This window comes from Dermochelys coriacea, chromosome 2 (genome assembly GCF_009764565.3).
Source record: "Dermochelys coriacea isolate rDerCor1 chromosome 2, rDerCor1.pri.v4, whole genome shotgun sequence".
Taxonomy (NCBI): domain Eukaryota; kingdom Metazoa; phylum Chordata; order Testudines; family Dermochelyidae; genus Dermochelys; species Dermochelys coriacea.
This window is the reverse complement of record NC_050069.1, coordinates 83,382,505-83,526,683: the sequence shown is the minus strand read 5'-3', so window position 1 is coordinate 83,526,683 and position 144,179 is coordinate 83,382,505. Positions and strand designations below refer to the sequence as shown.

At 40.9% G+C, this 144,179-nt stretch overlaps 1 protein-coding gene across 7 annotated transcripts; it reads left to right on the top strand.

The window, feature by feature from the left end:
* Positions 1 to 52,605: 52,605 nt before the first annotated feature.
* Positions 52,606 to 130,669, top strand: RBBP8 (RB binding protein 8, endonuclease). 7 transcript variants are annotated; one of them, XM_043507993.1, is made up of 21 exons: positions 52,606 to 53,388; positions 64,974 to 65,097; positions 66,032 to 66,092; positions 66,794 to 67,022; positions 74,389 to 74,431; positions 82,954 to 83,049; positions 86,434 to 86,546; positions 87,913 to 87,988; positions 91,133 to 91,302; positions 93,464 to 93,568; positions 98,208 to 98,302; positions 112,348 to 112,475; positions 113,628 to 114,522; positions 114,622 to 114,748; positions 115,846 to 115,937; positions 117,127 to 117,238; positions 118,088 to 118,258; positions 119,063 to 119,132; positions 120,965 to 121,061; positions 126,749 to 126,890; positions 130,038 to 130,669. In XM_043507993.1, the coding sequence occupies exons 4-21, from the start codon at positions 66,911 to 66,913 to the stop codon at positions 130,133 to 130,135; spliced, it is 2,742 nt and encodes a 913-aa protein (XP_043363928.1). In that variant the 5' UTR covers positions 52,606 to 53,388; positions 64,974 to 65,097; positions 66,032 to 66,092; positions 66,794 to 66,910; the 3' UTR covers positions 130,136 to 130,669. The 7 variants fall into 7 exon arrangements, with proteins under 7 accessions (XP_043363928.1, XP_043363926.1, XP_043363929.1 ...); XM_038392070.2 differs by lacking the exon at positions 52,606 to 53,388 and adding an exon at positions 60,926 to 61,079 and having other exon boundaries at positions 115,861 to 115,937; XM_043507992.1 differs by lacking the exon at positions 52,606 to 53,388 and adding an exon at positions 60,926 to 61,079.
* The last annotated feature ends 13,510 nt before the right edge of the window (positions 130,670 to 144,179 follow it).

Here is a 144,179-nt window from a genome sequence, read left to right as displayed (position 1 = left end):
GGCAGGGTTTAACAGTCAGGCTCACTTCTAGCTTGTGTCCTAGGTTCCTAAAACTCATGCTTCAGGGTTTCAGCCAGCCACTAGCTGTGTTCAGGAAAGTATTCCCCCCCACCCCCTTTGCTGAAGCTTCAGGGATGGCCATGTCTGGAAATGAGACACTGGACAGTGAAGGTCAGGGCTATGAAGTGGTACAGACCATTCTCTCTCTCTGGTCTTAGGCAGACTGGTTCTTGTTCACATGCTCAGGGTCTAATTGATCTGTGTGGTCAGGAAGGAATTTTTCCCCAGGTCAGACGACTAGCAGTCACCTTGGTTTTTTCACCTTCTGCAGCATGTGGGTACTAGTCACTTGCAAGGATTATCTGGGCATATCTCACTGAATTACTTCCCTGCCATTACAGGGGCCTCTTGTTTCCCTCCTATTAACCTGTGACACAAATGTCTTGTCTCCTGTGGATTGTGATACTTTAGTTTCATTTTGGTGGTTGGATTAGTGTATAGGTGGCTGGGTGGTGGGAGTGGCTTGTGCTATACAGGAGGTCAGACTAGATCTAGTGGGTCCCTACTAGCCTTAAATTCCATCACCTAGGTGGGCAGTGGGCACAAGCGTTACAACTTGCACCTGTAAAAGCCCATTAAGACAAATGGGTTTTGTGGCCAAGCAGGTTTTCAGATGTTTAAAAGCTACATGCGTATGTTTGCCTGGGGAAATGCAGAAGCTTGGTAGTCCCAACCTAAAATCTGGTCCTAGAGCTCAGTTAAAAATCCCCACAGTAGGGAGAGCATCAGCATGCTCTGGTTCTGGTAACCAATAAAGACAGAGCTTTGGCAGATGACAATTCAGTGAAGATATGTTTCAGAACCTTGTTGTCTATTGCTTTAATTAAACCAGCAATTTCAGTCTCTAGTCATAATTCCTTTACTATCATTAGAGTATGTTGAACCCTCTGCCACTGCTCTGTGTAAAAAGTGACTCTGGCTGCTATTGAAGTGCACAATACCAACATTTAGCTTTGTGAACATCTTAGTTTTAACTCCTGGCAGACTCTTCCTTCCACTCACAATGCTTGTCTCCTTCCCCCACTCCTCCTCCCCCCACCCACTTGTTTCTTTTGAACTCAGCTAGAAGAATCCACTTTCCCTCACAGTCCCAATCAGACTTTCACATTCATCAGTCTAACTGGCACCATCACCCCAAGACTTACTATGGCTCTTCATCTTGACTGCAAACACATTTCTTTATAAAAATAAAATCCTAATTGAATAACATGTGAAAGACTAAGGTTAAATGTTGTACAGAGGAAGAGGAGAAGACCATGACAGAACTGCACTCAGTCACAGAACCATTTCTCATTTCAGTGAAAGCCTCCTTTGATAGTCTGCCTCAGTGATGTCTAGCCTATGTGATGCAGTGCAGTGCTCATCAGCACTTCTGGTTTAAAAGCTTCTTAAAAATCACCAGCACAATCATTACTCATCAATCAAAGCGTTCAACCAGGACATGGAATCTGGAGGCACTGCATGCAGAGGGAGTCTTGTCCACTCTGGATTTAGACTAAGGGGTTTTTTGGCTTGGCTTTCCATCCTTGTGTATTCAATCATTACACAACCCTGCTGCATTACTTTATCTAGGGTTCCATTTCCTGAAATGCCATTAATGAATAGTACAGGTTTTTTCAAGTCTAATAAAAGAAAACAAGCTATTTTAAAATATAGATTTGAAAAAGACTAAAGAAAACGTAAATGCATTTGACAGGATTCTTTTCCACTAAGCATCTGATCTTGCAAGCTGCTTCAGGCAGGTGGCTGCTTCCAATTTCATGGAGCCCCACTGACTTTAGGGGTCTACCCATGTAAGGCAGCTTACGGGGGGGGTGGCTGATACTGTATAGAATGACCTTATAACTTGTATCCTAATGCTATATAATCTTACAGCATTTATGTAGCACTTTCTACATGGCACAATAACCAAGATGAGAGAAAAATCTTGCCCCTAAAAGCCCTGGAGATGCCTCAACTTTCTCTTTTAAGTATGAGTTTGCTTACAAAAGGCTCCAGATTGACATCCCTAGGTCCAAGACCTGCAATGGGATCTCCTAATATAGGCTCTACACAGGTACAGGGGACAGAATTAGTAGATCCCATGCAAGTTCAGGCTCTTAGACACTGAAGTCCACCAGAACAAGTGCATCAGTCAATAGAAATTCTCATCTTAAACACTCTTTAGAATTAGTCTTTCCAAAATGGACAAAGGGCCTGGGGGAGATTCAGTCCCAAAGCCTATACAGTGCTTGGCCCCCTACTTATAGCTCAAACTAGCACTGCAAGCTCCAACTCCTGTGGTACCACTAACTTGGCTCCCATCTGCACACAAGTCTCTAGCTCAAGTGGTGCTGTAATCTTGAGCTAGTAAGTAGACCAGGGAGGGTAGGTTGAAGCTCAAGTGCTGATACCCACATTAGTAATATAGTGGGGATATAGCTGCAGGCTACTTCCTGAGTTAGCACAACTCCTCTACTGCTAATCCAATCTAATCACACTGTAGCTCCAGTGTTTGGCAGTCTGGCTGCTTTCACTTGAATGAAGTAACTCAAGCTAACTATTGCAGTGAGGACAAAGCCTTGTTGTTCCAGAGACAATTTAATAAGTTTGGAAACTGTATTTATTTGATTTGGACATGTGGTCATTAGCAACTAGACTGAAACCCCATTTCAAGTCCTCAGAAATAACTTTGTTACCCGTGACCCATTCAAAAACAGATACTGTTAGTGATCCAAAACCCATTGGGAATCTTTCCATTGACTTCACTGGGCTTTGGAATAGCCCCTTAATATGAGCTTGAAACACAGGGTTCTAAAGATGAAAAGATTTTTATAGCCTTTGCAGTCCCCTGAGACACAGCCACATTCACTGCTTGTGTAAATTGGCACAGCTCTATGGCACCAATGCAGCTCCACCACTTTATACCATCAGAACTTTGGCTTCCAGCTCCCAGCCCTCAGAAGGGACTAGGTTTGAAATGCGCTGATCCTGGCTGCAGTATCTCTCGTTTGGGGAATACTGGATACACTGAGAAGCAGTAAGAGTGATGACCTACTCCATCCTTTAAATTTACTTTCTCTGAAGATGGTTCATACCAGCCCTGCTTCACTTCAGCACAAACCAACTATTTTTTAATCCACAGCAGTGACTGTTTCTTTTAAATTGAGTCTACTAGCCAGATAACCATCAACCTGACATTTAATTTACTGAGCTATTAAATCATAGAATTTAAAAGTAGCTTGTCATTGCTCTGTTAAATACAAAGAATTAGAACCCCTCATGCATTTATTGCATGTGTATTGCAAGGTACTTTGGTTGCTCTTTACATTTTCCTTTGGATTGTTTTCTCTGCTTTTAGGTACGCTTCTATCATAAGCCACTCACCTGCTTTCTGAACTAAAGCTATTAAGCAGACTTCTTAGCTACATCAGCTGATGGTGAATGATAGAGCCAACTTCAACAGCATTGTAGAAAAATGGTTAGAATTACTATTCAGCAAAGTCATATTTTTCTTGATTTATTAAAATCACACACCAGAGGTTTAGAACCTCATGGAGTCTAAATATTGTCAGCCTGTCTCACTGTAAACACTTCAGAGAAGATAGTCATGAGGCCCCCTCAGCCATCCCTGTCACCCACCCTTTAACTATATATAACTGTTTAGGGGTGTGTACTTATTCCTACTGTCAGGGCCATAACTTAACCTATGGTATCTGCTTATTTACTTCTGTAAATGTAATGTGTATACCATCCATCATACAAAGGATTGGTTTAGATGCTTTCATTTTCTTAGAATGACAAAGTTTAGATAATGGCTAATCTCTGGAAAGGGCAAAACACTTAATATTTTGGCTGTTAATTCTCTAAAGTATGGGAAAAGGCAAACAGTAGCATCATTACATATGTACCTTCTCACTTCCCCATTGTAGTTTACTTTTTTGCTATTGAAACTTCCTCTGAATCAGTACATTTTGGGGAAATATAAGCCTACATTTTCTTTTGTGAACTTCATTCATCTGCCTCAGTAACTTTTTCAAACAGAAACCAAACTATTTTCCCATGTTGTTGTTGGCAATTCTCAAAGATAGCATTGGAAACAGAACACGAGTCAAACCTGTCAGGATCAGAGTTCAAAATTATTATTTTAAATTGCAAAAGAGGAAAACAAAGTGAATCAGAAGGGGGAAGGATGCATGCTACTGATTTTCATCCTTTTGTTTAATAAAGGAGCACTTGGAGTTGATGTCTTGTAAGTGTCAGTGGCTTGATCTGGGTAAATTAGTCACAGGACTTGTGCCTCATAGCCATCACCTTGCTGTGGGCAGGACTCTAATCCTATTCCCTTGTGCCCAGTGGTTTTAGGCTGCAGTCCCCTTACACTTCACTGATTATCCCCAAGGAGATCTGACCAACATCCAGCCCTGCTTTTTACTCAAAGGACAATGACTGGTCACTGGTAAGAATACAGACAGCTTTTATGAAGCAGTACACTTATGTAAGGACAAAAGCATACAGAGACATATAAAGAGAATAAAAGAATCTAAACATACCAGACCTCTCCCATCTACCACCTGGGTGAATCTGGCAGGCCAATTTCCTTCCAAGCCTTGGGCAGGGTTTGGGTCAACCCTTGGATGAAAGGTCATGTCCATCTGCTGAATCAAAAGATTCCCCTGTTGGGCTAAACTCAGCCTTTTATGCCAAAGGGCTTCTCTAAACAGTGTGCATTAAACTGGGATGTAAATCTGCAGCGCACTAGCCTGCCAGGCAATAACTAGCCTTGTGGGATCAGCTGCTGCACACTAAGTGTCCACACAGTGTTTTAATCAAGTGCAGTTTGAAATGGGAGTAGATCAAAGCACACTATGGAACTCTTGGAGTGGCTGCAGTTAGCTGTTCCCAGCCCATGGAAGCAGCGTGGGCCACAGGGACGTGCTGGCAGCTGCTTCCCACAGCTCATGTTGGCCAGGAATGGTGAACCACAGCTACTGGGAGCTGTAGGCGGCTGTACCTGCAGAGGGTTAAAGAAAAGTGTCTCACAGCCTGCCAGCAGATTATCCTGGCTGACCACAGGTTGCCCACCACTGCTATATAGACACTACAGCATAAATTGGTGTAAATTATGTTGCTCAGGTATGAGCAAGCCATCCCCCTGAGTGACCTAATTTACACTGACACAAGTGCCACTGTGCACAGTCCTATGTCAGCAGGAAAGCTTCCCCCCCCGATGTAGCTACCCCCACTCACAGGGGCTGGAGCAACCTTCGTCTTAGAGCGTCCGCCCTAGCAGCACTACAATGCGCAGCTGCATTGGTGAAGTTGCACTGCTGTAAGCCCAATAGTGCAGCCATAGCCTTAGACTCGGGCCATCCTTAGGCATACACGGTTGCATAGGGCACCAAATTGCCCCAAACTTCATGGGCGGTGCCAGTGACCAGCCCTATCCCTCGGCTGCCCCGTAGGCTGTTCCCACTGCAAGGGGCAGGGCTGTCCCTAGGGAGGTGCATAGCCCCAGACAACTCCCTCCACCCCACCTCTTACCCTTCCCCCCTGCTCTGCCCTGGCCCACCCCCATTCTACCTCTTCCCCCAGCGACCCCACACTGACTGGCAGTGGCGGGAAGCGGAGCAACTCGGCCCATCCCTCTCTACTCTGCCAGCCGCCTTGCTCCGCTTCCCATTACTGGTGAGTGCAGGGAGGTTGGGAAAAGGACGCCCCTGCACACACTGGCGGCAGGAAGCAGAGCGTAGCGGCTGGCTGGGGTGGGGCTGGGCTGCTCTGCTTCCCACCGGTGAGTGCAAGGGTGGGGGAAGAATCCCTCCCCCCCCCCCAAGTGACATGGCTGGGGCTGGGATGAGGGAAGCAGAGTGGGCTGCTCCCAGCCCCCTGCTAATTCTCTGGGCCTGTGGGGCCCCTAAAAGTGCCCTCCCCCCACAGCTTCTGTCTCCCAGACCCTGGGGAGAGGCCTGGGCCCCCCAGTCCCCCCCCATGGGGGGCTGCATAGGGCATTCAAATGGCTAGGAACAGCCCTGCTTAGACTCTAAGGTCAGAAGGGATTTTCAGTACACTGCAGGCCACAGAACCTTACCCACCCACTCCTGTAGTAGACCCATAACCGCTGGCTGAGCAACTGACATCCTCAGATCATGATTTAAAGACTTCAAGTTACAGAGAATCCATCACTTACTCCTGTTTAAACCTGCAAGTGACCCATGCTGCAGAGGAAGACTAAACTTGCTTTAGGGTACATCTCCTACAGGCAATGCAGGCATTCCAGCACAGTGACTTATGGTTTAGAAAATAACAATACCTTCATGACCCTTTGGAATAGTCTTCAGAACATCAGTTAGTAGTGTTGAATTGTCTCAGCTGGGCATTGTTGATTCTTTGAAATAACAGAGTTCCCTTCAAGTAAAGAGATCTTTGGTGATATACTATGTCAGAAGCAATCTGAAAAAGGAAGCACATAAGAGATAAAAGCTGCTCTGGATCAGAGGACTATAAAACATTATTTTTACTATATTTCTATTTTCATGCCTGTATTTGGAATCTGCTTGGATCAAAATGGGGAAGCCTGATTTAGACACCTGGCATTTGGGCTTCTTCAGAGACCAGAGGATTCTGCATCTAGCTCAATAAGAAAGGATAGACTTTTGCAGAGTGTCTTCTTTGAGACCCTCGCAGTTAAAAGCAGTAGTTTTATATTGCCTGTGGCAGAGCCACAGTTTGGCCTTCTTTTCAGGAACAGGATGACTCACCTGAAAGCTGAGTTTGAACTATGTGTGGTCATTCATTTGCTAGCGATGGCTGAGGAAAAAACAAATGAGTTTGGCAAAATGGCAGTCGGCACGGGGCTGTGATATCAAATTGATTTTGGCTCCCAAGATAACGTTTTTAGAGTGTGAAGGGGTGGGGGTTGCATTTGTGTACTGTCCCCCTGGTAATTTCTGGTTACTGTTCCTGTTTATGAAATGAGAACTTCAGAACACAGAGGAATCGTGTTCCCCTCCTGTGAAAACAGTCAAAGAATATAAGTCTCTTACTTTGCTTTGGGGTAAGCTTTTTAACTCTTACCACCAATCATTTTGTGCGGTTTATATACATGATTAGAGGAGTGGGGGAATAGAACTGAATGAATGGGCGAGGGGGGATGTCCATGCGCACCTGAATCCAAAACCAAATTTCAGTTCAACCAGATTCACAACCTTTGTGTTTACTTTCTAAGAACATTTCAGGAGTTGAGTTTGTACTAGCATGAATACTTTTGGCAAATTTTCAAGCTTAACATTCACTTCTCAAAAGCAAACTTGTCAAATTAGTTTACTGTAAAATTCAGAATTTTAAATTTGTACTTTGGCTAGCCAGCCACTCTAGGAACAGAACAGGACTTATCTAACCAATACAATGTTAATTGCATAGTTTCAAAATCAAATATTCATTGAATTGTTTGTAAGCTGTTCATATCAGGACAATTTTCATGAAGGCATTCATGAATAATTTCAAACAAAATTCTGTGATCTGCATTAGATTTTGCTTACTGAAAAATTCAAAACTAGTAATGAATTCTTAGCTGTGTTAGAGAAGTGTGATCTTTAAAACTGGGTAATCTGTTTCCTATTGCCATGTCTTCTGCATTGGTAGTCAAGATAATAGAGCCTCAAGGCAGAAATGAACTATTAGATGACAGAATCCATTCCCCTGCAAGGACAAAAAGTGGTCCTGCGATAAAAGATGCATCAGATACTATGCCTAGCACAATGATTTCCTGGGCCATGACTAGGGCTTCTACGCACAATGTTAATACAAAAAAACCAAACAAGTTTAAAAAAAAAAAAAACCTGATTCCACGCTTCAGTAAACAATGTATAGATATTACTGAAATGATTACCCATTCAACAAACTGCTGTTTATATGAATTGGATCCTTTTGCCTGTAATGTAAATGTTTCTTTTAGATACATGAATTACAGGATTTTAAAGTACCTAAAAACTGGTAGTAATGGCATGTAGGAGCCCTAGCTCTCACTCTGTTTGTATACCAGTATTGCACCATTGATTTCAATAACTTGTTCCCAATTCCCAGCAGTGTAAGTCGGATCAGAATCTGGCTCAATCATTGTTCAATATGTAGAATGTTATGCAACTACCAAGTGGAGCTGAGGGCAAATAGAGTTAGACAGCTGAAGAGGTTAAGCTGGATCTTTTTGAGGGTGGGAAAGAGGGAAGTGGAGTTTATAGATATTTATAAAATTAAGTTTTTATAGATTCTCATCAACAGCCCTTGAAGAGTTAATGCTTTAAAAACTAATGTTCTATTAACAAGGTTATTCACTTGTTTTTATCCCTTTAATGTTCTCTTTAAATTCAACTTAATATTTTTAATTCATTTTAACATCCTCCATGATAGCTTTTAAATTATCTACTCTATAAAAATTGAATTAGTCTTTGTTAAACTATAAAGATAACTTCAAGATGCAGTTTTATGAATTAAATGAATCATAAGAACAATGCAAGGCCTTAACATTTTTAATCATCATTAAATTGTTTAAATATTTTATAAAGAACAGTCACTGTTTCAATAATGTTCCAGAATGGGATTTGTAATTGATCTGCACAAAACCAAATGTATAATTTGCTATTGTCTGTCTTGGACAGTAGGATGGAAATTCTAATGTTTTTACATTTTACTTGAGCAGCAGAGATGGCCAGTGCTTCCTTCTAAGAGGGGATTCTGCCCTATTCCATGCTAAAGAACACACATTGGTCTAATCAATAATAGATATCGCTACTTGATCTTGCTAGCTATCACCCTGAATTGAACCTCCCTTTCCTAAACAAGCTAATGACGGTCATCTGCTATACCACGGGTGGCCAAGCTGCATGCAGCTCTTTTACTATTAAAATGCAGCTTGTGGAGCACCACACCCTATTCTCCACCTACCAGACTGGGGGAAAGGGGAGCTTGGGGCTTCAACATAAGCATTCACTTTCCCCTGGGTGCTCAACCCCTCCCCCAGCCCTGCCCCCACTACAGCCCCTTCCCCAAATCCCCTCCCTGGTCCCACCTCCTCCCTGAGCACACCACATTCCCCCTCCCTCCCAGCACACCACCAAATAGCTGTTTGTCAGTGGGTGGGGGGAAGCACTGGGAGGTAGGCAGAGGAGCAGGGATGCGGCATACTCGGCATGGGAGGAGGAGGGAAGGAGTGGAGCTTGGCTGCCAGGGGGTGCAGAGCACCCACTAATTTTTCCCTGTGGGTGCTCCAGCCTATGGGCTTCAGCCCTGTGGAGAGAGGGGTCTTGGGGCTCAGGACTTCAGAAGGAGTGGAGCTGAAGCCCTGAGCCCCAATAGGTGCACCCCACAGGGCTGAAGGCCTGAAACCCGATAGGTGTGCCCAGCTCTTGAACTTCTGAAGATTATCATATGCAGCTTGGAGGGTCAGTAAGTTTGGCCATCCCTTTTCTATGTCCTCGATTCCTTTCAGTCAGGGTTCAGGACCAGAGGTGGTACAGAGACAACACTTGTTGCTCCCGTGGGTGGCTGCCTCCTGTCTCTAGACCAGGATGACAATGGATGTGCTATCTATGGCATTCAATACTGTTGATCACTAAATTCTTCTGTTCTAGGAAATGATAGGGATACAGAGAAACACAACAAAATGGCTTTAAGACCAAACCCAGAGGGCTAGTGCAGTCACTGGCAGACTCCCATCAGCTCTAATTATTCTTATAGTGGTTTCATATAGTTGTCATGGACTCAACTAGTTATCAGTGATGCACAAACAATATCCAACTGCATATATCTCTTTCAAATCCAATGCAAATAGCAACCTTCTCGCAGCTTTCCTGATACCTGAAAGCAGCTGCTCAATGCAGTTGGACCCAGGCAAGACAGAAGTAATATTGATAAGTAGAGGAAAGCACTTTGAGAAACTTCTTCATAACAATCGTTTGATCAATAGCATTTTCTTTTTGATTGTAAGGTTGGCTTAGAGTCTCAAGGACCTTTGGATTGTCAGGGCTTTGGAGTGCCAAAATAACCACAACTATAGGAAAACTCCCACATTCACAAGTTTTCAAACATTGATCTAACCATAGTGATTCACAATTTCCAGGCTCAATTAGTACAACTTACTCTATCTGGGAGTGAAACCAAACAGACTGAGAGCACTTTGACTGGTACAAAATACAGTAGCCACTCACTAGTGGTGGCTCAAGTAATTTTATTTCATTAGGATGTGTCTCTAGAGTATAACTAAGGGAATATTGTGTAACTTAGCCCATCCCTTAATGCTTTCCAAAACATCTGATATAAAGGAAATATAGACATAGAGCCATGACTGATCTCCTGTCCAATAAGAAGTGAGTTTTGCTTTTTACTTAAGCAATTTATAGTAGGTTGGTCACTTTTTATCATTACTGCCTTTTTTTGAATCTGAGTTTTGCTGTCAATTTAAATCAGTCAGTCCATGGCAAAGGTCTTCCATTTTTACCTTGAGTAAATAAATTAATCTATGTGAAAATGAAAGCTGCTGCATTCAGGCTTTTTTACTCTAACTTAGGTGTAACATGTTGGCAGCTCAGAGACAAGAAAGGACAGGTGACAACAATCCCAGCTCAGCACTATTGTATTTCACCAAGTTATGTTGCCCTAGTCACAACACTTGGAGGAAGTTCCACACAAACAGAGGAAGCAGAATTCGCTCTGAGAAGAAATTAGTAGCTGCATTACTACCCTCTCAGCACTGATGCCTACAGAAGATAAAACCTGGGAAAAGACCTCTGGTTCCTATTCTTTATTGTTGCTGCCTGGGATTTAACTTGTATGTCTGAACTATGTACATATTTCACTGACTTTTGTGGGGCGCCATTAGGGCATTTACATGGGCTGAGACAGTGACAGGACTGCTGATGTTTACAGTAACAGGTTAGGCCTACTTTATGCCAAAGTATTCTTATTTCTTAAAATAATTGGTGCAACCCGACCTGTTTCCCCCTCTCTATTGTTGTTTTGTCTACTGGGTTTGTGGAAGAAGGAAGCAGTAAATTACGAAAGAAAATAGCTTTTATCTTGCCAGGACGTGTTGCTTTGAACTTGGATGATATCAACATATCAATCAGATTCACTGATATATCATACAAGGTTGTCCCTGGCTTATGGCTCGCTGAGGTTGGAAGTTGAAATGAGGGTTTGTCTGCATTAGGAACTCTTGCTACAAGTGTAACTACGCCAGTGTAACACCACCCCCCACCCCGACCCCGTGTAGATACACTGCGCCATTAAGTGGGGCACCTGGTTTCCTTTTCCTTAGTCGCACTGGTCCGAGCCCATTTTACAGAAGTGTAAATAAACACTGGGAGTTTGCTCTGGTGTAGCTATTTGGGACAAACCCAGAAATCCAAAGATCATTGTTTTCCCCCCCATATAAAACGCTCTTTAGAGTGCACTTACAAAAGGCAGTATTGTGAGATTAATTGTCCAGGGCACATCTAAGTCTTGGCCAGTGAGGTGGAAAAAGAACTAAAAATAGCTGGCATTGGTTGGACTCTGGTTAAGTTACGAATTCCAAGGCTTTATGTGGCTTCAAAGAATTGCCAGCTGTTTTTTGATTATGGCATTTTCACTAGTTCATTAATTTTAGGCCTGGGGCGGCTTGTTAAACTGCATTAAATGCTATTGCTTTCTTTGTGAATGACAGTGAATTGTTTTTTAAAATGCTAAATAGCCAAACTAAAGTGGATACTCAGTTGAATTGGTCCAGATTTGCATGCAGAAAAGTGACATGCAGGGATCAAACTGGTAAAGTGGAGGGACTAATCCAAGCTCCTTCCATTCGTCACATCAAAATAACATGCCTAGGTCTGCCAATTTTGGTTGGACATGTTCCTGAAGGTTTCATCACATGATGGCTTTAAAGATTCATCTTTAATTTCTGGAGACTCCAGGACAACCTGGATGGTAGGCAACTCCGTGGACATGCCACTCAGTAGATTGTACAGACCTTCAGAGTGCGATTACCTTCTTTCTTCCTTGCATATTTTGATGAGCAGTAAAATTAAGAATGCTGGTATAATTAGGCTTCAGAGTCCATATCCCAGTGAGAAGGAAGTTCATAGGTCTGGCAGAGTTATTTCAGGCTGTCTGATTTATGTTTGTATTGCATTTTAAAGCTCATGTCTCAATTGAAAGCATTAGAGACTTTGGGCCAAATCCTCATTTAGTATAAATCCATGTAGCCTACTTAATTTCAGGGGAACTATGACAAGTTATACAAACTGACACTACAGCTTTTGTTAATGAAAACTCAGCTTCTGGAGCACTATGTAGTCAGTCACCAAGGAAAATTCAGTGCAGCAGGTCATCTAGTCCAACTCCCTATTCAAAGCAGGACCAACCCCCAACTAAATCATCCCAGCCAGGGCTTTGTCAAGCCAGGCCTTAAAAACCTCCAAGGATGGAGAATTCCACCACCTCCTGAGGTAACCCATTCCAGTGCTTCACCACCCTCCTAGTGAAATAACATTTCCTAATATCCAACCTAGACCTCCCCCACTGCAACTTGAGACCATTGCTTCTTGTTCTGTCATCTGCCACCACTGAGAACAGCTAGCTCCATCCTCTTTGGAACCTGCCAGCAGCCTTCAACTAGCTGAAATCAAATTCCCCCCTCACTCTTCTCTTCTGCAGACTAAATAACCCCAGTTCCCTCAGCCTCTACTCATAAGTTTGTGCCCCAGCCCCCAATCAGTTCTGTTACCCACCACTGGACTCTTTCCAATTTATCCACATCCTTTCTGTAATGGGCCTCAAAACTAGACGCAGTACTCCAAATGTGGCCTCACCAGTGCCAAGTAGAGGGGAATAATCACTTCTCTTGATCTGGCTGGCAATGCTCCTACTAATGCAGCCCAATATGCCATTAGCCTTCTTGGCAACAAGGGCACGTTGACTCCTATCCATCTTCTCATCCACTGTAATACCCAGCTCCTTTTCTGCAGAACTGTCACTTAGCCAGTTGGTCCACAGTCTGTAGTGGTGTATGGGATTCTTCCATCCTAAGTGCGGGACTCTGCACTTGTCCTTGTTGAACCTCATCAGATTTCTTTTGGCCCAATCCTTCAATTTGTCTAGGTCACTCTGGACCCTATCCCTACCCTCCAGCATATCTACCTCTCCCGCCCTAGCTTAGTGTCATCCGCGAAGTTACTAAGCATGAAAGCCATCCCATCATCTAGATCATTAATGAAGATATTGAAGAAAACCAGCCCCAGGACTGACCCCTGGGGCACTTCAATTGATACCGGCTGCCAACTAGACATCGAGTTGGTGATCACGACCCATTGAGCCTGACAATCTAGCCAGCTTTCTATCCACCTTTATAGTCCATTCATCCAATCCATATTTTTTTTTAACTTGCTGGCAAGAAAAGCTTTGCTAAGATCAAGGTATATCACATCCACTGCTTTTCCCATATTCACAGAGCCAGTTATGTCCTCATACAAGGATTCACCAAGAGCAAGTCATGCCTGACCAACTTGATTGCCATCTTGACTCTTCCTGATCACCACCTTCTCCAAGTGTTTCAAAATGGATTCCTTGAGGACCTGCTCCATGATTTTTCCAGGGACTGAGGTGAGGCTGACTGGTATATAGTTCCCCGGATTCTTCTTCTTCCATTTTTTTAAAGATGGGCACTATATTTGCCTTTTTCCAATCATCTGGGACCTCCCCTGATCACCATGAGTTTTCATGGCCAATGGCTCTGCAATCACATCAGCCAACTCCCTCAGCACCTCGGATGCACTAGATCTGGACCCATGGACGTGTGCATGTCCAGCTTTTCTAAATAGTCCTTAATCTGCTCTTTTAACGATGAGGGTTGCTCACCTCCTCCCTATACTGTTCTGCCCAGTGCAGCAGTCTGGGAACTGACCTTGTCTGGGAAAACCGAGGCAAAAAAGTATTGAGTACTTCAGCTTTATCCACATCATCTGTCACTAGATTGCCTCCCCCATTCAGTAAGGGTCCCACATTTTTCCTGACCACCACCTTGTTGCTAACATACCTGTAGAAACCCTTCTTGTTCACCATTCACATCCCTTGCTAGCTGCAACTCCAGTTGTGCTTTGGCAATCCCTGGTTAGCTTCGTAAACAGTATGGAAATGTGGACAGATGACTAGGGAAGAGTATAAAAATATTGCTTGAGTGTGCAGGGGTGTAAACAGAAGGCCAAAGGGCTATCTAGCAAAACTTGACCAGGGATTCCTGTGACAGGTTGGACCCCGCTTCCGGGATGCCACCTGATGTACTGGGATTTCACTGAGCTTGCCTGCTCCACTAGCCTGGGCTTCCCTCCCTGTTTTGCTGAATCAGGCTCTCCAGCCTCTGGCAGCACAAACACACACAGGTAGGGATGCACCAGCTGTAGAATCAGTCTGCAAACAGGTCTCTGTGAGGAGATTTAGCTGGGAAATTGCCCAGCACTCAAGTGCAGCTCCCCTCTAAAAAGTACACCCAAAATAATATTGCCTTGTGCTGTAGAGAAATCTATACAATGTAAGGTCAAATTCATCCCCTCCCTCAATGTGGAGGAAAATATGCACAACATCTTGCCCTATCCCCAGTTATAAATTGCACAAACTGGGTTTAATAATAAACAAAAACAAATTTAACTATAAAAGGCAGATTAAGTGATCATAAGGGATAGCAAATAGAACAAGGCAGATTACTAAGCAAATAAACAAACCACACATACTAAGCTTAAGATCTTAAAGAGACTGGTTTCAAGAAGTAATTTCTCACTCTAAATGTTTTAGGCAAGCTGCAGAGTTTCTGTGGCTTAGAGTTCCAGTTATTTCTCTTTACAGACTAGACTCCTGTCTTAATCTGGACTCAGCCCTTGCCTTTCCCACAGCTCAGTTCCTTTGTCTCTTCAGGTACTTTCAGCAGTCTTTCTTCCTGGGCAGGAAGGCAATGGAGAACGGTCCTGTTTGCCTTACTCCCCAGCCTTAAATAAGATTTACATAAGGTGGAAATCTTTCTTTTCCCAATCTTGACCTCCCCCTCCTTTTAGTCTAAAATTACTAGAAGTCCAAGTTGGTGTTTAGTACCAAATGAGAGGACCACCTGACCTGATAGCATCGCAGCTATGTCCCAAGATGCCTCTCAGGAAGGAGGGAGATTAGTATCTGTTTCTTTCTAATGGTCCATCAAGGCTCATGGCCTGTTGTGGGTAATTTTGGGTGACACCTACCAGATAGGAATATTGACTATGTAACAATTAAACTCTCTAACTTTAGATTCAGAAATGATACATACAGTAAATCATAACCTTTCCAATGATACCTTAAAGACTCATCTTGCATAAAATGTTATGCCATACACCCCATATTTTTTATGGAAATATGCTTATAACATCAGTTTCCTCTTTGGTAAAGAAATAGACTAATAAATCCAAGAACTGCTAAATGGACAGACAATAATAAACCAATGAGATTTACTTACATTCTGAAATGCACACAACCCTCTTCCCAGTTTACAGATCCCCACCTCATGTACATTCATGATAGCACCATAGGACAGAGCATGAAAAAACACTCAATGCACAGTAAAATATCCTGTAGCAGGGACAAGACCAAAATAAGGCAATTGGGAGTTCTAGACACACACCCTGCTCTCCCCCATGACTCAGATCCTGTGCCTTTAAATTGCCTCCTCTTGGGATTGCAGGGGGCACCTACACAAGAACAATGTGTTGGGCAGCTGGGAGGAGTGGTGGATCTGTTTTGGTGGAATGGGCCTCCCCCTTCTCAGACCGCTGCTTCTTGTCTTAAGTTAGGAAGAGGCCTATTCTTGGAGGAGAGAGCAGGGATATAGCTGTACCTACCTGGGCAAAGAATTCTGTATGGAGGGGCCCCTACTGACACCAGCCCAGCAGAGCCAAGATAGGAAGGCAACAGAGAGGCCTCTTCTCCCACAGAAACTCTGTCTGGGGTGTTTTTCAAGAGGACCTCCAAAACCCAATGGATTTCCATGTTGGCACCCCACTGAGGTTTCACTTCTTACAGCTATTGTTTCAAGTACATATCACTGCATTGGTTGCACTGGGATCGGCTTTTCACAACTATGAGGGCTGGAAACTTTTTTTTTTAATAAAAACAAATGATGTCATAATATGGGGTTCTGGGCACATGTCTATCTTGATAGCCAATCAGAAAGCACTAATTCTGACTTGGTTGTAACTCTCTGTTCTACAGACATGTATCCCTCTGTTCACCAGCAACCACCCCATCTCAGAGGTTTCTTGTCTTTGCCAGGTCTGCAGTCCTCCTTAGATATTAACTCCAGCAGCTACTGAAAGTCCTTGGAGCAAATAAGCTCCAATTGACTATCCAAATTTGAAATGTGGTCTGATTCACTATTATTTGCCTCTTTGGTGGGAGGTTTTTGTTAGTTGGTTTGAGGAGAGAGAGGAGGAGACAAAACAGCAGAAGAATGGTGGTTTAATGTCCTATATTCATGCTGTACCTCCTGAGTGGCCTAGTCAAAATTTTAAACAAATGAGGGCTTCCATAATTAATTTGTAGTGTGAAACCACAGCTGTCATAACCATAAGGGTAGCCTAAAATTCCTCCTTACCTGTAAAGGGTTAAGAAGCTCAAATAACCTGGTTGGCACCTGACCAAAGGAACCAATGGGGACAAAAGATACTTTCAAATCTGCTGGGGGAGAGGGTTTGTTTTGGGTTCTCTGTTTCTGTGGCCATTCTCTCTTGGGACTGAGAGGGGCCAGACAGAAATCCATCTTCTCCAACCCATCCTAATCCAAGTCTCCAATACTGCAACCACTATAGGTAAGCCAGGTAAGGCAGATTAGTTTCTTTTGTTTTGCTTATGAATTTTCCCTTTGCTAAGGGAGAGGTTTATTCCTGTTTTCTGTAACTTTAAGGTTTTGCCCAGAGGGGAATTCTCTGTTTTGAATCTGAATATCCTGTAAAGTATTTTCCATCCTGATTTTACAGAGATGATTTTTACCTTTTTTCTTTTTAATAAAATCTTTTAAGAACCTGACTGATTTTTCCATTGTTCCAAGACCCAGGGGTTTGGGTCTTTGATCATTTTTTAACCAGTTGGTTTGGATATTATTCTCAAGCTTCCCCAGGAAAGGGGGTGTAAAGGCTTGGATGAGACTGCTGGGGGAAGAAGAACTCCAAGTGGTCCTTTTCCCTGGTTCTTTGTTAAATCACTTGGTGGCAGCATTCCTCAGTCCAAGGACAAATAGAGATTTGTGCCTTGGGGAAGTTTTTAACCTAAGCTGCTAGAAATAAGCTTAGGGGGTCTTTCATGCAGGTCCTCACGTACCCTAGAGTTCAGAGTGGGGAGGGATCCCTGACAACAGCTATGTAACTAATACTATTATGGTACATTCATGTTAGTCCTATTAATAGTACAATAAATTGAAACTTAGTGAAAAATTTGTAGTGGCCATGGGCAAAGCTGATATTTCAATTTAACCTCATTATTTCCATTAACTTCCATAGGTATTGGATTGGGCCTTATGTGAGGACTAGACATCCTCCCTCAGATCTGTATCTGATCAGATATTCAACACAATTAATATTAAGAAAGGGTATGGAATGGAAGTCAAAATAGGGAAAACAGGTTAAAGACTATTTAGATAGATGTATTCAAGTCAGCAGGGCCTAACGAATTCATCCTAGACTACTAAGGAACTAGCTGAAGCTATCTTGGAACCATTAGCATAAAATCTTTGAGAACTTATGGAGGATGGGGAAGATCATAGAAGACTGGAGAAGGGCAAACATAGTACCTATGTTTTTAAAAAGGGTAACAAAGAGGACCCAAGGAACTATAGACCAGTCAACCTAACCTGGAAGTCTATTAGAACACATTGTTAAACAATAAGTTTGTAAGAATTTGAAGGATAATAAGGAATAGTCAGCATGGCTTTGTCAAGAACAAATCATGCCAGCCAACCTGATTTCCATCTTTGACCATGTTACTAGCCTAGTGGAAAGAGCGGAAACAGTAGCTATGATTGTGACGGATTGTCCCCCTTCAAGCTGCCACCTGACAAACTGGGATACTACTGAGCCCACCTGTTCTACCAGCATGGATCCCCTTTAACCTGTTTTGCTGAGCCAGGTTCTTAAGCTGCCATCTAGCATGCACACACAGCCAGGGCCACACCCCACTGCAGAAAGACAGACACTGAGATCAGATCTGGGAAGACTCAGCTTAAGAGACTTGCCCCAGCATTCAGGTATCCACCTCCCTTGGAGTGTAGACCCATAGGTGTATTGTCTTGCGTTGCAGAGAAATCTATACAACATAAGCTTATACATTCGCCCTCTCCCTCAATATGGAAGAGAATGTGTACAACTACTTCCTCCACACCCACCAGTTAGAAATGACAGAAACTGGGTTTAATAATAAACAAAACAAATTTTATTAACTAAAGGGCAGATTTTAAGTGGTTAAAGGGGTAGCAAACAGAACAAAGCAGATTACTGAGCAAATAGAACAACACCCAAACTAAGCTTGATTCACTAAAGAAACATGTTACAAAATGTAATTTCTCACCCTAAACATTGAAGTAGGCAGGCTTCAGAGAGTTTGTAGCTCAGAGTTCTAGTTATTTTTTCTTACAGACTGGCTCCCTGTCTCAATCTGGACTCACCCCTGCCTTTCCCTTTTGGTTAGTTCCTTTGCCCTTTCAGGTTCTTTCAGCAGTCCTTCTTGGGTAGGCCATGGAGGAGAGTGGAATGTCTTCCGTCCCAGCCTTAAATAGAATTTACATAAGGCAGGAATTCTTTTGTTTTCCAAACTTGACCTCCCCCTCCTTTTAGTGAAAGTGACCAGAAGTCCAAGATAATGTTCAGTATCAGATGACAAGACCACCTGACCTAGTAGTGTCACAGTTTACATCCCAGGATGCCTCTCAGGAAGCAGAGAGATTAGTATTTTCACATTCTTGTTGTTTCTTCCTAATGGCCCATCAAATTTGATGGTCTATTTTCTGGTTGGTGTCTTCCCAATACACACCCAGATGTAATTGTTTCATAGTTCATATTCCTAACTTTAGATACAGAAATGATACATGCATACACATTGGATAATCGCATTCAGTAAATCATAACCTTTCCAATGATATCTTGCATAAAGTATATCTGTTACGTCATACCCCTATCATAAGCATATTTTCATAAAGAATATGGAGTGTAATGTCACAGTGATGTAAGGCTTTTGACAGAGACCCACATGACAGTCTCACAAGCAAACTAAGGAAATGTGGTCTAGATGAAATTATTATAAGGTGGGTGCACAACTGAAAGACAGTACTGAAAGAGTAATTATCACTGTCAGATTACTGTCTGTACTGTTCACTGTCAGATGGGGAGAGTGTACCTACTGGGGTCCTGAAGGGATCTATCATGGGTCCGATACTATTTGATATTTTAATTAGATATTGTAGTGGAGAGTATGCTTATAAAATTTGCAGATGACACCAAGTTGGGACAGTTGGTAGTACTTTAGAGGACAGGCTTAGAATTCAAAACAATCTTGACAAATTGGAGAATTGATCTGAATTCAACAAGATGAAAGTCAATGAAGACAAGTGGAAACTACTTCACTTAGGAAGGAAAAAATCAAATGCAAAACTACTAAATTAGGAATAACTGGCCAGATGGTAGACTTGCTGAAAAGGATCTCAGGGTTATAGTAGATCACAAATGAAATATGAGTCAACAATGTGATTCAGCTGTGAAAAAAGCAAATATCATTCTGGGGTGTATTACCTGGAATGTCATATGTAAGACAGGGGAGGTAATTGTCCTGCTCTACTCAGCACTGGTGAGGACTCAGCTGGAGTGCTGTGTCCAATTCTGGGTGCCACACTTTAGGAAAGGTGTGGACAAATTGGAAAGAATCCAGAGAAGAGCAACAAAAATGATGAAAGGTTTAGAAAACCTGACCTATGAGGAAAGGTTAAAAAACCTGGGCATGTTTAGTCTTGAGAAAAGAAGACTGGTGGAAGACCTGATAGCCTTTAACATATTTGAAGACTTATTACAAAGCAACAGTGATCAATTCTTCTCTCTATCCAGTGAAGGTAGGACAAGAAGTAATGGGCTTAATCTGCAGCAAGGGAGAGTTAGGTTAGGTTTTTGGAAAAACTTTCCAACTATAAGGGTAGTAAAGCAGTAGAGGGGGTGTGGTGTGACCTACCCAGTGCTGAACGGTTATGTGCTTCACAGTTAAAACTCTCTAAAGAATTTAAAGATTTACCCATATCAGGGGCAGGCGAATTCTTAATGTGGGGATTGTGAAACATACCTACAGGAGTGAAGCATAGCGATCTCCAGGGGAACAGACGTGGTCACTATCCTGTCATCCTCCAACTTTGAATGGGAGAAAGGTCCAGTCACCATCCACTCCTGCCATAACCTGCCAGGGCAATAATCATCTCTCACCACAAGGAAAAGGTGGTAGCACTGTGTGATGGGATCCCCACACAGAGTACAACCTGGAACTAGGGTGCTGCAGTGCCCCCTTAACTCTCCAGTCTGAGCTGTCTCTCACACTGTTTTGCTAGTGACAAGTAGTGAACCTCTCCAGGCACTGTTATCACTGACTCCCAGCATGTGGAGCCCCACACTCAGCTAAATTACATGAATGCTCCCTGAGCCACTCACAAATCACACAGAGAAAGGCACCAGCCTTGCACCTCAGAACTATACTCTCTTGCCTTAGTCAGAAGCCTTACTACCCAGTGATGTGGCAAGGATACACACGAGCCTTTGTAAACTGAGCTGAGCTTTCCCAAGCACTTCAACCAAAACACACTGTTTTAAGTAAAATATAAAACAGATTTATTAACTACAGAAGATTAAGTGATTATAAGTGGTAGTTACCAAAGAAAATAAAAGATAAGCAGTCAGTCTAAATTTTAAACCTTATTAAATTAGGCAGTATTTGGATGAAGCAGTTTTCCTCACCCCGCCGGATGTTGAAGGGAGGTTAGCGATTTTAATACACAGGCTTCCCCTTTAAACCTGGGATTAGTCTCCTTAGTTCAAGTCTCAGTCATCTCAGTGTGGTTGCTTCCAGCATAGGTTGGGGAGGAGAAAGGCCAAAGCATGATTCCATTGTCCCCTATTTATATCCTCAGTCCATGTGCCTGAAAAACACTAACCCAGACATGTCCTGGTGGATTTTGCTGGGGCACACAGTTTAGCAATCCCCCATTGTGTGATGTTTACACAGCCCCAGGGTGGATAAAAATCAATGATTTTTAAAAAAAAAATAAAAAAAAATTGATTTTTTTTATTTAAATAGTTTTTTCCTCAAAAAGCATTTTATCAAAAAAAATCCGATCTAAAGATAGTTTAAATTAAGATACATTGTAGCTCAAATACATCTCATCATGGAATAGAGATCATAAATTCTAATTCTATAGCATGATACAATATATTCATGTAATGTTTAAGAAAAGTTTTGTAAATGAGTTCCAATAGTTCATGAATTAGGGACTCAATTTTATGGGATTCCAGGGGCTTCTTATAGATTATTTAGCAGCTTGGACACAGACAATGCTGCAAATGTATCCAAGATGAGAAGAAATTATTTAGAAGAGGGTGAAGAGAGTCCCAAGCTAATAACATACGGTTGCAGTGCTCATTTGATGCACCTCCTAGCCAATGACTTCAGTGTTCCAGAAATAAAGGCTAATGTTGTTGCAATTGCAAAATACTTCCATAACAACCACTTTGCAGCAGCTGCTCTGAAAAAAGTGGGAAGAGCCAAGCTAACTCTCCTACAAGACGTGCGATGGAACTCAGTAGTGGACTGTTTTGAGCACTATATCAAGAACTGGCCTAATCTGATGCAGTTTCTTGAACAAAGCTGTGAAAAAAATAGATGGCACGGTCACAGCCAAAATTCTCAACATTGGGCTGAAGAGAAGTGTTGAACACATGCCGAGTACCCGGAAACCTATTTCTGTAGCCTTGAACAAAATGCAGGGAAATAGCTGTATTATTGCTGACGCTGTTGAAATTTGGGAAGAACTGAGTGAGATCTTAAAAAGAGAAATCTGCAATGACAGACTTAATTAAAAAAACAAATGGGGCAAGCACTATCTCCAGCTCATTTTCTTGCAAATATTCTCAATACTCAGTAACAGGGTCAAATCTTAACTGCTGAAGAACAGGAGTTGGCGATGACATGCGCATCCAGCAATCATCCCTCCATAATGCCAACTATAATAGACTTCAGAGCTAAGGGTGAATCATTCAAGAAATATGTTTGCTGATGATGTTTTAAAGAAAAAGTGAAACCAATGAACTAGTGGAAGTCACTTAAGCACTTGGAGTCAGAGACTGTTGAAATGATGATATCACTTTTAACAGCAGTAGTTTCTTCTGCTGGTGTAGAAAGAATATTTTCTTCCTTTGGACTACTTCATTCCAAACTGAGAAATCATTTTGGACCTGAAAAAGCAGGAAAGATTGTTTTTCTTTTCCAGATTATGAACAAACAGGAAAATGAAGGTGAAGATGATTGAGTTAGCTGCAGAAGCCAATATTGTAAGTTTCTCATGTTGACCTGGCTGACACAGTCTATTTCATTTTTGTTTTTTTTTAAATATTTCATTAACTATTTTAGTTAAAAACAATTTTAACAAAAACAAACCTGATTTTAAAAAACTTGAATGTTTAACTAAATTCAAAAATTCATATGCTTGTTTTGTTATAATATGTTTGCTGTTGAAGAAAAAAATCCAGAATACATAACGTTGTTGTTTTAGTTAAATAAAGCAATTTAAATGTCTGGGTGATGTTCTTTTCCTAATACAGCGTGGCAAGAAAATCCTCCAAATATTAATGATTAACTGGTTGAATTGGAGATAGTTCATCTCCCAGTGACTTCATAAATATCTGCTTCAATTACCTTTGGTAAAAGAAATAATCAATCATTCATTTTCTGATATAGCTGTAAAACTAATCTGAAAAGTTTTCAAAATAAATCACTTTAAAAATGTATAGTGTGTACCTTCTAAAAATGAAACTTACATCTATCTGAGTTGTGAAGAATATGTATTAAAGTAATTACAACCAACAAGAATGCACTTCTATGTAGAAATCCATGATTAAATAGTCTTCCTGACTAATGATTCAAATCATGATTTAAATCATGATTTAACTCAATTTGATTTAAATCAAATCCACCCTGCATAGCTCCTTTCAGCATTGTAAATCCCTTGATTACAATTCCCCTACTTATTAATGGTTGTTTAATACCTTCCGGAATGGATCACCTCCTTTGTTGTCACTGGGGAACTAGCAATGGAGACTCTCAAATTTGCAACATATTTCAGTAACAACCATATAGCAAAATCTCATAACTTCATACATACTAACTATATATATATTTTAACAAAACAATGGGTGTCAGAAGCTCATAACCTTTCATGTGATATCTTACATGGCGTGCTTTGTCTGAAATATATCAATTATATGACAGGGTGAACATGGGGGTTCTAGGGTTCAGTTTTCAGGTACAGATTGCCACAACTTGTCTCAGAAACTTTCCTCAGTGAGGAGCTCCTGCCATTCTTGACCATGTCCCCGGGGACGGTGTTGGGGTGATCAGGCCTGTGGACCAGCATTTGCGCTTGTTTTTAAGTCTGCCTCCTTCACCAAGTACCCTCAATACTCATTTATTCCCAACATCTTGAGGGTCAGGGAGCACATCTCCTTTGGCTGTCCAGACTAGGCAGCTGGCTGGGAGCCAGAGGTGCATTTGGCAGCCCTTAAAAAAGTCACAGTTACCCTGCACTGGGGTGCAGAGTGAGGCAGCCTGGCAGCAATGGTCCCACTCAATGCTTGCCTGTTCTGTTCATTCCCTCTGAAGCATCTGGCACTGGCTGCTGTCGGAAGACAGGATACTAGGCTAGATGGACCATTGGTTTGACCCAGTACAGCCATTCTTATGTTCATTTTTCTATCCAGCCACAGTGGAGGAGGGGACTGAGTGACGTGGGAGAGGGTTGTCTCACTTGCTCTACACTTTAGACTCAGAGAGATAATCAAACCCATGTCCATACTCAGCTGGATAGCGCAGCCATCTCTCCCACTGCTAGGGGAACCTGAGTTAGCACACACCTCCCCATTCATGATCCTTCATGACCCTCTAGAGAAACATTATGACTTTTACCTCTTTCTGGGGATCCTAACTACAGGTGTAGCTACAGTTGTGCCTATATTCAAGAGGATAAATTCTCAATAAAGATTGTATGAAACTTGGATGTAGTATAAGAACATAAATCATCACTGATGTATCTGAGGCTTCTAGTCAGCAAAGCATCTAAACATGTGCTTAACTTCATAGTGGGCTTAAGTCCATCCTTATTCAACAAAGCACATGCTTATTTTTAAGAATTTATTAAGCCCCAATGAAGCTGAGGAGACTAATTGCATACCTACATGTTTTCCTGAATCAGGGCCTGAGTGCCTAATACTACATGTCTATTTGACACAGCCAATAGTTGTACATAAAAAATATAGTAATTGTATAATAGATACTATTTCCTTTTTTTTTTTATTTTTTTAAATGCAGGCCGGGAGCAGGGGGGGAGGCTGTCCTTTTCCACTTTAAATTCAGCTTACTATGGATTTTCTTTTCCATTGTGTTATACCCTCAGAAGTGAAACAAGCTCAAATTGTTGAATGCTGGTGTATTCAGACACACAATAATTACTTGTGTGCCAGGTCCCCTCCTCTGTAAACTCTACAGTTTTCATACACACACAGTGGATGATGGCCTAAAAGTGTCCACTGCTTTGTAAGGGCTTTGTGTATTTGGTACACTAGATGGCACAAGTGTCCTTTTGTGAACTGACAATAACATAACCAACCTAGAAACAAAGCTGAAAATACACCACCCATAGCTGTCTATTGCTTCTTTGTTTAAAGATAGTGGCCCATGGGAGAAAATTAGATCTGTCATGGTTGGGGGAACAAAAGATGAATGCACAGCAGTTCAAAATAATAACCTAATCATAATTAATGTCTGCAGCATTTATTGTATTACTATCAATCCTGATGAATTCTTTAGGTATTAATGTGAACGTTGGTAGCGATTCTATGGGATTTCAACTAGACTTCAGCATTAATTGCATGCATGTTTTGAAGCTTTAGCAACAAGTACTATCTAGCATGCAATGCCTACTAACCATGGAGAATTCCAGTTTGGAACAGTTCAGACTTTGGAGGGGGAGAGTTGAGAAAAGGAACTGACACATCAGGGCAGGACGCTTTCCAAAAGAACATGCATGCTCAGGCAGGTTGAGATGCAGGCAGCTGCTGGGAGATGAGCAAGTCCCCTCCTTTCAGAGATGAAGCAGCCAATAATTTCCACAAGACACTAATGTAAAAATTGCCAGGCCCACTCCTCTCACTACGACATCTTTGATAGCCACTTTAAAATTTTGCCTCCAGAGATACCCATCAACAGGTAACTAGCTATTAAAATAAGGAGCAAACAAATAGAGTTTGGGGTTTGTTACCCAAAACTAATACCAGAAAATGATGACCAGGAGTTGTTCTCTTCCATGTTCATCACTATCACTGTAGCATGAGAGGGAGAAATAAAGGAAGAAACAGAAGGAGAGAAATAAATGGAGAATGGGCCTGGCTAATAAATGGAATGAAGTGTCATGTCATACAGCTAACAACCTATATTATGTCCATTATGTCCATACAAATGCCATACCCTATAGTATCTTAGTACAGATTTCCAGTATGGATTAAGGCAATCATCTTTAAAAACACAAGGTTCTGTGCTGTTATGTTTAGATTCTTCTACTGTAGATTCTTCTTCATGATAGCAGAGTTCCACACTGAAAACATAAAAGGTGATTTACACTAACAATATACCGTACATGTAAGTTCTTCCATTCAAAATATGTTTTTTCTGTATCCAGCTATGGAAACAAGCCCTTAAAGTCTTAGCCTCTTACAGAAGAACTAAGCTGATGCTATCTACTCCAATCAATTTAATTACAGCAGCACTATATCCTCTCTGTAGCTGATAGTAATGAACATATCTGGGAATTAGATCAAGAGGACATGTTACAAATCCTCAAATTTCAAACCCATAGAAACTAAAATGCTAGTGAAAAAGGTAATAAATTGCTACCAGTTGCTCTGTGACATTGGATACTTGCAGAATCAAGTAAATTAAGATCCTGAACCTCAACAGTGCATGAGTACTTTACAGGGCAGGATGCTTTAGGGATTGGGGCGGGGAGGGGCAGTGGAAAAGGTGATTTTCTTTGTATTTTTTCATATCTTTTGACGAAACATAATTTCAAAGAAAAGCAGAGGTTGATGGAGAAAATAAAGACCAACCTCAACTAATACTTGTTCTGCACCGTGGACTGCGTAAGAAGAGGTGAGGTTTGTGAAAGGATTCACCCAGCAATGACACCAAAGCAAAGAAGAGCATGAACTACAGTTTTCAGAGTAGCAGCCGTGTTAGTCTGTATTCGCAAAAAGAAAAGGAGTACTTGTGGCACCTTAGAGACTAACAAATTTATTTGAGCATAAGCTTTCGTGAGCTACAGCTCACTTCATTGGATGCATTTGGTGGATCCAATGAAGTGAGCTGTAGCTCACAAAAGCTTATGCTCAAATAAATTTGTTAGTCTCTAAGGTGCCACAAGTACTCATGAACTACAGTATCTTCTTTCCAGCAGCCAGTTACATAAATTAGATTTCTCCTGGGCTAACCTGACTTGTCTGGAAAAATGTTCAGACTTTTCTGTAACAGGAATTTATGTATTTCCTTTTAGTTTCTCCCTCACCTCCACTATTCATGTCATGGAGACTTCTAATTTGATTCCACTCATCTAATGCTAACACTTCTGTTTGTTCAGCAGCCCCAGCCTCACACACAATGGTCTCAGCTTCTTGCAGAGTATGCCAAGATGAGCCTCCTGCACAGGCTCGTTCTGCAAATTGTGTGGGCTATTGTCTCAGAGATGTATTCAGAGAAGTGTTTCATTATTGCTGCTTTTAATTTCTTTCAGTGCATTTTTTGTAATGGCCCAGGATCTTAGGAGCCATACACACAAAACACAGATACCAGCACTGTCCGTACACATTTTAACTAACCTTGGTTGTCTTCTCTTGCACAATTGAGCTAAGATGAACTGTATAAGGTAAACTTGTTATAGCAATATTACTGATATGCTGATCTGTTGCTTCTTTTGGTTTTTTTTAACAGTAATGCAAGGTAGCTGTTTTGAGGTTGTTGGGTCTCTTTTACCTTATGCTGCAAAGTTTCTCCTTTTAATTTGAGTGAAAATAAATGCCCAAATGGGGAAGGATAGACTTGTGGCTAGAGCAAAGGAATGGGGGTCAGGACATTTGCCTTCCACTCCTGGCTGTGACGTGGCCTTCGTGTCTGACTTTGGACAAATAGCTTAGCAACCCTGTGCTTCCATTATCCTATTTGTACGATAGAGCTAATACTTTCCTCCCTTCCAAGGTACTGTGAGGCACAGTGTAAACTCTTTGGGTCAGGGAACATCTTTTGGGTCTATATTTGTACAGCAGCTAGCATGTTGGGCTCCTGGTCCATGTGGAAGTGGACCTCCCATGCAGATTGGTCCAGGCTGAGGCTGATGGTGACGTGGAAGCTGTTGAAATCGTAGTAGAATTCTTCCAGGGTTTCCTTCCCATGGGTCCAGATGATGAAGATGTCATCAATGTAGCATAGAGAAGGAGCGTGAGTGCACGAGAGCTGAGGAAGCATTGTTTCAGGTCGGCCATTAACATGTTAGCATATTGTGGGGCCATGCGGGTGCCCATAGTGGTGCCACTGGTCTGGAGGTATATATTGTCACCAAATTTGAAATAATTGGGCATGAGGATAAAGTCACAGAGCTCAGCAACCAGTTGTGCTGTGGCATCATCAGGGGATACTGTTCCTGATAGCTTGTATTCCATCTGTGTGTGGGATGTTTGTGTAGAGAGCCTCTATATCCATAGGTTTCAGAGTAGCAGCCGTGTTAGTCTGTATTCGCAAAAAGAAAAGGAGTACTTGTGGCACCTTAGAGACTAACAAATTTATTAGAGCATAAGCTTTCGTGAGCTACAGCTCGTGAGCTGTAGCTCACGAAAGCTTATGCTCTAATAAATTTGTTAGTCTCTAAGGTGCCACAAGTACTCCTTTTCTATATCCATGGTGGCTAGGACGGTGTTTTCTGGAAGATCACCAATGCATTGTAGTTTTCTCAGGAAATCAGTGGTGTCACGGAGATAGCTGGGAGTGCTGGTGGCATAGGCTCCAAGTAGAGTGTCCACATATCTGGACAGTCCTTCAATGAGGGTGCCAATGCCCGAGATGATGGGGCATCCAGGATTTCCGGGTTTGTGGATCTTGGGTAGTAGATAGAATAATCCCAGTCGGGGCTCTAAGGGTATGTTGATTTGTTCCTGTGTTAGTGTAGGGAGTGTCCTGAGTAGATGGTGCAGTTTCTTAGTGTATTCCTTAGTGGGATCTGAGGAAAATGGCCTGTGGAATTTGGTATTGGAGAGTTGTCTGGCAGAGATCATTATTAATGATGATGATGATGATTTGACTTTCATGGTTAAAAGCCAATTTTGAGGGTGCAAATCTAATAACTCATATTGGTATATGGTGTTCTTGTAACTTTATCTGTCCCAGGATATTAGAGAGAGAAGGTGGGTGAGGTAATATCTTTGACTGGACCAATTTCTGCTGGTGAGTGAGACAAGCTTTTGAGCTTATACAGAACTCTTCAGGTCTTATTTGTCTGAAGTAGAAACTTAGCTCATGTCACTAGAGGGTGCTAGAAGTACTGATGTTAAACACACACACACACTTTACTACTATTTATAAATACTTGACTAACCCTGTGTGACTATTCTAGGCAGCTCCATGTTTTCATATTTTGAATTTTAAAATAAATTTTGACTAGGCGGTCACCCACTTCAGAGTGGCTGCAGGCTGAGCACATGGCATACACCAGTGGCTCCTAGCATCCATTCATTCCATACCACAATCTCTCTCTTCCTCCTCCCCCCACAACATCCTCTCATCCCCCTCTATTTCAGGGAATCACTGCAACTCTCCTCAACTCCTCCCTCATGCCTGGGGCTCTGTGTGTGTCTCTTCGCATCTCCTCTCCACACCCATGGCCCAGGCTCTATGTTCCCCCATTCCCTCCTCCTATACAAGGGTCCCCCTATCCTCCTGCCATCCCAGGGGTTCTGTCTCCCTCTTATTCCAACCTTCCCCATGCTGGGGACTCTGTGTGCCCCTTTTCTCCTCTTTCCACATACCAGGGTCCCATAATCTCCCCTGCTCCTGGCCTGGTGTTCTATATGCCCCATTTCCCGCTTCTCCTACTAGGATCCCCCATGCCAGAGGCCGTGTGCATACCTCCTTTTCCCCACTTCTCCCACTTCCCCACCATTATTCTGTTGTAATTGTCTTGTGCCACAGTAATTCCATCAGGCCATGAAGCTTGAGAATGAATTCGGCAACTCTTGTAGGGTCCCCTATAAGGGCTTGATCCCAGGAATCAAAACCAATGAGCACTGTTTGACTAAAACTGTTACATTAAAAAGTGTGGGCAGATGTTAGCCTGCTCCCAATGCATCTTGCAGAGTGGCTATATCTTGGTCTCATCTCTATTGATTTTCATTCCTGTGTGTGCCCTGTCTGCAATCCCACAATAGTAAGATTATTAGTATAGATAGTATTTTCCAAGATGTTTCAATATCAATCAGAGGATCTTTTATCTTTCAACCATTTATGTCAGCTAATATTTCCCTTGATAGGGTGTCAATATCCTCAACTGCTGTCATTCCTACCTGACAGGTTTCAGAGTAGCAGCCATGTTAGTCTGTATCCGCAAAAAGAAAAGGAGTTCTTGTGGCACCTTAGAGACTAACAAATTTATTTGAGCATAAGCTTTCATGAGCTACAGCTCACTTCATCAGATGCATGCAGTAGAAAATACAGTGGGGAGATTTTATATACACAGAAATCATGAAACAATGGTGTTACCATACAGATTGTAACAAGAGTGATCAGGTAAGGTGAGCTATTACCAGCAGGAGTGCTTACCTGATCACTCTTGTTAGTGTGTAGGGTAACACCCATTGTTTCATGATCTCTGTGTATATAAAATCTCCCCACTGTATTTTCCACTGCATGCATCTGATGAAGTGAGCTGTAGCTCACAAAAGCTTATGCTCAAATAAATTTGTTAGTCTCTAAGGTGCCACAAGTACTCATTTTCTTTTTCCAACCTGCGTTTCCGATCCTCCAACTTTGGTTAGATCATCAGCTACCTCACTCTCATATATGCCAATGTGTGATGGAATTACAGTATTGTGAAGTTGATGGCCTCACTCTCAGATCCTCTGAACCTCTTGATGAACTGCATTGTTGATAGCATTCTGATTTCCTTAAAAAGAGCTGATGATTGACACCTGCAAGTCAACAACAGCACAACATCAATCTCTATTTCTGCTCTGTTTATTTCTTGCAGTGCAGTGAGAATAGCTTTCGTTTCAGATATATCCCCGACTAATGCTCTTTCTTGTACTCTCTCCATTAGGCCCTGGGGTAAAGACACCACAACCACCATTCCTGCAGGATTTTGAGCCATCAGTGTACACATGAATCTGTTTGCCGTGTGACCTTCATTGTGGTAGTGGGATGTTCCCACAGGAACTCTCTGGCTACCATATTCCCACCATATGCTGAAGTTGCAGAAGAGATTTTGGAAACATGAGCACCATTATCCTTCCTTTTGTCTGGGATAAGTCATTCAGGGTGTCAACATGTTCAGCTATACTGGGAAGATAGGCAGAGATGATATGGGGTATTATTATTACGGAAGTTGTTAATGGGTGCCATCAACCAGTTGGTTGATATATAGACCATTGCAGAGATGCTTGAGCCTGAAGCTATACTAAAGAGCTCACAGAAACTTCATGTATCCTTCATTTTACCTTTTGGATTTTCCAGTTTTCCCCCAAAATCAATAGGGTTCTCGCCATTGATCCCTAAAACCTTCCCTGAAATTTTGGAATTGATCAGCGGTCACATTCCAAAGTTATCACTTGACAGACAGACAGATAAACACAAATACTGGTGAGTGTAAAGGTGACAAGTTATTGGGCAGAAAGCCAGGGTATGAATCTACAGTAAGCCCTGTTGCCTGGGCCATATGGCAAGTTACTGCACGGCAAGCTGGTGCTACTGTAGAATCATACTCTGGTTTGCCACAAAGTAAGTCGCTGCATGGACAAGCCCTAAAGCCTTTGCAAGCTTGGTCACTAGGTAAGTGAGATTTTTTTCATTATGGCTCAATATGCTGCACAGGAGAGGTGCAAATATGCAATGAGTTTACCTATACTTGATTATTTTTGCCAGAAAACTAACAATTAAAGCTAGTTAAAAGCAAGCTGTCTTGGAGAAATCCTTGTGAGACGTGCTTAGAGGCTTATTTCTGGCTGTAGCATCACCATCTTTGGATGCTTTTCTCACTCAATGTGCAGGAGCAGTCTGCAGGAGCAATTTCACTCATACTGAAAACTCAACCAAAATGGGATGGCAAACTAGAGAGACTATCTATGAAAGAAAGTACAAAAGGGAAATCAAATGATCCGAGTGGCAGACTTGTTTTCTTACAACAGGCAGAACTTTTTACTGTTTGGAGGATTGATTCTCTGCAGTATACCTAGCAAAATCAGGGACAGTATATAACCATTGCACAGAATGCTAGACAAGAAAACATGCCATCTGCCAGCTAATTTTCTCCCTTTGAAGTCCATTGCAAAACTCCCAGTTTCAGTTTTTTATTCTCCTCATTCAGTTTGCTCACAATGTTATCTTGCATTTAGATAGCACTTTTCATCCTTCAGGATACAGAAGTGCTTAATTACTTATGCACTTACAGGTATCACTTTGCCAATCGCTGACATGCAGCCACTTCTGGGATTGAAAAGAGCATATAATAGGTACACGGTATGTTGCACAGCAGAGCTCTGTATTTGGTTCATATTTAGAACTACAGTAATGGCTGGAACCTTTAGGTTCAGTGCAAGCAAGACTGAAGTTAGTAGGACCCTTTCTCATTAATTTCAGTGGCAGCATTTGCAAGGTCACAGATTTTCTGTTATTTGGCATCTGACAGCTTAAATTTAGCATAAATTAATGGGGACACGAGAAAACTATCATTATGGTATAACAGTGAGTATTGGCTCTCATCCCTGCTTGTGCATCTGACTTCACCCAAATGACTGTGGGTTTAAAATCTGGCTATGCTAGTGCAAACCCATGCAAAAGAAATTGTAGAGAATTCCATGTATCTAGTTTTGGAAGGATGAAGGGCCAAATAGTTCTTTGTGGGATTAGAACCTGTGGCATGCCAAACCTGAACCTTAAATTATCCTTGGATAACTTGCCAACCGTTCATCATTTTAAAGTGTTGTGCTGTTATCATCTGCTGAGGAAAAAAGTGTGTGTACAGATAATACTGTATAATAAGCACCTGTGCAAAGCATAACATAGACCAAGTAGGCTATTTTGTAATATTTGGAAGTAGACACAAGAAATAGATCCCTTTCAGGTAGAGTCCCATGCACAAAATAACTATAGACTATGCATTAAAAATTCTCACTTCTGTTTGCAGAGGAGAATTTTGCCCTTAGGGGCAAAGCCACTCCCTAGCACCCAGCCTGAGTGTCTCCCTAATGCCCAGCCAAGATCCTACCCATCACGGGCAAGAATCCTCCCCCTGAGGCTGATAATCAGGAGTGAAGCAACTCTGGGAAAGCTTTTTTTTTTTTTTCCTTTTTTTTTTTTTTTAAACTAAACATCCTTGTGGTAGGATACATTGCAGAGCTGTAAGATATTTTGCTTTTGGATAGAATGATCAAAATGAAAACTTCATCAAAATTCATGTTAAAAAAAATGAGAGAGACAAACACACAACTGTGTTTCAGAAATCCCTTATTCTGTTTCTGTGAGTCTGATCATGCCACTCCTTGATTCATTAATATAACATAACCTGGATCCATGTCAATACCATACTTTTAAGCAGAAATTCTTATTGAAACCAATAAGGAATTCTGCCTACAAAGCAATACTGTGATGACTCATAAAAAATAAATGTATGCTAGGTCAAGCAAAGCTATTTTAAATAACAGCTGTAATGATCTGTGTTCAAATTGAAAAATATTCACTGCACTGTAGTATATTAATATTTTTTATTTAATTATATTTTGTTTAAGGCCAAATGCAAGTTTTCCTGAATAATGAGTGTAGGAGTTTGCCCTTGTATTCCACCAGCACAGAACAAAAAGAATATATGCTACATAGCATAAAAAGTGCATCACGCCATTTTGCATATTGTAATTAGAGATATACCAATAAAACACAGGTGAAAACGTCTTTGCATATAAGTGTGTGTGTGTAATATACATTTTTTTGCACAAATTACTCAGCAGAAACTCCAAAGCCCTGTATTTCTCCTTGTTTTCCCCATTCAGTGCTTTCCACGTCAGACAGTGTAGGACTTAACCCTTTACAGTACATCATTTTTTTTCCAAGTCATTTTTTGTAAGCTGCCGATTGAGCCATAAACATAAATCATCCCTAAGAGAAGCCCCTTTAGAAAATGTATATTTTTATAGGAGATGTGAATGTTTTACTTGGCAGTTTGGTCCACTTCCTAAATATTGCTCTCGCTATTGTTTATTAGCCTGCTGCAAACTGTAAAGTGCATTCATACTCTGAAAAATGACCCAAAATAGTATAGTGGGTTTTCATGTTTATGATCTCCCACTGACCCCATAACAGACTCAGTTAGAAAAATCATCTTTTTTACTTTTGAACTATCAGTGTTGCAAGCTCAGTCTGGGATCTGAAAGTCAAGTTGTGTTCTTTCTGGCTCATGTATCCTCATCACAAGTAAAAAAATTATATCGACAATCAGAGAACCAGACTGGGATACTCTCATTCATCCTGAATAGTGGTAATTTACATCATGAGTAGTGACATTCAGTGGAACTTCTTGTGATGTAAGATACTGCTCAGCACTGGTAAGGGGATCACATTTTCCCCCAGAATTTTTTGATGATGCATGAGCCAGAGAAGAATCCAAGTCCTCTCCCATAGCTGGGCAAGGTTGCAATACTAGCTGGAGGAAAATGAAGCAAAAGTGTATTTTTTGTCAGAAAACTAAACACCAATTAGTCTGATCATGACACAAGATCTGTTAAATAAGAAAGTACCCATTTTATTTAATCACTTGCTTACCACCTATTCTGTTCTATTCCATATAGGTTTTTATACTACACATCACCATAATATCTGAGTACCTTCCAGTAGTGCATTAAGTGATTCCACCTTGATCATGTTTATTCTCTCCCCAGAGGGAGAAGCATTTGGAGAGGAGTGTCTTGTTTTGCTAGTTTGCTTGTTAAATATACCTGTTGATATGTGTTTATATAAAGAAATCTGGCTTGCACTTGGAGCAGAAAATGATGAGGCTTGTGATAGTTCTTAGTTCATTCCCCAGCCTCAGAACACTCCCAGAGAAGGTGCTGTCTCCCACAGAGACAAGCTTTACTCTTATTGTTGGGAGTTCCATTGTGTCAGAGGAGCGAAATTGTCAACTATGGTCTTCATTCCAGAGCTATAAATAGTCTTGTAGGTGTCCTGGGCCCAGGACATGGAACACTTTGAAGATAAAGACTGAGACCTTGAACTTGATTTGAAATTCTATAAGAAGTCAGTGTAGACTGCAAAGGACAGGTGTGATGTGCTCATGGTAGCCTGGGTTGCTGGGCAGACATGCTGCAGCATTGTATAGTAGTTGGAGTTTACTAAGTGCTGAAGGTTTGATACCCCCGTATATTGCATTACTGTAGTCCAGCCAAGAGGTGATGAAGATACAAATAACTGAGGCTAGGTCTTCATCTGCCAGGATGGAATTAAATCTCCTAGCTCACCAGACAGTAGAAAGCATTACACGTGGCCATTGCGATGTGAGAGCTTAGCAGCAGCAAGGAATCCAAGACTATGGAGTGAATGGGCCAGTTGTGCATGTCATGCATCTTCAGTCAAAATAGACTGCACCATAGCTGCAAATTCCTCAAAATACTTTTCTCTGTTTGGCTTGGGTTCAGCTTCAGCCCACTGTTCTTCATCTGCCAGGACTTTCCCCAGACTTTCCCCCTTCCCTTAATACAGCACAATTTATAAGATATGAAAGAGATCCGCCAGCCAGGAGATAAAAAGGACTTGACCAGTCTGCTTTTGCTCATGTTTTCTTGATTGTTCTCAGATACTGAGTAATATGCCAATACTTTTCATTTTTACTGAGAAAGCAAAGTGGTGTTGAGCCATACCGATAACAGATAAAAATTGTGTTAACTACACTTAACCCACAATATTTACTGTTAGCAATAGGTAAAAGCATGCTTTGGTCTTCATTTGGTACCATCTCCTGACTGTGTTGGTCAGAGCATTTTCTTTTGCCATAAGTTACTTTTTGTTTTCAGCTAATTGTCTTCAAGGTGCTTTGCACAGGGTAACTAAATAGACTTCACAAGATTCCTATTGCGATAGGTAAATAAGTAATATTTACACTGTTCTATAGATGGGGACACTGAGGTGGAAAGATTATGGGTCAGACGGTGACCTTCTTACACAAAACGGTGAGCAGCTATTCACATAGGTCATCCCACTGATATTAACTTGGATCTAAATTATTTGCCATAAAGAGAATCAGCATCAGAGCTGTGATTTAGAATTATGTGATTCTTTGCTGAGACCACTAGCTTCCTTCTCGGTCCATATCTTTCTTCCAACTCTAGTGCATACCTCTACTCACACACAAATTCTCATCTATTTTCCCCAATAGCGTCTCTTCAACACTATTTATTGTCTTTTTACAGCAAACGTACCACTGCAATACAAAGCAGTCAGATTTGTTAAAGGCTTATGCAACTTCTTACCACCATGCTGCTGCAATTTGATGACTCTAGAAAGGCCTAGAGTCCTAGTGGTAAGGAATGCAATTTGAGCCTTTGCGGGCACAGGCATGTCACTGATGCTACTAAAAGAAAACTTGAGCTTAAATGCACTTCAAGTCTTCACTTGCTTGCAGTGGAAAGTTTGCTGGCAGCTGTTGTCCTCATTAGCCTTGTGGCTATGTTTTTCTCTGAAGTGTCTTGTGTCTCATTGCAGCTTAAAGTTTGTTAAATTGGGAGGGGACTTTGGTCATCTGCCAACAGCAGACAATAAAGTGTTCTTTTCTCCTGTTGTAACAGAGTCATAAGTTTTGGTTTATGGATAATGGAAGCTACATACAGTAAATTAACAAAAAACATAGAAGAAAACAGGTGGTCTTCTAAGCAGTCCTCTTCGCCCATCATAGATGCCCCCAGAATTTTAAATATAGTAAAAATAAACCCTATTTTTTCACCATTACATATTATATTTTCCTGTTGTTCTGCCTGTGGGATATGGATTTCTCCCTTCCCGGTGCCTTCGCTGGGATTTATATATGCGTTGTCCTTAAGGAGAGTTTAGATACATTGTTCCAGAGTAGCAGCCATGTTAGTCTGTATTCGCAAAAAGAAAAGGAGGACTTGTGACTTAGAAACTAATACATTTATTTGAGCATAAGCTTTCCTGAGCTACAGCTCACTTCATCGGATGCATTCGGTGGAAAATACAGTGGGGAGATTTATATACACACACAGAGAACATGAAACAATGGGTTTTATCATACACACTGTAAGGAGAGTGATCACTTAAGATGAGCTATTACCAGCAGGAAGGGGGGGGGAAGGAGGAAAACCTTTTGTGGTGATAACTAGACAAGCCATCTACAACACACACTTTGCTTCTCTACAAAAGAAAAAGGACACTAAACTATCTAAACTACTACATGCCACAAGGGGCCACAACAGTGGTTCCCTTAACCCACCCAGCAATATTGTTAATCTATCCAACTATACTCTTAGCTCAGAAGAAGAATCTGTCCTATCTCGGGGCCTCTCCTTTTGCCCCTCCACCCCCATGAACATGATACAGTTCTGTGGTGACCTAGAATCCTATTTTCGATGTCTCCGACTCAAGGAATATTTCCAACACACCTCTGACCAACATATTAACCCACAGAGACCTTCCTACCAACACTACAAAATGAAGGATTCTGGGTGGACTCCTCCTGAAGGTCGAAACAACAGACTGGACTTCTACATAGAGTGCTTCCGCCGACGTACACGGGCTGAAATTGTGGAAAAACAGCATCACTTGCCCCATAACCTCAGCCGTACAGAACACAATGCCATCCACAGCCTCAGAAACAACTCTGACATCATAATCAAAAAGGCTGACAAAGGAGGTGCTGTCGTCATCATGAATAGGTCTGAATATGAACAAGAGGCTACTAGGCAGCTCTCCAACACCACTTTCTACAAGCCATTACCCTCTGATCCCACTGAGGGTTACCAAAAGAAACTACACCATTTGCTCAAGAAACCCCCTGAAAAAGCACAAGAACAAATCCGCACAGACACGCTCCTGGAGCCCCGACCTGGGGTATTCTATCTGCTACCCAAGATCCATAAACCTGGAAATCCTGGACACCCCATCATCTCAGGCATTGGCACCCTGACAGCAGGATTGTCTGGCTATGTAGACTCCCTCCTCAGGCCCTATGCTACCAGCACTCCCAGCTATCTTCGAGACACCACTGACTTCCTGAGGAAACTACAACTCATTGGTGATCTTCCTAAAAACACCATCCTGGCCACTATGGATGTAGAAGCCCTCTACACCAACATTCCACACAAAGATGGACTACAAGCCGTCAGGAACAGTATCCCCGATAATGTCATGGCTAACCTGGTGGCTGAACTTTGGGACTTTGTCCTCACCCATAACTATTTCACATTTGGGGACAATGTATACCTTCAAATCAGCGGCACTGCGATGGGTACCCGCATGGCCCCACAGTATGCCAACATTTTTATGGCTGACTTAGAACAACGCTTCCTCAGCTCTCGTCCCCTAATGCCCCTACTCTACTTGTGCTACATTGATGACATCTTCATCATCTGGACCCATTGAAAAGAAGCCCTTGAGGAATTCCACCATGATTTCAACAATTTCCATCCCACCATCAACCTCAGCCTGGATCAGTCCACACAAGAGATCCACTTCCTGGACACTATGGTGCTAATAAGCGATGGTCACATAAAAACCACCCTATATCGGAAACCTACTGACCGTTATTCCTACCTACATGCCTCTAGCTTTCATCAGATCGCACCACATGATCCATTGTCTACAGCCAAGCTCTAAGATATAACCGCATTTGCTCCAACCCTCAGACAGAGACAAACACCTACTAGATCTCTATCATGCATTCTTACAACTACAATATCCACCTGCTGAAGTGAAGAAATAGATTGACAGAGCCAGAAGAGTACCCAGAAGTCACCTACTACAGGACAGGCCCAACAAAGAAAATAACAGAACGCCACTAGCCATCACCTTCAGCCCCCAACTAAAACCTCTCCAACGCATCATCAAGGATCTACAACCTATCCTGAAGGACGACCCATCACTCTCACAGATCTTGGGAGACAGGCCAGTCCTTCCTTACAGACAGCCCCCCAACCTGAAGCAAATACTCACCGGCAACCACACACCACACAACAGAACCACTAACCCAGGAACCTATCCTTGCTACAAAGCCCATTGCCAACTCTGTCCACATATCTATTCAGGGGACACCATCATAGGGCCTAATCACATCAGCCACACTATCAGAGGCTCGTTCACCTGCGCATCTACCAATGTGATATATGCCATCATGTGCCAGCAATGCCCCTCTGCCATGTACATTGGTCAAACTGGACAGTCTCTACATAAAAGAATAAATGGACACAAATCAGACATCAAGAATTATAACATTCAAAAACCAGTCGGAGAACACTTCAATCTCTCTGGTCACTCGATTACAGACCTGAGAGTGGCTATCCTTCAACAAAAAAACTTCAAAAACAGACTCCAACGAGAGACTGCTGAATTGAAATTAATTTGCAAACTGGATACAATTAACTTAGGCTTGAATAGAGACTGGGAGTGGATGGGTCATTACACAAAGTAAAACTATTTCCCCATGTTATTTCTCCCCCCCCCACCCTACCCCCCACTGTTCCTCAGACGTTCTTGTTAACTGCTGGAAATGGCCCACCTTGATTATCACCACAAAAGGTTTTCCTCCTCCCCCCCCCTTCCTGCTCATAATACCTCATCTTAAGTGATCACTCTCCTTACAGTGTGTATGATAAAACCCATTGTTTCATGTTCTCTGTGTGTATATTTAAATCTCCCCACTGTATTTTCCACCGAATGTATCTGATGAAGTGAGCTGTAGCTCACGAAAGCTTATGCTCAAATAAATTTGTTAGTCTCTAAGGTGCCACAAGTACTCCTTTTCTTTTTAGATACTTTTTCTGTCATTTTATACAGTCAGCCCAATTATTTTATTAGGAACACCACCACCTGAGGAACCAGAACCCTGGGACCTTCTGGCATAAAACAACATATCCCATGGCTGAATCAGGCCATCATCTGATTATGACTGGGGTATATGTTTTTTGGTTCCCCCTGAAGAGGGTCCTGCTCCCTGACCCAGCTGTGCTCCTAGTGGGAGTCTCCACCAAGTCAGACTGTGGCCTGGGGATTTTGAGATTAAATTCCAGCTTCCTACTATATCTGAGATAACAGTTAGGCTGTGAACCTCCAGAAATAACTGGGCTCCTTTCCGGAAAAAAAGACAGGAGTGTGCTGACTAGAAGCTGGGACAAGGAGTGATATGCATTGCTCTGCATAGTATTGTTTGCAGTGCTGTCATAGCTGTCGTGTTGGTTGCAGGATATTAAAGAGACAAGGTGGGTGAGGAATTATCTTTTATTGGACCAACTGCTTCTGATGAAAGATAAACTTTCAAGCTACACAGAGCTCTTCTTCAGATCTTGTTGCTCTGCATATGGCATTTTGATTGGACGTTAGCTTGTTTGTCTGGATTTTTAAAGATGATCAAGCAGCAAGCTGAAGGAAATGTGGCCAGATACTTTGGTTGGCGACGGATCTCTGTCCCAGTAGGGGATGGAAGATTAGGAAGCCAGGGGAAGGTGGCAGGGGTGGGGAGGGAAGATGGGGAGAGGGTCCCCTGCTACAGGGGGTGGAGAAGACTAGGAGAGGATTGCAGGGGACAGATGTGGGGAGGCTCCTTATCAAAATTAATCTCTTTACTCTTTTAGAGTACATTTCTCTGAGCTAGACTAGATTCACTGGTGCTCTCTAGCTCCTATGCAACACTTTGACTCTGGGAAACCATTGTCAGACTAACCTGACCAGCCAGTTACATTGGGTTTATGGAGTGGTCCAAAAGTAGCTGGAGCGTACCATTGAATCTTTATAGGGTAAGATCAAACCCTGTCTGAATAGTGTGTGCATCTTAGAGGCACTTAGAAATGTCATCTGTAACATCTTCAGTGATATGGAAGCAGATATACTATAAATGCCCGATGCAGTAATGTAAAATGGACTAGGTATCATGATCTTTGAAAAGTGCTGAGGATGTAGCCTGTTCTTTTTGTTTCTTTTCTTTTTCTTAATGCCTGGCGTATGGAGTATTGTGTTTGGTTTCTGGGACAGAGTGGTCTGCATCTGTCTGACAACCCTTGTTTGCATTCAATGCCTAACCATGGTGAATGCAAAGCAAATGTTTTTGTGCTCAAATTTTTTCATGGGGGGGGGGAAATGTGGGTTCATATACAAAGATTTCAGTCTTGATTTCCCCATTGCATTACTCTGCTTTCTCCATTCATTTAGTTTCAGGAGATGCACCAACTTGAAACTGAAGCAACATAGTGGTGACTCAAGCCCCTCTGGCCTTTTTGGCTAATTACATGTGTGCTTTGGAAGTGCCTTGCTATTTAGTTTAAAGTTTGGCATATAAAAGCTGAGTTACGTGTGTTTTTCTGTTGATACCAGTATGTATATGTATTTCTAATGTGTGAAGTCTCATAACTAGTCTTGCACCCATCACATGTGTGCACCCATCAATTAGATAAAATTTACTGGTAAAATGTTAGGTTTGGAATATGGGTGCTTTATCGGATGATGGCAACACACACAAGATAGATTTTGGAGACTGTCTCATCCATGACAGAATTACCAACTTGGGATCATTTCTGCAGGGCTCCTGTACTATGAAATTTAGCACTATATCACTTCCAGTGAGCATTTTGCATAAATGTATAACTAAAACTTTTCAGTGTGTAGATAGCTTGCATATTTGTTCGTGTATTTACGGCTAAGCTGGATGTGTTCGGATGGTGAAAGGAAGTACAGTTTTAGATTGTAGACTTTGGAAGGAGGCCCCTAACCTATTCTTGCATCAGGGCCCTCTGGGCCTTGCTACACCCCTGTTCAGGAAGGCAGAATGTAATTAACCAGTTGGAATTTGGCCATGACTCCAGATTTAGTACAGATTACCCCTCAGCTATAAGACACATAAATGCCATGTAACTGCCATTTTATTTCCATTGTATGCTTCAAAGTATAGGAAAGGGAAAAACAGTGTGTCTGGAACAGACAAGATGAAGGACTCTGCTAGGCCAAATTCTTTTTCCCCTTAAACTTCCATTTTTTTAGATAACATTCTCCCGTTGATTATGCAGTACATTAAAATCTTAACTTCCATGTTGGTTTCTGACAGCAGTACTCATACCACAGACAATGGCATATTTATGGGCTACATGGGAGCATAAATTCTTCTCAGTCATGATGTAGTAGCCTTTATATAACAGAGCAAAATTTGTCCATGTCATGAGCCAACTTAAGTAACCCTCTCATGGTAATCCTGAAATCTCAGATCTACTGGAGGGAAGTCTAAGTTATCTGATTTTTTTTTCAAAATTGTAGTCGTCTATCAATATCTTTGCATTTATATTGGTTCCTATATTTTAATTCTGGAAATACTTCAGCTGATATTCCCATTCTGAAAAAAAAAGTCACCAATTTAAAAAAATTTAATCCTTTATCCAATTATACTTATTTCTTCATAACAATGCAGAAATGTTATGTATACTTCCCTGGGAGGATGGGAATTCCTATCTTCTGGTCTAATTCTGCAGCACCAGCAAACTCACACTTGAAGTCAATGAGATGTGGGGTTGGGTTCTCATGGCTTTTTTAACCAGACAGTTCAATCAATGTGCATAGTGTAATTTTTGACTAAAGCCAGGATTTTTCAAACACAGGTGCCTAAACCTAGGCTCCTAAGTCCATACTTAGATGCCTAAATAAGTGGCCTGATTTTCAGAAGTGTTGAGCACCCAGAGCTCCCACAGAAGCCAACTGATCCCTTGAAGCCAATGGGAATTATTGAGTACTCAGCACTTTTGAGGCACCCAAATATGGATTTAGGAGCATGACATCTTAAAATCCTGGCCTTTTAGGTAGGAGCGATGGCCTTTCTACTTTTGAAGTTTATCTGAGGCTCAGATGGCTTTATTCTGGTGCTAACGATCTGTAGGCAGCAGTTAACATATGAATTTCAAAAAGCAGTCAGTGCTGTAAACACAATGAACAAAGAGCCATCGAAAAAAGGAGGAAAGAACTCTGAGCCAAACTCTTTCAGGTCACATGCCAGGTGGGATGACAGTAGTTCAGACTGTTCACTTGTCCAAATGAGTCCCCGCTACCATCTGCCCACATATTTCCATCTTTCCGGTGTAGTTGCCACAGCAAGCCCTTTATTCATTCAGCAAACAGCCACCTGAACTATTGTATTTGTGTGGATTTGGTTCATTTGCTGCGTGTATGATTCAGAGCATCATTAATCTGATACAGAGAACACTGTTTGAAATGCTTTGACTGTGTACAATATCAAATGTCACACTGGACTCTCGAGTACAAAAAGTACAGATAGGTTAGGGGAGAATTGGCCCTTTAGTTTGTGCTCTCTCTAGAGACTTCACTAGCATAGTCATAAGGTGACTTCACAGGAGTTAGACCAGGGAAGAATTTGGCCCACAAGTTTAGGAGTAAGAGAAATGAGAACAAGCTGCTTGGTTCCCTAATAAGGATGTTTTTAGGATTTTTTTTTAACAACTCCACTTAACTGATAACATTGCAAACTGTGGTGATTTAAGAAATGCTGATATATACAGTTTTAGATACTTGATTTGTTTGACTTCTCTGAAGCATGTAACATTTTTAGCAGAGGGTGACCATCACTTCCTCTACACAGACGAGATGAATTTGTCTTTGGAAACTGAACCCATAAGCAGCTTATGATCAGTGAATTGCTGCTTCTGTTAGCACTTTTTAGGGAACAAAATAAACACCCATGAAAGTTGTTGTATTTTAAAAAATCATGGAGCAATGACCATTTTCAGTCTTGGGAAGAAAAACCTTAAATCTTAATTTGGACTGCCAAGCCCCATGTTCAGGCTCTCGTCATCTCATGCTGCCCTCAACTACTATAATCTCCTCCTCTCCCACCTCCCCCACCCCCCGCAAGTCCAAACCCTGCTGCTAGGATCAGCTTTCTGGCCTTTCAAGTAGTGGCCTCACCAACTCTCATTTAAGGATGGCTGGTAACCTTCTATCACTGATCCCACTGTGGAGTGTTGCTGTGGTACACCAGTCCCTTGCAGATATCTGGCAGTATCTTTTGTGCACCACAAGCTCAGAGGTAAGCAATGTCAGTGCTTCAAACACTAAGCTCTGTCCCTTCATGGCTTTCCATTACACAGTCACACACTCCTAGTAAGGAAAGGAGGATTATTTTACTGTGGCTGTCAGAAAAGAGAGGATGTCAATAGCCGAGGCACAAGGACTTGAACAGTTACAACAAAGATCAAGAAAGACATTCTTGACCTAGCCCATAAGCAAAGCTATAGAGGGGGAACTGGGACAACAAGTCCCAGCAGAGCCCCACAGTCTATTATCTGGGCTGCTCCTTCTTCATTTCCTGACTAGGTCCTACCATCCGGAACTCAATCCTGTACTCTGTGATGATATTATGAGTCTCTCTGCACTGTCCTCATGGAACATGCAGCTGCCTCATGCCACCTGCTTGCAGGCCGATGAAAAGTGTAATAACAACAATAAAATACAATTTAATACCCTAAACTGATGTCATCACCAAAGAGAAGCCCCCGCCCCACCCCCAAGAAGTAACATCAAGAGGATGAGAAATGTACTAACAATTTTTTGATTTATCTAGGAAGACCCTGCTGAGACAGCGAACATTGCATATGCTTAAACCAAAGTTCATTCCCTTCTGTATGCAGGCTGCCATATCCTTTTCTGCAGAACTGCAAATTATCCAGGGTAGGGTGAAATATTTTATGACTATGATGAAGCTAAATATTATTTGAATTCCGTATTAACCTGCCTTCCTGCCCCCTAGGGTCCTGATGGAGAGCTTGATGCATCTTCTAAAGAAGAGATTATTACAAACTGTTTCCAACTGAGGTTTTGCTAGTGGTGTCTCTTACATAAGAAGGGCCATACTGGGTCAGACCAAAGGTCCATCTAGCCCAGTTTCCTGTCTTCTGACAGTGGCCAATACCAGGTATTTCAGTGAGAATGAACAGAACAGGCAAGCACTGAGTGATCCATCCCCTGTTGTCCACTCCCAGCTTCTAGCAGTCAGAAGTTTAGGGACACCCAGAACATAGGGGTGCATTCCTGACCATCTTGGCTGAAAACCATTGATGGACCTATCCTCCATGAACTTATCTAGTTCTTTTTTGAACCTAGTTATAGATCTGGCCTTGAAAGGTTTATGTTAGGGACTACCTCAGAAGGCTTAATTTCATTTATTACACTGTGATTCCCACTAATTTACTCATTTTTATACTAAATAGGACATCTATATTTGAATATAGACTATGGAACAGATTCTGCCTAGTTTGTGTAGTATGAGGGTAGGGCACAAAGAACCTCTTGCACAGCCCATATATGGGTCAGGCACAGTTCTGAAAATGACTGTTCAGAGCAGTGGTCCCCAAACTATGGGGTGCGCCTCCCTAAAGGAGTGCAGAGGAGCATTCATGGGGCTGTGGTGAGGCCCGGGCAAGCCCCCATGAGGGGCGAGGCAGGAGCACCACCCAGCCCTGTTCTGCCCCAGCTCCACTCCGGCCCTGCCCCCAGCCCCAGGTCAGGCCCCAGTCTTGGCCACTAGCTCCCAGCCCTGCTCCCGAGCATGGGCCCACTCCCAGTAACAACCCCCAGCTCCTGGCCCTGACCACGGCCCCAGCTCCTGACCGTGCCTCCCTGGGGAATGCAGACCAGGTAAGGTGGGGAGGTGCAGACAAAAAAGTTTGGGGATGATTGGTTCAGAGTAACTTTCTCTATTACTTTACAACAGAACAAGAGCCCTACAGTGACAAGTTGGGTGATTTAAGCACTGTTCTAATGCTAAGGTGTCGAAGAATGTTTACATGGGGGAATATATACATTCTTTGACACCTTGGCATTAATTTCTCCTGTTGTTGTATCTTAGGGGAAAAGATAACAGAAATATTAAACCCAACATCTATAATACATTAGAGCATCTTTTTGGAACCTCTAAGGTTTTAATGTTTACAGCTTCTCACGGCCATTAGCACAACCTTGAGTCTGCCAAGTAATATTGAAATAAAGATTGTGCAATATTAAATTACGCTAATTTTCTGGGGTGGGGTGGGGGTGTAACTCAGCAATATACTCACTGCTTTTATTTCATGGCCTGAAAGAAACAAATTAGTAGATGCATTGGCGGGAGGGAGGAAATTGAGACATAAATGAACTCCAGTTCTGATCTAACTCTAGTGTTATACTGGGTTATACTGACTTGAATGGCATTATTCCTGAATTTACATCTACGTGTGATGAAAATCAGGGCCACCAGATTCTGACTAGAGCTGGTTGAGAAAAGGGGGATATTTTCATGATCTTTTAAAAAAATCTTTCTTTTCCACCCCCATCTTTCCATAAGTCAACCAGGCCCCTGATTTTTTGGGCAAACCTGTACTAGTTACTGTGTCCTATCTCTTGACATGTTAAAACTACAAATGGATGTACTGAACTGGTTTAGACTATATTTTTGATGGACACACAGAAGACTATGGGCTCTATTCACATACACATCTATTCCACTAGTGGTAGAAAGTCTTTCCTGGGTGGGACCCTCACCATGCAATTTGCCCTAAACGCTGCTGCCAGGAAGTGGTTAGGGAGCAGGTATAGCTAGAGTGATTAGAGGATGTGGTATGGTATCATGACTGTAAATTAAATCTGCCTTCCCCTGGCAGAATAGTCAGGTACAGGGAAATACCACTTGTGTTTTGAATTCATAAGTGTGAGTATTCATACTAGAAATTTGATTCTAAAAGTCACACTTATCCAGCAGGGGAGCAGAATCATACCGCAAGTTTAAGCAGGTAAATCAGGGAATTGGGCCCAGAAAGAAGCAATATCTCCAGGGCGTGTTCCCACTTCCCTTGGATTTCTCAGAAGTTCATGCATACCTGAGGAAATAACAATACTCACATTGTGACTGTATTGCACTTGATTTTTTGATCATTAGAGCATTGAAAACATTGTAGTGTTATGCACACCACGGTAACCAGAGAGCATAAAAATACTTGACTAGCAACATGTAATAAAGAATCACTTCAAAGTTAATTCTTTCCAGTGCAGGTGAAGAGTTTATATTTTAACCATCCAGTTTTCCTCAGGGAGGAAAATAAATCAGACCCATAAGGAATATTTAAATCGCAAATACTTTTGTGTGTGTGTGTTTTAACTGATCTGGCCTCTTTAGTGATCTTAGATAAACAAGCTGGGAGGGAAAAAAGTATATTATACCATTTATATATGTAACCAAATGGTGCATCTACATTGTTTCTACAAAACAACTACACAATATCCTTGAGTAGATAAGGCCTAATCAACATCAAAATAACAATTTTAAAAGACCTGGCTGAGGAGCTCACTAGATCAGTAATGTTGACTTTTGATAAGTCTTGGAGCACTGGGGAAGTTCCAGAAGACTGGATGAAAGATCAGTCTGGGGTGCTAGTTATTAAAAAGGATAAACGGGATGACCTGGGTAATTATAGGCCTGTCAGCCTGCCATCAGTCTCAGGCAAGATAAGGGAGCAGCTGATCTGGGACTTCTTTAATTAAGAATTAAAGGAGGGTAATGTATTTAATGCTAATTAACATGGGTTTATGGAAAATAGATCCTGTCAAACTAACTTGATATCTCTTTTGTTGAGATTACAAGTTTGGTTGATAGATGTAAGTGTTCATGTGATACACTAAGATTCTGTAAAGCATTTGACTTGGTACCAAATGACATGTTGATTAAAATCCTGAGAAGCAGAGACTCCGAAAAAGATTTGGGGCTTATGGTGAATAATCAGATGCACATGAGTTTTCAGGGTAATTCTGTGACCAAAAGAGCTAATGCGATCCTGGATGTATAACAGGGAATCTTGAGTAGGAGTAGAGAGGTTATTTTACTTCTATTTTTGGCACAGGTGCATCCACTGCTGCAGTACTGTGTCTATTTTGGTGCCTACAATTCAAGAAGGAAGTTGATAATTTGGAGAGGGTTCAGAGAAGAGCCATGAGAATGATTAGAGGATTAGAACACATGTTTTATAGTGATAGACTCAGAGCTCAATCTATTTAGCTTAAGAAAGAGAAGTTAAGGGGTAATTTGATTACAGTCTATAAGTACCTACATGGGGAACAAATATTTAACAATAGGCTTTTCAGAGTAGCAAAGATAGGTATAACATGATCCAATGGCTGGAAGTTAAAGCTAGACAAATTCAGGCTGGAAATAAGGTGTAAGTTTTTAATGGTGAGAGTAATTAACCATTGGAACAATTTACCAAAGATCATGGTAGATTCTCCATCACTGATAATTTTTAAATCAAGATTGTCTGTTTTTCTTTAAGATATGCTCTAGGAATTATTTGGGGAAAGTTCTATGTCCTGTATTATACAGGAGGTCAGACTAGATGATCGCTATGGTCCCTTCCAGCCTGGAGAATGTATGAACAGGAAATATACTTCTAATTATTGTTTAAGGTCAAGATTTTCAAAAGAAGTCAACTCCCATTTATGAAGTGGCCAGATCTTCAAAAGTGCCCAGCATAGAGCAGCTCCCACTGAGCCTTTTTTTTTTAAATGAAAACTTAGGTTCTGAATCTACCCTCTGTGACCACATAAATACATCAAGTGACTGGGATTTGGCTCATGGATTGCTTTTTTGACACCTCTGCTCTAGTAAGATCTTGAATAAGCAATAGCACTCTCTGTTTCTTGCCCTGGACAGTCTGCAATTTATCTAAACAAGTGTCATTTGTCCTTATAACATGGTAGATTGAACAATGATTTGATCATTGTGTGTTCAGCATATTCCAGAGAAATATACAAAAGTGTTAGTTTGAAAATCAACAACAAGTTCACAAACTTACATGTACAACAGCTAAACTGTTTATCTGACACTTGGTGTAATTCATGGAAGTCGATTTTCCAGATCCACTGGTCAGATTAGAAACATTCAGATGTACATTTTCTGTGTTTTTATTTAATTACACTATACATTAGGGAATTTAATTTCCTGTGCAGTTTATTTGCTGCTCTCTCCAGCTTGATAGATACTGGTAGTTAACTGATACTTAAAGCAGAATGTAGAAAGAAAATAGTAGCAGATTGTTAAATCAAAAGAACCAGCTGCCCCATTCAACCTATTTCAGTGACAGAAGTTCTGGTCAGAATATCTTTCTTTAAAAGTTATCCTGAGAGAGTTGAAAGCTAAATACAGATTTTGCAGTGAAGACACAACTATATAACAGTTCCTAAATAAAAATGATTGATAATAAAAGTCTGAATAAGTAGGAGTCAGGAGAGAGGTAGGGGAAAATAGCCCGAATTCATTCCTGATTTAACTCCACTAAATGTAATGGTGTTACTTAAGAGATTAATTGAGCCCACTATGACTATGCCAAGGCTTAGGTTATGGTCCATGTAGAAAAATAGGACTAGTAAGTGTGCCCAATGAAGAGGTGACCAAACTGAATTCACTGTATGTGAGGCACAAGGATAGACTAGATTTATTGTGAAATAAATAAAGGCCACCAACACTCAAATATACTTCACTTTCCAAGCAAAGAGCAAAAGTTAATGTTGTGCAAGCAGAGCCTGTTTTTTTTTAATTTCCATGAGAAATACAAAGAGCATTGTTCAGGAATGGAACACATGAGCTAGGGAAATGCCAGTTTCTCCAAGTCTTGTCTGAGTTACTGTTTTGTTCTGAGAGTGATGTATTTTTGAAACAACGGTGATTAGCTGGGGGTTTAATAAACCCACTTGTAATGACCTATAATTTAAAAATATTAGATTGTGACTTGCAAGGTTGGTTAAAAGCGGATTAGCAACTTTACAGATACAGTACAAATACTGCTTCACCAAACTTATTTTTACTACTGTATATATATTTATTAATCCTTGAAAATTACTTTCATTTAGCCCTTTGAAATTGAAATTTAGCCCTTAGGTCATTGAAAAGCAGAAGACAAAAAGCAGAAAACAAAATGGAGAGAAAAATTACCAAATTTCAACATGGCAAAAGGCTAGCAGTGGAGTTCCTCAAGGTTCCATACTAGGACCAGTGTTGCTTAATATATTAATGATCTGGAAAAAGGTGTGAACAGTGAGGTAGCCAACTTGTAGGCAACACAAAAATATTTGTTAGTCAAGAGTACAGAAGACAAATAATGGCCAGTTATTAACTTTGATCATTTTTATAACAAATACCTGGCTTTCCTGTAAAGATGAATTATTACAAGGAGAGGATAAATCTTATAAGCAACAAGTTTTAAAAATCCACAGAAGGAAGCACTAGTATCTGCAGTCATAGCACTGCATAATAACAGTTGGGGTGCTCTTATAAACTAAGGAAGGTCAGATCTGGTCACCACTTGGATAGGAGACCTCAAGAACATCTCATCTCCTTTGAAGGTGGAAAGGGCCTTAGAATCTCATTGGAGTAAATCCTCCAGCCCTGCTTCTCCCCCATTCCAAATCTGCCTTCTCAATAGCCCACAGGAACTCTCTGCTAAGCAGGGCTTGATATCACACAACAGTGAATAAACTCCCCAGACCCTAATTTCCCCCCTTTGATAGATGAACTGCTCTGGTTCTGCTACAAGAGGGCCCTTTGCATCTGTGGAGGAAGAGGCAGAACTGGAATGTGAAGGAATAACATTTAAAAGTTTGTTTCTCTGAGAGGAAAAATACCCCCATTTTTGTTTCAAACTCACTCCTGTGATGAGAGTAGTGAAAATGATAGTTCTCTTTTTCTGACTTGGTTTGATACACTACCACTGCCCAGCCCTGCAATACCTGCTCAGGAAAAACTTGAGAAATTTTCATCAGCAAATTATCAGCAATAGCAAACGCTATCCAGGACCCAACCCAGTTCCTACTTAGAGGAGCACCAAAGTATATTCATTCCCTGACCAACCTTGAGTAATCCCCTGGCTCTCAGAGGGTTAGATCCACTTCACTGCATCACCTACCTAGGGCTTGGCCCATTTATCAAGTTATTCTTTATGCTGCAGTTTGCATCAAAATTCTCATTGCCCTTACCCTGCCACATAACCTCATAAGTTCATGAAAGTACTGAGCAGCTTTTGATAGGGAAGTATGTTGTAAACTCTCTGTAATGAATACTTGCAGACATGAATGTTTGTGCATACTTTTACTATAAGAGCAAGTCTGCACCTGCACCATTTAGGTTGTTTTACTTTAGATTTGTGTCATTTTTTGAGTCTTTTATCCGTAAGAAGATTCTCTGTGTATGTTACATAAACTGGAAGAGCTTACAGATGATCACTAGTGTGGCTTTTAAGGAGTGAAGCTGGAGGGTGATAAACAACTGAAGGTAATTTTTTTCTTCAGTTGCAAAGAAACATAGCAATGTGTTCAAGTTGAAGCAATGTATCTCTGTGATGTCCCCTTACAGTAGCCTCCTTTATTACAAAGTTCATCAAAAGTGAGTATCTGAAACGAGAGAAGGGATATCTTAGGTTTCTGTGTTTTCAGGGTAAAGCAATTGTGTTGCCTTCTTTAGCAGGAAAAAAAATCAAAATCTGCATTACAGAGAACCACAAGCACAATGTAACCTTGTAACATTGATTCCTAACAATATATTTTGGAGACCTGTTGTAAATTAGTGGGCTCAGAGGAAAAATCAGGTAATTGATTTCACAGTTCATCTTTAATGCTGCCATGCTCTCTGTTTTATGTTTTGACTGAAATATGGCAGCACCCAATGCCCCTATTATGTATGGCATTGATTCATTACTATTTGGTGAATCACTAAATCACCAAAACCACTTCCTGCAACAGATTTACTTGTAAACCTCTTATCTGAGTAATGACCAAGCCCAGCCCTGCTTAGCTGTATGAAATCATAGCCTGAGGTTGTGTGACTGCAAGCATAAACTGTGCAGTTCTCATTTCACAAAATGTAGTCTCACATTCTGCTTCACCATCTCACAGGAAAACGAATATTTTCCTGGATCTCATGCTAACATGTTCGTTCCTTTCTCTTAGCTATCCTGGTCTAGGATAAAAAAGTGGGGGATACCTTACACAAGGCTGGTTAAAGGGAAGGGTAATTTCCTCTGCACTAACCCCTAGATCTCTACTAGCTATAATTAAAATTGATAAAAATGGGGATCTACTGCAGTATAAAAAATAGCAGGGTTAGATCACATCCTGAACAAACACACAATTTCTAATTTAGGACAACATTTTTGTCAGAAAGAATAGGGTGAAATTTTTCAAGCCAGGATGCCTAATGTTAGGCTCCTAAATTAAAGGAGCCTGACTATGTGCTTAGAATCCTCACTTTAGGTACAAGTGGTCTAGTTTTCAAGGGTGCCGAGACCCACAATTCTTGATTTCTAAGGAAGTGGAGGGTGCTCAGCACCTCTGAAAATCATGCCACCAGATTTGAAAATTATGACCCATGTCCTTACAGGGAAGAAAATACAGGCTTATAAGGACAAGATTCTGTTGAGGAAAATCCTGGTTCCTGCATGCAGCTTGAATAAATATGCTCAGGGCAATTCCCCAAAGATCCTTGGTCCCAGGCCATGAAGTGCCTAGCAGCAGTGCAACAGTCCATGAGCTACAGTAGCACTGCCGGAGTCTGTGCCCGCTATATGGGATGAGGGTTCTGTTTGGCAAGTAGTTCTGGATAGTTGTGGACACACTGCCCAAACTTTGCACCTCCTCTGACCTACCTCACCTCCAAAAAAAACCCTGCAGTGAGGCAGAAGAAATCCAGCAGACAGTTCACCAGACCCTTGCGCGGGCTCTGAGCATCCTGTCCCGCCATGTGCAAAGGACTGCCTTGGTTCCAGTACAGGAGGGTACAACTTATGAAGGTGGTCTGGACAGTAGGGCAGGATTTGACCTTATCATTGTTTGTTTGTGCTAAAAATATACTGTCATTTAATTACAATTAGACTGTGTTACTTTTGCTTTAAAATAAATGGTTTTCTTTCCTGTTTCTCTGTGTTGATGCCAGTGTAAGGCAAAGCTTTTAGACTAGTGCATCTACATATGTAATGAAGGAGAATTTACAATAGGATCTTACTGTATGTGACACGGATATATCATTCCCCCACCCCTTGGTAAATTGTTTTGCTGGAGGCTACATCATTCTATCAAGGTAGTATGTTGGGAGTTGATGGAAGCATGAATGATTCACCATGTACAAAGCCTAGCTGAACTGAGTTGAGCTGCAGCATGTTGGGCTGGCCTTTGATGCAGACTGGTTGGACAGGTTCCTGGTCTGCTGAGGAACCGGTTTGACAGGCCTGTTATGCCAACAAATTCTGGTATGATTCCATGTTCTACAGAATGTAGAAACCTGCCCAGCCAGTTAAATGAAAGGCATATTAGGTTATCCATTGCACATTGTATGTATCTTAGGTGCAGCAGATCTCTTCTCAGCATTCTCTAGTGTGGTCCACAGCAGCTTCCTCATTTCATTTATGCCTGCGGTTTATAGCTTAAGGGAAAATCAGCAGGAAATATTCATCATCCCTGATCGAGAACAGAACTTTTCACACTTAAAACAAAAGGGTGAGTTTTAAAAATCTTTTTTAAACGTTGAACTTGTTTAAGAAACCCACCTTATAAAATCAATGTTACCACACTTAAAGATGTAGAGTTGCTGTTTTTAATGTATCAATTTATTAAATACCATTTATTCCCGCTTCTGTGGTTGTTGGTGACATCATTTTTGAAAGTATAACTTTTGACACTTCTGTATGTAGCTGAAATCAGCTATTCTGTCTATAATAATATTTAATGGGGAGCAGTCTACTAGACTAAGCACAGAAGAGGGAGATGGGTACTCCTGAATTCTAGTCAATGCTCTGCCATTGATTTGGTGGGTGAACTTGGGAAAGTGTCTTAATTTCTCTGCCTTAGTTTTCTTATTTGTAGATGTGATCATATCTAACTCAGGGGGCTGTTGTGGCAAAGTAAAGTGCTATACAAGCACAAAGTGCTACTACTGTTATATTTCATCTTAGACCAACTTTTAAAAAAATATTCAGTTTTATGGTGTGAGTTAATTCACAAACCTTGAGTTAGCATAACCATAACTGACTTTATGGTCAATGTTCAGAAGCCTGCTGTTTCTTAGATGTAAGAAACTTATTTTAAATATGTTTTGATGTGTAATAAGTAATTTACAGTTGCAATATGAGTAAAGCCCAAATCAGAACCCCAGATCCATACAGCCCTGAAAATTGTGACTGTTTGGAATCTGAGTATATTCACAGGTACAGTGTCAAATAAGAAGAATAAAATAGTATAGAAAACAAAGGCTATGGAATTTGGTAACTGATTAACTACTGGCACTCAAAAGTACTTGAGCTGAATAGAAAGGAATGAAGACAGGTTTTATCATGCCTGTTAGGACAAATAACTCTTAATCTGAAGTAAATGTGAATCTTCCTTTTATCTATGTAACTATACTTTTGAAAACAATCTTATAACCACTTCCCTCTCCCCAGGAAACTTGTTTGAGTGTATCTTTAGAGAAAATAATTACAGGGCTTTTGTGAGATGTAGAGAAACATTCTGTACCTAGTGGGTTATGTTTTAGAGCAACTTGTGGGAATGATGCTCTATACAAAGTATAGGAGAATTTAAGATAACCTCACAACAGGAAGTCTCATCCCAGTGAGTGCTTACTACATTGGCACTGCAGTTTGATGTAAAAGTGAACAGTTATCTTTATTAGGCTCTGATAGAATGCCAGTAAATAGGCCAGCTGAACATCAAAAAAATGCTGTGAATGACAGACTGAACTGACCTTCTCATTGGCAGCACTGTGTCTGCTTGATAAGACAGGATGTTCTCTTCAAAGTGTAGGAAAAGGGAAAAGAACAAAAGGAAAGGTTTTTCACTCTTATGGAATACAATTCAGAAAAACTGGTTCATTTTTAGAGGCTAAAATCTGTGATTGAAAATTGTAAAATATTAACAATCTACATATTTTAAAGAATAAATATTTTTCCAAAAAAAAGGAAATATAAATATTATACCTATTGTGTCAGGTGATAAGTTTCATTCACAAAAATGTTTCCTTTATCAGTATTGGGGAAAGTGCATTTGTGTATACAGACAGGTAGATCAAATGTGTTTGACCCAGTATTTTAATTTATGGGAATTGCTTGGCATTGTTTTCTAGTAGACACACACCATGGTGATGGGTTCTATAGACAAACCAAAATCAGAGATATAGGGAATAAGAGCTAAGACTCCAGGGCCTCCAACTCTGGCAGTGGCTTGCTTGTGCCACTTTGGACATGACACGGCCCAAGCTTGTGAAGGGCTGAGCACCTTTTGTGTAGTACTGAGCATGCTCAACTTACATTACAGTCAGGATCTAGCCTTTGTCTCTTTGTGCTTAAGTTCCCTGTTAAATAAAGATGGTAATACTTTGGAGGGTTGTTCCAAGGTGTAATTAGCTAATATCTCCCAAGCGTTTTCAGGTCCTTAGATGACAACCACAATAGAAGTTTAAAGTATTATAATTATTATTGTGTTCTTATCATAGAACTGTATTACTTGTATATGCCTGCAGCCCTTCTATATTGAAAGGGATATTGTCAAGCCGTGCAAATCCAGAGTTTGCTCTACTTTATAATATACTCTAAAATCTGGCAGGGGACACATTGTGGACTATAAATTACTCCAGTAGCCCTTTGTTTTCTAAATCTAGAGCACTGGAACACAGTACATTTTTAAAATTTCAACTACATAAATCAGACTTTCAAATACTACTTTCCCTCTCACCCAGAGTGACTTTTTTGTTTGGTTGGTTTGGGGTTTTTTTCGGGTGGGTGGGGTGATGGAGCGTTACGGGGGGGGGGTGTTTGTTTTTTCTGTTAAAGTCCCATCATTCATCACAGTAAAGGTTGATGGTAAATTTTCATGATGATTTTCCAAAGCTGGAGTAAATCAAATCTGCCATTAAAACAGCTACACAATAACATATTTTGCACTTTTGGTTCCTCTCTCTGGTCTGTCACTGGTATTAACATACACTATTCCCAAATTTGTCACTCTTCTACTTAGAGTCTTTGGACTAGGCATGCTTGCCAAATATTCCAAGTTAAGCTCCAGTGGTAACACAGAGGAATAATAACTATGTAAGAAATGAAGAGAATCAAACTGGTAGAGAAAAAGAATTTTTTCAAAGGGCTGGTCTACCCTACCGCTTAAGTCGATGTACCTTACATTGCTCACAGGTGTGAAAACGACACCTCCCTGAGTTATGTAAGTTACATTGACCTAAAGCAATGTCCATACCATGCTATGTCAACAGGAGATGCTCCCCCTCTGATGTAGCTTCTGCCTCTCGCGGAGGTGAAGTAATTATGCTGACGAAAGAACACTCTCCCGTTGACATAGCACGTCTTCACCAGATGCACTACAGCGGCACAGCTGCATCGGTGCAGCTGCGCCGATGTAGCACGGTAGTGTCAACTTGCCCTATGTTTTGGAAGTAACTATGGATCTGGTCCTTCTAGCAAGTGTAGTTATTACTACCTTAAGTAGTCCCATTGAAATCTCTGTAATAAGCTCTACAATTAGCACCCAGTCCTGCACGTACTGACTACTATCTAACTGTAGCACTGTGAAGCTAGCTATCAGAGTTAGTATCATAGTCCTACAGCTCATGTTCCTTAAACAGGCATGATAGCTCTAAGCAATATGGAGAGGGAGCCCATTCAGCCTTCTCCCTTTCCATGTTTGTCTGCTCTGCGAGAAGGGAAGAATTGATGCTGACTTGACTTCAAAAGTGGTTGGGGAAGCTGGTTTAAGAAGCGTTCCTCTGCTCGAAACTATAATCAAGTGTTAGTAGTCACTCCTCCCACCAGAAGTAACTGTTGTCAGCACCACAGAGCTGTAGCAAACTCTATCTGCTCCCCAGCGGAGGGGATTGGGTGGGTCAGGGAATTGCCAGTTTCTAGTTTGTTCGTTCAAGTGCCATCCAGTGTTTCCATCACTTGGTGGTTTGGTGATCTCAGTCCAGTGCCCTGTGGCAAAAGACCTAGTTGCAAAAGCACCATTACAACTGATGCTAACTGACATCCTTATTGATTGTCTTAACAGAAAGACCAAAGAATTAATGGTCTTGGAGAACAAACTACACATTTACCTGGGAGGTGGATCCTCCAGAGTTCAGGGAGGTCATAAACACACTGGCCATGCAGTGGGGAGAAATAGGGGATTTCACTTGCTAAGAGTGGTTGAGCTAGTAGCTTTCATGAGCACTAAAATGCATACACATGTGTTTTTGAGTAAAAAGGAAACATTTTCCTCATCTTTTTGATAATAGGGCAAAATAAAATTCAAATGTAGATTTTCTAGGTGATTTTTAAGATATGTAACTCAAAGTTGTTTTTAATCTAAATTAAGCTAATAAAAGCAAGGAATTCTGAGTTACCTGCTTATCTGGCTACCCCTATTGCACCCATGTATATGATCTATAGGATCACTTTATGTTCTAAGTATGCCTACTATACATTGATACAGCACCTAAGCTATTGGTGCAATAACAGGCTTTTCATTATATCTGTGCTTCTGGGAGCACTGCAATAATAGTAATTCAATCAATAGCTTGATAAAATTGCTGGTAAATAATCCAGGTCACCCAGTAACAAGGACATTAATATTAACCTATAATTGATAACTAACAGTTCCATACTAACAGCAACCCTTGCATCAATTTAACTAGATTCCACCCCGTTTCAGAGTTGTTTTTAGATAAATATTTTAACACCAAGGTTAATGTGTTATGTTAAGGGTTCCTTTGAAAGCTGGCCATGAGTCCACAGAAACCTTTGAATCTGTTCAGCAACAATGCCAGAGTCTTTTTTCCCACAGTTTTATTATCTAGATGTGGATATTTACTCCTGTTAGATGAATGATATGGTGTCCCAGTTCAATTAGTAAACGTAAACATCTAGTGTAAATTAATTTGGAATAGAATGTTTTTCAGTAGTTCATTAGTACATTTAATTAGTCAGGTATCTACTCAGTAAGTTGTGGCCAAGTTTGTCACCATGGGTCAGGTTTTTCTGCAGAAAATCAAATAAATGACTCTTTAGTGGAAAGTAGGTACAGGAGGAAAAGTTCACTGTAATATGATTTTCAAACACTATTATACTTATTCTAGTATCAATTACTACAGTTTAAATTAGGAGTAACCCCAACGAAGTCAGTGGAGTTACATTGCCTTAAAAACCAATGAGAGAATTGGGATCATGCAGTTTATAGGAAAAACAATTGCAGAAATGTTTGTAATTACTGATACTAATTTTATTGCAATGCTTTTTGCATCTCACCATATCGTATTTCCCATCATAAACTTAGCCGATCAATTTATTTTATTTATTTTTTTAAATCTTCTACTTGACCACCTAGATTCCTCATTGCAGCATTAACTCATTAGCTATAAATACATATTTGGAAGTAAAATTACAATTCAGAATTAAGTTTGATGAACTTTATAGCTCACACTCCTAACTGAACTATAAGATGCAGGGTTTTGTGCAAACATACTAGGAGTGTCCTATTTCCACAAATGTTGAGATGCATTGAAACCTGACTATCTGTGAGAAAGAAGTTATTTTCTCATGCTTAGGAGAACCAAGACATAATTAATTGTACTAAACAGTTAACTCGTAAGAAATCTGAGTCCAAGCATGGTGAAGTGTATTCTCTCCTAGAGCAGCTTTATAGACCAAAACATGAGTTTGATTTATGGTAGCATTACTGACCTAGCAACTTTGGGTGATTTTTACTGTTACTTAACAGAGCTTAGCATAAATTCAAGGACAGCTTTCCTTCTTCAGTATGAGGAAGCTGCCAGCAAAGTCTTCCTAGTCCTGAACTCTCAAGTTTGAAGGCTTCAAAAGAAAAATGTAATAGCATATTTTAGAAGGTTTTGAGATGATACGAAAGACACAAAAATCTCTACAGTAATAAAAAGTGAACAAACAAACAATATTGAGGAATGAGAAAAAAAATGGGCTAAAAAAATTTTCAAAGCCTTTGTTAGTAATAGGTATGTACCTAACTGGGACTTGTAATATTTTCAGCATAGTTGAACTTTAAAGGTTTCAGAGTAGCAGCCGTGTTAGTCTGTATTTGCAAAAAGAAAAGGAGTACTTATGGCACAATCTGATGAAGCGAGCTGTAGCTCACGAAAGCTTATGCTCAAATAAATTTGTTAGTCTCTAAGATGCCACAAGTACTCCTTTTCTTTTTTTAAATTTAAAGTGTATTTAAAAGCTTTGATTCTAATCTGACCATATTTCAGTTTTTCTTTGTTTTAGATCTAATTGTGATTTAGAAAGTTTCTCCATTTTTACTTTCTAGTGCAGTGATACTCAGACTGAAATTCCTGAGCTGCAAGTGGCTCTTTAATGTATCTCCTGCAGCTCTTTGCAGCACATGACAACAAAACAGTGTGATTTAATTATTAACCAATCAGTCTGTTATTAATTCATTGTAGTTGATAAAATAATACTTGTTCAGTCATTTTGTTGTATTTTATATATATATTTTGTTTCTCTTACGATAGTACTATATATATATATATATATATATATATATATATAAATTATACATACATATATATATATATTTCCCATCATACTGCACTATCGTAAGAGAAACAAATAATTCACACTCCTATGGCTCTTTTGGGTAATGCTGATTGCTAATTTGGTTCCAGAACTACTGAGGTCCCAGTATCACTGTTCTAGTGACTTAAGCATTCAAGTATGTGACTGAATAATCTAACAAGGGGAAGGTGAAATAGCAAGATAGACCTGATATGGTAAACATTAAAACATATACAACTCATTTACTAATGTGAGTAAATAGCATGTGTTCGTAGGACTGGCCTATAGCCAAGCAAGCGCAAGTCTTCCAAGCTCATAATTATGCCATATCTACAAAGTTCTTGATGTTTTTGTGTGTATATAATGGAGTTCTGAAAAGGAAGAATATAGTTAGAAGAAAGTTGGATATGATCCTTCAGTTTATACATATGTAAACTTCCAAATTAAAGTCCCTTAGTTTTGCTTCCCTGAAGAGAACAGGTGTGGACCCAAAGAACGTTTCCCTGTAGTTTGGGTGAAGATGTTCTATGGGCTAGCTCCTCACCAGAGGTTAATAAGTGAAGTTTACAAGGAGAATCTGGCCCTACATGTTTATACCGTTATATAAAACACGAGCATGTATCTTTCCTGGGCTCTAGGCACTGCTGCTATACTAAACATAAATACAGCAGCCTCCCCAAAGCCAGGAAGGAAAAGAAAACGCTCCAACCACAGCTTCCAACCCTCATTATACAGATCCCGGCCTTCAGTGCGCCCTTCCCTCCCCAAAACTCTGGGGAAAAGATGGATTTTGCAGCATGACCTGATGAGGAACAGATTAAGGCTCCAGCAGCTGAAGGGAATTCTAAAGCTGGGACCCAATAAATCCAAAAGCCTCTTATGTTGGATACCAGGGTGAATTTGTTCCCTTTCATGTCAGGTCTTTTCTCGCGGATTACATTTTTCACGGACGGTTAGGCTCCCAAATGCACCCTGGCTTTCCAGCAGGATGGACTGACACGTGCGGTACTCGGCGCTGCCGTTCTGGGGTTTCATGACGGTTCCCGGGTCGCCAGCTTCGTGACTCTTCTCTCGTTAGATGGCGTTTCCCGTTACGGCCGCGGGGAATCTCACAAACCCAGGGGGAAATCCACAGCCGGCGTGGGGCGCTGTGGGGCCCGGGACCGGGCGTGGGGCGCTGTGGGGCCCGGGACTTTTTAAAAAGTAGGTTGTGGGGAACGTGGGCGGCGGCGGCGGCGCATCCTCCAGGCCGGTGCCAAGACACCCCCCCTCCTTTGGCGGCTGTTGCACCCCCATGCTGACGTTTAGCCCAGTCCCGTGGGCGGGGGGAAGGAGGGAGGTTCTTTTTGCCCGTCACCTGCCTGCCGCCCCCGCGCGCGGGCCTCAGAGTGCCTCTAAGGACCGCTCCCAAAAAGCCCCCGCCCCCGGGGCAGGGGATTCTCGCGAGAGTGGGAGGGTCTCGCGAGAAGTCGCCGGCCGACGGGGGGGCAGCCCCTGAGGCGCCCGGTGGGCGGGGCGGGGGCGCCGAGCGGCGCTTTGCTCCGCCCCGCCCCGCCCCGCCCGCTTTTCTCTTTCCCGCCGTTGGCCCCGAGCCGCTGGAGACTAACCAGCCGCCGCCAGGTAACCGCCCCCGTCCCTCTCTGGTAGCGCGACCCGCGCGCGGCTCCCGTCACCGCGTCGCTGCCCAGGGCGTCTCGCCCGCCCCGACGCCGCCGAGACCCGGGCGGGGCAGCCCTGCCGCGCGGCCAGCGGGCTCGGGGGAGGCCCCTTCCCCGAAACGGCCGCTCTGTGCCGCCCCCCGGGGTCCCCGGCCCCGCCCCACAAGAACACGTGCCGTCCTCCTTTCCGCCCCCCCCCCCGGCCCCAGCAGCCGGCTCCGAATAGCTCCCTGGGGTCCCTGAATCAGCCCCTGCCCCCCGATACTGCCCCGTGCTCGCTGCTCGCAAACCCTGCCCCGACATGTCCCCTTCTCTCCGCCCCCCGGCTGTGACACCGCAGCCCTCCCTCCTCCCCGCTCAGACCGCTCGCTTGTTACTGACCGTGGCAGTCATCGTCAGGAAGGGAGGGAGGATGATATTTGGCCCCCTCAGCCCGTGGACAGGGCTGCAAACACAGCTGTCCCCTTTGGGCTCCTGTGAAATACCCACGTCTCTCAGCGGGAGAAGGAAATGATGCATCCTCTCCGGGCAGCTTTGGGGGCTCTAAAGGCTGCATGTGCTCCAAGGCACCAACCACAGAGGGAATCCGTGGGGGAGGGATTTAGCCCTTTTAGTAGGTGAAGACATCTCAAAAGATTTGCTCTTTCCACGGATAAAAGTTGGTCCAATAAAAGCTATTAGTTCACCTCTCCTGTCTCACTCAGGAAATCTCAAGTCATTTTTATGAAAGAATTAAAATTAAATGGCTCATCTTGTAGAGGTAAACTCATTGTTGTTTTTTCGAACTTGCTTGTCCTGTTCCCTACAAGGTGTATATGTACTGGTAAAGCATGTTGTGTCCATCTAAATGAAACAGACTTCGCCCCAAAGTTAAACTGTAAAAATTGCAACCTTGTCCACCACGTACTTCATGGGCTTTGCACTATGGCCTTAAAGCTGATGCAGTCAGACTAAGCCTGTGTCTATTCCAGGGTTTTTCTGCAAAAATATCTACTTCTGGGAGTCCTTGTATAGACATCAGAGGGGTAGCCATGTTAGTCTGGATCTGTAAAAGTGGCAGAGAGTCCTGTGGCACCTTATAGACTAACAGACGTATTGGAGCATAAGCTTTTGTGGGTGAATACCCACTTCGTCAGATGCATGTATTGGAAATTTCCAGAGGCAGGTATAAATATGCAAGCAAGAATCAGGCTAGGGATAACGAGGTTAGTTCAATCAGGGAGGATAAGGCCCTCTTCTAGCAGTTGAGGTGTGAACACCAAGGGAGGAGAAACTGCTTTTGTAGTTGGCTAGCCATTCACAGTCTTTGTTTAATCCTGAGCTGATGGTGTCAAATTTGCAAATGAACTGAAGCTCAGCAGTTTCTCTTTGAAGTCTGGTCCTGAAGTTTTTTTGCTGCAGGATGGCTACCTTTAAATCTGCTATTGTGTGTCAGGGAGGTTGAAGTGTACTGCTACAGGTTTTTGTATATTGCCATTCCTAATATCTGATTTGTGTCCATTTATCCTTTTACATAGGAACCATCCAGTTTGGCCGATATACATAGCAGATGGGCATTGCTGGTACATGATGGCATATATTATATTGGTGGACATGCAGGTGAATGAACCGGTGATGATGTGGCTGATCTGGCTAGGTCCTGTGATGGTGTCGCTGGTGTAGATATGTGGGCAGAGTTGGCATCGAGGTTTGTTGCATGCATTGGTTCCTGGGTTAGAGTTACTATGGTGCGGTGTGTAGTTGCTGGTGCGAATATGCTTCAGGTTGTCTGTGGGCGAGGACTGGCCTGCCTCCCAAGGCCTGTGAAAGTGAGGGATCGTTGTCCAGGATGGGTTGTAGATCAGTGATGATGCGTTGGAGAGGTTTTAGCTGAAGACTGTATGTGACGGCCAGTGGAGTTCTGTTGGTTTCTTTCTTGGGCTTGTCTTGTGCAGGAGGCTTCTGGGTACACGCCTGGCTCTGTTGATCTGTTTCCTTATTTCTTCGTGTGGGTATCGTAGTTTTGAGAATGCTTGGTGAAGATCTTGTAGGTGTTGGTCTCTGTCTGAGGGGTTGAGCAAATGCGGTTGTACCTGAGCGCTTGGCTGTAGACAATGGATTGTGTGGTGTGTCCGGGATGGAAGCTGGAGGCATGAAGGTAGGCATAGCGGTTGATGGGTTTTCAGTATAGGGTGGTGTTAACGTGACCGTCACTTATTTGCACCATGGTGTCTAGGAAGTGGACTCCCCATGTAGATTGGTCCAGGCTGAGGTTGATGGTGGGATAGAAAAATTCCACCATGATTTCAGTAGCTTCCAGGGTTTCCTTCCCATGGGTCCAGATGATGATGTCATCAATGTAGCGGAGGTAGAGAAGGGGCGTGAGTGGACAAGAGGTGAGGAAGCGTTGTTCCAGGTCAGCCATGAAAATGCTGGCATATTGTGGGGCCATACGGGTGCCTATAGCGGTGCCACTGGTCTGGAGGTATATATTGTCACCAAATTTGAAATAATTGTGCGTGAGGATAATGTCACAGAGCTCAGCAACAGTTGGGCTGTGGCATCATCAGGGGATACTGTTCCTGATAGCTTGTATTCCATCTGTGTGTGGGATGTTCGTATAGAGAGCCTCTACATCCATGGTGGCTCGGATGGTGTTTTCTGGAAGATCACCAATGCATTGTATTTTTCTCAGGAAATCAGTGGTGTCACGGAGATAGCTGGGAGTGCTGGTGGCGTAGGGTCCGAGTAGAGTGTCCACATATCTGGACAGTCCTTCAGTGAGAGTGCCAATGCCCGAGATAATGGGGCATCCAGGATTTCAGGGATTGTGGATCTTGGGTAGTAGAATAATCCCAGTCGGGGCTCTAAGGATATGTTGATTTGTTCCTGTGTTAGTGTAGGATGTGTCCTGAGTAGATGGTGCAGTTTCTTAGTGTATTCCTCAGTGGGATCTGAGGAAAGTGGCCTGTAGAATTTGGTATTGGAGTTGTCTGGCAGCAGTAGTCAGGCCTGTTCATGATGACAACAGCACCTCCTTTATCAGCCTCTTTGATTGTAATATATAGATGACTTTTTTGTGGCTGCTTGCACTTTTAATAGTAGTCTAACCTCTGGAGTGTCAACAGCATGATGGTGTTATGAATGTTACTGGCTGCAAGAGCTTTTCTTAAGCATGTCCACCAAAGTTGGTAACAGCTAGAGAGCAGCATCAATACAGCTGAGTGAAGGACTTTTCTTTTTTAGAGCAGTGGGTGGCATCAGGCAGCTTTCTCCTGTTCCTCCCTCTGCTGGAGGTAGTCATGCATTCATGTACATTCAATTCAGTGTTTCAAGCTCTTTTTCAGAGCCATGAAGGCTGTTTTGGAATCAGTCCTTAATATCCAGACTCAGCTTTGTTCATTTTTATCACATGCCAGTTGTGCTTATACAACTGCCCAGCCTTGTCCAGGGATATTCCTGAACACTGACTGCTAGAGGCAGGAGAGTAAGCAGAGTATACATGATCATGTGTTGAACATCTGCCATGACTGGCATCTCGTTTTGGGGTTACAAAGCTGATGGAGTTTAGGACAATTCCACTACTTTTTTTTCTTTTAATTTCAGCATTATGTACCATTGAAAATAAATTTTGTGGGAAATTTGTTCAGAAAAACCTTAGAGACAATCCCCAAAAGTGGAAGACAATTTTAAATCACATGCCCTCCAACTGAAAATGACAGACCCTAGATGTTCAAATCTAAGGGTGTAAGCAAGGATGCATCATCTGATCTCTACTGTCCTGACTGCTCAAAGAGAGAGAGAGGTGTTTTCTCAGTCAGCTCTATTTAAAAGCTAATGAAAACAAATGTCTAAAAGACATTCCTAATGTTATTAGGCAATGGGTTCTACAAAGAAGCATTGTATGATGGCTCAAGGTGAAGCATTTCAGCTGTGAAGATGTATGGAGACCTCTATCACGACTTCAGTTGGTGACCAGTAGTTATCCGTAATTCCAAAAGGTAACTTGTTTTGTGTTGAGTTGTGTTTAATATGAGAACCTTAGCTAACTTGAAACTTATAGCCAGTGCAATAGGTGATGTAATTCAATCTCCAAGAGCCAAAGCAGATTCAAGCATATCTGGGGCTGTCCGATGTCTGTTTTATGTAAGGTGGACATTTTGAGCCTCCACACAAGTCTCTTTTATATGTTTTTATCCTCAAACACGGCTGTAAGATAAAGAAGTACTAATATCCCATTTTAGTGATGAGGAAGTGAGGCATAGAGAGGCTAAGTGGCTTTCCCAAAGACATACAGGAAGTATGTGAGAGAGCAAAGACTTGGAGCCAGGTCTTCCAAGTCCTAGGTTAGCCCTCAAACCATTGAACAATCCTTCCTAACGTGAAGAGTTTAGGAGACCTATTGTTTGTGAAAGAAGTTGCAGCCTCAATACATATGTTTATGTAGCTCATGGACTTGTACGTTAGAAAGTACAGCTGCTTGGTTACTCCTAGGTCTTGCGGGGTATGAGGAGAAACTTTGCATTTTACCTCAGAAACTCAGGGAGCCCTGGCCCCTTCCAATTGCAGGTCTTAAAAGTCAGTCTCCAGCATGCTCGGTCAGAATCGTCATTTAAGAATAACTCAAAAGGGATGGGGGATTATTTGTGTACTTATGTATCATTTGTATTACAGAACAATAATAACTAAGATCAGGACCAATGGTGGGTAGGTACTGTACAAGCATATAATAACAGTCCCTGACTCCAAAAGTTTACAATGTAAAGAGACAAGCCAACGGCTGGGAGAGAGGAAAGATAATTATCCACAGTTTCACAACTGAGGGATAGATTGCATGGCTTTTCCAATGTCACACATCTGTGTCAGCACCAGGAATGAATCCAGTTCTGAGTTCCAATGCAGTACCCTAACCACAGCACCTTGCTTCCTCTCCAGATTACCTGGGGAGATCCTCTTCATTGTGGAACCCCTCATAAGGCAGCAGGAGCAGCAGTAGGTAGGAATTTCTTTGCAGTGTGACTCCATTTGAGTCATATTGTTGGAGTCTGAGAGGAATCTGATTCAATGCAGAGACACAGGACCCTGTGACTTTGATGGATCCCAAGATCCTCAGGGATTTTGGGGGATCTGCAATTCTGAGACCAACCTCCTATTCTTCTGTGAGGAGACAATCCCACTCCTGGTGGCAGAATTTAGAGAAAATTACCAGGGGAACCTGAGTGTTCCTCTTCATCTGATTTCCTCCTTTAGGAATAAGCATCTGGGCCCATTTCTAGAATTATATGCATAAAGAAATACATGTGCACACCCTGTGTTTTTTTTTTTAGCCAGTTGGCCCCTTTTACAAAATTGTATTGAAGCATTTTCAAATTGTAAAATGTGGGGATCATAAGGTAATTTTGGTAATCAGGAATTAGATTAAAATGTTTTTAAACATGGAAAAAGTGTGAACAATCCTTAAAAATCTATCATCTAATTTGAATTTGGTAGGTGTTCTTTAAAAAAAAAAAACTTTTATTATACAATAGTTTTTAGCTTTCGGCAAGATAATTAGAACTTACCATACTTTTAAGGTGAACGATTGTCACTAAATAAACACAACTTGACAATGACAGGCTGTGGGCTTTGTATTTCATCATGGCTGCAAGTCATACTCTGATACATGCAAACGTAAATGTTGTCAATCTTTCATTACAGGCATGCAGCTGTCTTCAGAAATAAACTTCATAGCTATGTAATTTAAAACTAAAAAGGATAGAGTGAACAAGTACCATAGATAAGATAAGTGAAAACAGTTACATTGGAAAAGACAAGATGAATGTTTCTGGAGGAAGTTGTGGGAGCCCTAGCTCTGCTGAATCTACTGGTGACATCTTCAAGGATCTGTGGTCCAAACTAAAAGAATGTCATGATAAAGAAGTACAAGGTAAATTATTCCAACTAGTGCTGTATGTTGATGGCGTTTGATGTATTTATGAACAGGATTATATGAAGGGGTTGCCTGCGATAGGACTTGATGATCCAGAAGTCCCTTCCTGTGCTGTGCTCCTGTGTATGTAAACTGGGAACTGTTACTACAAAGGAGCTTTGCATAATCACAGGTTTCAGAGTAGCAGCCGTGTTAGTCTGTATTCGCAAAAAGAAAAGGAGTACTTGTGGCACCTTAGAGACTAACAAATTTATTAGAGCATAAGCTTTCGTGAGCTACAGCTCACTTCATTGGATGCTGAGCTGTAGCTCACGAAAGCTTATGCTCTAATAAATTTGTTAGTCTCTAAGGTGCCACAAGTACTCCTTTTCTTTTTACAAAGGAGCTTTGTTTACAGTTAGATTAGGAGGCTATTTTTAACTGTTGTGCTTGTTTTTAGAAGTAAAAAGTTTACTCTGGGGCTCCAATCCTGCAAGTGAGCCAGGACGAAACATCTCTGACTACGATGGCTTGTGTTACGCAGTAGGTCAGATTGGATGATCACAGTGGTGGTCCCTTTTGGCTTTAAAATCTGAATATTCTTGCAAGGTTGGAACCTAAGCAATCAAACTGTACAAATGAGCTCATAAATCTACCAAGTAAAGTTACTTAACCTGAACTGACCTTTACAGTTGCTTTGGAGGTACTTAGTGCTATTTTGCTATTAATGCTTCATAATTGAAAGTCACTGGTTTTAAAGGAAAAACAAGTTACCAAGCCCAATGTTTTTTTTCCTCCTTTTTTTTTTTGATTTCCCTTTCTTCTTTCATCTTCTAATGCATAAAACCAATGGACTGTATAAATATTAACACTTGTGGTTCTGTCTTGAGAAAAAGCCAAGTGGTAATGTCTCTAGTTTTAAATATTCACAATGAAATTTATAATGAAAGAATAAATAGCTTCTGTTATATTTTTTAGCCTTTGTGTTACTGGTTGTACCATGATTATGACTCTTAGAAGGCATTGTACATCTGCATTCTTGAGTATTGGGGAGAATTTAAAAACATCCAAAAATGAGAGGAATTATCACAGCATGTAATTTTTATATTTTATCATATTTATAATATTTCCTTAAACAATTTCCGTGTGTGTTTTCTCTTTCTAAAAATACGTGGTCCAAACTTAAAACCTGGTCTCTCAAACCTTAAATCACATGAATAGTTGTTAATGCATGATTAGTGCTTTTGAACTGATTTAGAACAGTGTTTTACTTGAACTTCCGAAAATGCATTGTTGTACATTAAAGACTATGCAAATCACTTTGGAAGAGAAGCAGATGACTTATTAGGAATTAATGTAGGCCCCAGTTGTGCAATTAGATCCTTGTAGGCAGATGGTTCCACCTCCATGGAGTCTCACTGATTTCAAAATGAGTACAGGGATCTGTCTATGGAGGCCTGATTGCAGGATCAGTCCTTAGTTTTCAAATATGTAATGGCCCAATCTGATAAGATGCAGCTTCCCTCATTACTCCCACTGAAATTGGTGGGACATTTGATTCCACTCAGCAACTTGCAAGATTGGGCCTTGAGGATTTGTGTACGTGGTCAAAAACAGCTGTTGTTCGCTAAAAGGAAATTAATTTGCCGTTAGTTAAAAGAAAAAGATTTACCAACCAATTGCATTCTGGTTATTTTTTTTAACAAAAATCTTAGTTTGTATCCTGAGAGATAAAATAAGTTTTATAGAATGTCCTGAAAAACACAATGTTGTAGTTTATTTCTTAAAATATTATCTTTACTTCTGTTGATTTGATTCAATCTTGAGCTGGGTTTCAGTAGTGGGTGTGATGTCATCAGCAGATCATATGTTGGAGCATCAGAGTGGGATTTGGCAATCCATGGCATGTGTAAACATGAAAAACAAAAAAACTAAGACTTATGGGTGGTGTTGAATGCCCCTTTTTAGTTATTTGGGACATTCAGTATATATTTCTAAAGTTTTGGTTTTCTTTATATATTTGCATGTTCTCTTTAAAATGTGTATTGGGTAGGGCCAGGTAATTTTGCCACTAAGCAAACTTTTTCATGCCTAGCCCTTTGGTAGTGTGTTCCACAGGGTTGGGTAAAATTAAATCTTCCATGATAACATCAAAGACGTGCCTGAAGGATCGTTATTTTTTCCAAAAGGTGGGGAGAAGAGAAAATTTAAGTGCAAGAGAATATTTAAGACGCATCAAACAGAGACTTGCCTGGACTTTGCTTGTTTCTGAAGTCTATTAATAAGAATTAAATAAAATTGATTCATGAGTTTTAAATCTAGATGTCATCAAAAAATATATTACATATGATTATGTTTAGGAGAAATGGAGTGTTTGTTCAAGAAGTGAAGTACTTTGTGTATGCTTGTACTGACTGACTATCAGAGGACTGTTACTTCTGTTACAAATTCTGCTTTCTAGGGATTTGCAAATTAACATAAGTTACAACTGCCTGAAATTTTATAAAAGTTGTAATTTTTTTGAGCGCTTTAAATTGGTTACGTTTGTTTTTTATTAGTACATTGGAGGAAAAAATGTGTATGCACTCTCCATTGTGTGCTTGATCACACTAAATGGAAAAACAACTATTTTTTAACAAATGTAATTTTACAACTTCCGTACTTTGTCTTTAGAGAATAAATGAAGGCTTTTTCATTTTTTATCAGGCCAATTTATTCACCTTTGAAAAGCTGCTTCTCTGCTGACAAAATAGCTAATAGTTTCTGCCACAAACTTCCTGTGTGACCATGAGCAAGGCCTAATTATCAAAGGAGCTGTGCACCTGTAGTTCCCAATGACTTCAATGGAATTTGTGGTGATCAGTACTTCTGAAAATAGATCAATAAATCTCTGCCTCCGTTTTCCATTTGTGAGATGCATATCGTAATTAATACTTTCCTACTTCACACAGGATATTATCTAAGACTAATATTTGTGAAGAGCCCAGATCCCCCAACAGATATTAGTACTTACATACTAATTACAAATTAGATATGTGATATGAATAGTCTCTAAGTAGGTGTCGGATTTGTCACTCATCAACTTTGTATCTGAAGCATAATCTTTAAAACTAAATCTGAAGCTGTGTACTAGAAGAAACAAATATACCTATAATACATTGAACAGAGAAGGAGGTTTTTGTATAACAATAAAATAAATAATCCAGTTCTTCCCCATTACACCCATAGAAAACAGGAGACTATGATAAAAAAGATACGAGTCTTAGGACAGATAGGATTATGAAAAATAAAACACATTTTTGCATTGAAGGATCCCTGTAGGAGATGTGAAGGTTGAAGACTATGGAAAAAGTAAATACAATTATATTGAAATTGCTATCTTCATGCTCATCATAACTGTATTGTATCCTTACCTTCAGAATTAACCTATCCTCTCATCCATTCAGAGTAAATTTTATGTTTCTTAGGTGTCTCATAAAAGATATTTTTGACATCTTTAGAAGTATTTCCAAAAATTTGTCCTGCAGAATTTAGCAACTTCAGTAGAATAATAAAAGATTATTAGAAATATAACTCTTAAAATTGCATAGTAAAGCGATAGGTAACTTTACACTGAGTTTCCTCCGCACATCATTTTAAGATGACATAAGACACGTGGAAGTCTTCAAAAGGTTTTCAGCTATCACCTGTTTTCTCATGTGGAACTGTAATGCAAGATAGAAGGCATCTACCGCAATGATGAAGGTTGTGGGCCACACACCATTCTATTACATCCTGTTACTTAAAATGCTTGGCTTTTGAGGATAAAAAAGAGGTGCTATTAGGAGACTCTATGTATAATGGAATTTGGAATCTTCTCCCTATTAGGTCACTGTTTAAAACACAACCCATATTAGTAAAGATCAGAAATTGTCACCATATGACAGATGTGGACTCAGTACAATTGTTTCTGGACAGGCATCTGCATAATATAATTATAACCCAATCAGCCTATAACCCGTCAGGTGGAAGCCCCAGAACACACTAGTCCCATAAGAGAGAGAACTGCATTTCACATTCCAAGACCTGCAGTTCAAGTAAATGTTTGTTTGAATGTAAAATAGCATACATTTGAATGAATTACTAGGCTTTTTCTCTGGTTTCTCTTAACTAGTTGCATTTCATTTTTTTCTCAGACAGTGGAGTTAGATGCCAAGTCATATGCTAATGCAATGTTAATACTGAAAACTTAAGTATACAGGTCAAGAAATTAAAATGATGAAGTTCCTGAAGCTATGATAACTCTACTGTATTTAAATCTTAATTAAGGCATAAATAAGTCACAGTCCTTAATGAAAAATATTGCATATATGCATAATGCAGCCTAGTTACAAGTTTCATAACTTAACTTTTAAATGTTGAATGTTGTGTATTGATATTAACCTAAATGTTGATTTTAAAGATAGATTTAAAACATATAAAAAGCTTAATAAATATTCATCAAGTCACCTTCACATTGCACACCTTAAAGCAGTTAAAGCCTAACATCCCAGCAATAGGTCCCCTGCACCAAATCATCCACCTGCTTCACAAGAAGGTATCTGGAAAGGAGAAACTAAGTGGTTGTGATTAAACTTTCCACTTTAGACAAATATTTGGTTTGCTATGTATTGAACTCTGAAAACATAAAACTTTTTTGGAAACACAAGCATAGTCCTATTAGTTAGTGTGATCAAAGCTTCCTGGTATCCTGAAAGACAAAAAGGAAGAGATTATGGGTAACGTTAGTAATTCTACACTCTCAGATAAATGTAACAAACTGGATTCCTGCCTTCTCATTGTAATCATTTGACTTTTAAAAAAAAACTTTTTAAGTAACCAATTCAGCTCTTCCTGAATTCAGGTGAGAGGGGAGATAGTATTACTTATAGCATAGTACTTGGCCTTTTGAGCATTGCCTCTTCAGTTGGCGGCTCAGGTTGCCAATGTTACAATCTTAAATACTTTGCTGAACAGACTACCTGTTCATACAGGAGCCACATTGTTGTGCAGCCTCATTCCTTCTGATGGGTGTGGAGTAGGATTAAAGCACACTTTATAGGAGTTCTAATTGCTGATGTCTAATTGACTTTATGAATAGCAACCACTTTAAAAAATAAATAAATCCTCTTTCTGTGCTGTGTGACAGAACATAAAGTCACATAGGTGTTGAGTGCTTATGAGATAAGAAGTCTTTACATATGTCCCAAGAACTTTCTTTTGAAGTAGTCTCCATGCATTTTCTATCTCGTTGTTACCTTATCATTTTGTAACATCTATAGCAGAGATGGGCAAACTACGGTCCACGGGCCACATACGGCCCGGCCCCTGAGCTGTCAGCCTTGGAGGCTAGCCCAGCCCCTCCCCCGCTTTCCTCCCTCCCCCCTAGCTACGCCGCTGTGTGGACAGCGCTCTGGCTCACATCTCCTCTGGGGCAGTGTGGCGGTGTGGCTGGCTTTGGCATGGTAAGGGGGGCGTGGAGTAGGGGGTTGGCTAAGGGGCAGGGGGTCCTGAGGGGCAGTCAGGGGACAGGGTGCAGCTGGATGGGGCGGATGTTCTGGGGGGGGGGCAGTCAGGGGATGGGGTCCTGGGAGAGGGCAGTCAAGGGGTCAAGGAGCGGGGGGGGGTTGGATGGGTCAGGGGTTCTGAGGGGGGTGGAAAGTGGGAGGGGATGGATAGGGGGCGGGGCCAGGCTGTTTGGGGAGGCACAGCCTTCCCTACCTGGCCCTCCATACAGTTGCGTAATGCCAATGTGGCCCTCTGGCCAAAAAATTTGCCCACCCCTGATCTGTAGTGTGTTTTCACTGCATCTTTGTCTTGACTATTACTTTCCAAGTGGAAGCCTGAATACTGGAAGGTTTGCCAGAATAAAGACTAGCATGTATGTCAACAAGTAAACTTTCTTATTCAGCTGTTCTTGGGGGGGGGGGGAGGGGGCAGGGAAGGAAACGTCTTGACAATCCCAACCTCTACTTCTCCAAGCAAGGTCACAGTTTTTATTTTTGTGTTTTTATGTTATGTCTTTACTATGTCAGCACTTTCTTAATAAGGCTTTCATGAGATTATAACGTTAAAGAATATCCTTTTTTGTGAATGGCATGCTGGCACAAATATTTTTAGTTCAAAAGTTTTTTAAAATATGAATAAAACTGAAGTTTTTTTTGTTTTTGTTTTTTGTTTTTTTTTTTGTTATATGTTTGAAGAAGGCCGGGGCGGGGGAGGATTTCCTTATTCATTGGCTTCACATGTTTTATTCTTCCATTCTTAATTTTATTTGTCATGTATTTAGCATCTGATTATCTCCAACAGTTACATTTGGAGGGTCCCCTACATGTGTGAATCTTTCCTCTTCTGCACAGAGTAGATGTCTCAGATCCTCTGCATGACATGGATGACTAAATAGGAAAAGAGTGAGGAAGGCACAGAACGATGTGCATCATTCCTCAGATCATCTTAAAGAGGCTTTCTGGGAAGCTTCAGCCTGAGGAGTCCCTAGCAGCATGGCTCCATTAGAGCTGGAAGAATAGTAGTAGCCCCAGAAGCATGTCCTCCTTGTGAACTTAGGAACATTAAGCGGTGGTCCCTTAATGTTGCTTCTTTGTGTGTATCCATGATACTGTCCTTAGTTACATGACCGGATACTGAAATATTTGAAAATTCATGTCAGAAATCTTTTCTACAACTGTATATACCTACATAGTGTTGTGTACTACTACATGTCTGCAAAGTCCAAGAAAATTGTTTATGTGAATAGTACACAATATTCCCTACTTTTACAGCATAGCAGAGGTGAAGTATGTTTTTTACAGAGAAATTCCTTTATTAACTTAGGAGGGAAGCAGGTGTTATTTATTAAGGATCCCAGATAGCCAATAATGGGATCTTCATGGCTGTTCCTGAACTCAACCAAGAATTAATTCAGATATCATGGCAAGGTCCAAGTAGGCCCTGCCCTCTTAATCCAGGAGCCACTACTTTCCTCCTCCACTAGTTATATTGCAGCATTTTTTCCTCTTTCACAGATGGCAGGCAAGCATATTTCCATAGAGATTGACACCGAATGACTCTTGCATCACATACACCTGAATAAATCACATTCCTCGTGTGACTAAAACCCACTGGAATGGAAAAATGGAAACTGGAAAAATGTTTCCAAAGTAGGGCTTTGCAAACAACAATGCCGCTTCCTATCCAATGGGCCAACTTTTAGAATGAGTTATAAATTACCTGTGGACAAGAGAAAAGGGAGTGGTTAAATGTTATGAATGATTTTTAAAGCTCTCATAACTGAAAGGACAGTTCAGCTACACAATTGTGTTAAAATGAATCAAAAGATAATCCATGTTTTTTTCTTTTCACTTTCCAGGATTACAGTTGAAAATATCCAAACTGAAAAAGGAAAGGTGTTTGTAAGTACCTATCCATATGCCATACCGATATATTTTATAGGAGGAACATTTTAATATAGTTAATAAACTGTAATTCCTACATGATGAGTTGAGGACTTGAGGCCTGATCTTGCAGGCACCCATGTGCATAATTTGACTCACATGAGTAGTAATGTTGAAGTCAGTAATATACATGTATAAACATTTGCAGGATCTATAACCTAAAGTCCAGGTCTCCATCACTTGCATGAGTGGCTGGTGATGCAGTCTTCTGTAGTATTTCTAGGGTGCCCATCAAGGATGTTAATTCAGATATGAAAAAAAATAAGTAGGAAACCGTTTTTTAAGGTGAAGTTGCTGTTCCTTTATAATGTACAGAAGCAAGTGGCATAACCATGTTTTAAAATTTTTTTAGCTTACCAGTTTACCTTTAAATGCTTCCTCCACTAAGCTGGGTCATAGCGATTTGTATAAAGAACTCCAGCCTGAAGTAGGGATGTAAATACCATTTAAAAATTTAATCCCATTTAAACGTTTAAAAATGTTTAAATGGTTAACCGATTAAGCAGATGACTGGCATAACTACAGCTGGGCGGCGCTGCTCTGGGCAGCATGGCTGGGGGTTGGGTGGTCAGCCAGTGCGGTGCATCTAGTACCAGCTGGCTGGCCGGCCCAGGGTTAACGGTTAAGGTGGGTTAACTGGTAAGACTAATGCTTACCGGTTAACTAGTTAACCTTTTACATCTATAGCCTGAAGGTTTGTATGCTCCCGTGCTGTGCAAATTTTATTTTTTCCTCTTTTTTTAAACTATATTGAACATGGCTTATTAGACGCATGAACTAGAAAATGTGTATTTTAACCTAGATAATAAAGTAAATCAAATTGTACCTGTATGAATGTGTAGTTATGTTAACTAATTTTCCCATTGTTAATTTCAGCCATTGCATTTTTCCTAGTTATGCCATTTTGAATAAATAATTCCTCTCCTTCCTTTGTAGTTACACCTTTCAAATACTTTTAACAGATATGAACCCTCCCCAATGTTGTCCAGATTTACTTTTTAGTATCTTTATTAGTCTTCCAGTTATGTATGTATTTGTACAATGATAACTCCAAGATGTGTCATCTTTCTGGTGGCTCTTTTATGACTTCCACCAATGTATGTATCATTATGATAGTGAGGGTCTTGGAGATCAAGGCAGATTTCCAGGCCAGTTGTGCACCAAAGTCCTATAGTATGGAATTACTTCCCTTTTCTGTGGTGTGAAATCTCTACATGTATATCAAGATTACATTGCCCTTTTGTGCTGTCCTATTGCATTGTGAAATCATGCTTAACTTGCTGTCCATTTTCAGAACTATTACTTTCCAGATATTTGCTGTTTATCAAATTTGTTACTTGATTTGTATTTACTCAGATGCATTAGCTTGCATTTTTCCAAATTAAATTGAGTTTGATTTTTGTCTATACGCCCCTGTGCATTTTGTCAATCCTCATTGGTGTTTGCAGTTCCTACAAAATTTTAGTGTTGGGTGCAAACTCCTGCTAAACGCACCCCACTTATATTCGCTAGTTGTCATTATCTTTTCATGCTGCCAAGTGTCAGGCATTTCAGTTCTGTCACACGTTCCTTTTTCTCAGCTAGGTTCTTACACATCCATCTGAGCTGCTGTCCTATCTTTTGGCCAGTTAGTGTCAATTTTGCACCTGCTGAGTAGTCATCTGCCTGCTGCCTCTCTTGCCACTCCCTCTGCTGGATCAGGATCTGAAAAGGATAGCTAGGAAAGGTTAGCAGTGGCATTTGAAAGAGAAGGCAGGACAGCAGCACAAGGTGAGGGATGCATTATCCTCAAGCTCCCACATCTGCAGCCTGCTCATCCTCCCCCCAGCATCCTCAGCGCTCTCTAAACCTCCCCAACAACCCAGAAACCCACAGCACTACCAACATCCCCAGTAACCACACATACAGCTACCTCTTAGCTTCCATCTTGAGCACTCACCCAGCTTTGCCAGCCAGAGTTGCCAAGTTTTGTGCAGTTGCAAGTCCTACTCCCATCTCTGATTGGAGCAGAGTGTGTTGACTGTCAGCTTAGGCTTCAGTTTATAGTACATGCAAATGATTTGCTACTATGCAAACATTTAAATTTGTATAAAACATCATGTGTGGAACAGAACAAAATTTGGCAAATTGCGCCATGTCTTTTTAGTCCTTCAGCCAGTTTTCAGTCCATTTGACATTGAGTAGGGTTTCATGAAACATCCTGTCAGATGTTTTGTGAAAATCCAAATAGTGTATATCTACAGTTTATATGTTGGGAACAAAGTAGCTTTGGCAATACAGTGACTGTGTAATTTCACAGACAATAATGGAACCAAGCTTGAAATCAAATCAGACTTTTTTCACTACAACACTTGTGGACCATCAGTTATAGTAAGTGATTTTCAGTTAAGTTATTTCTTGCTTTGTGTAATAGTCACAAATATCTTGAAAAAATCAAATTAAGCACTTCCTTTTTATTTTTTATTATGTACAGCTTCCAAAAATATATTTAGATGTGCTTCAGTTCCAGTCTAAAATTGTGAGATTGATTGGTGGTGCTGTTACTGACTTAATCCTGTATATCCTGACCTGTTTCTACATCCATGTAAAATGAAAAGTTTACATTCTTGGGCAGTTTGGTCTCTGGAAGATTTGTATTATCAATGATATTTTGTTGTGTTTTAATACATATCAAAAGGCGTAATTATTGTTTGCTGGAGTCATTCTACAAGTACCACATTGTAGATACAATAGTCTTACATAGGGCTTTTTGTTTTCCCTGATGCTTTTGAATAGCCGAGGTTTAATATTTCAAACTTGATAACCAGCCTGACAATGAGCTCCTTATGTTGTACCCTGGTTCAGTGTTGGAGCTAATGATCTTGTAAATGCAAGGTCAGAGACTATTCATTACAAAGACCAGCTTCTCAGCCAAATTGTCAGTCACTTTTGTCAAGCAGTACCAAAATCCTGAAAAACTTCTTTCTGTTCTTTCCATTGTATTACTTTAAAACATGAACATAAAGTTTAGGATCAAACCATTAAATCTACTGAGTTTTAAAAGGAGATGGTAGTGTACCTTTATATATTCTTTTAAGTATTTTTTCATGTAAAACAGGATTCAGGTGTATAGTTTGATAATTTAAAGATGACCTATAAATGACTTTTAAAAATTGGATTTATTCCTTTTTTGCATAGACTCATAGACTTTAAGACTAGAAGGGGCCATTATTATCATCTCAGTGGTACCAGGTGACAGAACAAGGAATAATGGTCTCAAGTTGCAGTGGGGGAGGTTTAGGTTGAATATTAGGAAAAAGCAGGTAAGCAAGTGGGCATTCCTCCTGGCTGGAGCCTGCACCTCGCACCCCCTCCTGCACCCTCACCTCCTGTCTCCAGAGCCCTCTCCTGCACCCAAACTCCTTCCCAGAGCCTGCACCCCTGTCCCAGCCCGGAGCCTGCACCCAAACTCCCTCCCAGAGCCTGCACCCCAACATTCTGCTCCTGCCCGGAGCTCCCTCCAGTACCCAAACTCTCTCCCAGAGCCTGCACACCTCACCCCCTCCTGCACCTCAACCCCCTGACCCAGGCTCAGCCCAGAGCCCCCTCTCACACTCCAAACCCCTCGGCCCCTGCCCAGAGCCTGCACTCCCTCCCAACCCACTGCCCCAGCCCAGTGAAACTGAGTGAGGGTAGGGGAGCGTGAGCGACGGAGGGAGGGGAGAATGGAGTGAGCGGGGTGGGGCAGATTCTGGCTTGATCTTAAATTCAAAAAGTGATCTTGTGTGTAAAAAGGTTGCAAACCACTGATCTAGTCTGACCTCCCGAACACTGCAGGCCACAGAACCTCACCCACCCACTCCTATAATAGACCCATAACTTTTTGCTGAGTTACTGAAGTCTTCAAATCATGATTTAAAGACTTCAAGTTACAGAGAATCCACTATTTGCACTGCAAGTGATCCATGCTCAGAGGAAGATAAAAAACCCCAGGGTCTCTGTCAATCTGATCCAGGGGAAAATTCCTTTCCAACCCCAAGTATGGTGATCAGGTGGACCCTGAACATGTGAACAGGACCCACCAGCCAGAATTCTCTGTAGTAGCTCAGAGCCCTCACCATCTAGTGTTCCATTACCAGCCTTTGGAGATATTTGCTAGTAGCAGTTGCAGATTGGCTACATGCCATTGTAGGCAGTCTCATCATAACCTTCTCTCCTTTAACTTGTCAAACTCAATCTTGAAGCCAGTTAGGATTTTTGGCCCCCAGTACTTCCCTTGGAAGGCTGTTCCAGAACTTCACTCCTCTGATGAGTAGAAACCTTCATTTAATTTGAAGCCTAAACTTGATGATATCCATTTGTTCTTGTATCAACATTGCACTTAACTTAAATAATTCCTACCCTCCTGGTATTTATCTCACTTGTATTTATAGAGAGCAATCATAATTCCCCTCCATCTTCTTTTGATTAAGCTAAACAAACCAAGCTCTTTGAGTCTCCTCTCATAAGAGAGGTTTTCCATTCCTTGGATCATCCTGGTAGCCCTTTTCTGTACCTGGTCCAGTTTGAATTCATCTTTTTAAACATGGAGACCAGAATTGCACACACTATTCCAGATGAGATGTCACCAGTGCTTTGGATAATGGTACAAACACTTCCTTGTCTATACTGGAAATACCTGACCTGATACATCCTATGACTACATTAGACTTTTTCAAGGCTGCATCACATTGGCAGCTCATAGTCATCCTGTGATCAACCAGTACACTCAGGTCTTTCCCTCTCCTCTGTTGCTTCCAACTGATAAATCCCCAGCCTACAGCAAAAATTCTTGTTATTCCTGAAGTACATGGCCTTGCACTTTGCACTATTAAATTTCTTCCCATTTCTATTACTCCAGATTTCAAGGTCATCCAGATCTTCTTTTATGATACTCCGTGTTGGCAATACCTCCCAACTTCGTATCATCTTCAAATTTTATTAACACACTCCCACTTTTTGTGCCAAGGTAATTAATAAAAATGTTAAATAAGATAGGTCCCAAGACTGATCCCTGAGGAATTCCACTAGTAACCTCCCCCAGCGAGACAGTTACCTTTCAGTATGAGCCGTTATAGTCTTTCCTTTAACCAGTTCCTATCCACCTTTCAGTTCTCATTTTAATCCCCATCTTCTCCATTTTAACTCGAAATTTCCCATGTGGAACTGTATCGAATGCCTTACTGAAATCCAGGTAGATTAGATCTGCATATAATAGGCCTGAAAAGATTGTGGTGGGGAGGGGGGTTCCCCCTTAAATATCAGGAATGCCTAAACGACTCTTCCCTGGCTTTCACTCCACAAGGAGACAAGAGTCTGTTTAATGCTTCTACTGGCATTTGCAAGATCAGGCATTTCAGACCATAAACTCCTTACACTAGAGGTTAATGTAATATTGTATTGTAAGCAATATTGGATCTATGATAGTGATTTGAGTAATAAGTGAAGTCAGAAAGCATTCAAGGTATTATTTGTTTTAAACTTCTAAATCAATAAAAGAGAAAAATTTAGGTAGTACACTGCAGAAGCATCTTCCTACAAACATTTGTGAACACCAATCCCCAGCAGCCCAAAATCAATGAGTTGTAAAATGTAGCTGAAAACATCTAAAGGGACAGCATCAACTTGAAAATTTGTCTAAAAAAGCCTCAAAAACGCTAGCTACAGGTAGCCCCCAAGATAACAGAAAGTTAGCAAAAATGTTTGTTTTATTTACTTTGGCATTTGGCAGCAGTTTGTTTTTAGTCAGATTTGTTGTTCCCCTGTATAGTCAGTCTCTCCCTTCCTTGAATAAACCCTTATAGGCATTGTTTTAGACTATAGAGGAAGGAAGTGTTTGGGGTTTTTTGTTTTGTTTTAAAGTTAGCTAACATGTTTTCAAGACATTACTGAGCACCTAGATTAGATAGGTTTAATACCTTTAAAATGTGTTCCCAGGCTGTGGTCGATACTAAGCTCTACTCTAGGTGTGAGAATGGTAATTCCCCACCCCCCCAAACCAGTCATGTTGTGTTGGTGGGGTAGGCGGTGTGCAACATCCATCCTGGAGGTGGGGAAGGGTAGTAGGAGAAACCAGAGGATCGTTGGGAATTGAACATCCAACCTGGCACTATGCTTTTATAGTGTTCTAATCCTTAATGCCATAAAACTTCCTCTGAATCCTGCCTGTCAAAAGGGTTTAAAAGAGAGAACAAGCTTAATGAGTTCAGATAGGCTACCGTGGCAGAATGGGTAACTGTTACTATATTATATCTGAGAATTCAGTAACTTCATATTAATTAGTCAGCTGTTCATCTTTTAATTGATAAAATAAAATGGTAAAAATTTATTTTGTATATGAAAATTAAAATATGTTTGTTCATGTTCTATTTACAAAGTGCCTCAGTCACTCAGATCAGTGCCTCCCACCCTATGCTCCCTTTATAGTACTCTGATCCTTCTGTTCCATGATCCTCAGCAGTAATAAAGAGGATCATAGAAGAAAAGGATTCAAGAATGTCTTTGTAGTTTTCTTAAAGTAAAATACATTTCTACCCCACTGTTTTTATGTTAGTCACCCAAATACTGGCATACTATGACTGGCAGAGAGAGGGAAGAACAACTGCCACTGCGTAGACTTACTGCTCTATAACACCCAGCACTCTCATCTGAAATGTCGTTGTGAATTGCACTTACTTTCACCCCCATCCTCCACACAATTTGAAAAGTTATTGTAGGCCAAGATTTGCAAACAAACGGAAGCTGTTATATATTTTCTTCAAGGTCACTGAGGGCAAATTGCATCTGTCTCATAATAGTTAGCAGTTGCTGGCTGACATTTGTATTTCAGCAGTGATATTTGGTTCATAGGTTAAAGTTTATAGACTCTGTAAGCTTTAAAAACACTGCACATTAAAAAAACCTAATTGAACTCTAGATTTTTTTTTAGGTATATAACATAAATTACAGTTTTCCATATTTAAGATGTTGACAAAAGTAGCTTTCCATGTTTTTAGTTCTGGAACTTGAAGTGGAAATTCACTTTTGTTCTGTACTGTGAAGAAAATACAACTTGCAATCTGTAGTTAACAGAGAAACTAATTATTTAAATATCATGTTGATGTGCTTGGTTTTATTTTTCTTAAATATTTCATTTCTTCAATTTTGAGGAGACACTGTGGTTTAATGAATAAAGTAAAGGCACAGTGTTGCTAAGGTGGAGTTAAGCAACCTGCAAGATTAACTTTACCTTAACATCTTTCATAAGGGATTTTCCTTTGTTTTTAAAACAATCTTAATATGAGACTGGGGAGAAGAGGGGTTTGGGTGGGTTTCCCCCAATCCTTCATCCTGACAGGTGCAGAAGGGAAGCTTATCTCCTAAACCCATTAGTGGGGACAGTATCTCCTGAAGACAATTGGAGGTGCTCAGAGGTAGGATTCTGCCTGGGGAATCAATCCCCAGGTTGCATCCCTATAAGGCTTGTCAGAGCCCCTACAAGCTTAATGAGGCTTGTCAGGGTCCCTGACCTCCACAGGCACTAAGGGCTTGTCTTCACTACCCGGAAGATTGATGCTGGTGCAATCGATGCAGCGGGTGTCGATTTAGTGGGTCTAGTGAAGACCCACTAAATTGACGGCAGAGCACTGTCCGCTCGACTCTGGTACTCCAGCTCCCCAACAAGAGTAAGGCAAGTCAACCAGAGTGAGTCTGCTGTCGACGCAGCACAGTGAAGACAGCGGGGTAAGTTGACCTAAGCTACGTCGTCTCCAGCTATGTTATTCACTTAGGTCGATTTACCCAGTAGTGAAGGCAAGCCCTAAGAAAGAGCACATGCATTTACAGAGGTTTAGGAACAGCTCAGAACTGCAAGAAAAGTAAAGTTAGCGCTTCTCTGGCTAAATTACCAAAACAAATGAAACTGGTGTGATTATATTGCTTTATTTTGACAAAATATGCAGAATTTTGAATTTTTTGGTGCAGAATTTGGATTTTTTTGGTGCAGAATCCCCCCAGAAGTAGTATTTAGGCTGTTATAATTTGGGTGACTTTTGTCTGATTTATTTGGAGTTTTGTAGAAAAATTTTGCTTTGGCCCCAGATCTAACCTACCACTTTTAATGGCTCTTTTAGTGGCATAACTCTCTTCGTGGGTTTAAATGGGGGAAGTGTCCAAAATTAAACATCAGTGGAAATTCAATTGCAACATGAGCTATGAAGTATCTGCTATTTCTGTATAACTCGAACATTATCTGTTACCAGCCATTCACGGTAAACACATGCAAGTGTTTCATTTATTGTCTTCAACGTAATATTTTTGCTGATTATCAATCACACTGTTCAGATAGAAGAAACGTTACAGAGAGCAAAGTGGTCATAACCATAAACAGAATTCTCTATTGAAATTTAATAGCTTTTAGTCACAACTGAAGAGGCTTTTTTATCCATTTCTAAAAGCATTTAGCTGTTTCCCCTTTATTTTAGGGATGCAGAGAGGCTTGAAGAGTTTTATACCAAAAATCAACAGCTGAGAGAGTATCAGAAAGGACTTCATGACACTATCAAAGTTTTAGAAGACAGGTGAGTCAGGTTTTATTTTGTTTTTGTTTTGCGGGGCGGGAGAGGAGAGAAGGGCTGAACCAAACTTTTTTCATGTATACTCAGAATATCATAGTTAAAGGGAGAGGTAGAAAGTGCAAATCTTCTTACATAATTGTATTAGTTCCCAGGTACCACAGTGCTTGGTGCAATACAAATAAATAGAAATGAAAGAGATCAACTTGGAAACAATGTGACAACTTCTAAACAAATTCATATCCTCTACAAAAATTGCTGTAAGAGGTGTAAATTACGTGGGCAATTGAGAATTTAGCACGTTTGAAGATTGACAAAACTCCAGAGCAAGACAAGATCCCTCCCAGGATTCTAAAGGAAATGGCAAAATAAACTTGAAAGCATTTATTAGATTACATTTTATATTTTAAAACTCTTGTGACAACTGATTAGACATCCTTCCAGTAGATAATGATTTTCAGGGTTCTGGGTAAAGGGTCTGTTCCATGAGATTTTGGATCCTTTGTTTCTGAGATCATTCTCCTTTAAGCTCACTAGCTTTGGCTCTTTCCCCAATCTTTTCTCATACTCAGCTGTTCACTGATCACTACTTGCTCCATTCTGTTTTTTTCTGAAGTTTGGATGCCATGTGGCTTTTCCCTATTGTTGTTTAATCTATTAATATTGAACAAAATTAGTATGCATAAAATTATATCAAATCTCCTGTTTGTCTTTAAAAGTGTCTGGGACGAGTATTATGTTACTTTTGTATAAAACTCACTACTAAAAGGCTTTTAGAATGCATTGAAAGCAGGAGTTCATAATATATTGGGACTATTTCCCTACTTGTCTGCTCGGTCAAAATCCACAGCAAGGTAAAAGCCTTATAGTTTGTGTTATACCTTGAAATTCTTTGTGAAGGGGAATAGGACCATTGAATAGTGTAAGGTACTGAACTTTTGACCCTGCTTGGACAAAGTAGAGAGACGCAAATGGATGAACTTGTGTGGTTACTTAGCGGACAAGGTACTCTTGTTCTGAAGAACCAAGAGTATTTAAGACTGATTCACGGAGGACAACTGTATTACAAACAGCAGTTTTAACTCTCAGAATACCATGTGTTTAATGTGGTTATGATAAGAAGAGAGACTACTAAAACATCCTTCTAACAGTCATTGTCCATTGCTGTAGTATCAAACATAATCAGTTTAAAAGTCAAAATGATTTTTCTAAGGGCCAGTGCTCAACCTAAGATCTGAAAATTCAGCTGTGTTCTTTCTGCTTCTTAAGTTAACAGGAATAAATTCTTACTGCAGAAATATTAACTGGCAATTATTTTGATAACTCAGGTAAAACAGAATCCAGCTCTGTGTTCCATAACACTTTTGGTTCTTCATTGCTAACAGTAGTAAATAAACATTTGGTTTTGCCTACAAAGTGAACAAATATGACTTAATAGGGAGAGAATGTCAAGTAAAAAAGTGGTATTCAAACAAAAATCCTTTTCTGACCACAAACATACTTTAAGGGCTTGGTCCAAAGCCCATTGAAATCAATGGAAATATTGACTTCAGAGATTTTGGATTAGACCCTAGGTATGTGTGTCTGAGTTATTAGCTACATGGGGTTATTATTCCATACTGAGTGGTTACTGTTGATTACTGATCCAACTTGTATATTCTTTTGCTTAATTTTATCATGTTCATATTTTATGTTGAATGTGTATCTTATTTTTGCATAATTTTGGACAATTTTTAGTTAGAATTACAATTATTAAAATGTTTAGCTATTATTTTCTGTCTAATATGATACTTCATTAAACTGTATCAGACAAATGTCTTCCCTGAAGCTTACAAGAAACGAAGTGACCTACTTATCTCATTTATTTACTTTGCATATGGTGAGCTGCTCATTTAAGTGGAGAGAAGAGGTTGAAAGTTGGTAGAGAGAGGTGTAAGAACACCAGAGTTGAACCCCTGGGTATTGCAGTGACGATAAGCAGTAGGGTTTCATGGAGTCGTACAGCATAGTGTGTGTAATTGAACATTACTTATACAAGGTTTTTCGTTATATATTATAACCCTGATTGCTTTGTTTGTATGTTGTATCTTTCTTTTTAGACTGTATGCTCAAGAGGATGTCTCTTGCTTTGTGTTTGAAAACTACCTAACACGTTTTGGATGCTGCTGAAATAACTGGAATGCATATATATAAATATTAATATAGGCTCTCACTGAGCTCAATCAGCATTCTTCACTAAATGGAAATAACTTGATAGGTGATTCAAAAACCCCATTTTGAAATTTGTGTATATAATTACACAAACTCACATAGACTACATTTAGTAATTTTCTCATCTAATAACTGCTTGACTATTTAACATATGACTAATTACTGAAGTCTTCCTTTAAAACTCAATTCAAAGTAAACATTCAGTTCTAGTTTATGTACAATTATTCAAGTATCAATACATCAAAATATGAAATGTCTTCAATTAGCAACCTTCTGTTGTCAACAGATTACTACTTTTGTTGTTTCAAAAGCCAATTAAGTACCAGTGTCTGACTTACGTATGACTAGAACCCTACCAAATTCATGGCCATGAAAAATGCGTCACAGACCATGAAATCTGCTCTTCCCCTCGTAAAATCTGGTCTTTTGTGTGCTTTTACCCTATACTATACAGATTTCATGGGGGAGACCAGCGTTTCTAAAATTGGGGATCCTGACCCAAAAGAGTTGCAGGGGGGTCCCAAGGCTATTTTAGGGGGGTTGCAGTATTGCCACCCTTGCTTCTGCACTAACTTCAGAGCTGAGCAGCCAGATAGTGGCGGCTGTTGGCCAGGCTCCCAGCTCTGAAGGCAGCACCACACCAGTTGCAGTGCAGAAGTTAGGGTGGCAATACCATACCATGCCACCCTTACTTCTGCATTGCTGCCTTCAGAGCTCGGTGGCCGGAGAGTGGTGGCTGTTTACTGAGGGCCCAGTTCTGTAGGTAGCAGCGCAGAAATAAGGGTGGCAATACCATACCATCCTTATTTCTGTGCTGCTGCTGGTGGCGGCTCTGCCTTCAAAGCTGGGCTCCCGGCCAGGAGCCGCTGCTCTCCAGCCACCCAGCTCTGAAGGCAGCACCACTGCCAGCAGCAGCACAGAAGTAAGGGTAGCAGTACCGCAACCCCCCCCCCCCAATAACCTTGTGACTCTCCCCACCACGACTCCTTTTTGGGTCAGGACCCCTACAATTACAACACCATGAAATTTCAGATTTAAATAGCTGAAATCATGAAATTTATGATTTTTAAAATCCTATGACTGTGAAATTGACCAAAATGCACTGTGAATTTGGTAGGGCTCTATGTATGACATTCTTTCTAGCAGATGAAAAATTTATTTTTTAATTTTTTCCCATAGATTAAGAGCAGGATTATGTGATCGCTGTGCAGTAACTGAGGAGCATATGAGAAAGAAACAGCAGGAGTTTGAAAATATCCGGCAACAGAACCTTAAACTTATTACGGAACTTAGTGAGTGTTATCTAGTATAATGGTCCCCAAGACAAAATGCAGTCTGTTGTAAACTTTGCTATGTTGTTGGTAAACTGGTGATTATACACCCTGCTATAGGTTGAGAGAATTCCCATATTGTACCTTTAATAATCCTGAGAAGTTCAATAAAGCAAGAACGCTCACTTCTGTGGTCTTCAAAACAAAATAAACGAAAAAGACAATTTTAAATAGTTTAATTTCATATTAACTTGGAGTGAAATGCTGCTCCTGTAATCTCAGTATATGTATTTTGTTTTTATTCTCTCATGGTTATGGTCCTACCAAATTCGAGTCCATTTTGATCAATTTCAAGGCCAGAGGATTTTAAAATTGGTCAATTTCATATTTTCAGATGTTTGTCTGAAATGTCAGGCTGTTGTAATCCTGGAGGTCCTGACCCAAAAGAAGGGTCATTGGGGTCGCAAAGCTGTTGCAGGATTGCCACCCACTACTTTGTGACCCCTTCCCTCCTCCCACCCCCCCCCCATGATCCCCTTTTGGGTCGGAACCCCTAGGCTCACAACACCCTGAAATTTCAGATATAAACATCTGAAAATGTGAAATTGACCAATTAAAAAACCCTCTGGCCTTGAAATTGATCAAAATGGACTGCGAATTTGGTAGGGCCACAACCATGAGAGAATAAAAACAAAATAAATACAAAGAAAATATATAAGAAGAAAAGAGAACAGAAGCACGATAATAAAGGGAAAATGAACAGAGGAAGGTGGGACCTCGCATTCCAGCAATATGGGGCATTATGGGAAGAGGCTTGGAGATGAGACTGAGTGTTTTCTAAGTGTGAGTGTTGGCAGAATTAGGATAGTTGGAAGAGATGAGGTCAGAGCTGTAAGCCAGCAAATTGTGATGAGTCTTTCTAGTTTTAATTTCTATTACAACTTCCAGTATCATAATAATGGATTATTGTTTCTCAGACAATCCTGGTTATTGTGAGGACCAAAAAGTAAGCCTTGATTATGTTGCTTTTCATGGTCTCTCCGTCCCCAGTCTAGACAGTTATGTCAAGGAACCCAGAATGAGCTGTTCAGTCTCACTGCAAAAAATTCGCATCCAAAATTAAAGTATCTACTAATTACATGAAACTAATTAACATTGTGATCCATAATTTGTAATAACTTTTTGCTGTAAAAAATTAATTTACAACCTTGTTAATGACTCACTTGAATACTTCTGTTTTTGAATGTCAATAAAAGAGTAGAAGTTTACCGTTTTATAATTGTATAATAATCTCATCTCTCACTTCCTGGTCATGTTAGAGGAACTAACAAATATCAAATGCAACATAAGATTAGTGTGTGTGCTGATGTTTCACTATATATTGCAGTGAATGAAAAAAACAACTTACAGGATGAAAATAAAAAGATATCTGAACAGCTTCAGCACTTGCAGAAGCAGATGAAGTAAGTTTCTTCTTCTCAACATTAATTTCAGAAAATATTAAATGTCTGTTTAAATTCCTCAAACTAGAGTCAGATCTCTTAATAAATTCTCCAATGAAAGTCCACTGTCATTTGGAATTAATAAAGAACTGAAAACAAATATCTTGCTATCTCAGTATGCAGCATTTTCCCTTATTTTACACTGTGTGTATGTGTGAGAAGGGAAGAATTTCTGGAACCAAATGATTGCACTTATTGATAGCTTTAAGAGATCTTGGTCATTTTAAATTATCTTGGTCATTATGAATATGGATTTTAAATTCATATTCACTTATACCAGTGTAGATACTCAGGTTATTGTTTCTCGCCTGGATAAGATTTTAGAAAAGAGATTTTTAAATTACATATTTAGTTGGGGGAGTAGGAGGGGCGATGGATCTCTGAAAAGCAGTACATTTTAGCAAGAGACCCCAAGTATAAATGCAATCCAATGACCTACTTATTCTCCAATGTAATATGGTAGCACACGTAATACTATATTTAATACAGAGATGTTGCATCGTGGGAGAGGGAGCTAGTATTCCTTCATGCAACTGTGATGCAACAGCACTAGAAATACTTTGTTCAGTTCTGGTCCTCTAGGGATCAGTCCTGTGATGATAGGAACATAGACTAGGGGAATAAATAGGTCTTCTCCTTTTCAAACACATATAATGAAATTAGATCTTTACTGCTTGGTTGTTCTCCTAGCAAGGCCTAAAACTGTCTAAAATTACTATTTTCAAATAGACTTATGAAGGTGTAGGGGAAGGCAGTCTAGATTATAGGAAAACTGTATTCTGTGTTCAAATCTTATTTTACTAGAGGTCTTGCCTTGGATGGAGAGATCAGAGACTTCCATGTTCAAATATTTTGGGTGGTTTCTGGGAGTCTTTCCATATTTCAGGAATTATGTATTTGTTGTGGTGTCTTTATGGACACTGTATATGCTGGAGATCCTTTTCAGCAGTTACTGAACTGAACTTTAAACCCTTCTTTTCGGGCTGTTTTATGTTATACTATTTTGGAAGTCTATCTGAAATAGATCAGGAGCAAAAATATGGAAGAAAAATATATTTCTTACATGCTATTTCCGTTTCTCAGTTATCTTGTACAAGACTGAGTATCCTACTAATATTGAATGGAGATTCCAACAGTTAGTTCATTTTTGAAGGATAACTGAACAGCTAAAAGTTGTGAAAATGTGTAGCCAGTATTACTGCTTTCATAATTGGTTCTTGATAGTACTTAGGGAATTTCATAGGGAGAATTTCAAATGAAGCAAACTCTGTTTGATAGCAGGTGGCATAGCTTTAAGGTTTCAATATTTTCTATAATGACAGGTTTCAGAGTAGCAGCCGTGTTAGTCTGTATTCGCAAAAAGAAAAGGAGTACTTGTGGCACCTTAGAGACTAACAAATTTATTAGAGCATAAGCTTTCGTGAGCTACAGCTCACTTCATCGGATGCATTTGGTGGAAAAAAAAAAAAAAAAAACTTTTTTTTTTTTTTCCACCAAATGCATCCGATGAAGTGAGCTGTAGCTCACGAAAGCTTATGCTCTAATAAATTTGTTAGTCTCTAAGGTGCCACAAGTACTCCTTTTCTTTTTGCGAATATTTTCTATGACCCCCTATTTGAAGAGAAGCGGCATAAACCACACATTAAGTAGTCACCTTGAAGTGTTTTAAAGAAACAAAATTAGCAGGTAAAAAATGTACCTGAGTTGACATTTATGCTGCCTTCAAACTTGTCATACTAATTAAGCCTAACTAGCTCAGTCATTCTTGTTGATTGAGCTGATAGATTTCTACATTTTTTTCATTGTATTTCCAGCTTCTTTTACAGAAGTCATTACAAGTTACCTTAATGCAACCACAACTTATTTTTTCCTGTGAGTTTGATCAAAACTTCCTGTTTGACCGTACACTACTCACTAACTTGTGCCTTAGTTTTTGTGGTTGGAGATAATTTATCTTTGTAAAATACTTTGAAATCACCAGTTTAAAGGCACTATAAACGTGCATAATTTTATTTCCTCTTTCATTATTTTATTTTATTGTATAGCTAGGTAGTTCCCTAGTCACTGAAGAGGATTTTGCTTGGCAGTTTCTCCACACTTCCTCCTCCTCTTCCTTTAGATCTAAGACCTCACATTCTACTTTCTAAAGACAAGCAAGTCGTCTCCAATCTCTAGTTTCTCTTGAGAGGTCAAAAGGAGACGTAAGATTAAGGAAAAATGACAAAAGCAGCCTGAGTTCGATTTCCTTATCGCTTTGTCTTCACTTTTCTTTCTTTTTCTTTTCCCAGGTGACAGTGAAAAGTACTTCCCATAAGAGGACAAAAAAGGATAAAACATTGTTTATCTAGTTCAGAGATCTCTAATTAGAGCTTGTTCTTTCCCTCTGTGATCCCTGCCACTTCTAGATATGCTTTCTTGGGAGAAAAGGTTTACCACTTTATTAAACGAGGTTTTGCGCATCATGAATAGGCTCTGAGACCACACAAAATAGGGCCAAGTGAACTTCATGCTTACCGATCTGTGCATTTTTAAAGACGTTTCAGGTTACTTCTTTCTCTAAAAGGTGGCACCGCTTGAGGTATAGGGCTCTCTTAGGAGTGGTCTTAATCTTCTAAAAGCAAATTAAATTAAGTCCTCTATAGGGGAGTCAGTAAGTCGTAACATGAAATCATATGTTGGGAAAGATTGTCTCTGAGCAATTTTAGTAACATTTAAACTTGCCTGGTAGCATCTCTCATTTTTTTTGTGTTCTTGATGAATGTAGGAATTTCCATAATGGATCAGAGCAGTGGTCCATGTACTTCCGTATCTTGTCATCTTGATAGCTCTTACTGTGAGAGATTCACTTAAGCCCTGAAACATGGAAGTTTATGAAGTTCACAAGATGACCTAGCCTTTCTGAATTTCTTGTTAGGTCTGTGTCTTCTAATAGTCTGGAGTCATGATGGCAATACTAATTCTATATCGTGTTGCACTTGGCTATATATTCTGAATCTGTGATTGTCATTTTCTTAAGCTGATTTTCATAAATTTCTTAAAATTAAAGATTTAGCTCTTCATCTTGCTGTTTTTAGGTTTTACTTTAGCTCTGAATTCTGTCCTCAGGGGGAGAGATCAACAAGCAGTGGAATTGGAGGAAGGGGTCATTCCAGATTCACCAGTTCAGTCTTTTTCATTATCCATGGTTAATCGTATCCGAAGAAAGAAAGAGAACAGGCATGTCCGATACACAGAACAAACACATACGGATCTGAAGCATTCTGAAAGCACTAATGGTAAGAGTGTTATTGGTCATCTTTTTCTATAGTGGCTTTTTCAAGATTTTAAAGGGGAAAAGAAAACAGAAGCCACATTTAATTTTGAATTCAAAAAGTTTAAAAGCCTTCTGTGTACAAGTTCAAAAAAAAGTGAATTTGGTTATGTATTGTAGTAATTGTGCCTCTGCTCTAGGGTGCAGAATTGTTTTGATATTAACCAATATGCTAGTGGTATATTTAAAGTGTGTCCTACTCTCCCAAGGTTTCTGAATTCCCATATTAGTATATGATTTGGGCAGACAATAGATTTTTCTGAATCTTATCCTTTCTAGAACTCCTAAATAATAAAAAGAAATTGAGGGGCTAAATCCAAATCTTGTTCAGATAATTAACAAATGTGATGATGTACTCGTTGTTATATATCAATTAATTTACATTTTAAATGGAATTTATTATTTTAAAAGTAATTGCAAAAGTGGCCTCATAGGATTACATGTTTGGGTTTCAGTGACTTCAGAATCAAACTCGTTCAGTTTGTAAGCAAAAAGATTTTTTTTTTCCCTTAAGTCAACTCTGAAAACTGCCTAGGAATCATAAATTCATACACTTTTTTTTTTTTTTTGGAAGTCCAGAAGGGATCGTTATGATGATCTCGTCTGACATTCTGTATAACACAGGTCAAAGAACATCACCCAATAATTTCTGCATCAAGTCTATAACTTCTGTTTCAGCTATAGCATATCTTTTAGAAAGACATCCAGTCTTGATTTAAAAACAAGAGATGGAAATTCCATCATATCCCTAGGTAAATTGTGCCAATGTTAATTATCCTCACCATTAAAATTTTGGAAGTCTAGCTGTATTCTTTCCTTCTCACACAGCCTTGCTAGTAATAGTTTGTTTAGTAAAAGCTGTACCTGCAGTTAACACCTATGCAAACCAGGTGTTACTTATTGTTAGATATTTGTTAATAGCCATTCAGGACTTCACTCTACCATCTAGGCATCCCTAAATTAGTTTCTTGGAGTAACACTTACCTGAAGTTTGGAATTGCACTTTCTGCCATGTGTGTGCTTCTAGCATCACCTAGTGGAGAACAAAAGAAAAGCCATCCTGCCATGTTCAGTTATTGCAGAGAAGTTGCATCAGAATTAACAAAACAGCCCCCTGAATTGAGCAACTGCAAAATATGTTTTTCTGCTATAGGAATCCTGCTTACATTTGTCTTGTACGCAGCCCATTAATACTGCAGGCATTTGGATTAATCTAAACTTGGTCTAAGATATTCACTTAGCAAATGTAAACTACTTTAATAACAATAAAAACTATTTTTATGTGCAGTAAGATTTCCTGTATGTATTCTAATAATACTCAGGATGCATGTTACAAGATCTGAATATTGTCTTCCAAATGCTCATATTATGTTAATTTATTTCTTGCGAAATAAGAATATATCCTGCAAATATAGAAGCTTCTGAATAGTTATAAATATAAATTTTTAATAGGCTCTTTTCTTTTTAGGAATAACAATAGAAGATATTAATCACAAAGTATATTAACTATTCTTATAGGCTGTTGGTACCATGCTGGAAAAGGTTAACTACGTATCAGTGTATAACCATACAAAATGTCATGTTTGTAATCCAAAGTGCAAGTTATTCATTATATTCACCATTGTCTTAACTGACCTGCTGTTGGGACAGCTGAAAATTATCCCCTCTATTAGTTAAATTTTGAAACAACTGCCTCCCCTTTCAGCTGGCAGGTGTACAGAACATAGGCTTTGAGTAAATGGGGTCTAACTGTAATGTGTTACATACATAACTGTGATTTGTTGCATCAACATAAGTGATAATTATCTGTCAAAATATCTTTAGTGTTATTTGGGTGGCTTATTTTATGCTTTCATGTTAAAAAGTACTCCTTTTGAGCACAATTTCACCTCAAGAAATATAACTTCTATTTGTTGTTCTTGGTTTGTTTTCTTTTTCCCCCTTCAAGTCTTGATCATGAAAACCCTTTAATTTTAAGCATGTGAAGATAATGAGACTGTTCACATACTTAAAGTTAAATGTGTGCACAAGTGTTTACAGGATTGTTTACCCTAGTCTGTACCTATTCATAATTATGAAGCCAGGTCATATCGAATTTAACTTTTTATTTTTATTCCTTTATCTAGAGTTTGGAAAAGTTTCATTGTCGTCATCCACTCAAATTCCTAACCATGGTGGAAAGGAAATACTAGTGGCAGACACCTGTGACCAAGAACTGTCCCCTAGAGCAAGTAAATACTAGGTTTAATCATATTTATTTCATAAGGGGAAAAAACACAGGCAGTTATGGGTAACCAGTAACTCAAATTCAATTTGTAGTTTTCAATTTGAGCTCTGGAGCAAGAAAAAAGAAGTAATCTTAATCCCATAATTACTGTAGATATTTCCTCAGTGAGCTGGCATACACTCTTGAGATCTAATTCCTGTTCTTCTCACTGAGTTCCATTGTCATTTTGGGAAAGTCTTTTAATGTCTATAAAATAGATTAAAATACTGTAAGTGCTAAATCTTACTATTCTTATAGTCATCCAGGGCTGTCTCCAGTACAAGAAGTCATAACTAAAATCTTTTCTTCCATTTGATTCCAAATGTTTAAACTTGGTTTCTGCTCCTGTATTCTTGGCATAATCATGGGTTGGTGTAGCTTTATTTTTTTCTCTATTTCATGTTCTTTACTTTAGAAACAAGATGTCAAGCTTGTAATTTCCAGAAATATCAGTTGTCTGGATTTTTCTGGGAATATTTAATTAGATGACTGGAGATAGCACTGATTCAGAAAGTATTTCTGTAGGACTCTTTAACATTTCTTACCTGAAAGCCCATTATTTTCCCCTGATTTAATGAACTGAGCTGTTCTACAACTCTGTAAGAAGGCAAGTTTGCCTTTCTTTATTTCCCTAATCTAAATCTTAAATGAATAACTTTAAGGGAAAAAAAATATAATGCATTGAATAAATTGTGTAAAAAATTTTACAAATTTGTGAACATTTCATATTCCATATATACAGTTAAATAATTAGAAATTCTGTAAAGCCATATGGCATTAAAAATATTTAAGTTGTCAGACCTCACAGGCACCTATTTTACAGCAGATTAATCCCTCATGTCTGCCCCCATGTTTCTGTTTTTAGGAGACAGCGTAAATTTCCTTCAATGTGGGATTATTTTTAAAGTAATTAGCTGTCTGGAGCAATAATCTGAGTTTTTGAATTTTAAATTCTTCTATATTAGAAGCAGATAGTAAATATTCTAAAATATGTTAGAACAGTTAGAATAAGGTCTTTCTTTTAACCCAGTTGGAGTAATTTGCCCATAGATTTAATGGGCTATCCTGAAATGCTGAATTTCATTGTCAGTAAATTTACTTTGGATAATGTTTTCAAAATGGAAAAATTCTTCACTCAGAAAAAGAACTTGCAATACAATGTGAAATAACAAAATGTTGTTTTGAGCACTATGTAGCATAACATCATATTGAAATGCCGTATAATAATTAAATTTTATGATCAGTTTTAAAAAATCTGATGTTAAATAGGCTTGGTAAAACTGTGTTTACTCGGGGCCAAATTTTCCAAAATAGCCAAGTTGCATGGTCGGGTGCAGATAATTGCATGTTATGCTACCTATTTTGTGCATGTAACTGCACACTTTGGCCTGCAATCACCTATTTGCATTAGCAAATGGGTATTTAAATTTGCCGTTTATGTAGCTAATTCTAAAATCTTTGTCAATTAGTTAATTAAAGAGCAGACTGAAGATTACAGGCAATTAGTGTACTATCAGTTGTCGTCTTCTGCAGAAACGTAAAATGACCATGGTGGGTGTAGGTGTAAAGGATATCATCATGTATCCGAGCATCCTTAAAAACTCAATATATGACCATATAAAAACTGTGCTACTATTACTTCAACATACTTTTTCTAACATCACTTCCTAAACTCAATTTTCCCTTGAATTGAGGTGGAAGTACTTAATTTGAGAACTCGGAGTAGAGTTTTGGGGGCTTTTGTCACAGAGGCACGATGATAGCATATCATCTGCTTTCCCCACTCAGGATTTTTCTTCCTTTATGCTCAACAGGGAGGGGTTTTGGGGACGATGCAGAAATCAAAGGGAACCCAATCCATTCTTCTGTGTCCATTTGCTCTGTGCTTTCATGTCTGTTTGGATATTGCTGCTATGCTCAGCACTCTACTTGTTCTGCCTGGCAGGACTGGATTAACTTTTTGTGGGCCCAGTGCCAAACGTATTTGTGGGTCCCCATTTGTGGGCAAGGTGCCAGAGGGGTGGGATGGTCAGTCTCCAGAGTGAAGGGCGGGCCGGGGCAATGAGGCACAGTGCGGCAGGAGCAGCTCCATTCTGTGCAGCACAGCAGGAGGGCACTGTTTATGAACCTGCAGCTGCCAGATGCACACTGTCCTGCCCAACTCTGTGCTGCCAGCATGACCCTTCCTCTTGAGGGCGGGCCCGCACCATACCGCCCCCCCTGCACAGTGCCCCACTCTTATGCCCAGCGCCCCCTTGACCAGAGACCTCCACCACAGATCTCTGTGTCTAGTCTCACCCCTCTCAGAGACCTGCCCCACTGGCCTCCCACCACAACTGCACAGCACCTTGCACACCACACCCCTCGCTCATAGACCTCCCCATTGCCTACCACCTTCCTCACCATCACAGCTGCACAGCACCCCATATTTCTGAGGGGATTCTGCACCAAAAAATTAAAAATTCTGTGCACAATATTTTAAAATTCTGCTAATTTTATTTGTCAATAAATAAATGTGGAGACTCCAACATGGCAATGGGGAGCACAGGCCACTGGTTGCATGGAGGTGGGAGATTACCCTGTAGCCTCCCCCAACCCTACCCCGGGACAGGGACTCGGAGTGAGGCTGCACCCGACCCTGACACAGTGCAAGGGCCAGACCTGCCCCAGAAACACCCTGGGGCCCTGTCCCCCTGTGGCAGGTGCACCAGTGTGGGTGAGCAGGCTCAGCCCAGCAGCAGGATCCAAGTGCAGAGGGACTTAGTGTGGGGGGATCCAGGTGGGAGTAAGAGAGTTCTCTGTGGGGCAGTCTGGGTGCGGGTGGCTCAGTGGAAATCTGGATGCACAGAAGCTCATTGGGTGGGTTCCAGGTGCAGGGACAATGGGACTCTGCTGGGGATTCAGATGAAGGTGGTTGGGGCTCAGCGGGGGGAGTCTAGGTCCAGTGGAGGTGGGGTTCGTTTGGGTGGAGGTGCAGGTGGTTGGGGCTCAGTGGGGAGGGTGTCTGGGGAGGCTCATTGGGGCGGTACAGATGCAGGGGAAGTGGGGCTTCTCAGGGTGAGGGTTCGATGGGCCTGCTTAACAGGAGAGCCTCAGCTTCTGCCAAGGGGATGCCACATGCTGGGCTCCAGCTTCCCCCATCCCCTTCTCTTCCCCATCCCATGCCCCTTCCCTACCACCCTATCTCCTCCCCAGCCCCCACTTCCCCCATCCTATACCCCTTCCCCATCCTATGCCCCTTCCCCACTGCTCCATCTCCTCCCCAGGCTTGGGGGACAGGGGGGAAACCACCCCCCAGCACGAGCTGGTAGAGCAGAGCAGGTTGGGGCAGGTCACTCCACTTCCTGCCACCCAGTGATTGTAGGGTGGGCCCGACCCCACACTTATGGAGTGGCGGGAAGTGGAGTGACCTAGCTCCAGGCTGCTCCACTCTGCTCCTCTGGCTCCCAGCCTAGGGACTTGGGGGGCAGGGAGGAACTGCCCCCAAACACTCACCGACGGCACGGCTGGGAGCTGACGGAGCGGAGCAGGCTGGGGCCAGGTTGCTTCACTCCCTGCCACCTGGTGAGTGCAGGGCGCTCGACCCCTGCTACAGTCCTCCGGGACCTAGCTCAGGGGAAGAGGTAGAGTGGGGGCGGGGGCAGCTTTCCTGGCCGGCTCAGCCAGCCGGGGGATCGGGCTGGCAGGGGCCCCTTCTGACTCTGGGCCTGGTGCCATGGAGCCACTAGCGCTATGGTAAACCTGGTACTGCTGCCTGGCTATCAGTAGAGAAATGTGTTGGAAAAGGTAGCCATTTCCAGATATGCAGAGACTTCAGGAAAAAAATCTGTGACAGCTTGTGAAGCATAGTCATTGAGGCTAGCCAAAGGTAATGACTCTTTAACACATTAGTTTGACTGGAATCTTAATATTCTTATTTTCTGCTGTCTACTTAACCTCTAAAATCAGATCAAATATATCTGGTGCGTAAGCCTGTAGTGAGATTTTACGATTTATATTTTATAGATGTAATCATTAAGACTGAATTAATTAGGTATCTTAAGTAATCTTAAAAATGCAGTAACTAAGAAATAATCTTGCATAGTACTTTGCCTCTTTAAGTAATGTTACTCTTATTCTAAAGAATATAGAATGTCATGCTTTATGTCAGTCTTCCCAGTCACTGAGGGTGAAATGTTTTATAGTACGTGCAGTGTGTTAGAAAAGTTAGACTTAAAAAGTTTACGTCTTCTACGTTTACTTTCTGGTGCACTATCACCATTGACACATACGTACTGCTCCAGTACACTTGCCACTTTCATGGCACTCATACTATAGCTTGAAAGGGTAATTTCTGCTCAGATTGTCTCTGTATAGTTTGATTTTGGGGGACTGCATATGAATAGAAGGAATAGACAAGAATCCCAAGTTTTGACAAGAATCCCAAGTTTTCACTAAATTGACCATGTCCCAAACAGCTCTGCACATTTCTGTCACTTTGAGGTGGTTTTCCATTTATGGACTCTCTTTAAATCTGACTCAATTTACATAGTCTCTGTGTAAGAGTAGAATAAAATTGTCATATATGTATAATGTATGTATTATGCCTTTTTCTATCCACATAGATAAACAAGGGATGGGAAGCTATCCTGTTGCACAGCCATCTTTTAACTTGGCTGCAGTTGTTGCAGAAACAATTGGACTTATTCAAGAAGAATCTGTAAGTAATGTTCCCGTATTTCTCAAAAAATAAATCTTATATGCCAGTTATTGTGTAATGCAGTGTTAGTCAAGCTATGTAACTGACCTTGTTGGGGAAGTGCTGAGCTCCGGGAAGGTAATAGTCATCCTAAGAAGAAAAGTAATTATTTCTTGACTATTTTCACTTTAAGATTAAGCAAAAGCCTTCTGAATAATACGTTTTCTAAGTATTCTAAATACTTTGCTTACTTCTGATATAATGACCTAGCAAGAAAGAGAAATGAACAGGCAGTCCTGTCCACAGGCTTTAAGTAGCTTTATAAAATGCATTATTTCCCCCCTACTTACAACTCTTCATTTGAATAAAACAATGAGCTAGGTCCACAGATCTGGCTAGCTTGTGCTCAGTGCAGGAACTGAGGTGATGGGAGGGGGGAAGGGTGGTTCTAAGTCACATTTATAGTACCCCTGGTCTTCAGGGCTGTCTGGGGACTGAACCCAGTCCTCACTGCAACTTGGAGCTGCCACTAGAATAATCCCTAAAGGACCCAACTGCCAGGGATCACCAGAGTACAGCATACTTTTGCCCACACGTAACTTGTGCTTTGGGGAGTAGGAGGAACAGTTGCCATAGAGGTGGCTAGGATGGCTTCATGGCACCCACAGAATCCAGCTACCTGTTCAAGCAGATTTCTGGTCTTGCATCATTGGAGCAGTGCAAAGGGAGTGGAACAGTTGGCCTCGATCTGGCTCAGTAAATTCACCTTTTCTGATAAACTTTAGTTGTAGTAACTATGAAATTATAAAAAGAAAAGGAAAGGAGTACTTGTGGCACCTTAGAGACTAACAAATTTATTTGAGCATAAGCTTTCATGAGCTACAGCTCACTTCATTGGATGCATTCAGTGTAAAATACAGTGGGGAGATTTATATACACACACAGAGAACATGAAACAATGGGTTTTATCATACACACTGTAAGGAGAGTGATCACTTAGATGAGCTATTACCAGCGGGGGGAAGGGGGGAAACCTTTTGTGGTGATGATCAAGGTGGGCTATTTCCAGCAGTTGACAAGAACGTCTGATTCAGTGGCGGGGCGGGGAGAATAACATTCTTGTCAACTGCTGGAAATGGCCCACCTTGATTATCACCACAAAAATGTTTTCTTCCTCTCCCCCACCCCACCCCCTCCTGCTGGTAATAGCTCATCTTAAGTGATCACTCTCCTTACATTGTGTATGATAAAACCCATTGTTTCATGTTCTCTGTGTGTGTATATAAATCTCCCCACTGTATTTTCCACTGAATGCATCCAATGAAGTGAGCTGTAGCGCACGAAAGCTTATGCTCAAATAAATTTGTTAGTCTCTAAGGTGCCACAAGTCCTTCTTTTCTTTTTGCGAATACAGACTAACACGGCTGCTACTCTAAAACCTATGTAAATTATAGTGGAACAATTGAAATTCTCTGTTTTACTTCTTAAACTAAGTAGGAGCTTAATGAAAAAAATCACCCTAGAGATCTCTACACTAACTAGCATAATGGTAACATTCATATATGTAATGGAGACAGAACTTTCGGGAGCTGTTCCAAGACATTTGAACAAACTCCCACAGGAACAAAGGACCATCACAAACCACCTCACCTTCTGTTCCAAGTGCAAGGTGCACTTTTTCAACCTCTCCTACTCTGATAAACACATAGCAACGTATACATTTCAAAACAAAACCCTCAAACCCTGCCAAAACAGTATACAGCATACGCAATTCTTCTTTTGGGGGGGGGGTTGGGGGAGTGGAGGAGGTAGAATGAGCAAATGTTGCATAGTTCTGTATGACATTAGTCACATTCACTTAAAGAACTATTGGAAGGCATGTCTATACTGTAGTGTAAGCCCATAGTCAGGCTTGTACCTAAAGCCCCCCTCTGTTGGCACACAAATGCCTCGACTCAGGCTTGCACCCAGAGTTCTAGGATCCCACAAGTTTGGAGGGGTCAAGCCAAGACCCAGGGTTCAAACCTGGGTAAACACAGGACCCGAGTCCAGGGATGACTGAGAGTCTGCCAAAAGTGTCCCATAATCCCTTGGGCTGACATTCTTTGGCAATTCTTGGGAGAGAGAGAAAGGACAATCGACTTGAGGGAAACAGAAGCAACCCCCTTCTAGTACAGCATCTCGGCAAGTTGGTGTTTAGCCCTTCCATTTTATTCTGACCGCTGAGCTGCAAACACAACTTTGGAGAACCTTCTGCGTTTGCCGTGGAGGCTGAACAGAAGTGGTCCTTTGCAAAACACGCTGCTTCGTGGTTGTGGGAGCACAGGCAGATTTTGGTTAATCTCTGCAGTGAGTCCAGCTAAACAGTGGATTTTAGTAAGAGTACAAGGAATGACCACATATAACACCAAATAGCGAAGAAGCTGACAGTGTTGGAAATTTACTGGCCCAGTGCAGAGGGAATTAAGCGACTCAAAACTGAGTACCAGAAAAAATAGCAACAAGAGCCATGTGTCAGGCAACCCACCAGCAGTCATGCCTTTTTATGATGAGTTTGATCAGATGCTATGTGCTGCGCTGAGCATGGAGCCATTGGTGGTGCATGATGAGTTGGTCAGCCAAGATGGCAACCTGCAGGCTCCAGAGTCTAGCATGGGAACCAGCAGTTGGCACCAAATGAAGTCAGCAAAGTGACTGCTGCTGACACCAGTCCCAGAGGAGGGTTTGCCACAGGACCAGCTGCAACTTATCTCAGGGCTATACTTAGAAGAGGTTTTTTGGTGCCCCGTAGAGGAATGGCCTGCCACGGAGCCTTGTAAGTTTCCGGCTCCGTTTTAATGTTTGTTAATATAGAAATGGGAGTGATTTCTATTCTATGAATGAATGCAAAAGTTGGTACTAGCCCTGGATAGCAGTGTGTATCCATTAGTAGCAGATTGTCTGCCAGCGCCTCAGTGTTCACCAAACGAATTCAAAATGGAAACCAGGAAATGCAAACAGTTAATAACACATTTAAAAGTGAGTTTTTACTGGAAAGCCACACATTTTTGATAGCACATTCCTGTTGTTAAAAATTACTTTACATTGCCATCCCCATAAGCACACTGCTCTGTAAACACTCAACAGTGTAATGAGGTACTTGGAAACAGTGAACTGGGGGGATTATGAAAATGTGTTCCATTTACAAATCTGGTCCATTTCAATTAAATGTAGTTCAGGCAGTCCATAGGTGACAAAAATCATTTGTCCCAAATATTTCTGGTTTGTTCCAGAAATGTGCTGGGGATGTGGGAAGGGCTGTGGAGTTCTGTGCGTCTGCATGCAGTCATAACAGGCTCAGTGATGTGGATGCTCTCACAGCATCTTGTTGATTCCCTCATGAATTCTGACCCAATCCCAGGTGCTGATAGCTGCAAACTTTTCCCATAGCAGGAACTCCAAATAGGTAGTCACATTTTGGGGAAGGGGATATTTTCCAGGGCCATTTTGGTAGTTGACCATCCCACTCCATTCGTAGAGGCACTATTCAGTCACTACTTTGCATATTTCAGTGGCATACATTGCTGGTTTCCCACAGGTAGCTTGCAGTAACACCTCTATTTGCTAGTCGGGCACCACAAAAACTGCTATGTCCTCCAAAACATGGAGTGCCTGAAGTGATAGAGCTACCTTTTGTGGAACAGCCACTGATGTCCCCGTTGTCCTCCCACAACCCAAGTTATTCTGCAATTCTTGGGGGAGGGGGAGAAGGCAGCTCTGATTTTTAACTTGCCATTGTCTCTGTACTTATTTCACTGTGATTAACCTGGCTGTGTGCAGGGAGCTTCTGTGGGCTGAAGCATCTCCCTCACAATATATTGAAATTCAGTTTTTAAAAGTAATTTGTCCTTGAAATTCCACAAGGATTTTTTCTGTGCTCTTGCACGGAGCTATTTGAGACAAAAAACCCTCTCTGTCTTACCTTATTCCAGGCCCCTCAGCTTCTACATGCTGGTACTTCTACAGTGCAGAAGAAGCCTGTGTCAGTGTACCTTCATGGACCATTCCAAAAGGAAGCATTTCTGTGATGAACTTATAGTTGTAGTTCTGGACAATGCCAACAAGGAGGTCCATTACCTAAGATAGAGGGACTTATGGCTAGAGGAAAGGCATGACGAGACGCAAGCAGAAAGGTTCAGACTGGCTGTACAGCTTGAGGACAGGGTTGCAGTGTGGGAGCTGACATTTGCTTCCTAGTTCCTAGAAAGCTGCCAAAGGAGGCTGACAGAACTCATCAGAAGGAACTATTTGAATGGCTGCTATCACTAATGTCCTCATGAGTACTGGCTCCTGCTGCATCATGGCTTGAGTCCCCTTTGTAGTACCCTGTGCTGCAGTCCAGGAGCAGCTTGGACAACTCCATGACTGGGTGGCCCATGCAATTGGGCCCCATCATAGAATATCAGGGTTGGAAGGGACCTCAGGAGGTCATCTAGTCCAACCCCCGTGGTCATCACCAATCCCCAACTAAATCATCCCAGCCCGGGCTTTGTCAAGCCTGACCTTAAAAACCTCTAAGGAAGGAGGTTCCACCACCTCCCTACGTAACCCATTCCAGTGCTTCACCACCCTCCTTGTGAAAAAGTTTTTCCTAATATCCAACCTAAACCTCCCCCATTGCAACTTGAGACCATTATTCCTTGTTCTGTCATCTGCTACCACTGAGAACAGTCTAGATCCATCCTCTTTGGAACCCCCTTTGAAAGCAGGTAGTTGAAAGCAGCTATCAAATCCCCCCTCATTCTTCTCTTCTGGAGACTAAATAATCCCAGTTCCCTCAGCCTCTCCTCATAAGTCATGTGCTCCAGCCCCCTAATCATTTTTGTTGCCCTCCGCTGGACTCTTTTCAATTTTTCCACATCCTTCTTGTAGTGTGGGGCCCAAAACTGGACACAGTACTCCAGATGAAACCTCACCAATTCCGAATAGAGGGGAATGATCATGTCCCTTGATCTGCTGCTGACCTGCTCTTACTTATACAGCCCAAAATGCTTTTAGCCTCCTTGGCAAGAAGGGCACACTGTTGACTTATATCCAGCTTCTCGTCCGCTGTAACCCCTAGGTCCTTTTCTGCAGAACTGCTGCCTAGCCGCTCGGTCCCTAGTCTGTAGCAGTGCATGGGATACTTCCGTCCTAAGTGCAGAACTCTGCACTTGTCCTTGTTGGACCTCATCAGATTTCTTTTGGCCCAATCCTCTAATTTGTCTAGGTCCCTCTGTATCCTACCCCTACTTTCCAGTATATCTACCACTCCTCTCAGTTTAATGTCATCTGCAAACTTGCTGAGGGTTCAATCCACGCCTTCCTCCAGATCATTAATGAAGATATTGAACAAAACCAGCCCCAGGACCGACCCTTGGGGCACTCAGCTTGATACCAGCTGCCAACGAGACATGGAGCCATTGATCACTGCCCAATGATCTAACCAGTTTTCTATCCACCTTATAGTTCATTCAGCCAGCCCATACTACTTTAACTTGCTGGCAAGAATACTGTGGGAGACCATATCAAAAGCTTTGCTGAAGTCAAGGAATAACACGTCCGCTGCTTTCCCCCCATCCACAGAGCCAGTTATCTCATCATAGAAGGCAATTAGGTTAATCAGGCAGTGGCTGGGCAGGGCAACAGTGCCCCATTCAGTCCTCCATACTGACATCCTCCCCCACAGATGCCTTTACTGCCCTCCCCTGGTGCCTAGCTCTTGGCAAACGTGGGAGGAAGGGAAAGGAGATTGGGGAGCCAGGGAACATGCAGCAGTAGGGGGTTTCTGTCTTTGTAGATGTTTTCACTGTTTACGCTTGTTCATGCACTGTTTTTAAGGTTGTGTTACTGGTGTTTTGGTGGTGATGGCAGCTGGCCTGTCTGGCATGTGTTAATGTTGTATTTTTCTAATAAATGTTTCTAAATAAAGCTTTTTATTTTAGTAAGAAATGTCATTGCTATCACTGCATCACATCATATAATGTGTTTTTCAATAATAAAGGTATATGATCAGAGATAATTGAGACTTGGTATATAAGTGCTATTTTTCAATACAGTTAGTTACATCAATACATACATCAGTCACTTCCTTACATCCGTTCATACTGTGAATTACCTTTTTTTCTTCGAGTGCTGTCCCTGTGAGTGCTCCTCTCTAGGTGTCGGTGCATCCCGGTGCCGTTGATCAGAGATTTTTGGGAGCAGTGCCTGATCAGGATGCAGGCGCTCAGTTGGTATCTCCCGTCTCGTTGGAATCTTCCTGAGTGCCTGCGTCCCGCACTCCCCTCAGTTCCTTCTCAACCATCCCCGGCTGAAGATGGGACTCGAGGCAGTCCTACCTCTCTTCCCTGGTCTCTGTAGGAAAAAAGTAACAAAGAATATAGAAATAGTTATTTGTTACATCCCATTTGTTAACCTTCCTTTAGTGTAATTACATAGTTAGTTACTTAGATGAAAGGGGAAAAAAAAAAAAAAACTTGTAGCTTCAGGCTTGTCTCCTGCTGAGACACTCTCCCCTGCCATTTCTAGTTCACAATGCCAGGGGCTTCAGGATTCAAAAAGTGTGTTTCCTGTCAGAACTCCATGCCACAGTCCAATGGGCACTCACATTGTGTGAAGTGCCTCGGGGAAGCCCACATTCCCACAAAATGCCTCCACTGTACAAGCCTTAAGTCAAGGGCTCGGTGCAACAGGGACCTGCTGCTTAAAATGCTTCTGATGGAAAAATCTCACCAGCCGCTTTCGGAGACGGGGAAAGTTAAACTTGCTCCTACACGCTCCCCGGCTAGATCTGAATCAGTGGGAAGCACAGCAGTCTCATAGGAGAGACTCTGCCAAAGGTAAAGGGTCTCCCGCGAGATCCTTACTCTCTGTGCTGACAGCGCCACAGGCAGGCACCTCAACTCTTTCTAAAGCCTCAGCCACAGCTCCCGCAGAGGCAGGAACCTGACCTTCCATACCAGGAAGGTCTCCACGGCACCGAGCACCTCCATGTTAAAAATAGCCACGGTGCCGGGAAGAATGTTGGCACCAAGCCTGCCCCGGCACCAGCAGCGGACTCCCTGCAGGGCACCTCCAACAGAGTCGCGGCCCCACTGACACTTTCACTTGCACTTGTGAATGTGCTAGAGCACAGTCCAGGCTCAGCGCAGCCCAGGGAGTAGGAGCAACAGTTCCTCATTCAGTGTGACCTCTCAGTGCCACCTGAGCCTAACTCTGCACTCCTGGATACACAGGGCTCACTCTTTGAACAGCCGCTCTCACCACCTGAACTGGAGATCTTGACTGACAGCGAACCTGATATACATGAGCAGGTGGAGTTCTCCCCACTTGCCTCTCCTCCTCCACTGGACCCTCTTCCACCTCAGGCTACGGTACTCAGCCACCAGCCTCAGTTTCCCTACTTCGCTCCCCCACCCCCCGTGGACTGCACCTGGGTTCTCCTACCTTATGCTTGGCCCCAGTGGTACCCTTGGCCACATCCTCCTACCACTCATCCTCAGACCTCTTCCACGAAACCACTGCCTGCTTCTGTGCCTCAATCTCCAGCTCCATCCACTTCTAGACTATCTGAACCCCCTCCTGAGAACATGAGCTATGAACCATATCCAGACTCACCGAACCCTAATTCTCCATTTGCTCCAGACGGAGCCCTCTCCCCCCCGCTTCCACAAAACGTGGACAACTGTAAATAATTTCAAGAGCTTTTCAAGAGGGTGGCACTCAGGTAAGACATCCCCCTAGAAGAGGTTCAGGAGACAAACACAAACTCCTCAGAATCCTTCAACCCTCTGCACCCTCAAAGATCGCGCTCCCTATAAATGAAGCACTCCAGGAGCCAGCTGACACTTTCTGGCAAACTCCAGCTTCTTTATTACTTACCTGCAGAAAGGCCAAATGTAAATACTATGTTCCTGCTAAGGATACTGACTTCCTATTTTCTCACCCACAACCGAACTCTCTCGTCATGGATGCAGTCGCACAAAGGACGAAACAGCCACAATATCGGCGCACCCTACAAGTCAAGGACCTTAAACGCAAGGTTTACACGTCCTCCACTCTACAATTCAGAATTGCAAACTACTCTGCACTCCTCACCAGTTAAGACTTTGATAACCTCAATAAACTTTTTGAATTTAGCTCCTACATTCCAGAGTATAGGAGAGCGGACTTTAAATCAATTCTGAGCGAGGTCCAATTGATTTCCAGAACGGCTCTACAAGCATCTTTAGACACAATGGACACAGCAGCCATACTGCTGCAACTGCTGTGGTTATGTGCAGATCTTCATGGCTTTCTGCATCTGGCATCCCTAAAGTTCTGCAGACCAAAGTGGAGAACCTCCCCTTTGATAAAGACAAACTGCTTTCCAAAAAAAGATGAATTACTTCACACTATGAAAGATTGTAGAGCGACACTGCGCACCCTGCGTATTCACCCATCTCTTTACAAGAGACGACAATACCAACCTTACCAAAGACCATGCACACAACAATATTATCGACCCAACCCAAACCATATGACGTAAATAGGAATCGCTCTAGACCCCCTAGGCGCAGACAAAATCAAGCTCAAGCAACCACCTCCCACCCCTCTGGGAATAGACAACAATTTTAAAACATTGGTTGAGCGATCACCCCTTGATTCCACAGCCTACTTGCCCATTTGGCCACCGCCTCCAGAGTTTCCAACATGCCTGGCAGCGTATTACACAGGATCGCTGGGTCCTCAAAATAGTTTGGTCCGGTTACTCTATCCCATTCATATCCTATCCTATCCTATCCTCTTATCCTTCCCTGTCCCTCTTCAGGGACCCCTCTCACAAGCACCTACTTCGGGTAGAAGTGGCTCACCTTCTCCAGCTAGGCTCAGTGGAACATGTGCTGATGCAACATCAAGGGAAAGGGTTCTACTCCCATTACTTCCTGACCCAGAAAAAGACCGGGGGATGGAGGCCTATACTAGATCTACGCTGACTGAACAAATTCGTGAGGATACAAAAATTCCAGATGGTCACACTGGGCACAATAATTCCTGCACTGGATCAAGGGGACTGGTTCACAGCCCTTGACCTACAGGACACTTATTTTCATATATCAATTCATCCAGCTCACAGATTCCTACGATTCGCAATCAGTCACCATTTTCAATACAGAGTTCTTCCTTTTGGCCTCTCCACAGCGCCAAGAGACTTTTCCAAAACTCTAGTCGTGGTCGTGACTCACCTCCACAAACATGGGATCATGCTTTTCCCTTACCTGGACAATTGCCTCATCAAAGGCAACTCCTATGGCAAGGCACTTCAAGCTACTCGTTTCGCCATCTCCCTCTTTCACAGCCTAGGCCTCCAAATAAACATCCAAAAATGTAGACAAACGCCCCGACATCTACACAACAGATCGAGTTCATCGGAGCTCATCTCGACTCAGTCCAGAGCAGAGCCTCGCTCCCATATCACAGATTCCTTGCTATCACGCAGCTCATACGCACGGTCTCTATTCGTCCCAGGACACAGGCAAGAATCTGTCTACAGCTCCTTGGTCACATGGCAGCCACCACCTTCGTGGTCCAGTATGCCAGGCTACACATGAGATCTCTTCAGGGCTGGCTCAATTTCAATTTCAAACCCAACAGACACACCTTAGGGATGCTGCTAACTCCTCCTCCCAATGTTCTAGCTTCCCTACATTGGTGGACAAGACCAGAAAACCTCTGCACAGGGGTTTCCTTCCAGCAACGATCCCCAACACTCATGCTCACCACGGACGCTTCCCTAATCGGTTGGGGAGCGCATCTAGGGGAACACAGAGCACAAGGCTGGTGGTCCGCATCAGAGACACACCTACACATAAATCTCTTAGAGCTCAGAGCAGTGAGGCGAGTATGCCTTTGCTTTCTTCCCCTCATGAAGAACAAATCTATTTGAGTCTTAACAGAAAACATAGTTTGTATGTACTACATCAACATACAAGGGGGAGCCCGTTCACATTCCCTTTTCATGGAAGCCATCCAAATATGGAATTGGTGCATATAACATCAAACACAAGTCATCACTTCCTACCTACCAGGCTGCCACAACACTACTGCCAACGCACTCAGCAGACACTTCTCAACAGAACACAAAATGGGAACTGCATCCCGCAATACTTCAACAGTTCTTCTCCTTCTGGGTCACCCTGTCAATAGACCTCTTTGCCACAACCCAGAATCGAAAATGTCAGCTGTTCTGCTCCAGAGCAGGATTCGGGACTGCATCCCTAGGGGACGCGTTCCTCATCCCGTGGAACAACTTTCTCCTTACGCCTTTCCACCAATCCCTCTGCTACACAGGGTTCTTCGGAAGATCGTAGACGACAAGGCCTGGGTCATCCTTATTGTCCCAGCTTGGCCAAGACAGACGTGGTATCCTTACCTACTCCGCATGTCCTCCCATCATCCACGGGCTCTCCCCAACAGGCCTGATCTCCTTTCCCAGGACAACAGATAGGTTCTTCACCCCCAGCTCCAAAAGCACCACCTGACAGCCTGGTTCCTTCCTGGTTCCAAACCCATGAACTAGCCTGTTCCGAATAAGTCCGATGCATCTTGCTGCACAGTAGAAAGATTCCACTCATAAAACTTACCTGCAGAAGCGGAAGTGTTTCGCTCTCTGGTGCTCATGTAATCACTTAACGCCCAATACGGTGACCCTCCCTAACATTCTAGACTACCTCCTGAAACTAAAACAGGACGGACTTTCGCTCAGCTCCATCAAAGTACACCTGGCAGCGCTTGCCACCTTCCATAACCAGTTAGAAGGTTATTCACTCTTTACCCACCACACCATAAAATGATTTCTCATGGGCCTGCAAAATCTCTACCCTGAAATTTACCCAGCGGCAGCTACATGGAATCTTAACCTCGTTCTTCACGCTCTCATGAAACCTCCATTCGAGCCTTTGGCTACTTCCTCTTTTCTCCATATGTCCATGAAGGGAAGGTAGCTTTCTTAGTTGCAATAACATCAGCAAGGAGAGTAAGTGAAATAAGCGCCCTGATGGCCCATTCTCCCTGTACAATCTTCTCCAAAGACAGTCACTCTGAGACCACATCATAAATTTCTCCCTAAGGTGGTATTCACATTAACCAACCAATATACTTGCCTACTTTTTATCCCAAACCTCACAAGACTCCATACGAGGCATCCCTGCATACTCTCGATGTCAGGTAAGCAATCACCTTTTACTTAGATCAGACGAAGCCATTTCATAAATCTCCATGACTCTGTCTCCATCACCGAAAGATCGAAAGGTACAGCGATCTCTAAACAATGTCTGTCCAAGGGGATCTCTGACTACATCAGATCCTCTTATCGTATTCAAAATATTCAGCCGCCCAAAGGCATTAGAACTCATTCCACTCGACCTATGTCGACATCCGTTGCCTTCCTACATAACGTACCCATTTCTGTAGAATGGCTACATGGTCATCTGAACACACGTTTGCCAAACACTATGCTAGCATGCAAGATACCACAGCAGACACCATAGTAGGTCATACCGTACTCTCTACAGTACTCACTGCTGCATCTCCAAAGTCCCATTGAGCATAGTGGGTTACCGTTACACATTCACCTAGAGTGGAGCACCACAGGGACAGCACTTGAAGAATAAGGGGAAGTTACTCACCTTGCAATAACTGAAGTTCTTTGAGATGTATATCCATGTGGGTGCTCCACTTCCCAGCCTCCTCCCCTCTACTTTGGAGTACTAGTGTAATCGCTCCACAGTAGAGAAGGAACTGAGGGGGGTGCGGGACGCAGGTGCTTGGAAAGATTCCAACGAGACGGGAGATACCAACTGAACACCTGCGTCCTGACCAGGCACTGCTACCGAAAATCTCCGATCAACAGCGCCGGGATGCATCGACACCTAGAGTGGAGCACCCACATTGACAGACATCTCGAAGAACTTCAGTTACTGCAAGGTGAGTAACTTCCCCTTCCCTCATCCTCCATTCGATAAGCTCTCAGGTCACTCATAAGTACATTTCATGGCAATCAATGCCTCCTCCTTACTCCCCTCAACAAGCATATTCATAAAAGGACTATTCTCCCTCTTCATTGGCCCATGCAAGTCTGTAATGTGGGAGCACAAAGCATGCCTAACTTCTGTTGCCCATGTGCATCCAGCTCCATCTGTGGTACGTGTACTTTTCTGGCTGAGTATACCAGTTCAGCAGTCCATTCAAGGGGAAATGGCTCACCTTTGGCTTCACAAAAATTGTGAAGAACACAGCAAGCCACAGCATGAGCACAGCATTGATGACACTGGAATTCAAACGGGTCTGTAGACACTGCCAGAGGGATTTTTGTCTGCCAAATGCACATTCAACAACCATTCTAAAACTGCTAAGAGTATAATTAAACCTTTTGCCCGGGCCTCTGATATCAGGATACAGTAAGCCAAGGTCAACAGGGGCATGTGGGGTCCCCCAGAATGACAGTAACTCCATTTGTGACAATGTCATTTGGTGGGAATAGTGTCATAGCCTGTCCATGAATGTAGACTCCCAGTCAGCAGAAAACCCTGGCATCGTGAATTTTTCCAATGCAGTTCATGTTGACATTCATAAATTGGCCACCGTGGTCCACAGATGCTTGCATAACAATGGAGAAGTACCCTTTGCAATTTAAGTTCTCTTGTTCTTTGCGGGGGGCAAAGTATGGGCACATGCAGCCCATCAGTGGCCCCAGCACAGCTTGAAAACACTGTTCTCTCAAAGCCAGCAGTTACTTGCAGAATATCTTTTATGCCCATCACTGTTGGGTATATCACGTGCTTGATTGCCTCAGAAACCTCTGCCACCACTTTATCCACAGTTGACTTTCCAACCACAAACTTGTTGGCAACAGACATATAGTTGTCTGGGGTAGCCAGCTTCCAGATGATTATAGTAAGTCATTTCTGGACCAGCCTGGCTGCCCTCATGCATGTGTCTATATGCTGGAGAATTGGGACAAGTTGCTCACAAAGCTCCAGAAATGTAGCTTTTTTCATGCGAAAATATTGGACCTGTTGCTGGTCATCCTAGATCTACAAGACAATGAGATCCCAGCAGTTTGTGCTTGTGGCCCTGCTCCCAGAAGCATAAGTCTATGTAGGAGTTAGCAGCAGCTAGCTATACCAAGTGTCATGAGCAACATCAGCCAGTTCAAGTCTGCCATGTCTGTGTTCTCCTGCTCCACCATTAGCTCTGTCAGGTGCCTTCAGTGGGTCAGAAAATGCCTCAGAAATGTCCACCAGCATCTCATGGAACCTCTGCCTGTTTCCTGAAACAGGAGTAAAAATGCATGTAAGAGAAATTCTTCAAATGGGGCCGCCTATATATTGCTGGCTTCGGTTGCTGGGAGCATGCAGACCAAAATGAAAGGTCTTGGTAAACAAATGCTTGGCAGGATGTGTTGGTAGGCTTCAAACTTCCTGTAACGTGCAGGGTGAACAATTAAGTTTTCTTACACTGTGCCACAAAGAAAGGGCTAGAGCAATCACATTTCAGGAGAGTGCTAGGACATCTGGGATATGGTTGGTTAGACTTGGATCTGCACACTGCAGCGTGGATGCTAGAGCCCTGGTTTTGAGCCTAGGGTTGACAATCAGTGTAGATACTCAAGTCTTGGGTCCACGACTCAAGTCCCTCCAACCCTTGACTTACATTGAAGTGTAGACATACCCTTGGATTCGGCCATGGGGAGATTGGTAAAATAGTCTGTATAGATTAGTGTTTTTCTTAGAAGTACAAAATGAAATGAGTTCTTACTGGTTTGCATGCATGAAACATGATAGCTAACTGTCTTGAAAAAAGTTTTAAAGCTCTTTTTTAGGGCTCATTTAAAAGCAGATTGTTAAAATAGTATAACAGCTGGCCGGTAAACTTCAGCTACTTACTTTCAAAATTGAACTATTTAGTTTGGGATTTTGGTGTTCTAATTTGCAAGTCTAATATTTATAATTTTAGTTCTTTTCTATTCTTTCATGCGAATGTACTTTCTTTTTATGACATTCAAGGAGTCCCAGAGCGTACTGAATGCTCTTAAAAGTAACATTCCAATGACCCAGGTGCCTCAGAGCCCACAGTGGGAAGATTCCAGAAAACAGCTAGCTCAGGAATCATCAAGAAATAATGACAATTTGGGGTGAGTTTCTTTTTAATTTATAGCAAATAAAAATGAATAGAGGTAAATTGGCTTATATCAAATCTTAGTTTTGATAGAATATGGTGTCCGTCTCTAAACTTAGGGCTCTGCAAAACTCAGTAGTTTCATTTTATGTGGGCTTCATGGACCCGAACAGGTCAGTGTTATAAAAAACAAAATTCCTTATGACTTGGAGAGATTTACAAAACCATTGATTTTTACTTTTCTTACCAAGATGACATTAAATGTTTGAGAGGGAAGTATCCCAGGGCAATGAATCTCCACTTCTGAGATTTCCTTAGCTATTGTGTGGTGCATTCTGGGGCATCTTCAACCTCAGACTCTGGTAAGATAGTGGAGTGGCACCAGGAATTCACTTTTGCTGAAGAGAGACAGGCAGGTGGGCCATTTCCCTTAATTTCTTCTCTAAGGTAGCATGGATCGGAGTGGCCATTTGATGAGTGAGCTGGCTGCCACCTGAAGATCCCAAGAGGGAACCATTGACTGCCCCACAGACATTATTGAGGAGGTTATAGGTCTCATGCTGTTGAAACAGTCAGTTTCAACAGTAATACGATTCATATAAGTACCTAGATAGGCGTTTCTCCCAGACCTTCTCCACCTTCTATCCTTTGAATAGATTGAAAGCCAAGGACTGTAGGCGGAGAGATTTCTATGTCAGGTTGACTCCTCTTCCAGATTTGAGAGAAGCCAGGGGACGACTCAGGGTCACATTGAAACAGAAAACCAGATCTGTTTTTGCCTAGTTTTGGTCCTCTGGTTTTAACTGTGATCATTGACCAGATTTTATATGCGTACAAACAGTGTTCATTTCTCATCTTTCCTTTTTATCAAATAAGAAATACATCCAGGAATAGTGTTGTATTACAGCTTTCAGGGAGATAACCCTTTATTAATACTAACTACTAAAATTTTAGATAATACTGTACTAACAAACTAAAGTCGTTACAACTTTTTAATTTTCTGTTCAGCTACTAGAATACATGCTGGTAAGTGTACATAATTTCCCCCTCAATTTATACAGTTGCCTGAAAATTGTTGAATATTGCTCATCTTTTAGGGGACTGAATTTTTTAAAAATCATTTTCCCCAGTGGTACAAGGTATGTCTTTCATCTCTCAATATGTTCAGACTTTCAGATCCATCTCAGAACACTCCACCAGATGTAGAGTGGGATTCTCAGGTAGCTTCTCCTGTTTTCGGAGCATCTAACAACATGAAGAACTGCCTGACTTCAAGTCTTTCACCTTCTGTTTTAGAAACAGGACTGAAGTCCGATGCCAAAAAAAACCCTTTCAACAGTACTTTCAATTCTAGATCTCATAAAGTTAGATCAAAATCTGAAGATGTTGCTCTTGTTGCACCACTTAATCTTGGGGCTGAAGTAAACTCTGTTATCAGCCAGATCTCAGCCAGTAGGCAGATGGTTGTGAAAAGCGATGTTAATGAATCCATAACTTGTGTGGTCAACACTTGCTCAGGTAAAGATGAGATGATCAAGAATGACTTCCTCCTTGCACCCCACAAACAAGTGGCAGATAGATATGCTAAAAGAAAGAAAACAGAAGATGAGCGTGTGACTAGCTGTGAAAAAACATCTTTCAACAAAGAAAACTCTTCCCCTTTTCAAGCGGACTTTCAACCTGTTAATGGAGATCATATAATTGATAAGCCACTGGACCTGTCTGATCGTTTTTCTGCTATTCACTGTCAAGAAAAAAGCTCAAGAAGTGATGAGGTCTGTAAAAATAAACTAAGACAGGTCATGCTGCATGATGTTTTTTCACAGCTGGTGAAGCCCATTCCAAAGGGTTCTTCATCCATCCAAAATAGCAACAATGGAAGCTATTTGTCAGGAAAAGAGTCACAAGAAGATCCCTATGTACAGGAGATGATTCTCCAGTCACATGGCAAAACATGCCCAGATAAAAAACCTTTGATGCAAATAAAAGAAGAAATCTCTGCTTTCAAAATTCCATCATTGCCAAACACAGTGGAGACAGAACTACTTTTTGATGACATGAAGGTATGTTGCGTCTCTGAGGGAGATGTGTATTTTATGTTTTTCCCTTCCAAATGTTGTGTTTAAAGTCTGAGAAATGTTAAAATTGTAGTATGTTTTTAGGTTGCCAGTGGCCATGAACCATTTAGAAAGAAAACCAGGACAGAACATGGAGAATGTGAGCTGGCATCTGTGCTTCAACCAAACCCTTGTAGAATAACAAAAACTAAACCACTGCAAAATGAACAAGGTAACTTAAATTTTTTCTTTCTTCAGCCCATGCCTATAGTTGAAAAGAGTGGAATGTTCACATTTTTGTTCTTCTTCTTCTACTATTGTTGTTCCCTTCCTCTAATCCTGCTCCTAACTTCATGCCCTTTGATATGCCACCTCTTATTCCTAGAATTACCTCTACATTAACTGTCTCCATCCTCATTTGTCTCAAATCACTTTTGAATACATACCTGTTTCATGAAAGTTTCATCAATAATGTCCTATCATTCTGTTTTCACTAGTCAGTATTTGTTCATGGCTTTAGATTAAGGGCAGGAAAGAATTTTTTTTAATCTAGTTTACTTTACAGTATAATGTGTGTACATAGCACATTGCTGCAGTATATGAATAAGATGTTGAAACAAAATAAGTTTGTTTTACTGTACACCAACTTTCTCATATATAGATAGACATTTAAAATGAATGATAGCTGGCTTTAAGGCTGTCTGTATGTTTGTTTGCATTCACGTTATCCTTTCTAAGAAATTCCTGTTCTTAAGTTATGGAGAGCATTACTACCAAATACCCCTATTTACATGAATTATACTATATATTTTCATTTTTCTAACTGGAATCTCTGAATCACTGTCTCTCGATAACTCTTCACACAGCAGCATTCTTTTGGAGCCAACTCTGAAACGGAAGAACTCAGGCCACCAACTTAGCTATTTGTTTAGTAGTATCTTTACTTTTTTGGTCATTATCAGTATTGAAAGTATTGAATAGATAGGATGAGCTGACAGACCACATGAAACTTTTTATTGTAATATTATCCTTATTTAAGATCATGATATTTATATGTTCTATACAGAAGAGAGTGTATCATTACAGTAACAGTGTATACAGTGAATATACAGAAAAATCTAAAGAACTATTTCAAAATTCTTTATATCCGAACTACATTTTATCAGATTAGTGTACTTACTGTGCACTATTTCAACCTTGTTATGAGAAAAATCAAGCCTAAAAGAATAATGATTAGCTAAAAAGGAAATACACCTAAGATTGGCATTAGATGACAATAGTTTGATTCTGATTTGTCTTTTCTCTTGCTTCCTGTATCCCACCTCTAAAATAAACCATCCTTAGAAAATATGCAGTGGAGTATAGATCCAGGAGCAGACATTTCCCAATACAAAATGGATATTACGGTTATTGGCACTAAGGTAAGCAGAAATTTGAGTCACACCCTCATGTCCCATAAAATATATAATAAACTTAACTTTTTAAAAAAGAGTAAATTAGGCTAATTTGATGATAGGCTGCACATCTAAATCATGTTTTAGAAAAATGCCAAGAGTAGACTTAAACATTACAAATACATTTTACTTATTTTTAAAACAAAACTTTGCAAAGCAGATCCTCAACTTATCTCCCAAAGCTCTCCATTATCCATTACAAAGTTAGTACCACATTCTTTTGAGTGTTTTTCCAGTAGCTGTGGAAAAGGGAACAGTCATTACTAAAATATTTTGTAAAAAAATTAAAGAATGTTCTTAATTATGCAGTTTATCTTTTGTAAGTGTTCACTGTGAACTCTATTGTAAATAGTTGGAGACTTACAGGACTTGACTGTATTAACTTTATTTGGATCGCTGACACTTAGTCCGTAAGGAAGCATGGCCTTGTTGAGTGTTTTCCTGAATGGTAATTGTTTTTGTCCTTCTTGCTTGTCTTAAAAGATTAATTTGTTTGCAAATGTATTGATTCTTCATGTAATTGCAGGTGTTGTTTCCATGAGATTTGACAGTTTGATGAATTGCTTTATACATCCATAAATACATTTTCCTTTCATAGAACTTTACAGAAGGAACCTGTAGAATGTGATCTCAGTGACTACTGATGTTCACCAGATTACCCCAGTTTCAAATCCAGTTGTATAACCTGGCATTAGCATCAAGTTTCTATATCTCTGCCGTGCAGATGTTACTCTCTGAAGACAACTGTGAAAAACTTATCAGTAGATTCTTAGATCCAGTAGTGGGGAACTTGTTAAACTTCTTTGGGAGACTTGTCTGAATTGCCTCTGTAATGCAGGGATTCTCAAACTGGGGGTCGGGACCCCTCAGGGGGTTGCGAGGTTATTACATGGGGGGGTCGCAAGCTGTCAGCCTGCACCCCAAACCCCACTTTGCATCCAGCATTTATAATGGTGTTAAATATATAAAAAAGTATTTTTAATTTATAAGGGGGGGGTCGCACTCAGAGGCGTGCTATGTGAATGGGGTCACCAGTACAAAAGTTTGAGAACCACTGCAATGTAAAGGAACTTCAGGTACCTGATGAGAGACTGAAATATGTCAATTCGTTATAACTTTTAAGTGTGATTACCATTATTATACTTCATTTATTCAGGAAGGCTCTCAATCAAGAGTAGGAGGAGAGACTGACATGGATTACACATATGTTAGTGAAAGCATGCTATTAAAAATGAAAACCCAAGAGCAGAAAGGAGAAAGCAGTCCAAGTATGTATTTTTTTTCCTCTTCACAAATTGATTGAAAATTGGTTGATGATACATTAATACTACAGTAATGCTACAAACCAAACTATACTGTAACGACTACAGGTTTATCATGATGGTTTAATCCATTTCCTGTTGAAGTCAATAGAAGACTTTATATTGAGGTCAAAGATTTGGATAGGGTTCATAGTTTATGGCTAAGATTGTGCTTCCTTTCTACACTTCTATAAACAAATTAAATATACCTCATATAGTACTTGTAGTCTAACCTGAAATAAACAGTTAAACATTTAAGTACTGTCATGACACAAAAAATACCCTATTATTGACCCTATCAAACTTATTTTATCTGTAGAAAGATCTCATTTTTAATATGCTAAATATATACAATTATAATGTGTGCATGTGTGATTTTATATATATGAAATAATTTTTATGTCGTATATAAATCAATTTGACTGTATTTAAAATATCTAAGTCGGATGGAGATCAGTTATCATTCACCAGTAAAGAATGCCGATATTTGTGTTTGGATAACTCCACAATAGCAGCCATCAACAAAATATCTTCATTCATGCAGTGCTACAGTTGAGGATTTATTATTGTGAAATCACCTTTTCAGATATACACTTATATCAATCAAGGTATCTTTCTGAGGTAGGAAAGCAGGATCCATATTAAAAGATGAAGAACAAGGCACACAAAAATTAAGTGAGTTGACCAAGCTGCTGTAGCAAGATAGTGACAGAGCTGGAAGTACAGTATAACCCTGTTCTTTTGACTAATGTTCCACCAAAAATACATGTTTTGTTGAAAGACTGATTTGGATGTTCATTCTGACCGTTTTTACAGAGGGAGAAAGAAAAATGAATGACAGCTTAGCAGAAATGTTTGATCAGACGTCATATGAAGAATATAAATCTTGTCTAGAAGAGGATAGTTCTTCAGCATGTGATGAAAAAGAAAATCCTCTTGAGGAAGAGGAGGAAAATGTGGAAGTGTCATCAGCAAGCAAACTAATGAGTAAGTAGTACACTTGTTTTTCCTTTAATTATACTATTAATAATTAGATTCTCATTTAGTTTGACCAATCTTCTTAACTGGGACACAATCCCACTAGAAAAAGAAATATGCCAAATAAGTGATTATTTTGTTTATCAGAAACTCAAAGGAATTCATTCACTATTCCAGGATTTTAAGAGAATAGAGAGCTATTTAAAAGCTACTGCATTAAGTGACGCATTTAGCATTCATACAGAAGCAGGGAAGCATCACAGAAGTTAACATGGGGCTGTACAGTTGGATGTCTGTTCTAGGAATCACTGATTCTTGGTGTTAGTGAGTTGATTTGGTTGCAGTTACTAACTCAATTTAATGTGTGTGGGGGGGGTGGGGGCTATTTCTTTTTTCAAGAAGCTCTTTCTAAGACTGTTTGAATACTTTGCATCCTAGCAACATCTCTCTTCTTTGTGCTCTTTTCCCCGATCTTCCTCATTTCACTTTACATCTCCCACTATTATCTCTTTACTTTTCACTTACACACTATTTTAATCCTCTTGCTCACCCATTCCAAGCTTCTCGTACTGCAAGTATATTGTATTTCATGAAGCTTGATCTCAGTGCTGTCATTCAGCACATGAGAGGACAAATAGATAATTGTGAAATATTAAAATTGAAAAATTTGCAGATGGTTTTGGTTCAGTTAGATAATGGTTGACTAAAATAGTTGTATGCAATTTATGCAGTATATCTCGCTCAATCATTTTGTGGTCATTCTGTCTAGGCAATTCAGTAACAGACTTGTGGCATGTTTTTATTTATTTACAGAGCATGAGAATAAACAAGATAAAACCAAGCAGAAAGCTTTTGTGGAGCCATATTTTAAAAGTGATGAAAGGTAATGCAACATTTTTTTATTAATGCAAGAAGATTAGGTTTTCCCCTCTGAAGAGACCTTATCCTTTCATAAAATAAAACTGCTAAATCATTCCATACAAAGAAGCTGAAGGTGTACAACTGGAAAAATCTCTGTATGAGTTCTGGTGGTTATTACAAAGAAAGAAGATGAATCGGAAAGAGAAACTACAGAACACTGGAAGAGAAGAATCCTTGTCACTTTTTAATAAAGTGACAGAAATGTTACTCTTTTTCTAAAAGAATGCTTCTATAATCTGTGATGTTTTTCCAAACACATATTAGCTCAAGTTACGTATTACAATGTTTATTATGGTAGTGCCTAAGGGCCAGCTGAGAATGGGGCCCTGTTATGGTAGGCACAATATAAATGTATAGAGTAGTAGATGATTCCTGCCCCAAAATGTTCACAATCTAAATGGACAAGACAGACACAGGGTTGGGGAAGGGATATAACATACAAGGAGACTAAACAATTTGATGGTAGCAAACATCAGGTACGTTCCATGACTGGCAGTGAGGGAGTGGTACTTAGGAACAGATCAGCTAAATGGAAAGAAAAAAAAAAAAGGGGGGGGGAGGAGAGCAAGGGGGGGCAGGGCAGGGGAGAAGAAGGTAAGGAGGGGCAGGTATGGAGTGAAGCTGAGGTGAAGAGACTGGAGAGTAGGTAGGGTTTGAGTAAACAAACTCAAGGAAGAGAGAGTCCGAGAACTTCCTACAGTTCTGAGTGGAATTCCAAAGCTGAAAAAAGTCCCTGCTTTGGCTGCTCCTGTTGCTACTTGCTGGAGTCGCTGACTAGCTCCTGTATGCAATTCTCCTCCAAGGCCAAAAAACATACTGATTTCTTATAAGTGAGGGTTTTTTCAGTGTGTCAATATTTTTTTTTTTTAAATCAAGCTTTTTGAAATTCCTGTGGACGTTAAATAAGGAACATTCAACAGACCACTGTATATCTTAGTGCCTTTCTCCATTCATCTCCTGTTTTCATCAATACCTGTTAGTCTTTATTTCATAATACCATTAAGCATGCAGTTTATTGTCTGGCTCACACATCTATTCTATACCCAGCCTGTTTTCACTTTGCAGAAGAAAGAGACTGATGTTGTGTCTTGCTAAAAAGAAAATGCAAAGTTGAAAAATCCCATACTGTTGCCTCAAACAGAGGTAGAAACATCATGGCACTCGTGAAGCATTTACTAAAAAAACTGAAACCTTAAGTTGGGCAGGTGATGAGTTAGTACAATTCAAGGTTTTTAAGTAGAGATGAGATGTTCAGCAGTTCCTCTTTCACATAGGGGCATAGATACGTGTAAGACAACTTACTTTAAAAAAACGCTACAACTTCTTTTTGCTACAAATTATTCCTTTATGTTCAGATGTGAAAGATAGCTTTTTATATGGCAGTTGTCAGGAAGCTGAGGTTTTTTCAAATAATCTGTTAGATTGGCACTGTGAAATCCTATTATTTCCTTGCTGCTGTCTGCCTCATTGGGTTAATAAACACCTTAAATTCCCAAGGAAATACATTATCAAGTGAAAACCTAGGCTATGTCTGCACTGCGCTACGGTGCAGACTGTGTGGTGGGTGAATCACAGCGCGCACCAGAATGTTGCGCTCTGAACTGCCCCACGTGGATGCTGCTGCCATGAGCTAAAAGGTGTCTGGGTTGCATTAACACAGTCCTGTTTGAAAGAATTGAATGGGAGCAGTCAGAGTGCAACATTGTGGTGCCCTCTGCAATTAACAAATCCTGTAGTTTGCACTGCAGAGTAGTGTAGGCATGCCTCTAGTGACTCTTTCCTTTTGCTTTTCAGAAAAAATACTGTGTTAGGTTTTCCTCATATTGAGGTTGTTCGGAAGAGAGAAGAGAGAAGAAAATTGCTGGGCCATACCTGTAAGGAATGTGAAATAGTAAGTAAAACTCTAAGTTTTGGTCAGTCTTGCATTCTTTTAACTTGCTTGGTACCAGAGACCTGAAATGCTTCTCAAATTAAAAGCATAGACGCATGAGTACTGATAAATCAAGTGGCAAAGAAGTCAGTTGTACTAAAGCTGTTGGCCACAGTAGAGATCCATAATAAAAATTAGGTACTGTAATAATGAAAAATAATTAGATAAAACAACATCTTGGAATGATAGTATTGGTATTTACTTACTTATCTTTCCTGTATCTGCTAAAAGGAGTAGGCATTGCAAATCCTCATGTCAATGAGGCCTCACTTAACAAAAATAAATCAACTAGCCCAGGGGTTCTCAAACTGGGGGGAGGTCGCGAGCTATCAGTCTCCACCCCCAAACTCTGGTTCACTTCCATCATTTAAGAATGTTAAATATAAAAAAGGTGTTTTTAATTTCTACGGCAGGGGTCACACACTCAGGCTTGCTGTGTGAAAGGGGTCACCAATACAAAAGTCTGAGAACCATTGAATGGTTGATCCACCAGTATCTTAGCAAGAGTGTGATAGCACTACTTCTGCTAAAGCTCAGAGATCCAGAATTGGGTCCAAGATAGAATTGTAATGTTAAGCTGCACTTCGTGGTATTTTCTTCATGTTTTGTTTTTTCTTTCTGAATTTATATACAGGAACAAGTATTCAAACAAAATTGCACATGTGTGTATATGTACAAATGCGTACAAAACTTGCCTGTCAAAATTGCAGATACCTTTATAAACCAGATTGAAAATTTAGCCCTCTGCAACTGCTTGTTGTCATTTTGAAAATAACATATGATTTGTCAGTACCAACTGTTATAATATAGTTTTGCACATTGACTGTCAGAGCAGCAGTCTGACTCTTAGTGATATCTGGTTCATATCTGCAGTGCCCAAAACTTATACGTGTAATGTTGTATAACTCTCCAATTTTTAGACTAAGAAACAAGTGTAATATAAAGTATAATGTAAAGCAGTGGTCCCAAACTGTGGGGCGTGCCCCCCCATGGGGGCACAGAGGAATGTTCAGGGGATCGTGCAGCAGGGCCAGGCCAGCCTACAAGGGAGGCAACACCACAATTCCAGCCCCACTCTGCCGCAAGACTGTCTCTGCCCCAACCCTATTCAGCCCCCAGTTCTGCTCTGCCTCCAGTCCCACTTTGCACCCTGATCTGCCCCCAGCCCAGCTCTACCTCTAGCCCCAGCTCCTCTGCTATCCCCAGTTCTGTCTTCAGCCCAAGGTCCGCTGCTGAGGAAGCCTTGGCTGTGCACTAATGGAAGGGTGGGGCGTAGACAGATTCTGTTAATGGTAAGGGGGGATGCAACTGGAAAAGTTTGCAAACCACTGATATAAAGGGTAGAGAAAAAAATTGTAAAGACATTTTTACATTTTTTTTCTTCCCTTTAAAGTAAATGAAATGCTTTCAGACACATATATGTGTTACCCTTATCTTATGTATATAATAGACTATGCTTCATTTGGTCATTAATATACTTTTCAATCTGCTGGAGATATTGAGCTAGAATATCATACTTCACAACATGTCTGAGGTGTGGATTAATGAGCTAATAAAAGAGTTCCCATTGAGTTTTATTGGTTAATTTCCACTCTTATTTAGAACCAATATTTTTCTTAACATTCATTCTGTCCAACAGATAGCTAAATTTCTCCAACTGAGTAATGTGGCTTATTAGTATGTTCTTGAACAAAACAAGTTCATGAAAAATCCCTTTGATAAAACCTTCACTACAATGAGGTTTTAATGCAAATAGTTTTATTTACAGCTGACTGTAAAAGTAAATTCTCTGTTCCAAAATATGTGAAATCTAGAGGGTTTGAATGAAAACAGAACATTTAAAAAAAGCAGCTCTGCTCTGTTTCTTGTGCCAAGAGCCATGCATTAACAATTTTAATTTCCTGTCTCTGCATGCTACAGGACTTTTCCTCCCAACGAACCCAGTTCTCATTATATTTTGGCAAGTAACATTGTGGAAACATTTGTAGACTTTATTTCATAATGTACAAGAGTTAGAATTCTGTTTTTATTCTAATTATTTTTGAGGAAAGTTTTTTGTTTTTTTGTTTTTTAGTATAAACTATCCAAGATTGTACGGAATGCTTGGCAAGAACATTGCACTAAAATGACTGGATTTGAAAAAATTCTTAACTGAAGCTACCACTTGTTTAATTGTCTGCATACTTTGGTCTATTCAGAGCTCCAAAGGAGAATCTGTATTGAAAACATAGTCCTCATTAGATAAGAAGCCATTTCCATATCCGTTTCTGGCACCTAACACTACAATACATGTTAACCTCAGATTTTGGCTCTCTCATCTTTACTCAATTTGTAGATATCTGTAAGAGCTACTCCAACAAGACTGCTCCCAAACAGAATTTTTGCAAGTTAGTGGTAACTCCCTGTTATATTTTTCCTTGATGATACTGCATTCTTGGTCATGATGACTATATACACAATTTTTGATGAAAATACATATTTTGTGTTTGAAATGGCATCCTTAATAGGACCCTGACTGCTTGTTTATACTTTTTTTCCCCTATCCTTTAGCTACCCTGTCACTTTAGAAGCATCTGTCAATGTTTTCTTCTGCTGTTTGGCAAATATTCACCCCTGTCACCGGTGTTCTAATGGAGATAAAATTTAAAAGCCTTACTTTCTGGTTCTTGCAAAATGATGACAATTCAGTTTGTTATTGTTGATTTTTGTTTTTTAATTTCCCCAGAAAATAGTACTATAGCTTTTAAATTGTTTTAATCCCGGTTCACTCCATTCCCCAGCAGTTCAGACAATTTAGTAGTTTAGGCCTAAAATTTTGTTTTACAACAAGCCTGATAGAGAGGAAAAATATGAGGTCATTAATATACTGTTTTAAAATTCCTAATAAACTGTTTTAGGACAGTTTAGGATTTAGACCTATTTCTAATTATCCTTAAGTAATATTTAGCTATAATTAATCTGATTGACTGATGTGGATTTTCTTTTTGAACAGACATTGTACAATATCTCTGGTTAATTTAGTTGGTCTGCTTTAAAAAAAAAAAAAAAGTTCTTCTGATATGTTTTCTAACATTGGCCACTGAAAGCTGACTACAAAATAATCATTACCTGTTTGCTGTTCTGCTTTTCATCAGCCTATCTATAATCTCAAACACATACTGATAAAATTCTTTTGTGGATTTGTGTGGTGGGGAAGAAATTCTAATCTATCTTTCTAAGCATAGTACTGTAGTTTCAAAGTATGTCAACGTGTTCTCCAAATGGAAATAAGCAATGTCTAATTTGTGTATAGTTATACCAGTTAACAAACAGTTTTATAGCACATATAGGACATCTTGCCTGGATGTGAAGGGGAGGGGCAAACATTTTTTGCATCAATAGAGCGAATAAGACACAGGTAGATTCCTGATGTTTAAGTGCTTAGGATTTCTCTCTTGGCAGACTTTGTGCCAAAACCTCTCTGTTCAAAGCAAAAAGTAATTTTAAATTAATCACATCTGCAGATCTAGCTCTTCTGTCTAACCAGCAAACCAGGAGTCTTGCAGGATAGAAAGGGGAAACTCTGACAGTCTTGGTAGAGCCCATTAAAGGACACTGAATCTCTTTAAGACTTCTTGCTTCCTTGATGACCCAGAAAGCCCACTTGCCACCAGATGATGAGAATCATGCACTAATGGTGATATTTAGAACAAATTTTGTTCTTTTGTCAAATCAATGCTGGATAACACCAACTCTGCCGTTTATATCTTTTATATCTTATATAATACTTTAATATAAAGTACCTCAGCCTCAGGCAGGCCTGCACTTACCCCATGTTACAGAAACAGTACAATCGAATCAATCCTCTCTTCATATTACTGTGTCTCATCTCTCATTAATAGCTCTCTCTCCATGCTGTGGTTGTTTTGCTGTCCACACCACCACCACTGCTGACATCCTTTCTTTTTTGGTTTTTGACTGTTTTATGTTTCTCCACCAAATATTGAGAGAATTAGTTTGCTAGTATTCTTTAGCATTCCCAGTATGCAGGCCTTCTGTGGCATTTTACTAGCACTAGATGGAGATGGGAAACAAAACAAAACAAAAATTTGGGGTACTCCATTAATAAAAGCAATCCTGTACTGGATGAGCATTCCATTTCTTTCATGTCTCTTACTTCAGATGACTTTCTGCCTGGCTGGACTAAGGTAAGGTGACCAGACAGCAAATGTGAAAAATTGGGACAGGGTGGGGGGTAATAGAAGCCTATATAAGGAAAAAGACCCAAAAATCCAGACTGTCCCTATAAAATCAGGACATCTGGTCATCCTAGACTAAGCTTTTAATTTGATTTTGTCTCTTTGGTCATACCATTGTAGTATTTTGCCACGATTACTTTAATTCTTTTGATGAGCTCCAACTATAAAAGTTTGGATAGCACAAGACTGTTGGATTGCTAATTGAATTAAATCATTAATTCAAGCTTTGGAAAGACAATGCTGGATACATAAATACTGCAGTACTTTATAATGTCTAAATTGCAGACTTGCATTAGCAGAAGCTTTTGGCCAGAAGCATGGTCTATAATACTAGAAGAAGGATGAAAATTATTCCCTTTCATGATACACATTGAAGCCACTCTAATAAATGACTGAACCATGTAAATGAGACACTTTTTAAAAAGTTATATATAACTATTGTATTACTCAGGGTGTACTGGAATATATTGTGTTCTTTTTGAAGCCTGTGACATTGCACCAGTGTCAGTGAAGGCAGAATCTGGTTCAATGTATGTAGGGCAGATTTTCACCCTGATCTAATTCTTTTGAGTTGTTCAGCCAGCACAAATGAATAGAACTCGCCATAATTCTCCTGCATGGGATTCTCCTGTGAGTGGGGAGTTCCCAGCTGGCATAGAACTAGCTGCTATGCCTCTCTCCCTGTAGCCCGTAGCACAGTTGCTGGGGAGGGGAGCAGAGGAAACCCCAGATCACAGTGTACTCCAGCTAGTTCATCAGGGATCATAGTCAGTTGGCATAGGTTAGACCAGCTTCTTAGCTGCTCTAACTTTTGCCTTGTGTTGCGTAGTAAATCGGGGACCCCTACGGCTTTCCCCTTCTCCGTTGTAACAACCATGAGCTAGATACAGCAAAGAATCTGGCCCGTGGACTGTGTGTTTCATTTATACCTGAAAACTCAATTATTTTAAACTGAATATTGCTACTTTTATTGGTTAACTTTGATTCTTCTGTTGGTCTCTGTATGTATTCCAATCTGTTTTAAGCCCCAATTCTGCAGACTTACGTACACACTTAATTTTACACATGAGACCAGTCAATAGGACTATTTACATATGTGTGTGAGTTTTGTATTTGTTTGTTTTTGTTTCATATTACAATGTATAAAACTAACACAGTTGCCTGTTTAGGGTGCATTTCTAAAGTTATAGTAATGAAGATGAAATACGTAATAAGTCAAGGTTAACAAACTAACACTTGAGGTCAGGGACATGCAAATCTAAATCTGTAGTTTTGGCCAGACTCACCAATGTGTATGTATTTAAGCACAATAATCAGTAGTGATAGTGTGATACAAGTAACGTAATTGCCTCTTATATATCATTGTTCATTTTTATGACCTATTACATATTTTCCAATTTCTGTTTTTAGTATTATGCAGATATTCCAGAAGGGGAGAGAGAAAAGAAGTTAGCTGCTTGTTCAAGACATCGCTTCCGCTACATTCCTCCTAGTACACCAGAAAACTTCTGGGAGGTTGGATTTCCTTCTACTCAGACTTGTGTGGAAAGAGGTGAGTATATAAAAATGTTGTGTTGGAAGGTTTGTATGTTTTTGTTTTTAAATTTAATGCTGAGAAAACTGAAGTATTGAAAACACTAAGATGCTCATTTCATAATTAAAGGTTCCCTACACAGCTCTGTCAAATTCCATTTGACCACCAGCTGCTAAGGTCCTGAGTAAATGTTGCCATTTGTTCAATGGCTTCTGGGATACTGGGAAGGGGGAATGTAAAGAGAATTCCTAAGAACTGGGATAGAGTGGGAGGATATGGGAAGAATTCCCACAGAACTAAATTAAGACCATATTTATTTCTAACCTAGAGCTAGACTTGAACTGAATTTTCCGAGTTGAAAATCTGGTTCATTGTGTTACTTAAGGCCTCAAATAACAAGATGAATTGATAAGTCTTCATAGTTCTGTTAGGTACCACAGTGAATGGGGATGTATGATAAAATGGCTGCATTGTCAACAGTTATCTGTGGTTGCCCTCTGAACTTTGTGGTTTGTTCTTTCTTATGCATATGTCCTGGTTTATTGGAAAAACACAAACTGCTCTTAAGACTTTTCTTTACACAAAAGAGTATTCTTTCTTTGTATAAATAGCTTTAAAGAAGCCATTGTAGGCTGGCACAATAATGAGTTACTAACACATAGATCTACTGTTTGGTTTAAAAACGTGTGGATTTTTTTTTTTTATTGTACTGTTCTAGAGTAATGGGGCTTCAAAATATTTCATGTTTCAAATGCTTTTCTAGCAAGCTCTAGCCTTAAAACCAGATTTTGCAGGCAGCTTGCCTTTAGAGTGGATCCAACTACTTAGATATTTTGAGTGGAAAACCATGAAGTAGTTGAAAGACTTGTTTGACAAGATGTTCGTGTGCTAGAGTTTTCACTTTGATTATACCAAACAATCCCACCATTCCCTTGAATGGGATAATGGCTTTAAACCATGTACATTTTGTAAGGGGTTGCATCTATATCTTCAAAGGGACTGAAATTCCAAATTAAGAGCTCCATGCATTTCTGAACTCTTTATTATCTAATTACAACAGTACATATACATTCTAAATGTTAATAAATTGTAACTAATTATAGGGGTATGCAGAGCTATCTGTTCTCCAAGGTTTTAAGTTAGATTGCAGGAAAACTTGGCCAGGGATAATTGCTTGAATCCCCATCTTTTCCAAGTAGAAAGTTAGCCAACATATATTATGCATACTGCACATCACATGAATATGTATTACACATTATATCATGTATGAACATTGGGTAATTTTATACTAAACTATACCAATGTCAATTGTATTAGGCTTTTCCCAGAGTTCTGTTCACTCATGCAAAAGTATATCCCATAACACTTTACAACAGCACAACTCTGCTCCTTGGCACAGGCAAATACAAAACCTGTCAGAGACAAGATGTATGAATAGTGTGTTCTGATACAGTTAGTAGGCCATGGAGGTACCTCCTGGTGCCTGGAATGTGGTATCCAACACAAAGATAAGGAAGAAGAGGACAATACAGAAAAACGAGACGAAAAAACTGGTACAGACTAGTGGATTGAATCTTGGATGCTGTACAGAGAGCCTTTAACTTGTAAACAACTGTAGTCAAAAATGCATACTTTTGAAGCAGACCTTCTGTGTAAGGTGAACGCTGCAAGACTGATTGTCAGTATGTATGTTTCCTTTTCATATTGTACTACTCTGTCTTTGACTAACTGACTAAGCTTTGCTTGAATATTTTCAACATCAAACCACAAGTGTAATTAAGTGACTGGCTATACCTAGTCAAAAAATGCTGTGGGATCTTCAGCCTGCTCTCAGAAGAGATGGAGTTTTGATCAGTGTTCCTTCTAATTTTTTACATCCATGTGCAGAATGAATTTTGTTATGTGCACTAATATGGAGGTGATGTGTGGTGGGGGTTGGGCCAAGGGGTTGGAGTGTGGGAGGGGGCTCAGGGTTGGGGAAGAAGGTTGGGGTGCAGGGGGGGTGAGGGCTCCAGCTGGGGATGCAGGCTCTGCGGTGGGGCCAGGGATGAGGGTTTCGGGGTGCAGGCTGCCCCAGGGCTGTGATGAGGAAAGAGGTCTTCTCCTTCCCCCCCGCAGCCCTCTCTCGCTGCAGCAGCTTGGGGCCGGGGGAGCAGCTTCTCTCTCTCCTGGCTGCAGCAGCTCCGAGGCTGGGGCCGGAGGACAAGCACCTCTCCCTGCCTGCACGGCCCTTGATAGCCTTCTGCACTGCTGCGCAGCTTAGAGGGAATTTAGGTTTTAATGTGTAAGGTCTTATGCAATAAACTGTCAAACAATGAACAGCAGTGCTAATTAAGCTACTTAAAAAGGATAAAGGGCTAAGTCAATATATAATGTGATATTTGCAATTGTTGTTCAAAAACAGAATGCCCTTATTTAAATGGCTAGTCCTTGGCAATCCCTTGAAGTGAAATTGTATATTTTAATTGTGGGTCACACAAAGTATTTCACCAGCTGCAAAGAAGGAATATACCAATAAACTTGATTTTAATGAATTTAGTACTTGTGAACAGAGCAAAGTTGACAAATATGAAGGCTGAAGTCCTATACTTATCCACAAAAATAAAGCAGAGACAGCAGCCTTTTTTTAGAGGCTTGTGTTCTGTTAAGTATGATACATTGTGTCCAGAGAAGTTGTATTGAGTGCATTTGATAAATTAGAATGTGGCGAATATGTCTTGTGTTAAATAACTCAGATTTTGCAGTATTTCTATACATCTTACAGAAATAACTTATTAAAATAAAATATAAAAGCTTCTATTAGGGAGGATAGTGAAATGTGTAATGAGTTGCAAAATAGTTGAACATTTGACAGCCTGATTTCTCAGTAGACCTTCAATATATTCAATCTGTATTAGCTATTAGGAAACTACTGTAAATCAATATAACTAAATGTTTTAATTTTTTAATGGATTATGTTTTTCATTGGCTGAGGGCATTTTAAATGATCCCTGGCAGGATCAGACTAGTTTCCAAAAATGAGAAAAATACTTTAAACAAAAATCTTTGTAGTAGGCAAAATTTAGTGGTCTGTTAAATGAATATTACTTTTGCTTTTATACTGTACCATCTCTTAACCAGATTGTTTTGAAATCTTTTCCCTGATTTTATTTTTATTCTTTTAAGGCTATATTAAAGAGGATCTTGCGCCCTGTCACCGTCCAAAAAGAAGGCAGCCTTACAATGTGATGTTTTCTCCAAAAGGCAAAGAACAGAAGACATAAATGATGGGGAAACAAAGCACATAAATGTGGGGAAAGTCTTTCTTTCCTGTCATTAGATATTTATAGTTAATATAAACTTGAAATAAAAATACTGTGGATTTTTCCAAAACGATAAATCATTTCATTAGATATGTAAATCATTTCCCTCTTAGAAAGTTCATTTGAAAATCTGAAGTATGTATCAGGAAACACTACTATTTAATGTATGTTTGTTTAATTTTGTGTTAATATGTTTTGTCTTAATTTTGCACCTTTAAGACAGTAGGTCTGCTCCCGTTTCCTCCCATTGAAGTCAATGGCTAAATGCCCATTGGACCATATCCAAACTTGAAGTAAAGTGGGTGTGACTTCTTTGAACTCAGTGGAGTTCTATATGCTCATTCTAAGTCTAAATGTTGCTTATAAATTTCAGTGGGAGCAGGACTGGACCTGGTGGGGTGCTTCCATTTTGCACTGGATAACTTAAAGGATTCCCTTTTTTGTAATAATTGTGATATATCTAATTGCAATAAACAAAGTAGTATTTATTAATGATTTCACTACCTCAAAACTTTCTCCAGCAGAGATCCCCAATCATAATTTCTTGTCCCACTGATGCATACCAAAATGGTTCTTTCTTCCCCACAATTTCAGTGGTTTAAGCTGGAATCTTAAAATTTTTTGCTCCAGCTTATGCTATATGGCTGGGGTTTGTTTGGTTTTTTTTTTTAAATTTCAGTTCAGTGTCATCTGTATACCTTTCCTTCGTAGTACCCAAAGTTACTGTGTCTCACATATCGCTAGGGATGTCTGAATTGAGGGCAGAGGGTCAATACCATTTGAATGTATTGTGCCCAGACTCCTCCTGAAGATCTTGAACACTATCCACTAGACTGAGTGGCTTCTTAAGACATGTATTCTAATGTAGTCTTATAAATTTCTATGTTGCACACACAGTGCACACGTTGATACCTCACCATAGTCCAACTGTCTCAGTACTACACTAAATTAAAAGGTGGAAAGTAGTATTGTGAAACGTTAAGATGACAGAGCTGCAATATTTAAACCTCTGGAATGTGTACAATGCCAAAGTGAGAGAGTTTAAAAATACCTCCTATAAACAGCACTATAAGAGAATATTCCTTCCACTCAAAAAAACTTTTATCCAACTTGTGTGAATAACAAAGGCAAAAGAATATAAAGCCAATGGTATTTTTTACACAATTACTAAAACAGCTTTTATATATGACCACTAATCACAATCATCTATCAATTTAAAAGCTATTTTGCAAGTACTATGTTATGCCTGGGACATGTCACTTATTTCCATTTTACAGAAGAAAATTAATACCTACCTCAGAGCAGTGTTGTGAAGATATTTTTTTAATGCTTTCAGATCTTTGCATCAGAAGCTGTAAGTGTGGAGTATGCTTCTAATTAGTTTCAGAAGGGCTCTTGGATGGTTAGAGACAACATGATTAGACACCCATTGTAGTAGGCACTATACATATAGATAGGAAGACACTGTTCCTGCCCTGGAAATCTTACAGTATAAATAACTTGAAACAATTGTAAAAACACATTTATAAAAATTGAGACAAACTGAGTTATTGGGCCAAAATCTCATTTACACCAATTCTTTACACGTACCTGGCAGTATTAAAGGGGCCTTTGGTGTTTTAAAAAAAAAAATCAGGCTCATTTTCTGAAACATTTAAAAATTATTGCACGCTAACAAAGTTTTACTTTCTCAGTATTTGCAGATATATAATTAAATCCTAAATAAGCAGTATTTGGAGGCCAAAATGGGTATGCTTTAGTTTTTCTCTTATTTTCATCAAAATTTGGGACGTTCTATACCTGCTTTAAATCCTGCAATTTGAGTACTATTGCCCACATCTAAAATGTTGCTTTTGTAACACTTTTTTTTATCCTTTTTAGAAAATTGTGAACTTTCAAAACCTTGAAACTAAATTATTTTGGAACTACTTGGTTTAGTTGTTCCTCCTCAGATCATTATAGCCATGAACTATTGTGACAAAGCTTTAGTTGCTGCTGTTTCACTATAATGGTTATTCCTGGGGCTGGCCCAGTTTTTGTGCTGTCAGGGTTGGGTGCAGCCTCACTGCCGAATCTGGGTCCCAGGGTGGGGAGAAGCTGTACAGTGACCTCCCACTTCTGTGCAGCAGGTGGCCTGCTCCCCAATGCCGGGCTGGAGCCTCCACATTTGACAAATAAAATTTGCAGAATTTTTAATTTTTTGGCACAGAATGGCCTCAGGAGTAAATGGTATCTTCACAATCATACTTGTTTACTGCTCACTAATGTAGTACTTCAGTGTTTATTAAATTAGGTTCTTAATTTTAGAGTGTCTTCTTTACAGCCAAATTAGTCCTCTGACAATCACCTCCACACACATTAGTTGAGATGTCAAACACATTAATGGTTTAAAATGAATTTGATTAAGAAAGTAGGGATTGGCAACACTTGAACTTGTAAACAAATACTTGTTTTCCTAAAGGATGCTATTAGCAACAAAGATTGAGGGAAGCGAATAACTGAAAATGTCAAGTATAGATGCCACTCAGAAACAATTATAAGAATAGCTCATTTAGGTGCCACAAGTACTCCTTTTCTTTTTGCGAATACAGACTAACACGTCTGCTACTCTGAAACCTGTCATTTAGGACTTGATGCTGTAGTCTTAACCCAATCTTGAAAGTTTTGCCTGGGTACTAAAGAGTTTGGCTTCTCCCTTCCATGCATCCAGTTAGCTTGTACTTCTGCAGGACACCTTTGTCCACCATTCTGTACTGATTTGTGTATTAAAAAGTAACCGGATGGCTGTGGATTAACTAGAAAACTGGAAAAAGTGTGAAGGGGTGTGTGCTTTATTTTCTACTTCAACCTTCATGCATAGAAATAATATGGTTTAAAAAAAGAGTGTAGCAGGAAAGGGCTTAACTCCCACTGACCCTGTCCCCACCCAGAACGATTTCTCATTTCTGTCTCTTTTTAGATGTGAGAAGGTTCGCGTCTGCTAGTACTATGGCCATCAAATGTTCACAGTGTCAACGAGAGGCCTCGGATAGTTCTCTTGCTAGGGCATAAATGTTAGAGATACCATTCCTATCTCTGGGAGATTCTTATATGTGCATGTGAGATATTAAGTCGCCTGATCTGTGCACCAACACAGAAATAGGTTAGACAACTAGAGTTAAAGTTTGCTGCATATTCAATGACACTGTGCCCCATAAATCTTTAGCTCTAATACTTAACGTTGAAATGTCCCTGCATTTTGATTATTGGATTGTCTGCCATTTTTAATAGTAATTTCCGATTATTTTAAGATCACTAGTACATCCAGTGTTTCTGGTGTTGCTAAAAAGTAAAAGGGGAGGAACCCCACATATTTCTTCAATACATAAATGTCTTCTGCAATATAAACCAAGGACTCTAATAATGCAGTTTGCTTTAAAAGGGAGTTAATTTCTGAGGATATTATTCCACCAGAGGATAGCAAGGATCTGCTCATTATTAAAATGGGGAAGAAACTGCCATTGTACTTCCAGTTAACCAAATCTTTTAGACTTTAGTGAACTCTGGGCAATTATTCAGAAATTTGTTTTTTAAAACTTTATTTAGTAAAATAGAAATGGGAGCTAGCTATGTCATCTTCTCAAAGCTCTCATAACCAGTGAGCATGGGTGAAAGTTAATGCTGTTCTAAACAAGGCACGTTGCACATGTTAAAATGCCCCATTTCATTCCTGGGTTTTGAGTTTTGATAAGCAGAAGTACAATGTTTCAATAACTTAAACTATCTAAAATGATTGACCTGACAGAATTTAAGTTGCAAGTGGAGGAATGCTGGTTAACCAAGTCAAAGGACTAAAAAACCAGACTGCATGAGAAATATGGTAGATAAATGAAAAGAAATATGCAATGTTCTATTGCTGCTAAATTCTTAATTTTAGGACAACTGATTTTTTTAAAGTAATTGAAATATCCAAGAGAGCACAGAAACCAAAGTACTTGGGAAAGTTTTATATAAACAATAAAAAGACAGAAATAGTTAAATTATAAATATTATCCAGTAAGTGTGTGTTTTTGTTCATAAACTTATCTATGCAAGACATTTATGGTCTCAATAGAAAACTTTCCCAGCCAAAGGAAAAAAAAAATCAATGCTTAAATTCTGATGCTGATGTACATCTCCTGCTGTGTTCATATGTTAAATCCTATTCATATTCTGTCATGGAAAGATGAAATACTATCACATAAGTGCACAACTGGTTGAAAATCCATATTCAAAGTTAATCACCAATGGTCCACTGTCAAACTGGAGGATGCATGTAGTGGAGTCCTGGAGAGGGCCTGTCTTCTGTCTGTTGCTAGTCCACACTTTCATTAATGACTTGGATAATTAAGTAGAGAGTATGCTTATAAAATTTGCAGATGACACCAAGCATTTTGGAGAACTGGATAAGAATTCCTAACAAATTAGAGAATGTGTTTGAAATCAAGATGAAGTTCAATAAAAAGACAAGTGCAAAGTACTCTAATTAGGAAAAAAAATCAAGTGCACAAGTACACCATGGGGAATAACTGGATGTGTGGTACTTCTGAAAAGGATCCGGGGGTTATAGTGAATCACAAATTGAATAAGCCAACATTATGATGCAGTTGCAAAAAAAAAAAAAAGGTGCTAATCTGAGGTGTATTACAGGAATGTTGTATGTAACGCAAGAGAAGAGTTGTTCTGCTTTACTTGGCAGTGGTGAGGCCTCAGCTGGAGATGTGTCCAGTTTTGGGCACCACATTTTAAGAAAGCTAGATACAGATTGGAGAGAGTCCAGAGGAGAGCAACAACAATGAGAAAAGGTTTAGACAACCTGACCTCTGAGAAAAGGTTAAAAAACCTGGGCATGTTTAGTTTAATCTGATCAGGTTTCCCCAAGTCATCTTTTCTCCAATCTTCAAATATGTGAAGGGCTGTTATAAAGAAGACGGTGATCAATTGCTCTCCATGTCTCCTGAAGGTAAGACAAGTAGTAAATGGCAGCAAGAGAGATTTAGTTTAGATATTAGGAAGCACTTCCTAATAGTAAGGGTAGCTAAGTACTGACATAGGTTGCTGAGGGATGGTGTGGAATTCCCATCACTGGAGGTTTTTAAGAGGTCGTTAGTCCCTCCTTGACAGGTAATGTCTAAGTATAGTTAGTCCTGTCTCTGCAGGGGTGGGGGGGGTGGACCAGATCACCTCTCAAAGTACTGTCCAGCCCTACATTTCTATGGAAGCTTGCCTATTTTCATGATCTCAGTTGCAGCTGTTCTTTGGAAAGTTTCTTTTTTTTAAAAAAAAAATCCTTTTTACTTAGAATTTTGTCAAAGTGCTTTTTAAAAAATTTTCTGCCTTCAGTAGCCAGTGCATAAACTAGGGTTTTACATACAATAAAGATGAGTTGCACAGCTGTCATTTTATTACAAAAGGCTATTTTGCTATTATAAACTGGACTGCATCTTAGAGAGACAAGGTGGCTTAGGAATATTTTTTATGGGACCACTTTTTGTTGGTGAAAGAGAGAAGCTTTTGAGCTACATAGTGTTTCTCGCAAGTCTTGTGTCTCTCACCAACAGAAGTTGGTCCTATAAAAGACATTCACCCACCTTGTCTCCTAATATCCTACGAACAACACACTTTCACCACCATGGACTCACCCTGCCAGCTAGAAAAAGCTAGAGCAGGTAATAAAGGGAGAAATCTGTAAGGTCATGGATGTACCTCACACTTTCCAGAAATAATAAAAAAAAAAAATTTCAAAAGCCTGGGGTAGCTTTACACTTTTAAAAAAAAATGTATGTTTACACACTGAGCAATCAGGTTTCCATCACCCTCCAAAAGTCACAGCACTGCAGCCATTTATACATGTCTAATGATTTAAGAAAGGTTAATAGAACATCAACGTCTTATGAACTATTTTCAGTTACAACTATCAGAAAGGTAGCCATGTTAGTCTGTATCCACACCAGATTCCTCGTTGTTTTTGTGGATACAGACTAAGAAAACATCATTATTTTCAATTACAGTTTTTTTAATTATCGTTGAAATAAATGTTTTTTTCCAAAATAAAAATTGTTACTTACCCAATTCCTGCAAAGTATTTCAAACTTGGCAAAGAAACACTATACAAAAGTAGACCACAGAGACTTGCATTCAAAAGTGATATTAAGTATTTTATTATTTATATTCCGCTAGCACTCGAGAAGAACTAAAGGTCAAGTTAGTAGTAATATCACATTGAAAATAATTTGCCTTGCATATGTGAGAAATGATCCATGTAAAAAGCTATTGTGAAGTCTGCTGGCACAAGTGACCGCTATAATCAATCCAGAAGAAGTGGTGCAGTTGAATTAGAGTTAAACCCAATCTTTTTTTTTTTTGCATTCATCTATAGCAAGAATACTCAAACGAGAGAAATAAAAGTGATTAGTTAGAGTTTTGCCAGAGTGGCTCCCCCTCTAGGGTGCATGTGCACCTCAAATATGTGAGCTAGAAATCTAAATAGCAGTGTCTGTTAGAGTAGACTGCTCTGTTGCTGTGAATGTCCTCGTGCCTTCCCACCTGATGGCATAAAGGGCAGCATAGCCACAGCCATCCTTCATTTCCCTCTTACGGCCACCAGCAGCAATTTAGAACCAGGCTGTGTCTGCCTGCTACCTCTATGGTTACATCTGCACTGCAATATAAGCCTAGGGTTTGAACTCAGGCTCAAGCCTAACTTCCCTTCCATCTACACACAAATCACGCTAAGCCAGGACTCAGACCCAGGGTCCCGGGCCTCCTTGGGAAAGCCTGAGAACCCAGGGTTCAAGCTGTGGTATAGATGCAGCTTCACTGGACTTTGGGAGTCCACCAAAAGTATCCCACAAGCCCACATGCTGTCTTTGTTCATGGTGCAGTGTGGGAAAACTTGACTGTCTAGAGAAGAAGGAGCTAGAGTGGCCACATTTTGAGAGGGCATTAGGAAGTCTGAGATATGAGTGGTTGGACTCAAGTCCCCATAATGCAGTGTAGATGCTGGAGTGCCAGGTTGGGACGTAGGGTTCAACAATCCCTAACCTGCGGTTACAAATGAGTGTAGCTGCTCAAGCTTTTCATTAACAACCCCCAGGTCTGCTAATTTGAGTTCTGCTCAGCCTGGGCTTACATTGCAATGTGGACATATCCTTACAATTTATTTCTAATGAACAACCCAAGTAAAATTTCCCCAAAAATTATTTCAGCTTTTTTTAAAAAAAAAAAAAAAAGATCCCTATTTGATTTTGGTACCCTGCTGCTTTAACATTGGCTTCAAAGTCTTCAGGATTTAAACCCTGCACCTCCTAGGATGGCCTCGTGCCACAGTCATAGTTGCTGCCTGATTTGTTCAGGTGAGAACCATGTGCCTGACCAATGTTCCCATCTGCTGGTACGTTTTATCAGGAACAAGAAAATCCACGGACACAAGGCTGAAACTACGTCTTCTGGATAAATCCAAGGGGTTCTTGGTTGGAAGTACAAGCCCTAGATCAGGACCTTTTGTCTCAAATTCCCAGTCAATTCCCCTGTCAGTCAGAATGCCATTCTCACTGCTGGTAAGAGATTTGATTGAGCATCAACACGTCAGAAGCCATGGCCCTTAAAGACCAGCTGAGCACCAATGGCTGCCCTGTCACCAATTCTTCCATTCCGACTCCAAGCCAAGGTAAATCAGAGCACCAGACGGATCTTTCTCTTCCACGAAAGGGAAAATTGAGAGGTCTAAGACGAGCCACTTGCCTTCCCTCTCTTCCCAGGAATTAATCACAAGTCTTCCCATATTGCTAGGGCACGTGATGAAACTTCTGCTTCTGATCCAGCAAAGAGGAGTAGCAAGACAACCCCAGTACCTATATCCAGTACCAGCTACTCAACGCAGCGATGACTGGTACCTGCAATAGTGCAGGCTCACAACTGAAGCCTTTGTCATTCTGGCTGACTCAGAGTTGGAGGATGTCACTACGTATCCAGTACCATCCACAGTACCAAGAGCTCTTCAGTAAGTATCGGCCTCAATGTCTGAAGTAACTTCATGCCCTTATATGGGAGCATGAGAAGGCACAGGGCACTGCATGCTGTCCCCCGCACCCACCCAACACACTGCTATAAAAAATCCCAACAACACTGTTATGCATGAGGCACGTGTACCTCTACAGTGGGATCTAAATGGACACCTACTCCAAGAAAAAATAGTTTCCAATCACTTAACCCAATTTAATTCACTAACTCAGAAGTAATTGTTTCTTTAACAGTGCTGTGTATAAAAAGAACAAAAATAATGAAGCAGGAAGCAGACCATGTCCATCTGATGATGGATCACGACAGACACGTGCCAAGGATGCAGGTTACAGCAGAAGACCTCCACAGCTCGTTTTAGATACTTGATAAAAAAAATACATAAAATATGTGATATCCTCAGATTTTTATCATGGGGTCTCAAAGATCTGATTTCTCCTTGTTAACTGATCCAAGGAGATCAGCCTTGTTTTCTCATCCCTGTTCAATAAGCAGGTTCATGCTGTAACCCACAAATCAATTCTGGTAATGATAGGAAAGAATAGACTGGATACATACAAAGGCACTTGTAATATTAAAGTCAGACTCTTCATGCCTTGCCCCGTACAGAAATGATGCAAAACTAATAAATCAGAACACTAACACTCTTTGTACAAATATAAATAGTTACACAAGGAAGGGGGCAAGGCAGTGGAGAATCATACAGAAATTTAGGCTCTGTGGAAGATGTAACTAAATGATTAGATAGGAGAAAGGTCTGCAAGATAACTGTTACTAAAAGTGCTCCTATTCCTTTAGTTTACACTCTCCAAGAGCAATCTGCATCCTATGCATATACAGGACATGGAAAGATGATACATATCCACATCCCATATGAAACATTTGACAAGTTTCAAAGTGGCATGTCACCGTAGCCTGGGTTAAACCACTACACTCCTGTGACCATGGAGTGCCTTAAATATACCACCATACATTCGGTTTAGCCATGAAGCGTGAAATGGCAACTGCTGCAAAAGGTAGAAAGTAAGGTCTTAAACTCTGTTCTTCCCAAGGTGGTAGCACAAACTAGTTTTCCTGAAACACTATTGTTAAGCATTTCCATAAATCCAGTGTGCCTGCCCAGCCACTGGTTTGTCCATTGTGTATAGTCCTTTAGCCCTGCTCAGAGTGGAGGTGAAGTGTTACCAGCTCAGAACTGTAGCATTTTACATCCACTTTCCACAAGCATAAATGACTACACCAGGAGCTAGGAAGTGCAGAATTGGACCAGAATAGATACTGAAGTGATATTCCTTATAATCTTAACCAGATGTCCTAGAAGTGATAAGTTACAAATAATATTAAACATTTGAATTATAAACTAAAATTATTTTGAGGAATTGCAGGCACTGTTACTATAGATTGTATTAGTGAAATAATAACGTTAATCCTCACAAGTAGGCAAGTAAGAATTACTTCACACTTTTATCATCACCATTCTCTGGGAAATTCCAACTATTCCATTTCTTTTTTGTCCCAAATGGGAATAAAAAATTAAAAATTCCTGCAAAACGAAGTTTCTGACTAACTTATTTTTGGAACTATCAAACCAACCTTTTTGAAATGCTTTGTTATTACATTTATATTGGTGTGAATGGTATCAGTATAGCATAATGGAAGTAGACCAAAAACTCAAACCTACTCTTCAGTGAGCAGTTCAGCCTCCCCATCATACAATTCTAGCTTTAAATTAGTCATTGTGTCACTTATACACATCCTGAAGGTTTGTTTAGTAGGATTTAACTGTTACAGTTTTCCCTAAAGAAAGGTATTTGCTATGATTGCTGCTAAAAAAAAATTGCAGTCAAAGATAAGTTGGCACTGAAACAAAGCAAGTGGTGATTTTATTGTTCTTCTTTGAGTGATTGCATGTCTGTTACACTACATGCATTTCATGCACCAGTGCTGGGGAGTTTTCCCTAATGGTACATATAGGGCAGCCATGCCTGTGTCCTGGCACATGCTTTATGTTTGAGCCCAGGAGCAGAGCCACCTCACCCATCCTTCAATTCCTTCTTACCATCTGTTGTCAGCACATGCTGTCAGCTCGTTCCTTCTTTGAACCTGCCATTAGTAGTGTTCAGTTTTGGATCCCCTTTTGCTTTCTTGTTCTTTCTTTCTTTCTTTTTCTCCTACTACTTGTTCCTGCCCTCAGTAGTCAGTGGACTCTGGGGCTCCACCCAGTACCAGTATCAGGGAGCCTATGCCAAGGTCCCCTGGCTCCAGGTGTTACAAGCCAATGCTTGTGAGCAACCCTCACTCTTGCTGTCTGAAGTGCCGGCATGAGGGTCATGTCAGGGACAGGTGTCCAGTTTGCCAGGGTTTCCAGATGAGAACTAAGCAGCAAAGAGAAGAGCATCTCTGGTACATCCTCCTGGAGGCCACGCTTCACTCAGCATCCTCCTAGGGGGTCAGCTCAAGGGAGTTCTTCTTTCACTCCATCCAGGAATGCTCCCCTGGCCTTACCTGCAGACAGACACAGGAGAAGACCCCTCATTGGAGCAGTCCTAAAAGAAGCACAAGTGCTCTGAGCACCCTCAGCCTCTGAAGCCTAAGAAGACGACAGCTTCATCATCAAAATCTTTGGTATAGGACTCCTCAACCACAGAGGCTAGCCACTTGGGTACCAAAGGCAGAGCACGTCCTTCGGTCTGCTGCTACCATGTTCCAATAGCTCCCTCAGAGCAAAGCTGTTGACTCTCTGGTTCCCAGGCCAGGACACTCTAGGCCAGCTGCTTCTTTGGCACAGGCAGTGGAGCCTTTGCCCCTGCTCACAGTGGGGCAAAGGCCCAACCACCCCAGAGGCCTATACAGCTACAAGGGATCTGCTGAGCCTCCCGGTACCACCCTTACCGATCATTCAGACACAGTGCCCAGCCAGGGCTGTCACACGTGGTGCACTCATTGGCTTCCATGTCGGGACCTGTTACTTCAGGTTACTAGTAACTTCAGGTCTAGTACCACTTCCAGCAATCTGTGTGCTAGCCCTGAGACCACCAGTGACCACTCTGCCTCAGTGCACAGTATCGATAGCCAGGAAGCCCCAGATACTGCTGCTGGTACCACAGGCCCATCACAAATCACAGTCCCAATCTCTAGCACAGATGCTTGGTACTTCTCTGCCCTGTTCTTCCAAGTACTTTTCCCTCTCCTGGGAGTCTGAGTTCCGACATCTCCCACATCAGGGAATCCAGGGCTTCCTTGAGGGATCATCCCTGTACTTGTAGGATCACCTGGACAAGACTAGATCAAAGGAATACAGTGCCTGATCTAGGCACAATTGGCCTTTGCCGTCATACTGGCCCCATCACTGGCCCTACTGCATACTGAGGGGGATGCCTCTGGCATCGAGGCCTCATCTCTGCTGCACTCCAGAAAACAATATCAGAGAAGGAAAGTTTCCTTGCTTGGTGCAGAAAGTCAATCCAAAATCGGTACCGGGCAACCACTGCACTAGCCTTGAGGGGGTAACTTTCTCTACCTGACATCAATGGGCAACTCCATGTTGCTACCAAGCTCCTGTGGGGCACAGAGGATTGGGAGTACCCATTACCTGCTTTGGATAGGCCTACTTTGGCAGTTCAAGACCAGCTTCAAGAAGGTTCTAAAGTGCCTCCTTTGAATACTTTGTCCTTGTCACCAATGAGGCCCTGGTAGCAGAGATGTCTCTCCCGGTACTAGAAGACTTTAAGTTCTACTAAGAGCTCTTGAAAAGGATGGCTATGTCCCCGGGGCTACAGATAGAACTTGTGGAGAAGAATCAGACGTTTTACACTTGACTACAGCAGGAAAGTTGCTCCCTCTATAAATGAGGCTGTTTTGCAGCCTACAAAGTCTTTATGGCCAACCCCATCGTCTATCATGTGGTGGCAAACCGCAAAGAACACAAGTATCAAGTCCCATTGCAGGAATACTAACAGTTTATCAAAAAGAAAAGGAGTACTTGTGGCACCTTAGAGACTAACAAATTTATTTGAGCATAAGCTTTCATGAGCTACAGCTCACTTCAGCTCACGAAAGCTTATGCTCAAATAAATTTGTTAGTCTCTAAGGTGCCACAAGTCCTCCTTTTCTTTTTGCGAATACAGACTAACACGGCTGCTACTCTGAAACCTAACAGTTTATCAACGACCCAGACCGGGGCTCCTTGGTAGTGGCAGCAGCAAATGAAAGGCACCGCCAAGGTAGAGCAAAAGTGACTCCCAAAGAGAAGGACACAAAGAAATTAGACATTTTTGGTTGAAAGATGTATTCCGCTGCGGAATTACAGCTACACATAGTGAACTATCAGGCCCTTTTGGCCCATTGTGCTCCCTTGAATTGGGATGATCTGTCCAAATTCCTCAACAAGCTGCCCAAGTTTCAGTCCCTCCTGGTGGAATGTCAGATGATCACAAGGTCCGCTCTGCAAGCTTCCCTGGATGCAGTAGATTCAGCTGTCAGAGTCATGGGGATGGCGGCAATGACATGCACTCATTTCAACCTCAGCCATTGCAGATTCCAGTAGAAGTAAAACAAACCATTGAAGATCTCCCCTTTGAGGGCTGTGCTTCTCCTCAAAGCTGGACAACACATGATGCACATTATAAGATTCAAGGGCAGTGTTGAAAATGTCCAAAATTGGGATCGGGCCAAAATGCATTCCACATTAAACCACACTGCAAAATGAGATGAAATAACTAGTGCCCATGCATACCTGGGATGAAAGCCTGGACCTATGGAAGTCAATAAGAGTTTTGTCATTGTCTTCAGTGGGGTCAGGATTTTACCCCCGATGAAGGAGCAGTATGAAATCAGCAGTGTCAACTGGCTTCCTAAGCGCAAGCCAGAGATGTGCTCGAGGGGGCACTCAAGAGCTCCTGGAAGCCTCTTGTTCAAAATTCTGCCATCTGCATTAAAGGTAGAGACGATTCCCCTGCCTTTAGCTTAATTGCCGCCTGCTCTGAATTCTGTTAGCTCACCTCTGTGAGAGATGGCTTTTATGCTAGGGCTCAGAAAAACTTCTAATGAGCCAGGGGAGGGGGTTCATATGTTTGGGCTTTGGAATGTTCCTGATTGCACAGAGCATCCAGTAATTTAAAAACAAATGCTCACCCACAAACATTTTCACACCCCTTGCACAGGTGGATTTGTTTTTGTACATAAGTTGAGCACTGCTATATAGGTAGTTATACTCAGTGTACGGTTCAGAAACAAAATGTAAATGTTTCTAGCACATGGCATTTACTTGGCAAGTGGAATTGGCTGCTTTCTTTGTGATTTGTTGTTTTTCTTCTATTTAATGATTTCCCAGCACCTCTACCAAGCTCTGCATCCGTAGAACTTAAGCCAAGATTGTCAAAAAGCAACTAGTGGTTTTGGATGCCCCAATTTTTTGGTACCCAACTTGACAACTTATATAATAAAAGGGGGCAAATGACAAGTACAAAAATAAATGAAAATTTAAAAGTAACCATTTTTTGCTTCATTAGTTTCCCCTGTACAAACACTTGACCAGGGCCTTGCAAAGAGAGTTCAGCCAATTCCAGTAGAACCAGGCCCAGGCCCAGAAAGGGCCCCTGATATTTTCGTGGGTTATTTTGTGTCCTTGCTCTTTTGTGCTGTTATGAGGCCCTAGTCATCTCTACTTAGTGCCCTGAATGGTAATGTCAGGGCTCCATTTAGTGTTTTGTAGATTTCATTGATATGCACCATAGATGCTGACTTTTATTTTTCCCCTGTGGTGCTCCACCCCCACTCTGCCCCTTCCCCCAAGGCCCCGCCCTCACTCTGTTTCTTTCCGCCCCCGCTCCACCCCTCCCTGAAGCCCTGCCCTCACTCCACCCCTCCTCAAGGCCCCACCCTCACTCCGCCTCTTCACGCCCCTTTCCTGAGGCCACGGCTCACTGCTCTCCACCCTCCCCCCAAGCCTCCAATCAGCTGTTTGACG

Bases quoted from the DNA above. Each gene is read 5' to 3' on its own strand.
- RBBP8 (XM_043507993.1), top strand. From the start codon at position 66,911: ATGAATGTTTCTGGAGGAAGTTGTGGGAGCCCTAGCTCTGCTGAATCT. The intron at 74,432-82,953 runs GTAAGTACCTAT...CCTTTATTTTAG, and splicing joins CTGAAAAAGGAAAGGTGTTT to GGATGCAGAGAGGCTTGAAG. The intron at 114,523-114,621 runs GTATGTTGCGTC...GTATGTTTTTAG, and splicing joins TACTTTTTGATGACATGAAG to GTTGCCAGTGGCCATGAACC.